This window comes from Pagrus pagrus, assembly GCF_965226575.1.
Source record: "Pagrus pagrus genome assembly, chromosome: 12".
Lineage (NCBI taxonomy): Eukaryota > Metazoa > Chordata > Actinopteri > Spariformes > Sparidae > Pagrus > Pagrus pagrus.
This window is the reverse complement of record NC_140196.1, coordinates 30,259,335-30,382,599: the sequence shown is the minus strand read 5'-3', so window position 1 is coordinate 30,382,599 and position 123,265 is coordinate 30,259,335. Positions and strand designations below refer to the sequence as shown.

The window sequence follows — 123,265 nt, the reverse complement described above, 5'->3', positions numbered from 1 at the left end:
GGATTGTTGATGTTTTGGGAGAGGTTTAAGGTTAGTAAAGTTTACAGAGTGAACATGGTGTGGTCTGGTTTGCTTACGTTGAGTGATGATGACAGGAATGGGAGAGTTGTTAATGAGAACAGAAGGTCCGAGTCCAGTATTGTGTATGATGTGATCGGAGGTGGAACTGAATGCATAGGAGCAGGGACCAGGGGGACATCAATCAGCAGCGGACGAGTCAGTCTGTGTAGGTTTGGAGTGGCTGGAGGGGAGTGTGGTGGCGAACGCGTGTTGAACACCGTATGCCAGGTTGGCGGACAACACGCGAGTGCCGGCTCTGTTAAGATGAAGGCCGTCCGATCCAAACAGATGTCTCCTCTCCCAGAAGACATCAAAATTGTCTACGAAGCCGACCTTGTGGTTGCTGCAGGCGGAGGAAAGCCAGGTGTTCAGGCTGAGCAATCTGCTGAAGCGCCCTATGCCCCTGCCACAGGTGGGGGTGGAGCCGGAAATAAAAACATCCAGTTGGAACCGGGAGAGTTGATTAAAAAGCTGCGTAAAATCCCGCTTTAAAAGCTCAGACTGTTGCTTGGAGGTGTCGTTTGTACCCACATGTATGACGACCCTATTTACCTGTGGGTGGGAGGCCAGGACGTTTGGGATTTTCTCCGTTACCTCAGCAACGGTGGCGCCGGGAAAGGACAGGGTGAACGCCCCCCTCAGACGGACATTCCGGACGATGGAATCGCCGATGACAAGTGTTGTTGCCTGCTGTCTGGAGGTGGAGGCCGGTTCGGAGACTCCGTTGCATCCGTCTGGGGACCGGAGGTGGTGTCGGTCTTGATGGGGAGGATGTGGAGAGTGCCACCGCACCGCATCCCTGAGGAGCCGCTTCCGCTGGGCTGATGCAGGACGTCCATCCACTGGAGCGCAGGCAGCCGTGAGTGGAGGGAAGGCTGTGGTGTCTGTCAACGGGGGAACAACACAGGCACCAGCAGATCAGCTGTGGGGACCTCCAGAAGACAGCGGGGGAGATGTTAGACCAACCTGGTGGCGCAGGGCAGCTGCCTTGCTTCCCCCCGATGGCGAGGGACCCGCGGGCCTGGGTGGCGGTGCACCACCGGGGAGTGGAGCTGTGGACACCGCGCCGGTCGGCGGCGGAGGCGGCGCAGCGGCCCCCGGAGCCGAACCCGGACCCCGATCATCGCCCGGGGCGCCAGCAAGCTGCGACAGAGCCTCGTAGCGATTGGAGACTGGGATTGAAGGCGAAACAGCTCCAGGTGGGGTCCTCTTTCGGCCATGGGTAACCTGATCCCATGATCGCTGGAGGCGGGGAGTGGAGCAGAAGGATGGCCGCGGGCAGGTGGGATCCCAGGGCACCGTGTCCTGGAGGGCCGCCGACAGCGATGAGATCCGGAGACACTGCTCGTGAGCTACTGTCAGGGACTGCTGTAGCAGGGCGTCCTTGCTCCTCAGCTCCTCGGAAAGTCAGCGAACATCATCTGTCAGGTCAGCAATCTTTTTGTGAGCTTTCTTTAGTTGTTGATGATCAGCCGGGGACATGGAGGTAGCCATTTAGCTTACCCTGGCTAGGTAGCTTGTACGTCGCCGGCTGTCGCCGGCTTAGTGTCCAGTAAAAGCAGATAAAATAGCCACTGATCGCCTTAAAAACACACAGTATAGTAACTGTGAGTATAAAAAGACTAAAAGCAACTAAAATCTGCTAAGATACTGGAATAAAAGCCCCTTAAAAACAACTAAAAGTGAGCTAGACGCTAAGACTGACGTTAGCTGACGTGTTACCTTTGCCGGTAAGAAGCAGGCGGAAGCGGAAGCACACAGGGACTGCTCAGTCATTAGACCCCAACATATGTTGTAGCTATTCAGGTGGTCTTTTCTCCCTTATGGAGAGACCAAGGAGACCAGCGACAGCATCCTGCAGGGCTGCTTCGCCTGGCTCATGAGGAGCTTCGGCTCCTGTCACACTGGGGTTTGTCTACTCATTTTACTGAAGTAGCAGTGACAGCCAGTGGGTTCAATAACTTGTGAGTGCTGCTGTGTTGTTGATGCTAATGCACAGGTGAGGACTTTACCTGTGACTTACAATCCTACCTGTTAGTAGGTGTTAGGCTAATTACTCTCATGCAACCTATCCTGTTAGGATGTTAATGAGGTGACTTCAGCACCTCTGGAGAAGTAATAGTCAGTTCCAAGTGTTAGTGACCGCAGAATCTAAATAACATTCAAGCTATTTAAGGGCAAAACAAAACTAACCACTAGTACTACAAAAATCTACAACCCACAATTGAATATATTTGGCGAGTCATGTGTGTCTAGTTTCTAAACAAAAATTTAAAATCCCCCCCCCCAAAAAAAATAAAAATGGAAAAATTAAAAATTAATAATTCTGGATTATTGTGCATAAATATTGCAATACAACTGGTTTAAGATGGCCTCACACGGGGCACCATTGTTGGGAATGGATGGTAGGGCAGGTGTGGTTATCAGGAATTAATAATTATTGAAAATAATTATTAAAATTAATAAAATAAAAATTAATAAAAATAATCTTCAAATCGTTAAAAACGGGGCACCACCCTGAAATCAGGGATCAATAACCAGACCAAAATTAGTCTCAAAGAAGGGTTCACTTTAAATGTAAATATTTGTAAAATATTTACAATTAAAGGAACAGTGAAGGAAATGAATCCGAGCACTGACCATCACAACCAATAAATGCCACAAAACATATGCACAAAATAATCACAGAAAACTGCTATGTACACTATAATAGACTTTATTATTGTTAGCAAATTGATTAAATCAATAATGCTTTCAATAAACACAAATCAATTACTCAACCAAAGCAGCTAAACTATGAAACTAAACTAAGACAAACTCAAACACACACACACACCCATGCTTGTTTATTATTTGTGCTTGAGTTTGTCTTAGTTTAGTTTAATAGTTTAGCTGCTTTGGTTGAGTAATTGATTTGTGTTTATTGAAGATGGCCAAACAGTATAGAGCAGTCAACAGTTTAACATAGCCAGATGTTAGTAAATACAACATGACCGGAACTAAGCAGAAGCTCACCCAACACTGTAGTGGCAGCTAAACATTATTTAACTTAGAGATGTGGGTATTAGAGACAGAAGTCTTAGTGTGTACCGCTGAGTTAGCCGCTTATACTAACTGAAAAAGTAGAGAGAGATTATAACAGGCAACTGTAAAAAGCTTTGAATGTTACCAGTAACTGCAGTTAGTTCTCACCATAAATGGATTGATTTCAGTCCCATTTATTGTCCAGCCAGGTGTTGGTTGAAAAGCTTCTCAGCATCCTCTGCGGTGTGGAATCGGAGCTCCCTCTGCTGGTGAGTGAAGCAAAGGACAGCGGGATGGCGAAGGGAAAACTTTATGCCTCTCTGGTAGAGCTTTGATTTGACCGGATTGAAAATAGCCTTCTTTTTAGCGAGAGCATTACACAGATCAGGAAAAAGAAAGATCCTGTGCCCCTGGTAGGTGAGTGGTCCCTTCCTCCTCGCGATCGTCAGTATGAGCTCTCTCTGTTGGAAGCGAAGGAAGCTGATTATAATCGGCCGCGGTCTCTCTCCATCAGTCGGCTTGGCCCTCAGCGTACGGTGCGCTCTGTCCAGCTCCGGTAGCGTCCTGAAAGAGTCCTCCTGCAGCAGGTCGACTAGAAACTGTGACATAAACGCAGAAACCGCTCCACCTTCGCAGCTCTCTGGGAGCCCGATTATGCGTAGATTATTGCGGCAGGAGCAATTTTCGAGGTCATCGGTCTTTTCGGTCAGCTCTTTATTCTCTTGCTGTAGTTTTTCCACCTGTTTCAAGCTTGTCAGTCTATCCCTGTGATCCGTGAGCGCCTCCTCCATCTCGGTAAAATGGGGTTCATAGTCCTCAAGTTTTTTACGGAGTGCGTCCAGGGATTGGTTGATGGGTGTGAGGGAAGCTTGCATTTCGGAGGAAATGGCCAGGTCTTCTCCAACTCGGACTGAAGTGCAGAGATAGACAGGACCTCAGTCTCGGCGGCAGGTTCATCCACGCTGTTAGCCAGCATGCTAGCTCCAGTCGCAGATTTGCCTTTGTAAGAGGTTGCTTTGTTTTTTCCCCGACATATCTGGGACTATAACTGCCCTAATGTTTATTAACTTTCCTGTGGCTGCAAATTTCAGCACTTGGTGGTATACTTTTGGACAAATATTTAACTATATTCAGAGCCACTCTCCGCACGTCCGTCCTAGTCAGTCGCCATACCGGAAGTCCGCATCCTCTTCTGTGTGAAAGTTTCAGATGCGGCGAGGGGTGAAATTTCACTGCGCCTCTGATACGCCTCCGGAGGTAGTGTCAGAGGTAGTGTCAGAGGTAGTATCAGAGGTAGTGTCAGAGGTAGTATCAGAGGTAGTGTCAGAGGTAGTGTCAGAGGTAGTATCAGAAGAAGTATCAGAGGTAGTGTCAGAGGTAGTGTCAGAGGTAGTATCAGAAGAAGTATCAGAGGTAGTATCAGAGGTAGTGTCAGAGATAGTATCAAAAGAAGTATCAGAGGTAGTATCGGAGATCGTGTCAGAGATCGTATCAGAAGAAGTATCAGAGGTAGTATCAGAGGTAGTATCAGAGATAGTATCAGAGGTAGTATCAGAGGTAGTGTAAGAGATAGTATCAGAAGAAGTATCAGAGGTAGTATCAGAGGTAGTGTCAGAGATAGTATCAGAGGTAGTGTCAGAGATAGTATCAGAAGAAGTATCAGAGGTAGTGTCAGAGGTAGTATCAGAGGTAGTGTCAGAGGTAGTATCAGAGGTAGTATCAGATGTAGTGTCAGCGATAGTATCAGAAGAAGTATCAGAGGTAGTATCAGAGGTAGTGTAAGAGGTAGTGTCAGAGGTAGTGTCAGAGATAGCATCAGAAGAAGTATCAGAGGTAGTGTCAGAGGTAGTATCAGAGGTAGTGTCAGAGATAGTATCAGAATAAGTATCAGAGGTAGTGTCAGAGGTAGTGTCAGAGATAGTATCAGAAGAAGTATCAGAAGCCCCTTTTAGTTAGAAAATGCACCACATTTTTAAGTCCCAACAAACCCCAGCTTTTTTACAGGAGACTCACTTGACTGATTCTGCCAAATTGAAAAGAGACTGGGTTGGTCAGATATATCACAGTTCATATACGAGTAAAAAGCATGGTGTGGCTATTCTAGTTCACAAGAAGTTAAATTTTCTCATTGTAAAAGAACAGAAGGACGAACAAGGAAGAATGATACTTGTGGAAGCTAAAATTGATGGGAAAAAAGTTAATTTATGTAACATTTATGCACCCAATATAGGAGATCCAATCTTTTTTCATGGAATAAATAATTTAATAGGGGGCATACCTGATGGGCACACAATTTTAGCAGGGGATTTCAATCAAGTCTTGGATGGGACCCTGGATAAAACCACCTTTTCTAATAATGTACCGAAAGACAGGATGGCAATTAAACTCTTGATGAAGGACCTGGGATTGATTGATATATGGAGGCTTGTCAACCCGAGACAGAGAGAATACACATTCTATTCCCATAATCACCAATCTCACTCTAGGATAGACTATTTTTTGATTGGCAAGGATCTAGTAGAGAGCATCTCAGACTGTACAATAAGACCCATAGCACTGACTGATCATGCTGCAGTGCAGCTAGATTTAGTAATTAAATCAGACGGGGCAAGGAAAAATAGGTGGAGGCTTAATGTATCGCTACTACAGGATCCAGAATTTAATAGTTTATTAGAAAATGAACTTGATAATTTCTTTCTGGAGAACACTGGGTCAATAGATAGGTTTGGGACTGTCTGGGAAGCCTCTAAGGCTTACCTAAGGGGGAAAGTTATTGCCTATTCAAGCAAGAAAAAAAGAGAGCGAATACAACGATTAAAGGATCTTGAATCTCAGCTTAAAGAATTGGAGAAATCACTGTCTGAGAAAAACTCTGACCCGTTGTTGAAAAAAGTCTGTGAGTTGAAATTTCAAATAAATGAATTATACAACAAAAAAGCTGAGTATGCCCTATTTAGGTTGAAAAGTAATGTTTACGAGAGTGGAGAAAAATCAGGGAAACTATTGGCTAGGCAACTACATCAAAAGGAGACCAATTATGCTATACCAGCTGTTAAAAATGAGAAAGGTGAATTGGTGACACAAACAGGGGATATTAATAAAGTATTTGCAAATTTTTATGAACAACTCTATAAATCAGAGATCAATCCGGATGTGGGTAACTATGAGACTTTTTTCTCAAATATCAACTTGCCAGAAACGTCACGTGATCAGAGAGACTTTTTAGACAGCCCCATAACAGTAGAGGAGGTTAAAAAAGCCATTTCATCAATGAGGGTTGGAAAGTCACCTGGTCTAGATGGCTTTCCCTCAGAATATAAGTTTGCTGACAAATTAGCTCCTATCCTAAAAACAGTGTATGATGAATCATTCTCATTGGGAAAACTACCAGAAACATTTAATGAAGCGCTGATCTCCTTAATTGTTAAAAAAGATAAAGATCCCACTGATCCAGGAAGCTTTAGACCTATCAGTCTGATCAATGTGGATTGTAAAATTCTGACAAAGATGTTTGCTATGAGGCTAGAGAGTGTTTTACCACACTTAATACACTTGGATCAGGTGGGATTCATAAAAGGAAGCTCATCTTCAGATAATGTTAGGCGCCTATTACACCTCATTCAGCTTAATCGAGATGAAAGCACCCCAATAGCTGCCTTCTCTTTAGATGCCCAAAAGGCGTTCGATAGAGTGGAGTGGGGTTTTTTGCGGCATACACTTGGGATATTTGGGTTTGGGGAAGGTTTTATCAAATGGGTGAACATAATTTATTCAGACCCCAAAGCGACAGTGATAACGAATGGACTGACCTCGCCCTTCTTTAGCCTAACACATGGGACCAAACAAGGAGACCCCCTTAGTCCTCTACTTTTTACGTTGTTCCTTGAACCATTGGCCACTGCAATTAGGACAGATACTGATATTAAAGGGGTGTCACAAGGGGGGGAGGAACACAAACTGTTTATGTAAGCAGATGACATTTTATTACTTATCAAAGACCCTATGGTGTCCATCCCTAATGTCTTATCATTAATTGAATCATTTTCAAAATTATCTGGCTATAAAATAAATTGGCAAAAATGTGAAGGTATGCCATTATCGAGAGGGTGCAGCCAATCAGTAATCTCTACATTCCAATTTAAGGTTATCCCATCTGGAATGAAATATCTAGGGATTCGATTATGTTCAGATCTAGGAAATATAATCTCTATTAATACAGGTCCTTTAATTAAAAAAATTAAGACAAATCTGGCCAAAACGAAATTGATAAACCTCACTCTGTGGGGGAAAATTAATATTATAAAGATGGCAGTAGCTCCACAATTTAATTACATCTCTATGATGATACCAGTAACCATCTCTGACCATATTTTCAAACAATATAATCGTATGATAACAGACTTCTTATGGAACGGGAAAAACCCAGAATTGCTTTAAGGAAACTTTGTGCCTCAAAAGATATTGGGGGGCTAGCTCTTCCAAATATGGAATTATATAGCACAGCATTTGAAATGAACAAGCTAACAAATCACTGGACAGACTATGGGTCAAGCCCTAGTTGGGTTAAGATCGAGAAGGAACTTGCCGCTCCATTTAATATTGTGGAATTATTATCACAGAAGAAAACAGACAGACAGACAGAAGAAGAAAACCTAATCTTACAACACTCTCGATGGGCATGGGCAAGAGCACATAAGACCTTGGGGATTTCCCAGTATAAACAGGGTTATTCTTCTATATGGAATAACCCTTCAATATGTATAGGGAAAAAGACATGCTCTTGGGGTACATGGTTGGCAAAAGGGATACGTGTTGTCAATGACCTCTACAGGGACCAGTCATTTGTACCATTTCAGGACCTTAAAGAACAATATGGTCTAACAGACAAAGGGGATTTCTGGAAGTATTTACAGTTGAGGAGTAGTGTGAGTTCTACTTTTGGATTAGAATGGGCAGAGGAGGGAGAAAATAAGGTTCAAGAATTTTTCAATTGTCGTCATACTCTGCACTCATTATAGAAAAATGTCAAATATTCAAACAAAAATGTGTGAAAGCTTGAGATTAATATGGCAAAAGGATCTCGGTGGTGAGATTAGTGAAGATGTATGGCAGGATGTGATCTCAAATGTAGGTTGGGCTACAAGGGATGCAAGGAGTAAGTTCATCCACTATAAGATCGTACATAGATATTATTTTACACCACTGAAACTGTTTAAAATGGGATTAACTCAGGACAGTAAATGCTGGAAATGTCATAAGGAGTTGGGCACATTCCTTCATGCTATATGGGACTGTCCTATGGTACTGCCCTTCTGGAAGGTGGTGCTGAAAAACCTTGAAGGATGGCTTAAACGACCTTTACCAGAATCCCCACAATTGTGCCTGTTAATGGTTAGGACTCTAATGCCACCAGGCCTTACCACAGCAGAGGTCCGGGTGACAGTAACTGGTCTTTTTGTTGCGGCTCGGCTCATACTACGCAAGTGGAAGAGCCCACATAAACCAGAGCTTGTGGAGTGGTTAAAACTCATGACAGAGACTCCTGCCTTTGAAAAGATGATTGCTAGGGTTAATAATGTTCCAAGTAAAATGAGTCAGATATGGGAAGTCTTTGTGAACTACATGAGGGGTGTGACGCCATAGGCATGGTTGGAAGGATAGTTACATTGCATGTTATTGTATTTATGTATGCAGCATGAGGGGTGCCAGGGGTGGGGGCTGCCTTTAAGTTGTAAGATGAGTGTTTTATTCTTATCAATGTTATATATATATATATTTTTTTTTCAGATATCTTTTTATTGTTTTTCTCTTCGTCCTATCTATCTGTTTCTCCTTTTTTACTTTCCTAAACAGACTATTAATTTATGCCATATCTGTAACATTTGAAATGTCTGTAAAGTTATGTTAAAACAAATAAAAATTTGAATGACAAAAAGAAAATGCACCACATTTGCAGCCAGGTAAAGGCTGCAATCTGCCGTCTTGTCTATGTGAAACGGAGGTGTAATATTCCTCCTTTTCAAAAAAGCCGCCACTGGGGTAGGCGTAAACATGTGACGTGATGTGAAGCACGAAGTTGGGCGTGAACAGTGTCGTACAACAGTCCTCGTGATCTGGTTATTGATTATTGATTCTCTCGGCTGTGATGGTTAGCATCTCCCGGATCTCAGCGGCTTTCCAGTTGCTCATCTTGACGTCCGCGGATGAAGTGATGAACTGACTGCTGTGATCAGCCGTTTCCTGCTTTTAAAACTCCCGGCTGTGGGTCACGCAACAGTGCACGTCATCAACACCTCCGCCCATGTCACGCAATTGCCGGCACATCGACGCCTTGGATTTACATAGCAATGGAGGTGGCAAAAAGTGTACCTTCCGAGGCGTCATATTGGCGGACCAAAACAGACCCCCAATATAACGCGGTCTGTCTAAATTCGCGGACCTAGCCGCAAAAAGGACAGCCAAATTGGCGGGTTGCTGTCCAGTATAAAAACGGCTAGAGGTAGTGTCAGAGGTAGTGTCAGCGGTTGTATCAGAGGTAGTGTCAGAGGTAGTATCAGAGGTTGATACGCAGCATTGGTGAACCTAACCAGTGTGAATGGATAACCCGGCGGCGCGGAGCGAGGGCGTGTCGATCTGATCTGTTCACAGACTGATAATAAACAGATCCTTCACTCAACAAAATAAAGAGAAATGTCCCACAAAGCAACGTTACAGGACCAAACAACAGTAACGTAGTAACTGGTCGTGGCAACTTATATGATGAAAAAATACTACAGTTATACGCGGAGAAGTGTCTGTCATATCCTGTCTGTCCTCCTGTCTGTCATCCTGTCTGTCCTCCTGTCTGTCATCCTGTCTGTCCTCCTGTCTGTCCTACCGGCTCTTCGTCACATTTCTGCCTGAAAAACAGCATCTGCCCTTGGCAAAACACTTTAACTCACCAAGTGTTTGTCTCCTTCCACCATTGTGTTGTTGTAGTTACTGTCTCATGGTGATGGTCAGCCCTCCAAACTGAGACAGCCTTCCTCCCGGGGGTGAGAGAGTCAGACAGCGTCCCGTTTACTGATGGCGATTATGTAATTATGTAATTGAGAGAGAAAAATGTAACTTTGTGACTTTTGTTTGGTGGGTCAGGATCTCAGCATCCATATGATTATAAACAGTCAGCGGGTACATGTTTAGATTAACAGGAGGACAACGGGGAAACAAGTTGAAAAAAACACACGTTATCATCATGATTTGTACCGTCACACCTCTTTTGGATCCGCAGCGCCGGCTTTCTGTGTGAATTACACACTGGTGCATCTTTACGCCAGAGCTGCTTGGTTCAGTGTGAACAAACAACGGCAGAGAATTGAACTGCCGCTGTGGCAATAATACGGCAACTCCGCTGAAAAGGGCTAGTGACCAATCTGATGTAGGGTGGCAGGTGCTGTGTACTGTTGGCCATTTTTGGTTCCTTGTCTTCTTCTAGCTAGGAATCGGCTTAAGCTGCTCCACTCCATGGATTCCTATTCTTCTTCAGCGACAGGCCATCTACTCGTTGTCCTCTGCGCTCTGTGTTGTATCGACCACATACTCACAGTCTTTGAAGACACAGCGAATTTGGCCTCCTGGAACCCAGAGTTGCTGCTTTTCCAATTCCTTCTGTGTGGGTAGGGTGCCTGCATGGCCTAACGATGCATGCACGGCCTGCACCACTCCCTGCACGGACGCTTTTGGGGCCACCCTTCCCTTGGGTGTCTCGTCCCACTTCTCAGTCCTGACGAAGACGATTTCTCTCTGCTGCATGTAGTGATCCACTTCCTCTTTGAGGTTCCTTTTTCTTCACAAACTCATTGTGAAATCTCGACCTTTACCCCACTTCAGCTTGTATATTACTTTTGTCTGATTAATCTCTTCATTCGATTCTGTAATTGTTTCTCATTTGTATAACTTCATTATTACTTCATTGTAGTCATGACAACAATCATTACACATCTGATTATTAATACAATACGCTAATAGCATAGCACTTATATATTTCTTAATCACTTGTTAGAACTAGGTATAATGTCCTTTTACTTGCCGATGGTATATGGCCAGTGTGTAGAGATCTCAACTCTTTTGACAATAGCCTATGTAGTATTATAACATTGAAAACTACAATGTTCTAGAGACATTCTTTCTCTTCTCCCTAACCATAACTAACTTATTTCAGATGCCTTCTTGTACACAGCCCTGTTTGAAATGGCCACCTCAACATGCTAGCCAGGTTTAGGTCGTATTTTGTCATTTTTCCACTAGCACTTTTGGCCGTGCCGATTCAAGCTGAGCCATGCTGATTTGCTTTTCCATTACTAGTTTTACTGTGGCGAGTTGAGCCGAACTGGTGATGGACCTGCGCCAACCCGTAACAAGCACCCGTCTCCCCCTTAAATCGACACTCAACTTATGTCCGAGAGAAATACATTTTTAAAAGTCAGCGTGTTCAGCTCTTAGTTCCTTTGTAGCTTCTAACTGAATCTTTTTAGTGTTGCTCATCCTGCTTGTTCTTTCAAACATCTGCTGTGTTTTATAGTTTCATCGTGTTCACTTTCAGCTGTTTCAGGAGTCATGTTTAGTTACTGCTGCTGAAAACGCAACATTTCCTGTAGTGCTTTTTTCATAATGAAAGCTTTTAAATGATGAAATAACGACAGGCTGTTATTGTAAATAAGTTACAGTGAATGAAATGTGTTTGTAGCTGAAGTAGCAGAGCCACTTCGCTAGCAGTGATTCTTTGATAGCGATGCAGGTATTGAGAGTGCGTCATTGCTTTAAGACAGACTTTCAAGCAGGTGGCCCAGTTCTGATGGAAAAGCAAAACCCTGGCCGCGCTGAGTTAAACCGAGTAGAACCAGGCCGGCAGATGTAATGGAAAAATGGCATTAGGGGATGGAGCGTCAGGAGGTTGCATGCAATGCATCCTGGTACCTGTAGGAAGGCTACAAGCAGAAAAACTCTAATAACCCCACTTTCTCTTTCAAGACACCACACACTGGAGATTTTACTGGCCCAATTAACTACATTTACCATCATCACTGATTGGAATATCTACATAAAACATGGCAAATTTCTCCTTTAAGAGAACTGTACACGGCACCTTGCTGTCAATTCCTCCCAGTGGCCAACTGCATGAAGACATTCATATATCAAGTCTACAGACCCAGCAGGTAGGGCCACACAATGTTAAGCCAACCAGGAACAGACCAGTAAGTGGGGTTTTTTGGATTATGTGCTGGATGAGCAATTTTCATCCAAATGAACAGGTGGCATCTTCAAGTGTGGTATGAAGTTCTCATAATCCATCCATGGTCTGGTCAGGGGAGGTCTGGGTCAGCTGTGACTCAACAGGTAGAGAATGGCAGGGTTGGGGTTTCATTCAGGCTCCTCCTGTCCACATGTTGAAGTGCTCTTTGGAAAGACACTGAACCCCTGTTGCTCTCAGTTGTTTGGCCGGTGCATTGTATAGTATGGTAGTTCTCTGCTGTGAATGTGTGTGTGAGTTTTAAACTTATGTCATCAACTTCCCGACTAGTCAAGAGGGCAAAGTGAGTGAATGAGAGAAGCCAAACTTAATTGCTAACTGACATTCCAGCTTTTTTTTGTTCAACCTCTGAATATTTTATTTACAACCATTCATTACATCCATTAGAACAGAGACACACCACAGTAACAGAACAACTCATGGCACAAGACAGTTATTCATAACAATACATTTGTCTGACGTTCATGGTTTTGTGGCTCCTCAGTTTCTGGACTGGAACAATTTAGTCAAGAGTCACTGATTGATTTGTGTTATGGGTGTCTGCAGCAGGAAGTGATGTGAGCTGCTTTTGTAGGAATGAAAAGGCTTCTGTGTCTGTATTCATCAACTTTTGTTAAACATGTTCATGTACTACACAGGTGCATGTGAACACCAGCCCCAGGTGTAACTGCAGGAGTGTTTTGCCACAAATTGGCATTGAAGTGAGTGCAGCTTGCTAAGAGTGTGCAAGGGGTCCTTTGTACTTGTTTCGGTCATAAGCTTCTAGTAGTGAATGACGAAGGTGATGAATAAGATAATGGATACAAGCAGGCTTCTCTTCACTGTAGCTGTCTCTTTACTTGATACTGTGCAGACAAAGAGAAAACACTTTATGCAGCGCACCGCTGTGTTTTACCCAACCCACTTTTCCATGGTGTTTTTGAAGCGGCCATGCCTGTAGTCTCAATATGTTTGAGGCCTTAAGCAGCCGATTACACCAAGATGCGTAACTAAGATCTTGCTGGCACAGTTTGGCTGACGTGTACTCCTCTCTTGAGTGGTGTGTCCTTTTTTATGGCAGTTCTTAGATATATTAGAAATATTCCCAACAGTTGGCACAACCTGCCACACTTTCTCAAGGCCTGAAGCAACAAGTCTTGGTGTGACTGGGGCCTATGGCCTCTTTAGACATAACACAACAATGGAGCCACTAAAACCCAACAATCAAATGGATTTTGCTGTTTCGATCAAAGCTACGTGCGTGGCCTGGCACATTGCTTATTCAACCACATTAAGCTTTGGGCACAATGGCACTGTGACTGTGAGTAAATTACATTGTGTTTGAAAGGCAATTTAGGCATCTCTAAGCACTGCTAGAACTGCTAGACTTCGCTGCACTCCTGGACTGTGAGATCTGGTTATCTCTAATGGCATGTTGATTGTCATTTTGTGATAAAGAATCAACTTGGTGTTTTTTCTCCAAAATCTCTTCATCTGAGCAGCTGCAAAACCGGCACATCTAGAAATGTCTGAAATCATGAAGGAAGAGTTTAATTGTAATCTAAACTCTCTCTCTCTGTGTGTGTGTGTGGTTTTTGGAAGGAAACAAGCCTTCCATCATGGTTCTGGAGAATGGAGGGTTGCTCTGCAAACTGTATTGGTGTCACAGGTGAGGGGTTGAATCTTTTCAGTGTTTCTTTTGATCTGAACCTCAGAATGTTCTCAAATGTTTGAAAATAAAGGAGCTTTCTGTTGGGAATCAATACAGCATCAAAAACTCTTACATCGATCAGCCACAACATTAAAGCCACCTGCTTTATATTCTGCAAGTTCCTCTTGTGCCTCAGATGGGTATCTGGGGAATTTGGAGGCCAGGTCTGGATGAGTGGTGTGTATCAACACTGCATTGTACTGGATGATCAATGTTATTAACTTTGTCTGTTCATGGTTTTAATGTTGTGGCAGATCAGTGTGTACCCTCCTGTGTGTGTGCTGCTCTTCCTGCTCTCCTTTTCACCCCGCTGACTAAAGCCCTTTTCACACAGAGACTCCACCTTTGTTTGTTCACACTGAACCAAGCAGCGCCGGCTTAAAGCCGCTCAAGTGTGTCATTTCATGCAGCACGCCGGTGTTGCGGAACCAAAAGAGATGTGACGGTACACGTCATGACATTGACATCCGTGTGTTTTTTTTTACGTGTTTTGCCCAGTTTCCATCTGTTAATCTAAACGTGTACCCACTGACTGTTTATAATCATATGGATACTGTTATAATGTGTTGTGATTGAGATCCTGACCCACCAAACATCCTGGAAAGTGACAGTTGTGTTTTTTTCTCTAAATTACATAATTACATGATCACCATCAGTAAACAGGATGCTGTCCTCACTCGCTGGGAGGGATGCTGTTTTCTGGGGAAAGTTCACTGAAGTCTCAGTAGGGAGAGCTGGCCGTCACCATGAGACATTAACTACAACAACACAATAGTAGAAGGACAAAGAAGAAGAAGAAGACAAAGACAAAGTTTTTCACTCTAAATCGCATCACATAATCACCACCATTCAACTGTGGGAGCCGCCTGGCTCTGCTGCCGGGGACAGACGCTGTTTTTCGGGCAGAAATGTGACAAAGAGTTGGTAGGACAGATAGGAGGACAGACAGGAGGACAGACAAGAGGACAGACTGGATGACAGACAGGATGACAGACAGGAGGACAGACACTTCTCCACGTATAACTGTGGTATTTTCTCCTCATATAAGTTGGCAAAGACACGACCAGTTACTACGTTACTGTTGTTTGGTCCTGTGTTGTTGCTTTGTGAGTTGAAATGTGGGACATTTCTCTTTTATTTGATGAGTGAAGGATCTGTTTAGCTGTCGGACTGTGAACACCATCAGACCGACACACTCCTGTCCTGCGCTGCTGGCTTTTCCATTCACAAAGACGTGACTCTGATACTGCCTCCGGTGGCTGATCAGAGACAGAAAGAAACTGTCCCCCCTCTCCGCAGGCGCACGATTCCCGCCTTGAAAGGGCAGATTCCCTCCCACTTTCCCCTCCCCCTCAACACTATGGACTGTGTGTGTGGAAAATGGAGGTATGGAGGGGGATGGGAGGAGAGGAGCAGATCAACCACAGATCTGTGGATCATCTGCACCAGTGAATCCACACACAGGGGAGGGGCTCTGAGGTCATCAGGGAGGCTACATGCTATTGGTCAGCTGGGAGGTCATAGATCTGTGTGAGCAATTTTCTTTCTTTCTTTCTTTCTTTCTTTCTTTCTTTCTTTCCTTCCCAGTGCTGAAGTCACTCCCAGCATGCACTGGGTCAAAGTTAGGGGGGCCACCATGCAACACAGGGCTAACACAGATAGACACATATCTCTGGAGAAATTACCATCTGAGACTGCATAATTTATTAAGATGGGCAGAGAGTGACAAAATGCTGCTGCATTTTCCCATAATCCACTGCAGTTTGTTTCCTGACTTGTTCAAGGCAAATGCTTTGTGTCAATTTGTGTAGTTTATTATCTGAGGTGTGACTTGTGTCTCATCAGTCCCTCACGTCCATTTAAGGAGGATTATGTGAAAAATGATAGGAGATTATACTAAAAACCAGGAGATATGGAGAGAGAGCCCATCATGAAAAACATATTTGATCCGAGATGTGAACGTGTGGTCATTAAACATGATTTTTACATCTCACCACAATGACACTATTTTCTCCATGCACTTTTGGATTTCTTTGTCTCTCTTCACCTCAGTACTACGGAGGGAATTTGTGGAGCACTGGAAAATTCTATTTTAAAAATTCTAATTTACTTCTGCCAAGAAACAACGTCAATGTTGTCACTGTCAAGTTGGAAGTACACTACTCGAGATTAGTTGGATATTTTAGTGTTTCACTTGTTTATTCTGTGACATTCACGTGTTTTGTGAATATCTATGCATATATATATATAAATGCATATATGCACCCAACATCCAACTAATTTTGAGCAGTATACTTTCTGCTGGATACAGGTTCCCTATAAAAACTGCTAACAGGGAGTATTTCTTATTGTTTTTTCATTTAACTCTAACTTAACCAGGAAGTTGCTTGAGATTGAAATTGTTTAAGGAGAGACCTAGCAAAGAGCACACAGCAATTTAAAAAGAAAGAAAACTCAACAGAGCATATACACAAAGACAGAGGGAAGACTAAATCCTGCTTGAGTAACACAATGTCTTTCTCAGTTACATGGACTTTTATCATGGCTTTAAATTTTCCAAGGAGAATAGATGAATAAAATGTAGTATGCTCTTCAAATTATTCCAGGTCAGGCTCAGTACAACCCTTCCGAATCTGGTAAGAAAGCCATATGTCAGGAGACTGTGGGGCAGTTTACCCAACATGATCTTGTAGGCCGACACAAAAACTTACAGATGGACTTCCGGGTTGACCACCTGCAAGATGGCTGCATAACAAAATCTCTCCCATCCAACCCTGACGAGATATCTCTGAGAAACCCCGAAAACTCACATTTTTTTTCATCAAACGTATTACATCTTGAAAGGGGTGCTTAATGGCAACCAGAAACAAACCCAAGAAAAACACAACGCAACAAGAAAAGCAAGACGAGTCAAAACGCCACTGCAACCCAGAGGCTAACGTGAGTGCTAACGCTAGCAAGCTAATAGACGCAACCACGCAAACAATGTCTGGCGACGTGAGCGTACACTTGGAAACGATCCTCCAGGAGCCGAGAGGTTTTCGTCAGGACAACAGACAGCAGTTGGAAGAAATAAAGGAAGAATTCACATTGTGAAAAAAAACACCAGACTGGACGAGGCTGAAGGCAGGATAACAAAAGCGGAGGAGAGAATTCAGAATACGGAGGACATCCTGAAAGAAATGCTCAAGCTCCAAACCAAACTGGAAGAAAAAATAACTGACCAAGAAAGCCGATCCAGGCGGGACAATGTAAGGATATATGGCATACCAGAGGGAACAGAAAAAGAGGCCTCATCCATGATCTCCTTTGTGGAAAAGTTACTCCGGGAAAACCTCGACATACCTGCGGACATGCCGCTGCAAATCAAGAGAGCCCACCGCACACTTGGACAACAGCCACTGGAGGGTGCACAACCAAGATCCATCCTAATAAAATTCCTTAGCTCCAGAACTAAGGAAACAATACTCCGCCTGGCATGGCAAAAGAGAGGTTTCATATGGCACGTGAAGAAGATAAACCTGGATAATGACTACGCCCCACGTATTCTCCAAAAGCGCAGGGAATACGCTGAAGTACTGAAGGTTCTGAAAGACAGACAAATCCTGTTCCAGACCCTTTACCCGGCTAAGCTTAAGGTCAGACACGACGGTGGAATCCGAGCATACGAGATGGCAAGGGAGGCTTTGCAGGACCTGTCAAGGAGGGGACTCCCGGTTGAAATCATCAGGCCCGCTGAGATGCTCATGGACCAGCTACAGCAGCTGTCCTGGGAGAGACCTCGTCGACGCAATGACAGACGGGCGACTCACACCCCAGAGGTGAGCTTGGCTGCAAGCCTTCAGAAGAGAGTCATCTACGTCATTAAAGATCGGTCATTGGTCCCTCTTATCCTGCTTTGTAGGTAATAAAAACATTTAATGTATTCACTATGAAAAGCTTGAAATTTAAACTGGGTGAACCAGGCACTATAACAGTAGTATAAGTAATCATTCCATTTCAACCTGCTCTTCTGGTAAATAAAAACAAAGCTATAATGGCAGGGAAGTAACGGGACATTTGGTCGCAACTATCTTCAAACAAGGGCCCTCTCAATCTGTCCCAAAAGAGGCGCTTTCCCTTGAAGCCTTCTGTAAAAGGCTCAAGCAGGGTCTCAAAAAGGACCCCTAGGTTGGAAGTCACCAAGGACACTTATTTTCTTTTGTTACCGTGTTCCTTTTATTCTATGTTAACACGGTTTTGTTGTTGTTTACTCTCTATTTGTTCTTATGGAGAGGGGAATGGTTTTCAAATCCATGAATGTGAAAACAAGCTCGACCAGTCAAATGCAAGATAGTCCAATAAGAATAATTTCCTTTAATGTCAACGGGATGCTTAATCCAGTCAAAAGAGGGAAAATTGTATCAAAATTAAGGAGGGAAAAAATTCAGAAAGGTTTTCTCCAAGAAACTCACCTCAGTGAAATTGAACAAAATGAATTAAATAAAATGGGCTTTAAGCATGTGTATTCATCCTCTTATAAATCAGGCCACAGAAGGGGAGTGGCCATTCTGATAGCAAATGCTGTAAATTATGAACACCTGTCTGAATTTAGAGATAAAGAGGGAAGGTATGTTTTGTTAATTGGTAAAGTGGAAGGAATCTTCATGAGTTTACTTAATGTATATGCTCCCCCAGGCAGTGGATGGTCATTTTTTTCCCCCCAGCATTATCTTTATTGAGTTTTCACAATGTTTCCAAAATACATAAATATACAGAAATAAGAGTGCTCTCACATCAAGGAAGACGTCAGGGATAACTAAATTATTGTCCAGCATTTAAATTGTCCTTCCTTGCAAGTCAGGTATTTATCAGATAACATAGAGCAACACTTAGGTGAAAGTATAAGTATAAAAAAACAAAACAAAAAAACAACAACAACAACAACCCGAACAATAAAGGTTTCTCTGCCTTATCAAGAGTTAGCCCAGGTTATTCCACTATTGTGTGTGGATCAAAAATACAAATTTAGATGTACAATTCACACAGAATAAAGAAATCAAATATCAAAAGAAAAGAAATTATTTTGGATCACTGCAAAGGACTACCGACAACTACGCCTCGTCAGCTTCATTCCCCACATTACTTAAATCCACACTCTCCATATATTCCATAAAATGACCCCAAATGTTTTGAAATAGTGGTAGTTTTCCTTTTATAATGTAAGTTATCTTCTCCATAGGTAAAGTTGTGGATATTTCCTTAATCAAGTTGATGAGTTTTGGTTTACTTGTACTCCTCCATGAGAGTGCTATGACTCTTTTTGCAAGCAGTAAACATAAATCCAGGGCAGTGATTATTTTTCTAGACATGTGATGTCTATCAGGATATAACCCTAGAATAAATAGTTTAGGGTCAAGAACTAATTTTATACCTAGTATAGTCTTTAAAGTTTGTTTAATCTCCCGCCAAAACTGTTGGACTTTACTGCATTCCCAAACACAGTGAAAGAACGTCCCCTTCTCCTCTCTACACCTGATACACAGATCTGGGATAGTATCGTTATACTTACTAAGCTTTTCTGGTGTCACATATGTCCTCATTAGCCAATTATATTGGAGTACTTTGAGACGAGTATTGGTAGTTTGTGTTTGTGCTTCAGCACCCAGTCCTCGGAGGGCAAGTCCTCCTGTAAATCTTCCCTCCAGGCATCAAGTTTCCTTAAAGAAGACTCAGGGGATCCCTCTGCTAACATGTTATATAGTTTGGAGATAATTCCCTTTCCATAGCAATCTTTTTTCATTTCCATTTCCAAAGTGGACAACGGGGGGATCGACAAACACTGGTTTTGAGATGATCTAATAAAATTTCTCATCTGCAAATATTTAAATTGATGTTTGTTTGGAATATCATACCTGGTAATCAACTCTTCAAATGACATCAAAATCCCACCATCTGATCCCATGAGATCCCCCTCTGTGGCTCTCCCTGAGGTTTCTTCCGCATTTTTTCCCTGTTAAAAGGGCCTTTTTTTGGGGCAAGTTTTTCCTCACTCGAATCGAGGGTCGAAGGACAGAGGGTGTCGTCTCTGTACAGATTGTAAAGCCCTCTGAGGCAAACTGTGATTTGTGAATTTGGGCTATACAAATAAAATTTGATTTGATTTGATTTGATTTGATTGTCTTTAAACCTTTTTCAGCCCACCTCCTAAAACCAGGGTCTGCTCTGCCTGGAGGGAAAAACTGGTTACCCCATATCGGGCTGAAGCGTGACAGAGAGGAGGGTTCACCTAAATACTTCTTAACCTGATACCAAATTATAATCATATTTCTGAGTATAGGATTTTTATTCTTCTTTTTCAACATTTAGACTTTTGCTGAGTATATGTACTGAGGGAGAGGGAGAGGAACTGATCAGTTTTCCATATTCATCCAAGGTGGAAGGGACTTATCTGTAAAATAATGCATCATAGTCCTCAGTTGAGCTGCCCAATAATACCAAAGTGGATTGGGGCACTTGAGGCCTCCTCGATCATACGGTAGGTACAAGAGTGATAAACGTAGTCTCGGTCGTTTATTATTCCACAAAAAACGTACAAAAATGTTCTTTAAGAGTGGGAATAAATTAACAGGAGGTGGCAATGGGATGTTCTGAAACAGATATAGAAGTTTGGGCATTATATTTAATTTAAGAACATTAATTCTTGCTATAAGTGATAAAGGCAAGGAGTTCCATCTATCCACAGAGGAAGTAATTGAGTCTATCATGGGATTGTAGTTAGCCCCAACAATGTCTCTTATACATGGTACTATCCTAATCCCCAGATATGTAAAACAATCTACCTTTTTGAATTGGAAAGAGTTTCCGGCATTATTTCTTTCTTCCGAGTTAAGTAACATTAATGAAGATTTGTCTTTGTTTACTTTATATCCTGATATCCTTCCGAATGTGTTTATTAGATCTAACAAGGCTGGAATAGAATTTTTCAGTTTTTCCAAGAAGAGAATGACGTCATCTGCAAACAAAGCAATTCTGTGTTCCTGCTGGCCTACTGACATACCAGTTATATTTTCATGAGACCGCACCGCAATGGCAAACGGTTCAATTGCTAAAATAAATAATAAGGGGGACAAAGGACACCCCTGCCTACATCCCTGTTTGATTTTAAATGATTTAGATATAACTCCATTTGTTATTATTTCAGCATATGGTTCATTATATAAAATTTTAACCCACCTACAGAAATTATCCCCACAGCCAAATCTTTTTAGTATTTCGAATAAATAGGGCCACTCAACTCTATCAAAGGCCTTTTCAGCATCCAATGATAGCAAAGCAGTATCTGGTTTTTCTTCCCGATTACGAAGAATATCCAACACACGTCTCACATTATGAAATCCCTGTCTACCTACAATAAACCCATTCTGGTCACAAGCAATTATGTTTGGTAAAATTCGCTCCAGCCTTCTAGCCAAAATTTTGCAAAGTATTTTTAAATCAACATTAAGAAGACTTATTGGTCTTAGATTTCCACATTTGTTGCAAGGTTTACCAGGTTTGGGGAGTAGAGTTATTAGAGCTCCTCTTAGTGAAACAGGGAGGATTCCTTTTTCAAATGAATCCGAAAACATGTCAAAAAGAGGGGAGAGCAATTTGTCTTTAAATTTTTTATAAATTTCTGTCGGCAGCCCATCTGGGCCTGGGGTTTTGCCTGTTTTCAAATGATCTATCGCTATAGATATTTCCTCCTTAGTTATAGCTGCCCCAAGATCTGCACTTATTAATCCTGAAATGTTAGGTAGTTGGAGAGTATCTAAGAAAATATTTAGTTCTTGTCCCACGTGCGTTATGTCTGAGCTGTATAACTTCTCAAAAAAGACCTTAAAAGTTTCACTGATTTCTAGTGGGTCAACAATAATCTGTCCATCACTATTTTCAACTGAGGTTTCCCGGGCTTCTCCCCCTGGTCATAAAATGCCTGCTTAAGACGCAAAAGATGTGAAGCTGCTTTAGAGGAAGAAAATTCATTATACTGTGTTCTTAGTAGCAGAAGTTTTCAATGAATGTTTGGACATAACGTTTGATAGTATTCCCCCTCAAGCAATTCAATCTCTGTTTCCAACTTTTTTGTTTTGCAGCTGAGTCTGTGTTCTGAGGCTTCTTGCCTTTATTTGCTTATTTTTGAGCTATAAACACGTCTGTAGCAGGATCGCATCAGTGTATTGTATAATGACATTAAGCTACTTTCCTTTCCTGTATTTCCTGAGATATTTTTTAAATACTTTTACTTAAGTAATTTTTTAAACAAATACTTTAGTACTTTTACTTAAGTAATATTTTGACTAAGCTACTTTTACTTGTATTGGAGTAATATTTGACAAGGAGTATCTGTACTTTTACTCAAGTAGTGAAGTTGTGTACTCTGTCCACCTCTGGTCACATGAAATGGTATGGATTTATGAATCAAAATCATAACCCCTCTTGCCTGGGAAGTAAAGGGTGCTGAATATATATTGCCCTGCCACCTCCTCCTAATCTTCGCCTCTTGGCTAGATAACAGGTGGGTTTCCTGAAGTAGCATGATATCAGAATGTATAGATTTCACCCTAGTCATTACCCGTTTTACCTTTTTCAGTTTTTGTAGTCCCCTGCAGTTCCAAGAAGATATTTTAATTCTTAATCCACCAGACATAACGTAAAACATTGCATTGGCTTCTCAGTACATTCAGATAATTTAAAGACAGAGAAACAAAAAACACCTGGATGTTAACAACTACATCCATAATAATAAACACTGAACAATATACCCCCTTTAATTTAAAACTTTGAACTTTATGACCCACCTCCCTCCCCCCTATATATATTGGTACCTATCTAACAGCTAAAGGCTGTTCCACACAAAAGTGAGGATCAACCGACTGTGCCTGAACACTGTTCATCTTACCCCACCCCGCTATTTACACAGGAAACTCGTTATTATATACTTTCAGAAAATTAGGCTACAGTATTAATATTAGCTGTGAGCCTCTGGGCCAGCATATGTCAAACATAGTAAGCAAATTATTTATCTCCTCCTTTTTCTTCTTCTTTTTTTTAGTATAGTTAACTTATTAGTTAACTTAAGGCTCAGTATTTATCCACCCATATCCATAGGCCTACACTGTAATGTGATGGCGACTACATTATCTTACCCAGGTCCACTTTCTGCTCCCAGATTCCTAACAAAGTTCTCTCCTTCAGCTGGCTGGTTAAAGATGCGAGACTGTCCGTTGTGTGTCACCAACAGCCGTGCGGGAGGAATCATGCCGTATCGGATCCCCATGGCTCGGAGCTGCTGTCTCACAGCGTCAAACTCTTTCTGTTTTTTGTGTACGCCAGTTGCGAGGTCTTCGTACAGTCTCACCTGGTGGTTCTTGAATAGTATCCCAGCAAACATTTTGACGTCTAATCAACGTCGGTCAGGCAGGTCGATTCGACGTCAACCAGAGGTGCTGAAATGAAAGTTTTTCTGACGTCGGTCATTTCGACGGTATCACTTCACGTCGTTTCAACGTCGTTTCGACGACATATCAACGGCTCACAGAGCAGGCTACTTCAAGTCTAGGTCATTATTACGTCGTATAGACGACTTTTCAACGTCTCTACGTGACGTCTATTTGACGTCTAATCAGCGTCGGTCAGGCAGGTCGATTCGACGTCTACCAGAGGTGCTGAAATTAAAGTTTTTCTGACGTCGTTCTCATGACCGACGTCATTTCGACAGCTTTTAGACGGCATCAATTCACGTCGTTTCAGCGTTGTTTCGACGGCATATCAACCTTTGTCAAAATACACATGTAATGTATTGCATTTAAAAATATGTTTACCTAAAAACCTACCTGGCATTACCACATCCATACATTCTATGACAAGCACAGCTCTTGTGCTGTATACATGTGCAATTCTCAATGCTCTAATCTACAACTATTAAAATTAACTTATAAATTTCAGCAAAAAAAATCCTTAAAATGCAAAGAGGTCAAAAAGTCCAATAGACAACACCAGCAAATTTCACATTTGCCAACTTAAAATATCACAGGAATGGTGAACCTGGTTAAAAAGTAGTACATGGACTAATCTCAGGTAAAAACCAGAGATATGTAACGAGTTATCTATATATTGAATAATTGAATAAAAAACGAACATGTTTATTGGAACAAATGTTTTATTGACTTCCTTTTTATTGTAGCCCTGTGGGGGTCCGCCCCTTGCCCTCGCTCCTTGCTGGGGCATGTTTAAGGTGGTTCTGAATCACACTCTCTATTTCTGCATCTGTGGCCTTTGGACTCCATCTCTTGCTGGAGAGAGGGCATAAGAAAAAAATAAACATTTTTACAGAGCGCCTATTCAGATGTTAAATGCACTTTATAGATGGCAAGAACAAATTGTTTTGGGAGTTGAAAGAGTAATGAAAGAACCACTTCTTAGAGCCACTCAGTAGCCTGAATCTGATGGTTCCTAATAAAGCCAGTAGGCATTAACAGTCTGTGCTATGGTAGCCCAGCTTAGCCCAGGATAGCCACATGCACATGAAGCCCATTCAGTAATTTCAATTATATCAATCTTAGTTTCTTACACTTGATGACATGGAGCATCTTTGTGGCTTTAAAAGGCAGTTTGTTTCTTTGCCCCCCTCCATGCATGTTGAACTTCGCCATGACTCCATTCGTCATGAGCCTGTAAGACAAAATTATTGTTAGCATTTTGTATATACGAAATAAAAACAGCACCAAGAGTTTGTAATTTCCATCATTGGATCAGTAATATAGGAAGTTGTGTACTATAACTTTTACATTAAAATGTGTTTCTGTTCCACTCAATCTAAATTCCCTCTGCTGTTTTAGGTGTTTGACATGGAATTATTTTTGTCTTCAGTGGGTAGGGCTATGCGTACTCTGTGGTGATGTTTTCAACCTGTCAGAAGTTCCTGGTGTTTGTGACTGCTAAACCAGGAGACAAGACTGTGCACAGAACACAATAGAAGGGGACGTAAAGACACAGAGGGGTGTACTGCGAAGCGAGTATAGTGGGTTAGCGAGCTATGTTGAGTCTAAAGCCAGGCTTCCCTGTACTACAAAGGTTGCTCTCTTTTAACCAAGCTACATCACCATGGTAACTGATGCTTTGCTCAGTTGTTCAGAGTTTCATCCTAAAATTGTGTATAAAAGCGACGCTGTTTCATAATTTAAGTCATTTACAGCTGGCATCACCTTTACCTTTTTTGAAAGTCCAGCGGAGCTGGATCACAACCAGCATTTGTATGGAGGGAGAGATCGCTGGATTCAGTGGTGTTTACTTTCAGAGCGTCTCTCCGTCCCGTTTTTGGTGTATGTCAAGCGACACCTATAGGCCTGGCATATAAACTACAGCGTTTTCGGTGGATCCGTCTAGATGCAAATATTCTTGAAACAATGCCGAGGAAGACGGAGAAAAAATAACGTTTTCGCCCGTCTGGACGGCCCCTTAAAGTGTTTTGGTTCTGTAACGATGCTAAACCGAGAGTTGCACAGATGTTCGGCTCGGTTTAGCATAGAGCACCTCACGTAGCCTATGAGCTAACTCAGGGCTAGTTTCACACGGCAGCTAACTCGGCTGCTTGCCGCCGCTCGGTTACGAATAAAAGCAAAAAAAAAACAGCTATCTGTAACAATACACGATGCAGCAACAAAATCAAAACTCTAACATGCAACTGATAAACGTATAATGCCTTACCAAACACGGTTTCATTTTAAATAACAGTACTTTTAGTAACTCACCTTTCACAGGTGTCTGTGTCTCCTCCTCGTCAACTGACACTGCAAAGTTCTTCTTGCGCATGCGTAGGAAACCGCTAGGTGCGCTAACTACGCGAGGAAAAATAGTTCCTAGATGGATGCTAGAATCACAAACATTTCAGCCCACATTGCCAATATGATACTACATTATTTTCTTAAATTCACGAACATATTTCCATTATTTCGAATAGTTTTTAACATTCGTGCGTTGATATGTCGTTGAAACGTCTAAATGACGTTGGTCATTTCAGCCCCTCAGATAGACATCAAATCAACCTGCCTGCCCGACGTTAATCAGACGTCCCGCCATGATTGGATATCTGCATCTCGACACAGCAGTAGATAGAGGAAATCATTCAGTTAAACCGCTCTAAAATGCATATTTAATTAGGTCATATTTGCCATGATATTATTTTATGATGTTGAAAAACAGTCGAATTACAGTCACGACGTGACGCGACGTCGATTGGACGTCTTCATCTAGACGCAGGTCCAGAAAATGTTTGCTGGGATCGGTCTCTTTGCCCTGCAGCTTTCATCACGGTCGTTTTATCCTTGTAATTTAAGAACTTCATGATAAGAGTCCTTGGTGCAGCAGTATTTGATGTACTCTTCAGGCCGACCCGATGCGCTCTCTCCACTATCAGGGCGGTGCGTAACGGTGCCAAGTTCAGAGCCTCGGGCAGCCAGTTTTCCGAGAAGGCGCACGCGTCCTCTCCCTCTGCGCCCTCGGGTAGATTAACCAGTCTCAAGTTAGATCGTCGCGATCTGGCCTCCAGATCCAGCACTTTTTCCTCAAGACCCTTATTTTTTTTTTCCCAAGAGCTTGAACGCTGGCTTGCAGACTGGTGATGCTGTCTTCTGCTGTGGATATCCGGATTTCCGCCTCACCGACCCGTTCAGTACACTCATTAACATCTTTCTTCACATTCTCTATTGCTGACAAAATGCCATCTAGTTTGGAGGAAAAATCAGATTTCAAGTTTGCAGCGAGTATTGCGTCTGAGCCTACTTCGGCCGTCATTCTCTTCTCAGTCGGCTCGCTGTTTTCCTCCTCCATTGCCTCGCATGTGCTTGTATTAGCCTCGTTAGCGTCTTGGCTAGCTTCAAGGCTCAGCTTAGAAGTGAAGTTGGATAACTTCGACTGAACCGGTGGCTTGCTGGCGGTTTTTGAGTTTCTTTTAGTGTGAGGCATCACAGCTGTCCTTAGACGTTGTTCAGTGTCTCATATACCAAATATTGTTCAGAGTTTAACAGAAAGATAGCGGAGCCGAAGCGAGCACGTCCTCTCAGCAAGCCGCCATTACCGGAACCATCTGGATGGTCATTTTACAGACAGATAATTGAATTAATGACTTCAAAAGGTCAGGGGACTGTCATATGCGAGGGTGACTTAAATACACGTTTAATTCCAAAATTAGACTCTTCAAGGGGGAACCCAGACTTCAGTGGTATTAGTAAAAAGATAAACAATTTGATGAAAGAAACAGGTATTATAGACGTGTGGAGAGAAATATATCCTTCCAGTTGGGATTATACTCATTACTCATCCCCTCACGGCACATACTCTAGGATAGACTATTTTTTAATCTTTAAAAGAGATCTCCACAGAGTAGTGCAATGTGATATTGGTCCAATCGCTCTGTTGGATTACAGTCCCATATATATGTCAATACACCTTAACAATAAACCGAGGACGAATTTTTGGAGATTAAACTCAAATATCTTAAATAATACACAAATCAAAAATAAATTAGAAAACGAAATCAAAGTATATCTTGAACTTAACGATAATGGAGAGGTGAGGCCACCCATGCTTTGGGACGCGCTCAAAGCTGTAATTAGGGGGAGAATAATTTCTATTACTTCTCACAAGAAAAAACTTAGACAACAAAGGCTTAAGAATCTAGAAGACAGATTAAAGCAGTTACAGAAAGAACATAAAGAAACCTAAGATCCAGAAATTAGTTCAGACATTAAGAAAACAAAGAATGAAATAGATGACATAAACACACGAGAAATTCAGAAAAAAATGTTGTTTACAAGGCAACGTTATTATGAAGTAGGAGGAAAATCTTTGAAGCTTCTGTCTTGAAGATCGCGAAAACAACAAGCTGAATACACTATACATAAGATTCGAAACCCCGAATCAGGAACCAAGCTTAGATAGAATAAAAGAAAGTTTCCAGAAGTACTATAAATCCCTATACTCCCAAACTCAAACAGATGATGACCCCCATATTGAGACTTTCTTAGCTACAGTGAATCTACCCTCCATTACTGAGGAGCAAAATCAAAAACTGGTTGCAGAAATAAGCAAAGAGGAACTATACTCAGCAATTAGGAGACTTAAAACAGGAAAGTCCCCGGGCCCGGACGGCTTTGGCCCTGATTGGTATAAATCAATGCAAGAACACCTAGGTGACACTTTATTAAAAAACCTTTAACTGAGTGCTAAAAGAAAGAGAAATCCCGCCCTCTTGGAGAGATGCGATCATCTCGGTCATACCGAAAGACGGAAAAGACAAAATAGAATGCTGTAACTATCGTCCCATTAGCGTATGAAATGTTGACTATAAGCTGTTTACGTCAATACTGAGCAAGAGAATTGAAATATCCTACCAGAACTCATTCACTTGGCTCAAACAGGTTTTATTCGTCAAAGACAAATGCAAGACAGCGTTAGGAGAATCTTACACATTATTAGACACCTCACACAACATCATATAGAGTCAGCCATACTAAGTCTAGATGCAGAGAAGGCATTTGACTCTGTCAAGTGGTCCTTCTTGTATAAAGTATTAGCGAAATTCGGCTTTCACAGATCTATCATCGACACATTCAGAACACTATATGAGAGACCATCTGCAAGGATAAAAATCAATGGTGACCTAACCAATTCTTTTATTCTAGAATGCGGAACAAGACAAGGATGCTGTGCTTACCCCCTTCTATTTGCCTTGTTTAAAGAATCCTTAAGCTAATATATAAGACAAAATAGATATTAAAGGAATAGACATGCCAACAGGGGAGCACAAATTGGCTCTATTTGCGGATGACGTGTTAATCTACTTAGTGCAGCCCAAACTCATGAATATCCTAAATAATTATGAATCACTCTCAGGATATAAACTTAATATACAAAAGACTCAAATAATGATATTTAACTCTGATCCACCAAAACACAGTAGAAGTAGCTACAAATTGAAATGGGACACAGAATCAATGAGGTATCTGGGTATCAATCTTCCTAAAGATACATCAAAATTATATGATCTCAACTATGGACCAATAAATGCGAAAATAAAATTAGATTTATCAAGATGGAATGTAATTCCATTTTTTTATTTAAGCGCTAGCTTAGAATCCATCAGAATAAACATTTTACCAAGATTATTATATCTTTTCCAGACCCTGCCAATTAATGTTTCACCTAAACAGTTTATAGAGTGGGACAGATTGATATCCAGATACTTGTGGCAAGGGAAAAAACCTAGAATCAAGTTAAAACCCTGCAATTAAAGAAGGATTGTGGTGGAATGGGCCTCCCATGTTTACAAATGTATTATTATGCAGCTCAACTAAGGCCCTTACTGTGTCTATGTACTCAGGCATACTCAGCAAGGTGGAAGGAGATTGAACATCTATTGGCGAAAGGGATCCCACTAGAAGCAATTTTTACAGATGAGGAACTACAAAAAAAAAATTGCTAACAAGGGTAACCAGAGGTTCAACTTATCACAAAAAATATGGCAGGAAACTATAAAACTATGTAGGTTAGAAGTTCTTGCAAAATTGTTGAGATGGCGTGCCTACGATTCAAACTTTTTGTCGAATAGATATGATGATAGATTCAAAAAATGGACCACAAAAGGTCTTACTAACTACTATACATTTGTCCACAAGGGGGCGTTCCAAAACTTTGGATCCCTACAGGAAAAACATGACCTGGAAAAGAGCGATTTCTTTAGTAGCTTCAAGTTCGACACTATTTCGTTCGGAACTTGAACACCGCTTTGAAAACAGAAGAATTAGGTATCCTAAAACTATTTTTGTCAGCATCTAAATCCACGACATGCAGCAATATCATCTCCAAAATGTACAAAGGTATTCTTCAATGTAAATCAGATAACTCACTTTATATAAAAATGAAATGGGAGAAAGAAGGTAATTTTAACATCTCCGAGGAGAGTTGGCAAAGAGTGTATGCAATACAATGGAGTTCAACTAGTTCGTCCACGTGGCGTGAATTCTGCTGGAAAAATATTGTACGATTCTTTATTACTCCACAGCAAAAAGCACATTTTGGAGATGGCAGCAGTTGTTGGAGGCTCTGTGGGGAAAACAATGCAATCCACTTCCACATATTCTGGAGCTGCCAGGTTCTTATCCTCTACTGGTAAGAAATACATAAACATGTTAACAATGTATTTGGTAGTAGTATTCCTCTCAGATGTGATACTATTTACATGGGTGATATCCAATTAGACAGATGGAGTAATAACGACAAGAAACTTGCTCATGTACTTCTGGCAGCAAGTATAAAGGCTGTCACAAGGAGATGGCTAAAATCAGACCCACCAACTATTGAAGAGTGGATAGAAATAATACATGAAATTTATATGATGGAGTGACTATCATTTTCCCTCAGGATCCAAAAAGAATTTTTTTTACCTGATTTGGACCAAGTGGACTGATTACATCACACCAGTTAGATCAGATTTTAATTGACTTGACAATATGTTTGAAGAGATGTTGACATAATTAACGGATTTATGTACTAGACACAATAGGAAATGTAGGTATGGACATCAATAAGAAACGATGTGTATGTAAGTTTCTGTTTGATCTGGTTTTATGTATGCATGTATGTGGATATATGTAGATAGGTGTGTGTAGGTATATATGTAGATATACATGTATGGTGGTTGTTTTGTATTCCTTACCATAGAACTCTGGTGAACCATGGAGCGAAGAGCTTCCCATGTTCGACTATATATAGTTTACTATGCCTTATTGTTTAAAAAAAAATAAAAAATACTTCGGAAGGGCAACATTTGGATAATTGAAGAATGAAAAGTCTCAAAATATGTTGTGTGACTTTATCAGTAGTACAGCTGTAACTGTGTGAGAAAATATGTAAGAAGGTATTTGCCAAAATAAAAAATAAAAATAAAAAAAGAAGAAAACACTGTAACTGTTGTAAATCCAAACTGATTATAGCGGCCATCCTAAAAGAAGGAGTCATCTTTCGTGCTGAGGAGTTTGCATTGATACTGAAAAGATGGAGTTTTTCTTTAATGCACCGTTCCCTCATCTTTAGCTCCAGGTCTGTTCTCTCTGCCCATAAAGAAGAAAGCAAAACAGCTACAATAAGGGTCCAGAAAGCATTCACTAATGGTTAACTATGGTTAAGTAATGCTTATGAGGCACTCTTATATATTTATTAAGGTTTATGTCAGGTTACTAATGTTAAGTAATACCTTACTTAAGGTTAGGTAAGGGCTACCTGATGACATACACAGCACAGCATTGGTAAATGATTACTTAAGACGCTAAATAATTGTTTATTAATGCCCATCCAGGTAACATGTACACCATTAGTAAATGATTACTAGAGACATTATTTACGTTTTACTAATATATTAACTAATGTATTAATTAATACTAAGTAATGCATACATAACGATAACTAATTACATTATGTAACTTTTATTAATGCTTAATAATGTATTAACTCTGAGCAGTAGACATTAATTAACTGCTCATTAATGCATTTATTTTATGCATTTTTAGATCACAGCTACAGTTATTTAATTTAAGAAGGAAAAATTTTGACAGTGCACACCTGAGAGAATCACTTGATTGCTGTCATTCAGAGAGAATATGGTGCGTAGTTCCTCTGGAAATGTGTTTCTTTGAACCTATTTCTATCATTAATGTAAAGAACACTCATTAAATTCATTATCTGTGATTAAACTAATAGTTGATGGTAATGACTAGTAACCCCCCACAGCACTGTGATTTTACTGCTTTCATGGGAGCTCAGCTGCCATTGGCTTCCATGTAATTCAAACCCTGATGATCCAAGCAGCCAGCCGGTCAGGAGGGACTGCAACAGCAGAAGAGTGCAGTGTATACGTGTCACATTGCCTGTTATTAGCACCGTCGCTAAGCACCGGAGGAGAAGGCGGAAAATTCGCTGCTTTATGGGGGGTGCACGTCAGGCTACCCTATGGCATAGTGCAAGCACCTACGCAGAGCCTACATAGGTATGGCGCCAATTCAACAATTAACCACATCCCATTCTTTGTTTGAGAAAGATTGTTAACTGTTAGCAACTCTGGCCTGAACAGTCTTCAGTAATCTGCCTCCATCATGTTTACAAAGCTGCTTGTCAAGGGGTGTCATAGAGCCTTATTTTTATTAATAAATTAATAGAAATTAACATGTTGTATTCAGCTCCAGAAGAGATACCAGTAGTAGATTTCCACAGACTGCTAAACAACCATTCACACCTGGGCTCACCTAGCACTAGCAACACAAATGAAGGCCTGTTGGGTCAATGACCCACAAGTGCCCCAATGACTCTGAAACTCAAGAGCTCACACGTGTCCTTAACAACTCTGTAAGGACACTCCCACACAGAGTTTAAAAGCCTGCAACTCCTCCCAAGTTAGTTAGAACTGAAGAAGCCTCTTGGATGAGAGGTGAAACGTCTTCAACAACCTGAAACAAGTCCAGTTGACTACGATACAGCACCTAGAGTAACCATGACCTGGATGACTGAGAACCTTCATCAACAATCAGCTCCTTGGTTTTATTGACATTGAGTAGCAGATTGTTCTGCAAGGTTGTTGATTTCCTCCAGATATGAACCCTTATTGTTGTTTGTGATGCGGCTGATTATGGTGGTGTCGTCCGTATACTTATGTGTGGGTGCAGTCATGTTGTACAGTGATGTTGTACAGTGTGAACAGGAGGAGGCTGAGCACACAGCCCTGGGGGGCTCCAGTGTTGAGAGTGGAGGTGGGTGTGTGAACATATGTGTGCTGTTCAAACAGGCAGGTAAAGGGTTCAAAATCAAATCAAATCAAATTTTATTTGTATAGCCCAAATTCACAAATCACAGTTTGCCTCAGAGGGCTTTACAATCTGTACAGAGACGACACCCTCTGTCCTTCGACCCTCGATTCGAGTGAGGAAAAATTTGCCCCCAAAAAAAGGCCCTTTTAACAGGGAAAAAAATGCGGAAGAAACCTCAGGGAGAGCCACAGAGGAGGGATCCCTCTCCCAGGACGGACAGACGTGCAATAGATGTCGCATGTACAGAGCAGATCAACGAGATCACAATGTATTCAATTATAAGCGATGGTTGACAGGAGTGAAAGTACATAAAGATGTATTACAGCAATAATAATGAAATGCACATGGAAATGTGATTACTAGTGATAACAGTAGTAGTGATTAATGGTAAGGATAGTATGTAGTAATGCATTACAATAATAGTAGTGGAACGTATGTAACAGATGTGACTAATATTAGCGACAGTAGTGGTGGGTGTCAGGCAGGGTCATGGCAGTAGGCGCATCCACGATCCAGCAGGGTCATAGCAGTAGGCGCATCCACGATCAGGCAGGGCAATAGCAGTAGGCGCATCCACGATCAGGCAGGGCCATAGCAGTAGGCGCATCCACGATCAGGCAGGGCCATAGCAGTGGGCGCATCCACGATCAGGCAGGGCCATAGCAGTGGGCGCATCCACGATCCACGACCCGGGCGCGGCCAGGATCCATGGGAGCCTGTAGGACTAGAAAGCACAAGGACTCCGGGGAAGAAGTAAGTCAGTGACATGCAGAGATGGGGCATGTATACAGGCATAATGTATACAGATGGAGAGGAGAGGAGAGGGGAGGAGAGAGAAGCTCAGTGTGTCATTGTCCCCCGGACTAGGCCTACAGCAGCATAACTAAGAGCTGGCCTGTCCTGGCCCAGCCCTAACTATAAGCTCTATCGAAGAGGAAGGTCTTAAGTCTACTCTTAAAGGTAGAGAGGGTGTCCGCCTCCCGAACCAAAACAGGAAGATGGTTCCTTCGGTTTTATCTGAGTTTAACAGCAGAAAATTGCAGGTCATCCAGGTCTTAATGTCCTTGAGACATGCATGGAGTTTAGTAAGCTGATTAGTTTCATTTGGCTTTATTGATAGGTATAACTGTGTATCATCTGCATAACAATGAAAGTTTATGGAGTGTTTCCGAATTATATTTCCTAGAGGGAGCATATATAAGGTGAATAGTATGGGTCCAAGCACGGAGCCTTGAGGAACACCATGACTAACCTTGGTATACAGGGATGACTCATCATTAACATGTACAAACTGAAATCGATCCGATAAATAGGACTTAAACCAGTTTAATGCGGGTCCTTTAATGCCAATTAAGTGTTCCAGTCTCTGTAGTAGAATGTGATGATCAATGGTATCAAATGCAGCACTAAGATCTAGTAAGACCAGGACAGAGACAAGTCCTTTGTCAGAAGCAATTAGGAGGTCATTTGTAACTTTCACCAGTGCCATCTCTGTGCTATGATGTGCTGTGAAAATCCTCATATAAACTATTTTTTTGAAGAAAGTCACATAGCTGGTTGGCGACTGCTTTCTCAAGGATCTTGGAGAGGAAAGGGAGGTTGGATATAGGTCTATAGTTGGCTAAAGCTTCTGGATCAAGATTAGGCTTTTTAAGAAGCGGTCTAATTACAGCTAGTTTAAAGGATTGTGGTACGTATCCTGTTAATAGAGACAGGTTGATCATTTCTAGTAGAGATGTGCTAATTAAAGGTAAAGTTTCTTTCAGCAACCTAGTTGGGATGGGGTCTAGGAGACAAGTTGTTGGTCTAGATGAAGAAACCATCGAAGTTAGTTGGTGGAGGTCGATGGGAGAGAAGCAGTCTAAATATAAGTCAGAATTTACAACTGTTTCTGAGGTTCCTGTGTTTAAAGATACAATAGTGCCAGTTGAGGGCAAGCGATGATGGATTTTGTCTCTAATAGTTAAAATTTTATCATTAAAGAAGCTCATGAAGTTATTACTACTGAGCGTTGTAGGAATACATGGTTCAGTAGAGCTGTGACTTTCTGTCAGCCTGGCTACAGTGCTGAAAAGAAACCTGGTGTTGTTTTTGTTTTCCTCTATTAATGACGAGTAATAGTTTGCTCTGGCATTGCGGAGGGCCTTCCTATATATTTTAAGGCTATCTTTCCAGGCTAAGCGGGATTCTTCCAAGTTGGTGGAACGCCATTTCCTTTCAAATTTCCGTGATGTTTGCTTCAATTTGCGGGTATCCGAGTTATACCAGGGTGCTAACCTCCTGTGTTTTATAGGCTTCCTTTTCAGGGGGGCAATAGAGTCCAGTGTTGTTCGCAATGAGCCTGCAGTGCTATCAACAAGATGATCGATTTGTGAGGAACTGAGGTTAGCGGAGGAGTCCTCTATTATATTAAGACATGGCATTGAATTTAGTGCCAGCGGTATAATTTCCTTAAATTTAGCTACAGCACTATCAGATAGACATCTAGTGAAGGAGTTTTTGCCTAATGGTGTGTAGTCCAGTAATAGAACTTCAAAAGTTATTAAGTGATGGTCTGATAAAAGAGGATTCTGTGGAGAAACTGTTAGATTTTCAATCTCGATACCATAAGCTAGAACAAGGTCAAGGGTGTGGTCAAAACAGTGAGTTGGTTTATGTACACACTGAGAGAAGCCAATAGAGTCTAATAATGAGATAAATGCAGTAAGGCTATCATTAATGACATCCACATGAATATTAAAATCACCTACAATAATTACTTTATCTGATTTGAGGACTAGACTTGATAAAAACTCAGAGAATTCAGATAAAAATTCTGAGTAAGGACCAGGTGCTCGATACACTACAACAAATAGAACTGGCTGTAAAGTTTTCCACGTTGGATGTGAAAGACTCAGAACAAGGCTTTCAAATGAGTTATAATTTAATTTAGGTTTAGGAATGATCGACAGACTTAAGTCATAAATAGCTGCAACACCACCTCCTCGGCCGGAGCCTCGAGGAATGTGAGTATTAATGTGACTGGGTGGAGTGGATTCATTCAGGCTGACATATTCTTCAGGATGCAGCCAAGTTTCAGTAAGACAGAATAAATCAATATTACAGTCTGAAATTAAGTCATTTACTAGTACAGCTTTCGATGACAAGGATCTGATAATTAAGACTGGTAAATGAACAGCCCACCAAGCTGCAGACCTCCAACATGACCACCAGTGTTTTCAGATAAGTTGAGTGCCTCCTGTAGAGCTCAATAGAGCAGCACCTGGCTTAAAGCTCCATCCACCGTCTGTATGAGACAACAGATGTCTGATGATCTCATCCTGGATACAGTTGCTCTTACTGTAACTCTACCCCCTTTATTCTCCACTGTATGTGTGTCTGATGGGTCGTGTAAGAAAGGCTGTTATGAAACATTTGGGAGATGACCCTGCTAACATCAAAGGACACAGACAAACAAACAGAATACATGATCTTATATTTAGCTTTTCACGTTCAGCATCTTGAACTCAGTACAATCATATTTTGAGTCACTGTATTGTTCCTGTGGTGAACCTAGGTGATAAAGGTGGTGTTTTCTAGGTGATAAAGTTGTTAGATTGTGACTTTCTGAATGGTGCCAGTTACAGGGCTTGGCTCACACTGACCTCTGGTGGATCACAGAGGAACTAATTCAGTTCACTTGTTATGCTGAATACTACCTAACCTGTGAAAACACTTTTATAATGTTTTCTGTGGCTATGTGGGAGCTTTTTTCAATGAAAGTCTATGTAATGTTTATGATATGATATGTTTGTGATACCATAATAAATTACTGAAATTAATAACTTGAAGTTTTGATATATTTTTTTAAAGGAGGTATGGTTGAAAGACATATTGTAAATAAAATACTGTGAAAAATCCACATCAGCGCTTTCAAGTGGTTTTCAGCTTGTCACTACATGAAATATAAATAAAGTCATAAAAATAAAATATGCTAAAGGTATTTACTGACAAACTGATCAGTTCAAGTAATCCATACAATCCCCTTAAGATTCCATACAGGTGTAAACTCTGCAATTTGAACAGTGATACACCTGTTTGCAAAGACAGGAGCAGAGAAGATCAGTTGAGCGTTGGGGTTGTGATCTCGTCCTCGTGGTATGAACCTGTTGTCTGCTTTCATGTGTCAGCACAACTGTAGACAGAACAGAACAGAAGAGCTGACAGAAGAAAAGGCTTCACTTTGAGAGAACTGAGAGCAGAGAGACAGAAAACAGAGACAGACGTGAACAGAGTGAGAGAAGTTTATTGATAGGCAAGATACAGATGGGAGTGGAGACATGGACCTAGTCCCAGCACGCACGCACACGCGCACGCACACACACACACACACACACACACACACACACACACACACACACACACACACACACACACACACACACACACACACACACTTTAACTTGGGCTCGTCAGTAGAAAAGACATGCTTAATTTGGGCCAAACTGAAATATTACCACAAAAGAAAATAAACTCAAGTACAAAATTTACAACAATCTCCTACAAGAATATATACCGCAGCCATACCACAGAACCAGAGATGAGTGGAAAATAAAAACCTCTGTTGAAACAGTGATCCAGTTTTCTGTGCATATCTGCTTGATACATAAACTCACACTGTTAAGACAAACAGGAGGATGGTAGGACAAGGTTCACTTCTACTAAAAAATTATTAACAAAGGAATCTGTTTCTACATGTTTACAATACAATATCAACAAACATCACCAGTAAAATAACCAAAACCACTGAGTAAAGGCACATGTACTTTGGTCCCAACAGGTCTCCTAAAATCAGAGACCAAGACCAGAATCACATGTTGAAACCTTGTTTAAACAGAGAGCTTGTATGTGTATGTGTGTGCACCCACTCACAGCGATGCTTTATAAAACACTGAGATGGGATGTGAGCAGGAACATAACAGGTGGCTCTATTCTGAAGGAGAGCTCCACCTTCAGATCCTTAATATTATTATACATCAGCGATGTGTTAATGTCAGTACATTCCAAGTTATTTTGTCAATGAATTATCAGGGGTATTCAGTTGTCCCCAACAAACACTATTAGTTTCAGATTCCTGTTACCATTTCCCAGAATGCATTTGAATACCCCCACAAAGAACTTTGTGTTTTTAATCAAATCATGTATAAACAGCTTCGAAGTGATTGTACATCTATGGGAACAGCAAAAAGGTATGCCAGTTAGGAAAAGCTGCCTTGAAATTTAGAAACTGCACTACACTGCACAAACAGTAGTTTATTCTATTTCTTTTGAGGACTGTAGGTAATAAAACGTCTGGTGTTTAACCTACATGTAAAGTGATTCTGTGTAGTGCAGCAGATCTGTTGTAGGTTTGATGTCGGGTGCTAAAATGCCTACAAAGTAACTTTGGGTGCTGGTAATGCAAAACAGCACGAATCACACTTTAACCTTTAATGACAGCCAAGCTAACTCCTTTATTCTTGTAGTCTGGCAGAAACGTAGAAGAGTCTGTTTGATTTTTGAATGCACCAAAGTGCACAAGCGATCAGAATGAGATTTGAAGAAGTGAACCAGCACACTGAGAATGTGTGTCTCAGAGACAGCACAGTTTAAAAAACATCCTCAAATGACAGCAACTTAGGCTGCCTACCTAAAAGGAAAGAGGAGTCACATGACTGTAGCAGCAACACAGTACAGAAAAATAACAGATCATACAATACAGGAACTCAAACCTCGAGAGAAAATCCACCACACCAGGCAATCACTTGATAGGCCAATATAAAAAACAGCTACTTGCACTTTAGACGCCCTAAAAGCACAGCATTTCACCAGGGGGCACCTGCCTGATATGCCTTCTAATCAGCTGCACACGGCATCTCGTAACTACAAACTTTCTTTTTTCAAACTTTTCTTTTGTCCTTTGTTCTTTCAAACATCTGCTGTGTTTTACTGTTTTGTCGCGTTCACTCTCAGCTGACTCTCAGGAGTCATGTTCACTGTTTACTTACTGCTGGTGAAAACACAATGTTTCCTGTAAAGCTGCTTCATAATATTTTTTATACTTTTTTATTGTGAAGACGGCATAGTCAATGAAACGTGTTTGTAACTGAATTAGTGGAGCTACATTGTTTGTGGTGATTCTTCGATAGTACTGCAGGGATCAGGACGAGATCAGTGACATTGCTTTAAGGGCACACTCACATTAGGCGATCTGTACCGTGTCCAAGCACGATTGACCCCCAAAAAGTCCTGTTTGTTAGAATAGTGTGAGCACTTCCTTGGCCCTGGCATGGTTGGAAGAGGTGTGCTTTGGCACGGTATGGATGCTCATGCACGAGCACCAGCACCGGTGCGCAACGTGGACATGAAGTATAATCATGCATCTTACGCTGCCTTGCATAATCAAGAAATCCAGGAATGTGGGACGCTGTCTGTGACCAAAACAACACAAAATAAGCCACAAAAGCCGGAGCAATGTGAGTGCAGACCAGAGGGAGACTTGGGAGGAGGGACAATCGTGCTTTGACATGATACGAAGCAACTGGGCCGAGTGTGAGTGCTCCCTTTGACACACCTTCAAGCAGGGCTGCTGCTCTGAGTCAACCTAATAGAGCAAGATGCAGATGTAATGGAAAAATGGCATTTGTCTATCTTTCTTCAATATCACCTGAATTCATCTAAGCTTTCCAGCAGAAAACTTAAATATAACTACCCAAGGTAGACTATTACTTTCCATGCACATAGATGTGAGGTCAAATACACAAATTATAGGAAAACAACGTGCACTCATAACACGGGCTGGGACGGTCTCTGAGTATGCCTAAGTGTGCACGGCTACATCCCACTAAACCACGCCTATCCTGGTGAAATAACAACTTTTTACTGAGACCAATTTCCACTCAGCAATGATAGAGACTACATAGAGAACGAAAAACTCTCCACTGTCTTAAAGAGTAACAGTAGGCAAAAAGAGTTTCATGGTCCTCTAAGTGTCACCCCTTGAATGACTGCACTGATGGCTGTGGTTGTGTGTGGTCAGAGGTTTGTTCTGTTGCACCACCATACGTAACAGTGACCATCACCATGTACTGATCTACCCAGATAACTGGGTAGATCAGTACACTTCTGAATCACTGCAGCAAGTTGAGAAGTTAAACCACAAGAGAAGTTTAAGATGTAATATAGATCAAAGCAGGAACTTTCAAACTTTGGAAACTTCCTTTAAGGGTGAGACTAACGTATGTACTGCTTCTACTGGTCAACAAAATATACCGGGAGAAATTGAGATTTTCTCAGTACTTTGATTGTAAACTATTTCTAGTGGTACACTTTGAATTTTAAGCTTTGGACGTTGAAGCATATTTCACTTCAGTGATACAAATATTAAACTACTTAATTCATGGTTTGGGTATAGAACATGAGAGGTTTACAGAAGATATTGAAAAGAAGACAAAAGGTAATGACTTCCTCGCTCGTCATAGATTTTAAGGTTTAAGAGGCAAGTGTAAGGGTTAGATGGTAGACTTTGAAAAGGAAACTTTCAGATGGTGATTCCCTCCCATGTCATAGTTGTGGAGATCCATCAGAGCCTGGATAGCTTCTTCTACTGATGACATCTGGATCAAAGACATCTTACGGTCCCTGGCGAGGAAGGAGCAGAGAGTGTTATGGAAAGTAACTAGAAAAGTGCATATTTCTGGCTGCACTGCTCTGTTCCTGGGTTAGTCAGCCCAGAGTGTGGTTTGTTAGATCATCTCTCATTCTTAAAAGTGTGTATGTGACTCTATATAAAAAAAGGACTTTTGTGGATATTTTTTTGGTGCCTTGTAACACGATATAAAACAATCAAAGCCTTCAGAGTGTCATAGACAATTTCATTAAATTGCTTCTTACTGGAAGAACTTGAAGGCCTTAACGGTTCCTCCACTGTTGGAGAACAGAAGACGTAGATCATCCTCTCCAACTCCGTCCCTGGACATGCAAAGACAAACTTTTACTGACTTGAATTAAAGAAGCATGAAGCCACAGAGATTGCTACACTTATTAAACTGTCATTAAACACAGAACTTGACTGGATTAATTTGTGTAGTGATCGTTCTACCGGATATTGGAGAGGTGAAGTGTTGCAGACGGAGGGAAGATGTTCTGGAAGTTTTTGGATCCTGGCTTCTTAAAGCGATGGAGGGGTGAGCCGGAAAAATCTGAAAAACAAAACATTTGGATAATGGCCATAACTTTAGGTGCATATGGCTGTGGCAAGAAGGCCTCCTTGCTTTGTACCCCTGTCAACCTGAAATGAGGGATCTCTGTTTGTTAGTGATGGTTACTGAACAATGATTTAAAATTTTTTTTTTAATTAATTTGATATTTTGAAACCCCCAGCTTACTTGGTCAAATGCTTTCTTAGCATTTAAGTTCAACGCTGTGACTGAGGTTGAGAATGCCTGTATGTATTTTTGAAGACTTGATATTAGAATAGTTTTGTGAAACACATTTTTGAAGACAGTTTTAGTGGAATACAGTAGAATTAATCCTTTTATGTGACTATATTTAACTTAAGACTTCTCCTGGACCTATGAATATCTGATCTGGCTGTTGTCATTAGCCCCATTCACACTGCCGTTTGCATGCGGGGATCCTGCGCCAATTCTCCGCATCCGCCTCTGTGTGAAAGTCTCAGATGCGGCGAGGGGTGAAATTTCGCTGCGCCTCTGATGCGCCTCCGGAGGTAGTATCAGAGGTAGTATCAGAGGTAGTGTCAGAGGTAGTGTCAGAGGCGCAGTATTGGCGAACCGAACCAGTGTGAATGGATAAGCCAACGGTGCGGAGCGGGGGTGTGTTGATCTGATGGTGTTCACAGTCTGATAACTAAACAGGTCCTTCACTCAACAAAATAAAGAGAAATGTCCCACAAAGCAACGTTACAGGACCAAACAACAGTAACGTAGTAACTGGTCATGTTTTTGGCAACTTCTATGAGGAAAAAAATACCGCAGTTATTCGTGGAGAAGTGTCTGTCATATCCTGTCTGTCCGACCAACTCTTCGTCACATTTCTGCCCGAAAAACAGCGTCTGTCCCCGGCCAAAAAACTTTAACTCACCAACTGTTTGACCGCGACGGTCAGCCCTCCCAACTGAGACTTCAGTGAACTTTTCCCCAGAAAACAGCCTCCCTCCCCGCGAGTGAGAGTCAGACAGCCTCCTGTTGACTGATGCGATTACGTAATTATGTAATTTAGACTGAAAAACGTAACTTTGTCATTTTCCAGGATGTTTTGGTGGGTCAGGATCCCAATCACAACACATTATAACAGCACCATATGATTATAAACAGTCAGCGGGTACATGTTTAGATTAACAGGTGGACAACGGGGGAAACACCTTGAAAAAAACACGTCATCATCATGACGTGTACCGTTACGCCTCCTTTGGAGCCGCGGCGCCGGCTTGCTGTGTGAATTACACTCTGGTTGTGTTTTACGCCGGAGCTGCTTGGCTCTGTGTGAACAACCAACGGCGGAGAATTGGTGAACCGGTGCGGTGATAATGCGGCGTCTCTGTGTGAAAAGGGCTATTGTAAATTGGTGACTTAACAATTCAACAGTCACCATCACTATTTAATGCAAAATCAGCAGTTTTCAAAGACATTGACAGCTTCTCTTTCAGGATGAAGGTAACCTCTTACCTTTAGTGAGTAGTTGGTCATCCAATCCTTCTCTGGGCAGAGCCACAGTTTGATGTTTAGACAGCGTCACTCTCATCACTTTACCAAACACCTTTTGACCATTCAAGTGGCTCATCGCTACAGGTGAGAATAATAGACAATATGGGCAAGTGATTAGTATTAAAAGCCTGACAGGGTTTCCACATTTCCTGATACAGTGGTACAATAACATGACTCATATCGCATCAATGAATCAGTTCAATGGTAACAAATGTAAGGAGAAAGTAACAAATGCATGGGTAGTTTTCAACAAGTAAACCTTAATCTGAAAATCTTAACCTAACCCTAACCCTACTCCACATTTCAGTTCAAATCAGATCTTTATTGTCCCTCATGAGGACATTCTTTCAACAGCATAAAAACACACACCAAACACACTAAGACAAGTGAAGACATTTAAAGTGCTGCACTAGGTACGCAATTCTGAAGAAAAGGGTGTATGATAAACATAACAAAAACTGCAACACGACAAATAAGAGTAAGAAAAATTATGTGAATACTTGCAGCTGCAAATAATAACTGATTAATCATTTAGTTGTCAACTATTAAAAGTTTACCAGCTATTTTGATAATGGATTAATCAGTTTTAGATGTTTTTTTTTTAAAATGTAAGAGCTTATATATGAATATTTTCTGGTTTCTTCCCTCCTCTATGACACTAAACTGAATATCTCTGGGATGTGGACAACAACACGTGAGGACATCATTTTGTTCTTTTGGAAACACTGACCAACGTTTTCCCCCATTTTAGACAAGACAACAAACAATCAACAAATTAACAATGAAAATAATTATTAGTTGCATTCCTAGTCTGATTGGATTCTACACATAACAAGAATATATACACATATTTCTAATCTTTATTTCACAATATAGTTAGGCTGAGCACCTGCATTCCCATCATTATCCATTTGGTCCAAATGCTTCCACATGCCACTCAGTCTTAGATAAAAATTTAATTTATTTCTTGACCTCCACTGTCGAGCGTATACCTTTCAAAATGTTAGATATATTTGAAAAATACCTGGAAAAGGTTTTAACAGTTCTTCCAAATTTTAATAAATAAAGTCACCCTGTCTTGATTCATTCATTCTGGGGTTCAATACCAGTGTCTCATATTGTTACCATAGACAACTCACCCAGTTGGGCCTGGTTGCCATCGGACAACTGTATCAGAGCACTGTCCTTCTTGTTGTAGAGGATCTTCACCCTCTGGACATCACCATAGACTCCTGAAGACAGGGAAGACAGCCAGAGAGAGAGAGAGAGGCAGAATGAAGGAGAGCCAGAGAGAGCAGGGTGGAGTAGAGTGGAGGAGAAGATGAGGAGGACAGAATAGACAGAGCAGGAGAGATGGAGCCAACAAAGATAAAAGAAGAAGAGGTGTGAAGGACCGGAAGAATAAAGTTAGTGCCAGAAAGACAAATGAAAAGAAAAGATGGACTCTTCCCATTTGACTTCTACTAGAAACTCAATGAAACTGTATAACTAAGACGTTTTATGTTGACAGTCAACCAGCTGATAAAGTCAGACACCTAATACTGTTGTGCATCTGTAGTGAGTGTTTGGACTGAACAGAGTGTTCATGATTCAGAAATCCAGCTTTAAGATTGATGATTAAAAAGAGAAACCCTAAATTGACAGAAACTTTACAAAACCTTTTTTAAAATGCTCTAACCTGTAACCTACAGTGAATGCAGAAAGAAGTAAATTCTTTTATGGCCTTTTATGCAGATAATCTTTTTTGGACAATCTATAGATAATGTGTAAGCATAAAAATGTAAATATTGCTGGGCCGGTTGACAGTCTAACGTGACCCTTCTAATATGCCAAGTAAGGTTATTTAAAACTGCAAAGTTGTAGAATAAAATAAAACGTTGAACTATGACTTGATTAATACAAAAAAAGGCCAAAAGAGAGGAAGAAGTGCACAGGTTTTAAGAGTTAGAAAGAGTCTTAGTGAGTGCACTGGACTGTCATGGTCCACTTAACCAATAATGTGGTGAGAACAAAAAACACTTTAATAATCCATGTGTCCAACATACAGGCTCTAGGTTGACATTCTATACTGAAAATATTGAGTAAATTAATCCAAAACCTGTACTAGACGGTCCACTCATAGACTACTGCTGGACAGTGGTCTTTAACAAACCGCCTTCGACCAAGCAGATTTAGTTTGTAATTTTGTTACTTTGGGACAAAAAACAGGAAACCTGCTAGAATTTCATGTTTTCTATGTTGCTCTATGCTAAACAAAGAAGTAGACAATGAAAAACTAAAGGTTCAGTAAGAGGTTTAAGAGGGTATCCATAATGGATCTACCAGATGGGATTGTCAAGGCTCAAATGAAGTTGATGTGTTAATTATTTTTTAGTGCTGCTTCAAATAAATTGTGACGTAGATACAGAAGGTGCTTGCTACAAACCTCAACCACTGTCGTTTCCTTAAAATCAGCCAAATCTAAATGCTGAGGTTTCACACCACATTTTCATTAGTGAATCAGTTTTAAGTTTTAAGTTTGTCTTAAAACAACAGTCAGGTACCCATGTAACAGTATTGTTAATTTTTGCTTGCTATAATCATCCCTGCTGTTCAAAAGCAATTAAAAAGCTTCTGTATCGGGCTGCACATTATTGGGGAAGAAAAACAACAACAGGCATTGTGAAAATGTAGTTTTTGATAATGCGAAAAAAATACATACATTTTCACTGGATAACTTGAAAAGTTCTATTTTGAAATCATTAATTATTCTAGAATGATTGGGGTGATTTTATAGGGGAGTGCATTTTATCAACAACCTAAGTATCCCCCTGCTTTGTTTGATAAATTGATCAAGAATGATTGTGATTGGTGGTTTGCTGTGCATACAGAGCCCATGTGTCCAAGAACCCTTAAATGACACTAAATCATATAATATTAGATGGACGTCTATGGTAGATTAGTCATGGGAAATGAGAACAATGAGAATTTTGCTTTTGTCTCAAGCAGCAAAAAAGTTGAAGCAGGACATGTTTGAAATGAATTGTTTTATACTGCACATCCTGCAATGTTGATGCTGAAACAATAAATTGTGCAGCCCTAGTCATTTTATAATATGGTTCCAGTGAATGTGATGTGGGCCAAAATTCACAATCCCTCTGTGCAAAATCGAATAAACATTTATTTGAGTTGAGCTGTGGTGAAGGAGGATAGTAAGAAAAGAAGACATCTCCATTGTTTGTCTATCTCAGACTGCACAAGCTTCATATAAACTTTGGAATTATCTTTGCACAAAATGGGGACGGTGGATTTTCATCCCACATCACTTACACTGCAATCATTTTAGAAAGGGATATTTTATTGACCAGTACGAATCAGAGGGATGATTACAGCAAGCAAAAACTTGTTTCAATGTACAGACAGAAAAATGTGAACCAATCATTTAATGGGAAGAAGCTTAAAACAAGCCATCAAAGATAACATTTTTTTAACTTTGCCATTCTTACTGTAAGGAAAAAAAGCACTGCCCACAACAGCTAACAGCTGTGAGGAATCCTAGTAAATTCTGAATGAAGGCCTAATACACAAACTGTGGATCAGGTTTTGTCTTTAATTTTGGTGTATTTGTTCTCATCAGTTAAAAGTTAAGCTGACCAAACAGACAACTTCTAAGAACTTCTCACTATTTTTTCAATGTAGAGACAAAAGAAGATTTTAACTCTGTAGGGTACAATATGATAGAGGGAGGTTTGAAGGTACAGAAAGACATAGAGGAATAGCGTGTCCACGAAATCACTGAAGAAAGTGAACAAAATTGGATTAACAGAGAGAGATATACAGATAGAATAGTAGAGGTTGAACATACCGAAGAGGGTAAAGAGACTTTGAGGCGTGACCATCTTTATAGAGAGAGACCGCAGAGCAGAGGACAGGAAGAGGAGGAGCAGAGGAGGAGGAAGAGGAGAGACGAAGGTAGAGATCAGACCGCCCAGCGTTGGACAAGGGGGGAAGTGGTGGTTTCCATGATGATGTGGGGTGGAGCAAAGATGGAAGGCATGGTTGGGTTTGGGGAGGGAGTCAAAACAGCAAACCCAAAGTTGGGTTAGACCGAATTGAGAAAAGTGAAGAGAGGTAAAGGTGGTAAAAAGACATTTGGGGCAAATGTACATGGGAGGGGGGAAGGGTTTTAAGAAAAGTGTACAACATTAAAGGTTGTATGGCCAAATGGAGAGAAAATAAATGGGAGAAGGGAAGAGCAGGGGAGGGAAGAAAGGAGGCGGGGAAGGGAGAAAGGAGGAGGGGAGGACAAAAACCAAAGCAGAGGTCAGTAAACAGAGCATCAGTGGAACATCAACGGAGTCTGAATGATTGCTGGATCCAATCCAGATACACACACACATACAGACACACACTATTTTTCCACTTGTGTAAACACACACGTGTGCACACAGACACACCCTGCTGAATGACTTTATCAGTGACGAAAAGAAAGGATGGAAGGCAATGAATAATAAATTTAAGGGTGGTAAAATGAATAAGCATGAAGTATAAAAGTGAATGACAGAGTGAGTGGCAGATGTCAGACCAATAGGGGGCAGTACCATGAAGCAGATGGCCAACCATATCACATGTAATTGAAGGGTACAGGTGCCAAAATGACTATTGTCTATGTCTGACAGACTGGATTGACAGAAACAGGAGTAAAGAAATGTATATAAACAACGCTAGTGCAAATTTGACTAGTTTAATGCAAAAATATATTTTTAAGGCAGAAATCTTAATTTTCTATTTAAAAAACTGATAATAATGTAACACAAGTCAATTTGACACACGCATTCCTACCATTTGGGCTCCCAGTTCATGTCAATGATTTACTTGAAAAATTCATAAGAAAACATCATGGGACCTTGCAAAATCCTTTAGCTCTCCTCTAAATATTTTATTCATGAATTAAAAAAAGTTTGTGTTTTAGCTATATTAATTTTTTCTATTCTTTGTAGCTTCACCAACTGCTTATTTTTCACTGGATTGGGTTGAAATTTGTACTGAATATCCTAGAAACTCTTAGGATAATTTCCGATATTTATTCATGTAAACAGTTGATTATTTTACAGTAATCAAATTAATAAAATGAAGTTGTGTAGTATTTATTATAGTTTATTTATTATTCTATCATAGTTCTATCACATCCAGAGCTATTTGGTCCATCCATCCATCCATCCATCCATCCATCGATCCATCCATCCATCCATCCATCCATCCATCCATCCAACCATCCATTTTCTCAGGGTTGGGATGCAGCTTTGGTCTGCTTCTGTAACAATTCTCTGCGAAGCTGAGTGGAGAGTCGCTTCTTGGACGCTGCTGAAACATGCCTGTGGAAACACGAGCATTGTCTAGAGTGGCTGCGATTGGCTCAAGCGACTGAATCATGGCCTGAAGCCGGGCCTGGAGGAATCCAGATGTCTCTCTCCCAGCAACTCTTTCCAGCTCATATAATACAGGGTGATAACAAAAAAACAATGAACAGGTCTGCCATTCTCATGAGTTGTGATGTGACGTCCATTTCGCACTACATGATTGGTTGATGCTTTCATTCATGGTGCGAATGCAAGTGAATGCCCACATGCACCACCAACCCAAACACCAATGTAGACCATGTAAACAACCTCCTTGCAACAACACTCCCCAATGGCAGTGGCCGCCCAGTCGGACAATGTGCCCTGTCTCAACACAAATACTGCTTGGGAATGAGCCCACAGCGTTGATTCGATCCCCACCTGACAAGCATCTGTGGGATGTGCAGGAACAAGTTCGATATATAAAGGCCCAACTCATAGATCGACTGCCAATGTCCTGGTGCCAGACACCACAGCCAACCCTAAAAGTCTTTTGTCTCTGCCTTGTCTCTGTGTCGGAGCTGTTTTTGCGACACAAAGGAAACCTGCATAATATAAATTATTCAAGACACAAACATCAGTTCAAAATTGACGTGTGAAATGTGTAAATATCTTGAGTGTGTGTATATATAAACAGTGGCTTGCAAAAGTATTCATACCCCTTTAACTTTTCCACATTTTGTCACGTTACAACCACAAACGTAAATGTATTTTAACGGGATTTTATGTGATAGACCAACACAAAGTGACGCATAATTGTGAAGTGGAAGGAAAATGATAGATGGTTTTCAAATTTTTTTACAAATAAAAAACAGAAAGGTCTCATCTCATCTAATTTTCACAAGTATTCAGCCCCCCTGAGTCAATACATTGTAGAACCACCTTTCGCTGCAAGTCTTTTGGGGTATGTCTTTACCAGCTTTGCACATCTAGAGACTGAAATTTTTGCCGATTTTTCCTTGCAAAATAGCTCAAGCTCAGTCAGATTGGATGGAGAGCATCTGTGAACAGCAATTTTCAAGTCTTGCCAGAGATTCTCAATTGGATTTAGGTCTGGACTTTGACTGGGCCATTCTAACACATGAAAACGGGACTTCTTATGGCTTTGTTTCAACAGTGGCTTTCTTCTTGCCACTCTTCCATAAAGGCCGATTTGTGGAGTGCATGACTAATAGTTGTCCTGTGGACAGATTCTCCCACCTAAGCTGTGGATCTCTGCAGCTCCTCCAGAGTTACCATGGGCCTCTTGACTGCTTCCCTGATAAATGCTCTCCTTGCCCGGCCTGTCAGTTTAGGTGGACGGCCATGTCTTGGTAGGTTTGCAGTTGTGCCATACTCTTTCCATTTTTGGATGATGGATTGAACAGTGCTCTGTGAGATGTCCAAAGCTTGGGTTATTTTTTCATAACCTAACCCTGCTTTAAACTTCTCCACAACTTTATCCCTGACCTGTCTGATGATGCTGTTTGTTCACTAATGTTCTCTAACAAACCTCTGAGGCCTTCACAGAACAGCTGTATTTATACTGAGATTAGATTACACACAGGTGGACTCCATTTACTAATTAGGTGACTTCTGAAGGCAATTGGTTGCACTGGATTTTATTTAGGGGTATCAGAGTAAAGGGGGCTGAATACTTTTGCACGGCACACTTTTCAGTTTTTTATTTGTAAAATATTTTGAAAAACATGTATCATTTTCCTTACACTCCACAATTATGCGCCACTTTCTGTTGGTCTATCACATAAAATCCCATGGTCTGGGAGGCTGCCCTTCTTTTGTTTATTTTGGCCGGCCCATCAGTTTGTTTGTTTGTTTGATCGTTTAGGGTTTTTCCCTCTGTTTGGTTACTGTTCATTTAATACATTCATCCTCTTTTAAACTGCAACTTGACTTGGCTATTTGTGTTACACCTCTTTTGGTGTATACACACCACATTGCCACAGACAATTGCTCTCTCCTTATCCTTCCTGAGTGATTCTTCTCTAGTTTTCTGTTCTGCTAGTGTCCTTGTCAATAATGGTAGCATGAGGTGCTAACCTGCAGCCCAATCAGGTTGCACAGCTCCAGCTCTGAATACATTCATATGTGCGGTTGCAAGAAGGTTTGCTGTGTCTCCCAGCAAAGTCTCAAGAGCATGGAGGAGATACCAGGAGACCGACTGTTACACGAGGAGAGCTGGACAGATGTGAATTGAGTTACTACCGGAGTATGTCGAGTCTCAAATACCACTTGCTGGCCAAGCACACAGCTGATGCAGAGAGCCCTCCTCCCCCTCTTCAAAGGCAGACCATGCTGTATAGTTTGCAACAGAGACGCCTGGACAACTCTACATGCGACAAACTTTCAACTGTTGGTGGCTACAGCTTGCAGGCCAGTTAACATTGTTAAGTGAACCTTTACAAGTGTAAAGTTGGACACTACATTGTGTTAGTATTGCTAAGGAAGGCATATTTTTTGAGCATGCAGTATCTTTGAGAGTATTCTGGAGAATATTCTGGACAGTATCTGTCATTGTTGTGGATTGTTGCAATAATAATTAACATACATTTGCATGAAGCAAGCATATTTGTCCACTCCCATATTGATAAGAGTATTAAAAACTTGAAAAATATCCTTTTAAGGTACATTTAGAACAGATATAGTACCAGATACCTAATTTATACACACACACATATACTGTATCTATACATATATTTAAAAGCACTCAACCTGCTAGCTCGATGTGAACACATAATGGAAATTCACATTAATGAGCTACTAGGGGTTAGCTTCGCTAAAGTGGTAAAAGAATATTTACAAACGATACGTTTTAATTCACATACTTAACATAAACGGATATGCATGCTCATATATACAGGCATATACAGTATTTCTAGGGCTGGGCAATAAAACGATCTTGATCATTTTCATGATAACATTTTCCATGATAACGATGATAAATTTATTACATTTATTTTCGATAGTTATTTTTGAGTCCGTTTTCCTCTACCTAGAAAACACTACACCAATACCAACAGCCAATCGCACAGCAGAGAAACAAATGCATGTGGTTGATACATGTTTCCGGCCCCTCCCACTCACAACAACTCAGAATGAAGGTGACCACCTGTGTGTCTAGCCGACACAAAAAAATGAGCGGTCCGACTAACGAAACCGAATGTGAGGAAACTGCGAAAGACGAAGAAATTGTACCGAAGAAAGGTCATACCACTTCGGTTATTTGGAAATAGTTCGGCTACCTGAAGTCTGACAAAGGACAGACCACCATTAGGTGCAAAATGTGTCGGCGATCAGTCCTCAGCCGAACTGGAAACACCACCAACCTCTTCCATCATCTCAAAAGGTACCGTCCCAAACAGTACTCCAAATGCATGAGTTAGCGCTATCATGCTAGCGTCCCCTCAAATAGCCAACAGCCCGGCCCCACTGCTTCTACTAGTCAAACTTCAGTTCGACAACCAACAGTTGCCGCTGCTTTTTCAGCCATTACCCCATATGAACAGAAACCGAAGCGACACAAAGACATTACCAGCGCAGTTACGTACTGTATCGCTAAAGATATGATGCCTATAAGCACGGCTGAAAAATCATTTCTATGCGGAGTGTATGGTAAAGTTGGAGGAGCAGCTCAGAGATGTCACAGTTGTTATGTGGTCTGGTCGCACGTCCGAACCACATCAGGTCTTGCAGAACAGGAGGCATTAAAGCTGAACTGAACAACTACCTGCAAGCTCAAGAATGTGCAATATTCAAAGAATACAGTAGCATAGTCATCCTCAACATTTACCATTTTCTTTTTTTTTCCTTTACTACCTCTAATATGTTTGAGACACGTTTGAAACAAGCAATTTGTTGAACATATTCATCATTTTATTTATTCAGTGTTTAACATAAAGCCATTTGGTTGGTTGGTTCTGTTGAATGTTTGTCACCTATTCATTCTGACAATAAATAATTGTATTTTATAAACCATAATTAACCTTCTGGTTTGTTTTTGGTTCTATCCTAAGGAAAATACTCTTAAAACTGTCAATTCAACATTATTATTGTTAAATATACTGTATATCTTGATAATTATCGACATCGATCAATATAAAAAAACATATTGTGATAACAGTTTTGGCCATATCGCCCAGCCATAAGTATTTCATATGCTTTGGAAACATAATTGACTCAATCTGCTGCTGTAGCTTCAACACTGAGACACCACAGGAAGCTCAAGGGGTCAAAATGCAAACTCAAAATTCCCAGTAGGTTAGAAATACAGCCACCACTATTGGAGATGTTGCGTGAGAGGCCAGCACATGGACATTTTGATATTTCCTATAATATTTATTCTTATAGCACTAGTTTGATGAGCAGGAACAGCTATAACAAATGTATATGCAGTACAGCAAGATGCTACTGAAATAACATGTAGACGACTGACTGATGTCATATGCATTGTTAGTAGAAATATGACTATTGATATATTGTCTCTAGAAGTGAATGATTTAACTGGTTAGAACTGACATTACTTTTTGTGTTATGACAGAGAGATTAAAGGACTGAAAAATGGCACTGTTGTGTACCACAATCAAATTCCAGGTACCGGTATCGGTTCAAATGTGAACCCAACTCTACGCAAAGCACCTGTCCATTTGGTTGAAGGAGGGGGCTGAAGAAGTGATGGCTTCAGACTTGGAGGTGCTGATTCTTCTCATCCCAAGTGCTTTACACTCAACTGCAAACCAACCCAGTACCTGCTTGAGGTCAGAGATTGAAGAGGACAGCATAACCAAGTCATCTTCAAAAAGCAGAGACGCAATTCTCAGGGTCTCAAACTGGGCACTCTCTAAACCACAGCTGCACCTTGAGATCCTTTCCATCGATATCACAAACAGCGTCAGAGGTTACCCCGGAGGAGTCCAACACCCAATGGAAACATGTTTGACTTTGAGAATACGGACACATCTCTCACTTCGGTTGTATAGTGACAGTTTGTAGCAATGCCACGGGTACCGCATACTCTCACAGTATGCCCCGCAGGACATGGTCACAGGCCTTCTACAAGTCCACAAGGCTTGTAGATTGGACGAGCAAACTCCCACAACAATAAAAATGAGAACCAGGAGCCACCACCAAGGTCTGCCATTCCAAAGGTACTGCCCCCCACCTCATTGTGAAAATGAAGAGGCATGCCAATCAAGACAGCCCATCAATGTTTGGAGCCTTCAGCATCTCAGCGCAAATCTCATCCTTCCTTGGCGCCTTGCTGCCAAGGAGCAACACAGCAACCTCTGCTAGGAATATGGAGGCGTCTTCCCCTGAGCCTCCCGCTTGACAATATTCTCAGAACACAGTCTGGGCCAAGCCCTGCTTTCTCTCCCTGAGTCGCCAACAGGCTGCCAGAATTTCCTTGAGGCCAAGCAAAAGTCCCTGTTTCCATCCAGGGGGTCAGTGTGGACATTGTGGAGGATTATAAGTATCTGGGGCTCCACATTGATAATAAACTGGACTGGATAAAGAACACTAACACCCTCTATAGGAAGGGACAGTGTTGTCTCTATTTTCTGAGATGGCTGAGGTCCTTCAACATCTGCCGGACTATGCTCAGGATGTTTTATGAGTCTGTGGTGGCCAGTGCTATCCTCTATGCTGTTGTGTGCTGGGGCAGCAGGCTGAGGGTAGTGGACGCCAAAAGACTGAACCGACTGATCCACAAGGCCAGTGACGTTGTGGGGGTGGGGCTGGACTCTCTGACGGTTGTGTCAGAGAGGAGGATGCTATCCAAGTTACATGTCATCTAGCACAATGGCTCCCATCCACTCCATGACGTGGTGGTCAGCCACAGGAGTACTTTCAGTACTAGACTAATCCCACCAAGATGCACCACAGAACGCCACAGGAAATCATCATTCCTGCCTGTGGCCATCAAATTGTTCAACTCCTCGCACTGTGAGTCAATAGGAGGGACTCTGGACGCTTTGTTTCTCTCTAATGTGCAATAATTAAGACAAACAATGTGCAACAACCCATATATTTTCAACTGTAGCATTATTTATTACACTGTATATATGGATAAATTCTAGTAGAATGTACATTTTTTGTATTTTTGTTCTGATTTTGTTGTTCTTGCTTATATATAGTTATTATTATTATTATTATTTTTTTTTTTTTCTGCATATTTCTGGACCTTGAATGGGAGCAGCTGTAATGGAAGCAATTTCCCCTCGGGGACCAATAAAGTATTTCTGATTCTGATTCTGATTCTTTATAGCCTCCCTTAAAGGATAACTACCGTTTTTTACAACCTGGACCTTATTTCTAGCAAAATATATGATCATTTACTCACCCAGATAACTTTGGTGTCATTTGGCGTCGTTCGGATGAAATTAGATCCAGTGGAGCGCCGCGTATATCCATATAATGCGAGTGACGGGGCACCGAAGCGCAGACTCTATGAGCATTATCTTCCACGAAACTAGTTCATTTCACCAATATTTTGTTACGATACGCTAGTGCTATTCCCCTCTGAGTCCGGGCTCGTCTATTGTCAACATCCGGGGTCTGTAGGTTGACCTACTACCTCTGACCTGGAAGAAGTCGTCTCTGAGCTGCGCGCACACCCGCGACAGCCCGGCTTGTTTACCTGTAGCTGCTACTGCTAGTTTGACCCCGGATGTTGATAACAGACGAGCCCGGACTCAGAGGGGAATAGCACTAGCGTATCATGACAAAATATTGGTGAAATGAACTAGTTTCGTGGTAGATAATGCGTTATATAGAGGCTGTGTGTCGGTGCCCCGTCACTCGCATTATATGGATATCGGCGCTCCACTGGATCTAATTTCGTCCGAACAACTTCAAATGACACCAAAGTTATCTGGGTGAGTAAATGATCATATATTTTGCTAGAAATAAGGTCCAGGTTGTAAAAAACAGTAGTTATCCTTTAACTCCTCCAACACCTGGGTTTTTGCTTCAGCAACCACTGAAGCTGCTGCCCTTCTGGCCTGCAAGTATCTGTCTGCTGCTTCAGGGGAACTAAGCCCAAAAAGAATCCTTCTTCAGTTTGATGGCTTCCCTCAGCACTGGGATCCACCAGTGGGTGTGTAAATTGCCGCCATGACTGGCACCAATGACTTTCTGACCACCACTCCTAGCAGCTGCCTCTGCAATGGAGGCTTTGAAAATGGCCCACTTGGATTCCATGTCATTGGCCTTGGAATGAGCAAGAAATTCTTCCGGAGTCGGAGCTGAAGACTCAATAGACAGGGGCTATCGCTAGATGAGTTCACCCTCACTACTTGTTTGGGTTTACCAGTAATACTAATGGTACTTGTTGATTATGCAGGAACTGCATTCTGGTGTAGCTGTTATTTTCAAGGTGTGTGAAGAATGAGTAGAGAGAAGTGAAGATGGCTTCCTCTGTGGATCTGTTGGTTCTGCCCATCCAATGCAATAGCTTAATCCTGGAAGTTGGGGTGTAGCCAGGTCTCTGTAATGATGTAGACACAACAGTCTCTGATTTGCTGAGTGAGCCTGAGTTTTGTTTCAATAGCCTGAAGTAGGCTGGGTAGAGGAAGAGCCTTAGGTCTAAGCTGGGTTAGGTTAGTTCTGATCCTGGTTCTCTTCCCCCTCTTCCTGGGTTGATCACACCGCTTGCACTGGTCCAGCTGGCTGGTCGGTAGATGCCATTGACAGAGATTGTCTCACACAATTCCCACACTTCGTTTTCCAAAGATTATGAGTGTATTTCTGTCATAAGTAGTAAGTGCTCCGGTAATAAAGCAGCACAACATTTGCAAATTCATGTATAGTAATAGGGTTATAGGGACATGAAAATGTTTAAGGGAGCTACTGGTCACTGTAACTGCTGCCATCACCATGGTAAAGAGTCGTGAAAATGACTAAATTTAGCTCTAAGGGCCAAACTTAAATAATTTATAACTTAAAAAAGTATTTGAGGTAGTACATGATTTATGAATTAGAAGTTTTTACATGTAATGTTTCTATTTCATTTTAGAAAATCTATGACTCAAGAGTTTCCGTTTGTGACATACTAATTTACAATAACACTGCCATCAAAATGGATAATCATAAATATCTAGACTTCCAAGATTCACCTGTGTCAATGAAAGAATTACTTTGTAGGTGAACATGCTACATTGTTAGTGATTCACCACCTGTGCAAATCAAAGAAATACTTAATTTCCATTCAAGAAGTGAGTGGGAAATGAGGGTCACGTGCTCTATCATCAGATGCTTTATCAGTATAAAAATGTCTTCAGGTGGTTTTCCAGTGATACTTTTAAAATCCCTCTGTGGTGGCTCTATGTTCTTAGTGATCCCCAAATGACATCCCAATAAGGAGCCAAGGGCTTTAATTAGAAGAGTATTATGGTGGGAAAACAAATTATAATGAGGAACTTGAGAGAGCTGGAGCTGCCAAAAGTGGCATTGTATGGACAAATCTCTTTCAGCAGGACAGAAATGGGAAATATATGGAAAAGTTGGTAGACTATCTGGAATATATTGGGAATGTGAATGGACCTTGAAGTGATTTAACATATTAACCGCTTATATCCATTTATTCTTTTTGTTTACTACCACCCCTTCTCCTTTTATTTTGCTGACCTATGATTATTTTGTTGTTTTTATCGTTATTTTATTTTATATCTATTGTTATTATTTGATCTGACCAGATTGTGTAAATGTTTATAGAAAAATTCTATATTATCCTTATTGTTAAATAAAATGTTTCTGGTTGGGGTTTCTATTGCTATGTCACCTGGAAACAGGCTAAGTGTACTGCATGAAAATTAAACCTGACCTCAGAGGTTTGCCTGTATGAAAACACAGTTGAGAAAGAATAAACACGTGACAGAAAAACAATCCCTAGGATTTAACACTCACAACATGAAGAATTGCCACACCATACTCAACCTCTATCTAGCCACTGGACTGTATTGAGCATACTGCCAAGTGTGTGCAGGAGCTACTGCTCTCAAGCAGATCGGTCACCAAAGAGAACAGTATGCTGCGACCAAACAGTGAGGATACAGCTGTTGCAGCAAGACTTTACCAGAAGGGGGCACAAGTGTGAAATCCACCACTCCACTATGGAGTAACAAGGACAGACAGAGTGGGAAAGGAGCCTGATAGAAAGAGATGGAACACACAGAAACAGACAGCAGATACTCTAGGTATAGAGATACAGATGAAAGAGTAGGTGTACATTTACAATTAGAGAATAAACTGACACTTGATTGAAGAAACAGAAATATAAAATTAAAGTATATAAGTATGTAGGCGTTCAATGTAAAGAAAACCACAAGGCTTCAAAAACACAACAGAACTTTTAAGATCTGATATAACGTGCTCGAACAAAAACAAGTTGAACTTCAAGTTTAGGACCTGTGACCATGGAGAAGAGAAATCAATCTTGAGAAAACAGACACACACAAGGGCTAATTCACAGGGTTGCAAGTAGGTAGACAATTTCAGAATTTTGTAAACATTTCGTTAATACAGTTAGAGAAAGAAGAAGGTTCTTCAAGGCACGATAATTTTACTGCTTTGAATAGTTTAAGATAATGTATCCTATTCTGACACTTTAAGACCCACAGTCACCCTGTGACTTTTATCTATTATAATTATACTGCACGGACACTACATCTAGGGGGAAGATATATGATAAATCACACTGTAAAGTGGGCTAAGCATACATACAATCAGACACCTATACGTGAATTCACACTACTACCAATTCAAGAAAATCATTCAGCGGTGTCTGTGCTATAGTTAAGACGAGTGACTTCAAGCAGAGATGGCAAATACTCATTAACAGTTATACTTAAGGTTAGTGGTACCTCTTCATTTAGGTTGGAAGCCAACAGGACTCCTGACACTCCAGACCCGGAAAGAGCAACACGACCAGCAGCTGCTGCAGCCGCTGCAGCAGCACTCAGTGGACTAATGGCTCCTGTTAGGAAAACACATGACAATAAACAGGTCAAGATCACATGTGTAGTACAACGGAAGAAATGCAGAATGATTAAAACTAGAAACACGCCCTTGTTAACATCAACTTAAACAATGAAAAAAAATTATATGAACTTCTGTAATTCTGTAATACTTCCCTTTTCAATTGATCTAATAGATTCTAAATTACAGAAATGTTGTTAATAGAAACCCAATACATACTACTGTGTTACAATTAATCTAGAGGTCTTTGGCATAAAAAACATGTATAGAAATCGGAAGGGGAAAAAAAAGGATCAAATCAGAGATGGTGATGTACTTGATGCCATTGTAGTATGCTTCAAAATAATGATTTAGAAAGCTTTACATCATTATTTTGTATTATCATTAATCATCATTGCAGCACAGAATATCAAAGTCAAAACGCTGCTTTATTAATTTTAGTGAACATTATCCACGCTGTTATGTAGAAGCCATTATTTAGACCTGCAGTCGTGGTCAAAAGTTTACTTACACTCGTAAAGAAAATGTACATTATATCATGGCAGTCTTGATTTCCAATGATTTCTACAACTCTCATTCTTCTGTGATGGAATGATCCCAACTGATCAACAGTGGTAAAGGAATGGCTTAACCAGGCTAGAATAAAGGATTTTAGGAATGGTCTTCCCAAAGTCCTGACTTGAACCGCATTGGAACATGTGAACTGTGCTGAAGAAACAAGTCCGTGCCAGGAAGACAACAAATTTAGTTGAACGCCTGTCAAGTTGAATTCTGTCAAGAGTCGTGGTTAAAAACTCAGCGAGAGGCCTGCAAGAAGCTTGTGGATGGCTATCAAATGCACCCAATTAAGGTGAAAATGGTCAAGGAATGTTTCACCAAATATTAGGATTACTGTATGTATATTTCTGATGCAGCAGATTTGGTCACATTTTCAAAAGTAATAATGATATAATTCAAAATAAATCCATATTTGAACCACACTTCCTGAATGTTTTTTTTTTTTTGCGACAAAGACGTATGTGTTCCACTAATTCCATCACAGAAGAATGAACATCGTAGAAATAATTGGACCTCAAGACTGCCATAATATATTAGTTCTTTACAAGTGTAAGTAAACTTTTGACCATGTTCGTAAGTAGTTTGAGCATGGTGTTGAGCATAGCAAATTGGGGTAACTCAAATACTTGATAACACATCCCCATCTACCTCTTGCTATGTACTCAGTGTAAGTGAGGATTATGCGCTCTCCCATTTGAATGTAATAAAAACATAGATGAATAAATAAATGAACTACACTGCTCAAAAAATTAAGGGAACACTTAATGGTCACAGTATAACACCAAGCCATTAAACTTCAGGGATGTGATGTGATTTTGAATCAGTTTCACCTGCTTTGGTGCAAATGAAAGTGACAACAGGTGCAATGGAGAGGCAAAAGCAAGACAACCCCCAAAAAGGGAATGGTTTTGTATGTGGTGGCCACAGACAATTGCTCTCTCCTTTTCCTCCCTGACTGATTCTTCTCTAGTCTTGTTTTGTTCTAGTGTCCTTTTCACCATTGGTAGCATGAGGCGGTACCTGCAGCCCAATCAGGTTGCACAGGTAGTCCAGCTCCTCCAGGATGGCACATCCATATCTGCGGTCACAGGAAGGTTTGCTTCGTCTCCCAACACAGTCTCAAGAGCATGGAGGAGACACCAGCAGACCGGCCGTTACACAAGGATCCTTTGGCGCACCGTTCTCTTGACAGATGAGAGCAGGTTCACACTGAGCACATGTGAAAGGGATGGAAGAGTCTGGAGACGCCGTGGTGAACATTATGCTGTCTGTAACATCATCCAGCATGACCAGTTTGGTGGTGGGTCAGTGATGGCCTGGGAAGGCATATCCTTGGAGGGTCGCACAGAAGTCCATGTCATAGCCAAAAGTACCCTGACTGCTGTTAGTTACCGGGATGAAATCCTCAGAGCGACTGTCAGAACGTACACTGCCGCAGTGGGCCCTGGGTTCCTCCTGGTGGAGAACAATGTCTGGCCTCATGTGGCCAGAGTGTGTAAGCAGTTCCTGAATGACGAATGTATTGATGCCATTGACTGGCCATCTCGTTACCCTGACCTAAATCCAAATGAGCACCTATGGGACATTATGTATTGATGCATCAGATGCCGCCAAGTATCGCGACAGACTGTCCAGGAGCTAACTGATGCCCTGAACTAGGTCTGGGAGGAGATCCCCCAGGACACCATCTGCTCACTCATCAGGAGCATGCCCAGACGCTGTCAGGAGTGCATACAGGCACGCCGGGGCCATACACACTACTGAGTGACATTATGACATCACTAGGGTTGGGCGGTAATACGGTAATAAGGTATACCACGGGGTCTTAAAAATAGCAACGGTATCAGTTTCAATACCGTCATAAAAAAAAATGCTAACGAGAAGGGAGAGGTAAATAGGCTACTGACGAGGCAATTTGTAAATTGTGCAATAAGGACACATCTCCGAAACAACAACACAGCACGCCCTTTTCACACAGAGACCGCCACATTATCACCGCAGCACGGTTCGCCAATTCTCCGCCACTGGTTGTTCACACAGAGCCGAGCAGCTCCGGCATAAAAGACGAACCAGAGTATAATTCAGACAGAAAGCCGGCGCCTCGGCTCCAACAGAGGCGTGACGGTACACATCTTAATGGTGACGTGTGTTTTTTTCAAGGTGTTTCCCCGGTGTTTACCTGTTAATCTAAACATGTAGCCTACACACTGACAGTTTATAATCATATGGATGCTGTTATAATGTGTTGTGATTGAGATCCTGACCCACCAAACATCATGGAAAGTGACAAAGTTACGTTTTTCTCTAAATTCCATAATTACATAATCGCCATCAGTAAACTGGACGCTGTCTGACTATTTCACTCGTGGGGAGAGAGTGAAACTGAAAAATCACCCCGACAAAAGTTGTTTGCCGGGGACAGACGCTGTTTTTCGGCCAGAAATGTGACGAAGAGTCGGTAGCACCGACAGGCTGACTGACACATTTTTTTCCTCATAGAAGTTGCCAAAGACATGATCACTTACTACGTTACTGTTGTTTGGTCCTGTAACGTTGCTTTGTGGGACATTTCTCTATATTTTGTTGAGTGAAGGATGTGTTTAGTTTAGTTTCTCCGTGCCGGCTTATCTTTTCACACTGGTTCAGGTCGCCAATACTGCGCCTCTGATACCTCTGGAGGCGCATCAGAGGCGAGTGGCGCGAAAGTACCTGTGCGTCTGTGCCACAACTCACCATCGGAGCGGGTTTTCAGCACCGCAGGTAAAGTTGTCAGTCCACAACGCGCCCTGTTAAAGCCGGAAAAGGTGCTGCTCTTTGTTGTTATTAAAAGTTATTCGGGCTGTGATTTAATTTAATTGATTTGTGTGCGCGAAAACTGTTCTGGATATTTATGTTAATTTAATTCTGTTTGACTGTTGTATTTGCACTTTTTTATAAGCTGCTATTTGTAAAAGTTGTTAATATTGTGCATGTTATGTTGTTATTGTTTCAGTATCAGTGTTTGGTATTCAGTTTCTGAACGGTGTAGGCACAAGCCAACAGTTTGGTGACGCGTCTGAGCCTTACGTCATAATTTTTAATTAGTCACGGTAATACCGTATACCCTGGTAAAATAGGGAGGAGGTTTGACAGTATCAAAATTTGGATACCGCCCAACTCTAGACATCACATAAGATTCACATAAGTTGGATCAACCTGTGATTGAATTCAGCCCTCAGTGGGTTGATGATTTTGGTTTCCATTGACCGTTGTAACGTCATTTTGTTCTCAACAAATTAAACAATGTACATCAGTACAGCTTTTGAACTTAAATAATTTGTTCATGAAGATCTGATGTGTGATTAAGTGTTCCCTTCATTTTGTTGAGCAATGAATCTCTTACAGGAAGTTAAGAAATTAAGAATGAAAATGTTATACCAAACCATTTCAGTTAATTTAAATATTTCCAGGGCTTTACGACATCCTGCAATCACATCATACTGATCTAGACTTTTTACACTCACCAGATTTTCCACCATATTCAGGGCTAGTTAAAGGAATAGTTCACTCTAAAACAAAATTCAGTCATTATCGACTCACCCACATGCTGATGAGAAGTCCGGTGTAGTTTTTTATTCCTCAAAGTGCAGCTGGAGACCCGCGGTGCTTCCCTCCGGCAGGAACAATCCATATAACGAGCATAAGTGGCAACCCAGGAGAAAAGGTCCATAAAACTACACAAAAACTTTGTAATATACCTCCATACTGCTCGTCCGCTGCAATCCGAGTGTCCTGAAGTGGCGACATCCAGAGTTTACTCGAAACGAGGTCATTTAGTACATTTTTACAGCCTAAACAGTCACTATGCTATGTTGACATGGAGGCACGCTCCGCGTTCACGCGAGTCTCCCTCGCAGCCGATTGCACTACGGAAGCCGCGCCAGACAAGATGAACGAGACTCGCGATAGATACACACCGGTATTTACTTCCTGCTTTGAGCGACCGCGCGACACACAAACACAAGAGGGATCTGCCTGCACTAGTGATTTGAAACTTTGACACTCACAGCAGGATGTAAATACCAGTGTGTATCTATCGCGAGTCTCGTTCATCTTGTCCGGCGCGGCTTCCATAGTGCAATCGGCTGCGAGAGAGACTCGCGTGAATGCGGAGTGTGCCTCCGTGTAAACATAGCATGGTGACTGTTTAGGCTGTAAAAATGTACTAAATGACATCGTTTCAAGTAAACTCTGGATGTCGCCACTTCAGGACACTTGGATTGCAGCGGACGAGCAGTATGGAGGAATATTACAACGTTTTTGTGTAGTTTTATGGACCTTTTCCCCTGGGTCGCCACTTATGCTCGTTATGTGGATTATTCCAGCCGGAGGGAAGCACCGCGGGTCTCCAGCTGCACTTTGAGGAATAAAAAACTACACCGGACTTCTCATCAGCATGAGGGTGAGTTGATAATGACTGAATTTTGTTTTAGAGTGAACTATTACTTTAATGTGATTACATGTACACTCTGTTACTGCATGTGCAAAGGACTGAATCACACTCATGAAACAGCAATTCTGTGATTATGATGCAACCTTAAACGCTACTTTTTTTTGTGCATACACAGATGCACTGATACTCCCCCAAAAGGGCCTTTTCCACTAATATTTGGAAGCTGGATAAGTGGTATCTAGCTGAGAAACCTCAGTTTAAACAAAAGCTCAACTAATATAGGATTCTGAAGAACCGAAAATGACAAAAGCTGCTTTTATTTACCAATACCAAGGATTATTCAAATTCTAAGCAAAGGGAAGAGAAATATTATAGTTAATTCAGGCTTATGACTTCCAGAAGACAAGCAAGTAAATATGTAATCAAGGAAACTGCATTGTACCCATCCTAACGCCAGTATTTGCCTCATCTATTAATTAAGCTGTACTATAAATTAATCACTCAGGCCATTCAGAGAAAACCTATTTTTTCCAGTCCTGGCGCATTTAGACAACCAGAGCAGGACATGACAAAAGACAGGACAAGAAACAGCAGAGACACAGTAAATGAAAACAGAATTAAGAAAAAAGAAAGGATAAGTACCTCCACCCTGTGAGAGGGAGAGAGAAGATGAGTAACCTCCTCCACTAGAGTAGGAAGCTAGCGCTCCAGATGGGGTACCTACAAGACAATGACAACTAGATTTATACCAAAAAACACTCATCTAACCAAGCCCAACCAAACCAGCCTGAGTATGTACATTATTACAAGTATATTATTTAAACTGCAACAGTATTATGCAACCTCAATTCCAAAAAAGCTGGGACGCTGTACAAAATGTAAACAAAAACAGAATGCAATCATTTGCACACAAACTGTTCCCCAGCCCATGTAGTAATATCCTTTTATACAACCATGTTTCACAAAGTGGTCAACCTTGCCCCATCCTTGCTTGTGAGTGTCTGGGCCATTTGAAGATGCCCCTTTCATACCCAATCATGATACTGATGATCACCCGTAACCAATTAACCTGTTACCTGTGAAATATTCCAAACAAATGTTTTTGGAGCATTCCACAACGTTCCAAGTCTTTGGTTGCCCCTGTCCCAACTTTTTTGAAACAAACAACATCAAAACATCACCATCAACAAAAAACAGCTTGATTAGGTCAACATTAAATATATTGTCTTTGTACTGATTAAATTGAGTATATGTCAGAAAAGATGGCAAGTAATTACATTCTGTTTTATTTTATGTTTTACACAGCTTCCCAACTTTAATGGAATATGAGTTGTTCTGTAGTGAGTAAAACTTGTCAAGTAAAACTGAGTTATGCTAGCATTCTATTATGTCAAAATACAAATACAATACAAAGATGCATCTTATCATAGAATATACATTGTGATCTCGTTGATCTGCTCTGTACATGCGACATCTATTGCACGTCTGTCCGTCCTGGGAGAGGGATCCCTCCTCTGTGGCTCTCCCTGAGGTTTCTTCCGCATTTTTTTTTCCCTGTTAAAAGGGCTTTTTTTTGGGGCAAGTTTTTCCTCACTCGAATCGAGGGTCGAAGGACAGAGGGTGTCGTCTCTGTACAGATTGTAAAGCCCTCTGAGGCAAACTGTGATTTGTGAATTTGGGCTATACAAATAAAATTTGATTTGATTTGAATATACCTTTTCATTTCTTATCACAAATACTGTGGAAGCCATGTGAACTCCGTTCCAATTACAATTACAAAAGATCAGGCCATGTAGCAATCGTATTAGTAACTAGAAAACATGTATTTCCTGCGAAAATACAGTGTGAATGTTGACAGCTGAAGTGATTTTGAAAAAACGACTGACATGTAATAAATAATTGCCTGAAATGCATAAAACTATAATGCATTGCACCCCACAGGCTTATTTCCAGCGCACCTGCCTGTTGGCTGCCTCACGCTCGCAGCCCTGGTGCTGACCGTCATTGGACTAATCTGAAACCTGATGCTGTTACTACTGCTGTCTTGTGTGACTTTGTGTATCTGTCAGTACTGTCAGCAGACTGACAGAAGAGAAGCTCTATCCCAGTGAGCAAAAAGTGGTCTAGATCACGTCTTTTAGACGTTTATGGACATCCAAGACGTCTGAAAGACATTCTCTGGAGAGCCAGAATGAAAGTTTTTTATACGTCTTTTCGGGACGTTGTATAGACGTTTATATGTCGTTTTTTGTCGAATGATTCTGGCTGTCCGTGGACGTCCAGATCATAGCCAGTATGAACGTCTATTCTCAACTAATTCTGGATGTCAGTGGATGTCTAGATTATGGCCCGACTGGACGTCTTTTCTCAACGTAATTTATCTACTAATTCTGGCAGTCAATGGACGTCCAGATCATGGCCTGGTCCGACGGACATGATATCAACCTGTTTTGGATGTCCACAGACGTTGCCTGCTCAGTGGGATGGTGCACTAGGATATTAAAACTGAACTATGACCAGGATGCACACTTTTGCTGTTTCTGTCTGTATGGAAATGTGATGTTTTCACCTCACAGATGATGAACAAAGACATTAAAACATGGGTCTAACAGGCAAAAAATGTGATTCCTGTAGGCAGACATAGGTGAGTGTGGGACAGGTTGCACTAAGGAGTGCAAAACTAACACTAACCAGCCAGAGGATTGAATATTATATTTCTCCTATTTGTAGGTTATGTTTATAGAAGACAAAACACAAGTAAGAATGTTGAATGTTGTCAAAGTGTGGCATGTGATTGAAGACAGCTGTGGAAATGCCAGGACAAGTGCCACATACAAATTTACCACAAAACAGTCATTTTACGGAATACAACCAAATTTCTTTATTTTCCATATGAACTGTTGCAATACAAGGTATCGTGACACTGTTGTGCTTTGATGCAACATTAATAGGGAATTTGGTTTACATTTGGCTATCAATACTAATTAATGATTATCATGGATAATTATTAATTACGATAGATAATAAGATCCAATTTACATTAGATCACCTCGGTGCACCACCCTTGAAGAATGGAAAAGATAACCAATTCAATAATTCAGTCTCATAAAAAGGTACTAAACTGTCAGTTTGTAACTCTGATTAATAATTAACTTAATAACTACAACCAAATTACCATAACAGCTGTAATGGTCGAAGGATTTTCGAGTCCTTCACAGAGTCGAGGCTGGCAACATGCACTCTTGTACAATATTAAATAGACAGCAGGAAGGTTCAACAGTCTTTTATTTAACATAAAATGAAAACACAACTAACTAACTTACTATATGCAGGTGTGTGTGTGTGTGTGCGTGCGCCTGCATATATACATACATATACATTACATATATATGTATATACACACATATATATACACATATACATATATATATACACATATATATGTATATACACATATATACATATATATACATACACATACATTTATATACACACATACATATATACATATATACACACACACACACACACACAAACACACACATATATATATATATATATATATATATATACACACATATACACACATGCATACATACATACATACATACATACATACATACACATTATATATACATACATACATACATACATACACACATATATATATATATATATATATTAGGGGTGTCACGATTCTCCAAATCCTCGATTCGATTCAATTTTCGATTCTAAGGTCACGGTTCGATTCTCGATTTTTACATTTATTTTTTTTAAAGCACAGGTTGCTATGCCATTTTTAGACTAGACTTTTATGCAATATAATATCTGACCTTTATTAGCAATGTACCACACTACATTGTCAAATTTAAAACATTTATTAACAACATAATGTAACAATAACTTATATCTTCAGTCAATTGGGAACTTAAATAAAATAACCTGCCATCTTGTTTCTCTTTTGTAACTGCAGTCTTCTTCACAGAAGATGACATTCAAGTTCACAACAAAACAAACAAAAAAATAAACAGCCATGACCATAGTCTTCTCTGAACAATTAAGTGTCTTAAATCGTCGATCCTCTCTTTGACTTCGATGCTCGAGACCATGACGTAATTTCGATAAAAAATCGAAATCGTGACACCCCTAATATATATATATATATATATATATATATATATATATATATTTATATATATTAGGGCTGGGACTCAATTAAAAAAAATAACCTAATTAATTCGAGGTTTTGTAATTAATTAATCGAAATTAATCGCATTTTTAATCGCATATAAATATTTGACCTGAGAACAGTGAGAAGCAATTTTTTTCATATGGGTTTTAGTATACCATTGAATAATGACTGAATACATAAGCTTAAGCAACAAAACATTGTTTATTTTTTTTTCAAGGTGGTACTTAACCAAAACCAACAGACTAGGGATGCAAATTATCGATTAATTCATTAATCGTTAGTTGATGGACCTTATCGATCGATTAACGATTACCTGATAAGATGCAATTTTCCTGAGAACCTAAATTTAAGGGGAAAATTTAAGCTGAACATTCCTTATAGAGGACTCTACACTAATTTGTTAGTTTATTTTTAGAGCACAGCACAATGAAAAATGTCTAAGTAACACGTTATTTGGTAAATGGTCTTTCCTGCCACTACACTATGATGATTACTGTATTTAACTACTTAAATCGCAGTAGCATAAACATACTTGTCCTGGATAACTACCGTTTTTTACAACCTGGACCTTATTTCTGGCAAAATATATGATCATTTACTCACCCAGATAACTTTGGTGTCATTCGGCGTCGTTCGGACGAAATTAGATCCAGTGTAGCGGCGATATATCCATATAATGGGAGAGACGGGGCAGCGACACACAGCCTCTATATAACGCATTATCTGCCACGAAACTAGTTAATTTCATCAATATTTTGTTATGAAATGCTAGCGCTATTCCCCTCTGAGTCCGGGCTCGTCCGTTATCAACATCCGGGGTCAAACTAGCAGTAGCAGCTACAGGTAAACAAGCCGCGCTGTCGCGGTTGCGCACGCAGCTCAGAGACGACATCTTCCAGGTCAGAGGTAGTAGCTCAGCCTACAGACCCCGGATGTTGACAACAGACGAGCCCGGACTCAGAGGCTAATAGCGCTAGCATTTCATAACAAAATATTGATGAAATGAACTAGTTTCGTGGCAGATAATGCGTTATATAGAGGCTGTGTGTCGCTGCCCCGTCTCTCCCATTATATGGATATATCAGCGCTACACTGGATCTAATTTCGTCCGAACGACGCCGAATGACACCAAAGTTATCTGGGTGAGTAAATGACCATATATTTTGCCAGAAATAAGGTCCAGGTTGTAAAAAACGGTAGTTATCCTTTAAGCTTATGTATTCAGTCATTATTCAATGGTATACTAAAACCCATATGAAAAAAATTGCTTCTCACTGTTCTCAGGTCAAATATTTATATGCGATTAATTTCGATTAATTAATTACAAAGCCTCTAATTAATTAGATTAATTCTTTTAATCGAGTCCCGGCCCTAATACATATATATATATATATATATATATATATATATATATATATGGCTAGGGTTCAAAGTATCACGCCGCATGACATGGACAAAGGCAGACTACAAACAAAATGGCTGATCGAAGGGTTGGACTCAGGTCCAAGATGGTGAATGGAGGAAACTGGTCGCTCCTTTCCTTTGCAGGGATAGCAGCTCAGTGCTAACATTGCTTCATGTTCCTCTGATTGTCGAGTTAGCTAGTAAGCTTTGTGTCACAGCTGCTGGTGCTAACTGAGCTGGGGTACAATAGCGGGACCTTGCGTTGCTGCTGTGGAGAGAAGTTCTGTGTGCCTGCTGAAACTGCAGCTGGAAGCTCTCAGCAGCTGTTGGTCCCAGGAGAGTCCAGGAGAAGAGCTGGGGGCAAGGCCCAGTGGGAGCAGAGCTGGAGAAGAGCTCTGAAGAGCGAAGAGGGCAGGCAGCCCAGTGGGAGAAGAGGTGGAGAAGAGGGAGAACAAAGGAAGGAGCTGGAGTTTTGACTACCTGGTTGAATGGGGTGTGTGTCCCCTGACCAATAGTAGCTCAAAGCTGGGTCTCTTGGTAGTCTTTGCACCTACGTGTGAAGACTGGGGAATTCTGGGGAACTGAGTTAAGTTCAGAGTCCATTTTGAGATCCACAATGAACGACTTCATCTGTGGATCCCAACAGCACTTTGGCAATGGGTTTTGAAAAGGGTCGACCGATATGGCTTCTTTCAGGGGCGATTCAGATACCAATTATGAGAAATCAAGGAGACTGAAAACTAATACTTATTTGCACTAAAAATGAAACTCCAGTGACGGAATTAACCTATGAACAATTTACTCAAGAACTGTATTTTGAGGTACTTAAAGTGAAACTCTCGCCAAAAAGCAACCGAGGCTTTATTTATGATTGGGTATGAGTCAAACCTTCACGTACAAGCACACTCATGACCAAAGAGGCACTTTTAAGATTTACCGTAGTTTCGTTTTGGGGCAAGCTCATTTTGAACGGGAGTACATAGGGCATACCACGACGGCATCAAAATGTCTATTTTTAGACCACTAAGAAGGCTCCACACATCATGAAACTTTACTGGTAGCATCACCAGGGTCTCTACTCATGACACGAGCAGTAAGAACATTGTTTGTGTACACAAAGTGTGTGAAAAAGACGGTTTTGAACTACTTACGCTTAGCTACTGGGACTCCGGCGCGCCGCCGCCATTCCAGGCAAAAAGTGTCGATCTCCGAGTGCGGCCATCATGACGGAGAGTAACGGTGGGACGCTCCTCGGGCTTATTTCCAGATGAATTCGCGGATAATTCGTTGTTCTGTCGTTAGTCAAAAGCAACAACATGGACGTCAGCCCGAGGAGCGTCCCACCGTTACTCTCCGTCATGATGGCCGCACTCGGAGATCGACACTTTTTGCCTGGAATGGCGGCGGCGCGCCGGAGTCCCAGTAGCTAAGCGTAAGTAGTTCAAAACCGTCTTTTTCACACACTTTGTGTACACAAACAATGTTCTTACTGCTCGTGTCATGAGTAGAGACCCTGGTGATGCTACCAGTAAAGTTTCATGATGTGTGGAGCCTTCTTAGTGGTCTAAAAATAGACATTTTGATGCCGTCGTGGTATGCCCTATGTACTCCCGTTCAAAATGAGCTTGCCCCAAAACGAAACTACGGTAAATCTTAAAAGTGCCTCTTTGGTCATGAGTGTGCTTGTACGTGAAGGTTTGACTCATACCCAATCATAAATAAAGCCTCGGTTGCTTTTTGGCGAGAGTTTCACTTTAACTTGAGCTTTTCCATTTTCTGCTACTTTATACCTCCTCTCCACTACATATATTTGAAACATTTAGTTACAAGTTACTTTGCATTTTCAGATTATTCAGTGTTTATAGGCTATTAATTGTGACGTGTCACCACTCAGATACTGTTGTGGGCGGGACATTGTGTGAGAGGATGTAACATTAAAGCCAAAGTAGAACATTTTGAAATGATTTTATCTGCAATCTCACAGAAAAAAATCACAGATACCGATAATCGGAAGAAGCTGAAACCTCGGCCCCGATAATCAGTCTACCCCTAGTTTTTAACCCCTTGGCACGCAAGCATCCTTGATTGTTTGTAAACAGGAAACCTTCAATATATTTTTTCTCTATCATGTCATACCACAACTGATGCACACTCACTGTCAGAGGGCATTATAGTCCACTTACCCTCTCTGTTCACTAACTTGAGATGACAGTAGCTATGTTGAACCTTCCAAACAAACAGAGGTGGAGTGGAAACGGTGGGTATGTGTTGGTCAGGAAAACTATCTTTGGCTTTACATTTACTGTCTCAGGTTAGCCTGAGATATGACCGAGCAGCACTACTGGCAAGAGAATGACCAATGTGGTCTTCAAAGTTTTGACAACAAAGTCTGACGGATTTCCGCTGGAAGTAGGTATGAATAGAATAGATGGATAGATGGATAAAGATAGAGGTGTATTTACCCAATAAAGAATGATCCTTGTTGGCTGATTCTCCATCTCCAGTAGGAAGGTCTGGTCTGGTGTAGTCTCGACTCTTATCATTGTTGTATTTGACATTGAGGTTGACCAGTTTACTGAAGTCTATCCGCAGAGTACAGCATGAATTGTAGATGTTCTGTCCATCTAAAGACTGGAGAAGAAGAATGGAAAGAGGGACAAAGAATCACAGTAGTGTTATAGTGTAATATAACCATATAACCAATAAGTAGTTAGTGGTTAATGGCGTCTGGTAACAAGTACTGAGATATTAAAGAATCTAATCAAAATGTGAATAAATCATAAATGAATGGTTAAAACATGTATTGCTCTGCACTAGTTCATTGAACATACACCTATTGATTGAACTGATGAATAAACCACTGAATTGTGTTACTTTAGAGTGAAATATAACCACAAATGAAAGTGAAATCATGTAATTAAATATACCGCACTTTTATTATTGTTGTTAAAAGAGATGCAGTCAGTAGAACATATAATGGAGGAGAGGACAAAAGGCTCACAGAGAAGCCAAGGACAAACGTGAGATAAGGCAGTGCAGCTGCCAGCTTGGACTTTCCTGGCATCAGAGATCTGAGGGCGCCGCAATGGCAAAGTCTTGCCGAGCTGGGAAGATCAAGTGGCACCACGGTGTAGAGTTTTGTCGAGCAGGGAAGAGTCAGCAAAATTTGGACATAAACAAAAGAACAAGCCAGGATTGGACAAACCATGGTGCCAAGCCCCCGAATTAGTGAATATAAGGAGTATGTTTTGTATTGAGAGTTTGGGTCTTATCAGATGAACTTTTGTCTATATGATCTCATGCTTTAATTGTCGACAATTAAACATTACTGCACTCAGCTTTGGAGGATTCCTGGAGATTATTTCCTTTTTGTTGGTGACTTTTTGAAACTCTGAAACACCTTTGTGGACAAACAAAGATTAAGAAGTCGATACACGACAGTGTCTTAACAGTTTACATGCAACTTGTTTCATGCCAATTATAGCCCAACCGATACTGTCGTTTAAGGGCAATGCTGAGTTAAAAAAATATCTGACAACCATACACCACTCAAAATTAGTTAGGGATACTGGGATATGGGTACATACATGCATGTGCATGAATAAGCAATAAAAGTCAAATGTAATGTGTCACATTATTTTGGGGACCAAAAATATTGAAACACTATAATATCCCAATATCCCTAATTAATTTTGAGTAGTGTATATCATCTGTATCCACAGTATCGTTTTTCTGTACATGAACAAATAATCACGACCCAGATCCCTTAGGTTTTTCTTTTAAAACACATACTAAGGAAGACGTTTTACAGTTATGAATCAGGGGCAGGTCGACATATAGGTCTAGATCTAATGCCAAGAATGTTTGAAGGTCTGAAAGGTAAGATGTTAACTGCCCCATTTGAAAGTTGGGCAAAAATAGTCACAAATAGAAAGGAGACCTCAGTTACTCCACTGAGGTTAAACCTAAAATGTAAATAGTTCCTTGTGAATCAAACAGTAGGTTATTGTACTACCAACGCTGGACAATCAGTACTCAAAACCCGTTACTACACAGTAAAAAAATAAGATTCAAATTTAAATTATAAGCTTAGACTTGCTACAAGGGGTTTTCATAAAAAAATCTAATATTTTGTGCTGTGTCAAACATCAACCCCCACCCTGCTTCTCAACTATCCTTTCTATGTAACAAATAAGTTATTAAGGATATATTTAACAGTAGAGAAAGAGGACATTTTTTTCCTTATTTTACCTAGAAAAGGTACAGTAAAGGCTTTAGTTTGTGTAACACTTGCAACTTCATCTGTGCTGTTGGAGAAGGCAGCTCTACGGAAACCCCTTTAGTCTGAGCCAATGAAAAACCGTCAACCGTTTTTTTTTTTGTTTTGTTTTTTTTTGAAGATGGCCGCCGTGGGGTGAAGTGTGTCTCAAAGCTCTGGTCTGCTGGCTTAGTTATTTGTCCGTGGTGCCCATGTGTGCATGAAAAAGCTACTTCATTTCAATGGTAAAGTAAAGGACTATCTGTGCCTGTCACTTTATCATAAGCAGAGACATATTCAAGGACTAATCACCTAATTCAACTGGATCAAACAGCTGCTCCTTTGTCTTTCACAATGAATCAGGAGTCTGCCGTTTTCCAATCTATTGCTGATGGGATGCAGCAAATTCAAGCTGAACTAAAGGGGATGGGGACAATCAAAACTGAACTGAGCACACATTTTGATGCCAAAATTGAACGCATTGAAGGGAGTCTTAACAAGATACACGTCTCACTATCCACACTCGGAGACCAAGTCTCCGAGCTGGAGCGGAGGGTCGGCACAAACGAGGATGCTTTACAGGACCTCACTCAGCGTGTCAAAATGCTTGAAAAAGACAACGCATACCTGAAACAACGAGCCGAAGATGCAGAAAACCGAAGTCGGGCCTCCAATCTCCGTTTCATCCATGTCCCAGAGAACGCGGAGGGCAATGACATCCTTGGATTTATTAAACACCTGATTGTCCAGCTTTTTGGTCAGACCAACTTCCCCACTCCACCCAGCATTGAACGGGCCCATCGATCAGCAACTTTCACCAAACAAAGCTTCAATGCTGGTCCGAGGCCGATCCTGATTAAACTCTCCCACTTCCAGGATAATCTGAAGATCCTGAGGCTCTCCAGAAAAAAGAGGGAGCTTCTGTTCAATGGATCTCGAGTCCACATCTTTCCGGACTTCAGCGCCAGCCTCGTCCAGAAGCGTCGGGAATTTGATCCACACAAGAAGAAACTGCGTGACATGGACCTTAAATACTCTCTGCTTTTCCCCTGCACGCTTAAAGTGATCCACGAGGGTAAGACGAGACTTTTTCGTACTCCTGATGAAGTTGATGCTTTCCTTAGAGACTTCTCTGCTACTTCACCGTAACATTGAACTTATAAAGTGACAGTCCTTTTGTTGTAATGACACTTATTTTTCTTTGAACTAAACATATTACTTTGCTGGTTGTTGTAACTTACTTTCAGCAGGCTTGTTGCCGTTATGAATATATATTTTGATTTTGTCCTCAACCAGCATGAATACATGGTATACCCGGCTTAATGTCCCCTTTATTTGCCGCAAACAGAGATTGCTCCGGTGACGTAAGCAGGGGAGTTAAAGCGGCTCATGTCGTAAAACTCATGGGCAATGAGGAAAGAAGGTAATGAACTAAATGAAATGGAAGAAATGTTAATTGAATAAAATACAGAATAAAATTAATTGGAAAAGGAACATGCTATTATTTGATTTTTTTTTTTTTTTTGATCTTCTTAAACTACTGCTATAGTTCTAAATAATAAGCAGCTATTTACTTTCCAACGATGACAGTACAGTAATTTATTTATTTTTTTTAATTTTTTTTATTTACTTATTTTTTTTCCTTTACTATTCTAAGACTGCTTACAATTTTCTTTGCTTATCTGTTTGCTCGTTTTTTTTATTTTTCATCCTTATTTATTTTTATTTAATTTTTATTTTTTCTCATGAGCCTTGCAGACCAGGCAGCGAGTTTTGAGGAGTAACAGGGCCTGTGAACGTGCCGCATGTTCCTCCTGCTTTTTATTTTGTGTACGCTTGTACGGGTGTGTGTGTGTTTTTTTTTGTTGTTTTGTTTGTGTTTCACTAGGCTCTCTCTCCTCCTGCCCCCACCACTCACCGGCCACTACCTTCACCATATGCCTTTCTGAACCATAATTGAAACCGTCAAAGGACTTAAAGTTATCCATTTAAATCTAAGAAGTCTTCTCCCCAAAATTGATCTTCTTAGAGTCTGGGTTGTACAGCATCATCCTGATATGCTCACCTTCTCAGAAACTTGGTTACATAGCAATATTAGTGACTCTGAGATCAAATTGGACAATTATACACTGTACAGAGCCAATAGAGGAACTAGAGGAGGAGGAGTGGTAATATATATATCCTCACGCTTTGTTTCAGAGCTCATCACACCCAAACTAACTCCTCGGTTCTTTGAAGGCATATTTGTTAAATTAATATTTCATGTAAACAAACATCTGATCATTGGTAGCATTGATAGGCCTCCACCTGTCCATCCTGAATCAACTAAATGTATACTATCTACTATTAACTCCTTTGAACATCCTAGTGAACTAATTATCCTTGGCGATTTCAATATTAATTGGCTGGATCATTCTTCCACAGATGACAAAAATCTTTTCAAAAGTATTAATGTAACTCAAGTTATAAGTGAGCCCACCAGAGAAAACCCCAGATCAAAAACACTTATTGATTGGATTCTTGTTACGCACCCTGAAAGGATTGTTAAATCTGGGGTTCTCTCTGATTGCTTTAGCATCCACTCAGCTATCTTTTGTGTATGGAAGATCTATTTTCCCAGATCCCCACCAAAATGTATTAGAATAAGACAATGTAAGAATATCAATACTGACAGGTTCATATATGATGTAATTAATATAAATTGGGAACGATTTCAACTTCTACCTTACGTTGAAGATGCTTGGAATTTTTTCTTTTCTGAATCTGCAAAAATTATTGACATACATGCCCCATGGAGAGAGGTCAAGGTTAAAGGCAGACATCTACCTTGGATCAGCTCAGAACTGATAACTCACTTTAAGCAAAGGGATGTAGTCTGGCGAAAATATAGGACAAGTAAAGATCTTGCTGATTGGGAAAAATATAAAACCTTAAGAAATCAATGTAAAACAAAGACACGGAATGCAAAATCAAATTATTACAAGAATCGTCATTCTGAGGACTTTCACAACCCAAAAGAGTTCTGGAATAGAATAAACACGATTCTAAATAAATCTGATAAAAACTCGAACACTCACATCCAAGTAAATAATAATATTATTCGAGATCCTTGTCTTGTGTCTGATGCCTTTAACAAGCACTTCTCCTCCGTGGGCAGTTCCTTTAAGTTTGATCAATATAAAATTTCCAATACCTATAACAATCTAGCTCCTAGTGATTCATTTTCATTCAGAAAAATTTCACCTGTTGAGGTCCAAATGGTCATTGATACATTAAAGAAAGACTGTGGCCCTGGGCCAGATGGCCTGGAGACTACGTTTATTAAATTAGCTTCTCATGTGCTAATCTATCGACTCACTAGCAGACTTGTGCACTCCCATTATCATGGAAACGTGCCAAAGTCACCCCAATTTTTAAAGGGGGTGACCCACTTGATCTTAACAACTATCGCCCAATTAGTATTATTAGTTCTGTTGTTAAGATTTTTGAAAAATTAGTTTTCAATCAACTATATTAACACATCTCTGACTATAATATCCTCCAAGCCAATCAGGCTTTAGGCCCAACCACTCCACAACCACAGCTTTGCTTAAATTCACTAGTGATGTGCTATCAGCATCAGACAGTAACAAATTTACTGGTGCAGTTTTTTTAGATCTGAGCAAAGGTTTTGACATTGTAGATCATTACCTGCTGCTGGACAAACTATATGCAATAGGACTGTCTCGTCATGCCTTACTGTGGTTCAACTCCTACTTACATAATAGACGTCAATGTGTAAATTGTGGAGGAAGTCAATCTGATTATTTAATTATAGAAAGGGGTGTTCCACAAGGGTCATCTTTAGGGCCACTTCTGTTCTCCATATTTATTAATGATCTTCCTCTATCCTCTTCTAGCTGCCATACCCAATTGTATGCCGATGATATAGTCATTTACACATCAAGCACCAATATATCAGAAATGGAAACATGCTTGCAGTCTGAATTTATTAATGTACAGGACTGGCTCAGCCATAACAGATTATTATTAAACAAAAAGAAGTCATGTCTTATGTTGTTTGGTACCAGTCATAAATTAGCACATCACTCTGCTGAACTATCTGTCTGCTTTAATGATGGTACCCCCCTTGAAAAAGTGGATACATTCAAATACCTGGGTCTTTGGATCGACACTACATTAACATTCAAGCCACACATTGAATCTGTTGTAAATAGAATAAATCGTAATCTCAGCATACTTTATCATTCCATAAATTGTTTCACTCTTCAAGTAAGGAAAAGAATCTCCACCCAACTGCTACTACCAATAATGGACTATGCTGACACCATATACCAAAACACATCAGAGAAATACCTACACTCTCTTGATGTTGCATTTAATAGTATTTGTAGATTTGTCTTAAGATGTCCTTATAGAACCCATCATTGTATTATGTATCAAATCCTTGATTGGCTTCCTCTTAACAGTAGGCGACAATTTCATTGGCTTCAGTTTATTTATAAATGTGTCCACTTTAATTATCCACTTTACCTAAAACAATATCTAGTCCCCTACCGACCAGCTTACTCTGTCAGACACTCGCATCAGCTGTTTTTTTCCGTCCCAAGAACCTCAAAAGAAATTGGTAGACGTGCTTTCAAACACAAAGCCCCCTCTGACTGGAATAATTTACCACCATCTATTAGATCTGTCACTTCCTTCCATTTGTTCAAGACTCACTAATGTCCTTGTTTCAGACCCCCGCTGTTGCTATTAGTATTTTATTTTTATTTATTTTATTTTCCTTATTTATTTTCATGTATCTTTACCTTTCTTTTGCCCTTGTGATGGGGTTAGGGGCTGATGGGGTATGGTGGGGTGGGTGGGAGGGACTCGGGAGCTGTTGTGCGCACTTTAAGTGTATGTTTTGTGTTGTGTATATGTGATTGTATTGTATTGTATTGTTTGATTGTTTTGATGTATAGGACCCCCTGGAAGACGAGATGATGCATCTCAAGGAGTTATCCCTTAATAAAATTTGGAAAAAAAAAAAAAAAAAAAAAAAAAAGCCTCTTGCAAGCTTTCATTTTTGAATGTCAACAATATAAACAATGGGGACCTGTCAACATGATACAATTGTCTACAGGTTGCTTGTTTAATAGCCATAACTTATGTGAGTGATCATACCAGTTTAGCTTGCTGTGCATTGACGGGGTCGCTGAACTGCAGAAGAGCCTGAAACTGGTTGTTCTTGGTGAAGGTTATTATCTTCATCACGGTCCCAAACTTACTGAAGATCTGGTAGAATCAGAGAGAATAACAGAAACATGACCAAGTGTGATGTAAATAACCAAACTTCATTTTTAACATTCAGTTTAAAGCTCTGCACGCTAGGGATGCAACGGTAGAGTTTTCCCACAGTTCAGTATGCATCACAGTTTTTGGGCCACGGTAACGGTACAGTTTCGATATCTTAATATAAAACTACTCACACTAGCAAAGGCAATATTGCATGTTAAAATAATTAAAAGCAGATATAGTCAAACCACAAACCTTATTATAAAAATTTAACACTTATCTTAATTGCCTTCCATAAAAAACATATGCAGTATCCAATCAAGTTAAACAGCAAACATTATTGAAGTATTGTACTGTATTGTATTGTTTGCCTTTGTGTATTGAACCTAACAGGGCGTATTGAACGGTTCGATAAAATATTGAATATTGTTGCATCCCTACTGCACACACATAATCAGCATCACAATTAGAGGTAAACAAATGTGGGCTTTTGAAAGGCCTCAAGCTAAATCTGAGAGGGTGTTAATGATTATTTATATAATGCTGATTCCTCTTCTCTTTTTAATTCCAGAGTGGCTCTTTGTTGCCTCACACAAGCTGTTTTCATTCCAAAAAAGTTCAAACATCAGGAAAAATGAAAAAACTTGTCTATGGGGCTGTGTGTGCCAATCTGAATAGTGGATGTAAAAAATGTATTCAGGTTTTACCTGTTGTAGAACATCCAGCGTCACAGGATAAAACATGTTGTCAATGATAATTCGCAGGACAGGGCTGGGAGGTGGAGCGAGGTCCAAAACTCCAGGGTCAGAAGATGGTGAGTTTCCATCCTGAACTGCTGACACTGCCTGCAATACAGCCTGAGCCCTCTGGTTGAAAAGACAAAGCAATGAATACATCAGTCTAACCTTAGTTTGGTTGAAGGACAGTGTTTGGTGTACAAACGTACCTGGTTCAGAGCTGAGTCTGTCTTCAGTTCCTTATGGTTGGAGTACTGAATGAAGACAGGAGTGTTTCTGACCTACATTGAATAAGATCCGTACAACACACAATTCAGTTAGCAGCCCTTACAACAAGAACAGAAATTATTAATAATGTGTAACATGAATGGACACTGATGTACTTCAGACCTGTGGTGTGACAGCTGTGTAGTAGTTAACCATAGTAATGGCTGCTTCCTCTGTACCCAACTCCAGAAACGCCTAGAAGCACACAGTCAAATGGAGCTTTAGCAGAATAAGAAATCACCTCCAGGATAATAAGTCTCTTTCCTTTTCTTGTTTAAAAAGTAGAATATCATTCACTCGAACTTAAATGTGATCACAAGACTGTTCTTGTTTCATCTTCATCCAGAAGTATTGGCTTTTGTTTGTTTTAAAGTACCTGGTTTTTCCCCTTCAGCATCAGTATGTTGGTGACCTTTCCAAAGGGCAGCCCCAGAGCAATGACTTCAGTCTCTGACACTTCATTGGGAAGTTTCCTAATGTGGAGAACTCTGGAGGGAGGGGATTCATCCAGACGCTGTTTCTTACTGTCACTGCCGTTCGCTGAACATGGACACGCACACAGACAAATCTTAAAAATTAATAAAATAGCGTATGATATCACAACTCCAGATTAAACCTTAAGAAGCATTTTAAAAAAACAAAAACATCAGTTTACAGCACAAGTTGAATACTAAAATAAATTGTGAACTCAATGTAGCTGTTTTAGTTTGAGGGTTTTTCCTGCTCTGACCAGAAAAATGGCTGCTGCGAAAACAGCCTTTTGGTGGATTATTCCATTAATGGGTAGACAGAAAAAAAACCTGAAACTATTTTGATAGAATTTTATATTTTTTGCAAATTCATTGAAAAGGAAAAACTGAAATATCACATTGTATTCTAGCATCTGTATTTTAGCATTAGGCTGCAACATAATAAACAAAAAAAAGCTCAGAAGGTCAAACTTAAAAAATTACAGCTACAGGATTTGACAAGGTCCCATGAATTTAACAGAAGTTTCACAATGATTCTTTTGCGCACGAATGTCATTTAACCCCAATAACACGATCAGACTCACTTCCTGACTACTTTCACATGCACAAAAACCAGTATCAAGTCCAGCTTTAAATGATGGTGCATTGTGTTTACTAGGGCCCGACCGATATGGATTTTTTGGGGCCGATGCCGATTATTAGGGGGGGGAAAATCCGATAACCGATTAATCGGCTGATTTTTTTTTTTTTATATATAGTTTTAAAATTGTATTAATTTAAGTAATATATCTACATATTTACTTATTTTTTTTTAACAAATGGCTGCTTTTGAGCATTTCAGACACTTCTACAAAGAATTAAATAATTTCAAATCCTTTTTATTGCTGAGTCAAGCAGCATATTAACATGACAACCATCCAACATTAGGCCTACAACAAGGCACCATTAGCTACTGCTCTTCACGCTGACAGGAAGACCGACTGATCATCTCAGTAATATACCACGGATTTTTCATGAATCAAACTCGGACCAGAAAAGCGTTTTCACTACTCGCCCCCTCCCTCCCTCCCTCCCTCCCTCCCCTCCGCCGGTCCGTGCCTCCCCGTCTTAACTCACGTTACTCATTTTGCTCCGGTCTTATCTGGAGACATGCAGCTGCTTCAGTGAGAGAAGTAGCTAGTCGATTACGTAATGTGTACTGTTATGTTTATTCTACCGTTACTGGCATGGCTAATATGTGTAGCAAGGCTAATAGCAGATGGCTAATTCTAACTTTAGCTTGCATATTACATAGTGCTTAAACGTTAACTCGGCGTGATCGAGACCCACATCGTGAAGTGGGTTGAATTGAAACTTGTTGACTTATTGTTTATTTCACAAACTTGTTTATTTACCGTTGAGGCGGACCACTCTCCTCCGTGCGTCCCTGCCGCTGCCAGTGGAGTTTGTCATGAGGTCGGTGCACCCTCTACAGGATAAATAGCCTAATGTCGGGGGATCTTTTCAAATGGGGGAACATTTTCAAAGTAAAACCAAGTCTTATTCCCTGCATTTTATTTCTGAAAATATCGGCGACAATCGGCGAGTTTTGGCCGATTACCGATTAGTCTCAAACGGGCTATAATCTAATTTAATAGTCTCGCCGATAAATCGGTCGGGCCCAAGTGTTTACTGATATAATCCTAATTAAGATTGAACGTACCAGTCATAGAGTTGGGGCTGCTACTGTACATGTTGAGCTCATCTGAGCCTCTCTGGAGGAACAAGATCAAAAAGGAAAAGAAATTACACTTTCATTTTCATCCCACCTCTGACAAATTCTAAAAATATCACTTTTATAAGCCGAGTGATTTAATACTACCAAACATACATCAAATATTATGATTATACTGTGTAATGCAATGCAATAAAATGAACTGACATTCTGTTTTTACTCATTATTACATTTAACAGCAAACAAAGAATGAAATTACAAATAACTTTGATGGCTTATCTTTAGCTTAATAAAATTAGAATCTCAAAGTTTAACACATCTTTTTAATATCTTATCTTGTAACTTCACAGCCCACAATACTAACTGTTTATATCTAATCAGCCGCCATATCCTAACATCCCATGACTGTATATTCCATCCCTTTGTGGATGATATCATGCAGACAATATAAATGTAGGTGTTTGGGTAAAAATAGTAAAAATTAGGTATGCTTACCTTCACACCAACCGCAACATCACTGCCAGTGGAGAGAATGCAGGAAGATGTTAGAAAAAGGAAAGAAAAGAATGTCAGAAATGCAATCGCTATAAAGGAAAGAGAGACTGGTGAACTGGTGGAGTTTATCCACAGAGGTATCAATGTTTTTTCTACACTCCTGTTTTTTCCCCAAGGAAAAGCACATACACCCATTTAACAGTTTCATGTGTTAAGTAACTCCGCATTCCTTTATCTATATGACTTCAACACGCTGATATTGGTTGATTTTACCATTTACATCCTCTTAAGAAGCATCAAAGACATCAAACACTATTATGAGTGTTTCCTTTATATGCACATCCGTTTGTTGAAACATGACTGTCACTACAAAATTGTTTTATATGAGGAGAGCAGAGGAGAGGGAGAGGGGAAGACACATGAGGAGGAGAGGAGAGGGAGAGGGAGAGGAGAAGATGCAAGAGGAAGAGAGGAGAGGGAGAGGGAGAGGAGAAGATGCAAGAGGAAGAGAGGAGAGGGAGAGGAGGGGAGAGAGAGAGGAGAGGAGAGGGAGAGGGGAAAACACAAGAGAAGGAGAGGAGAAGGCTGTGTTCCATCTAACAGCTGGCCTGATGATTTTGATTTTGCTGTGGAGTTACATATCTAGGTTAATTTACACACATGCGATGAGATCATATCCACAAAGAGGAGAGGACGCCTTCTTATGACTTTAGAAACTAAGGCTACATTATTTTTGCGCTTCCACACACTTGTCAGTAAAGCCTAGAAACGAAAAGGACTCATAAGCACTTTATAAGCATAAAGCATATAAACGAGGAACCTTTCAATATGTCAGCTCAACGGTTATAAAACACTGGGAGGCTAACCTGCTTCAACACACCCCAAATCAAACTTGAGAACTAAAAAATGTCACAATATATTCACAGGTATCTAAACATGTCCTTTGCTGTTGCTTTACTCCATCTTGTGACGTCACATGTAGGCATCACCCTATGGACGACTGCACAATGTAAATATTTAAGTCACCTGCTCTTAACGTTGTGTACAATGAGCCGGCAGAGGTCGCCTGTAACATACAGTAGCTTCAGACAAAGGACCCCTGCGAGCTGACAGGTGCGCTGTCATATCGGCTATGACACGGTTCATTAATAACATACAGCAACTGCTTACTACACTGATAATAACCGACAATAATTGTGGCTATTTATCACATTAACATTTAACGTACACATTTCAGTTTTATCGGTGGCTACAGTAGACTAGCTAGCTAACGTTAATGAGACAAAGTGATGTAATGCTGTTACCTTTTACCAACTACCTGACGCTAGCTTGAAAATTATGACATAATGCTCTTGAGTTGAGTTCTAGCATGAATTTACAGTTCTCTACCAGATCTTATCTATCAGATTTGGTAGCCATCTAGCGTCATGTTGTTCGCAATGTATCGTACAGTATCAAGAGTCTCAGTCGAGCTAACAATTAGCATATCGTAGGTTGAGCACGGGAAATGGCTGATTTTATGTCTAATGCATGCACAGCAGTGGGAAGTGCACCCAGAAACAGAAGATATACTATGAACACATTTACCCGTCCATTGCAGCTCTTTGTACTCTTCTGTCTGTTGGTATTTCAGCACACTTCGACTTCGGTTCCTTATATGACTGAGCAAAATGGGCGTTCTTCTTCTTCTTTTTTAGGTTTACCAGGTGCATTACCGCCACCTGCTGCTTCGGAGGATTCAAAGCGCTGAGTTCTTCTTCTTCTTCTTTTTCCTCAATAGTGAAATGGTGCGTTACTGCCACAAACTGGCATGGATGTTCGGAGGTTATCTCAAAGAACGACTGACTTATTAATATTGTAAAATATAATGCATTTAATTTTCGAAGTTTAACCAGCAGCCAGTATGTGGAATAGTTAGAGCAGGTGTAGGCCGACCTCTAACAGGTGAGGGACATGTTCACAACTCCGGCTCAACTGCCAGGTACGGTCGTGTCTTAATGGTTATATCCTAGACCCACAAAAGATCTAATTAGAGTTGCGTTTTAATCCAAACCCAAGTCTTGGGTTTGGGTTAAGGTTTGTCCCTTAACCTAACCAAATCTTAAGGCATTGTCACTTTAGAAAACATAATTAGTTTGTACAATGTGCACAATAAAGAGACAACATGTGCAAATCTTGCAAATCTGCAACCAGTTACCATCTAGTATTAACTGCCAGGTGGTGTTAGCATCACCGCTAATGGAGAAAGGAGTCCAACAGGACTTCTTAGCCAAAATGTGGTGGTGTGGACATTCTGTGGGGAAAACAGGAAGTTTTTATGTACATGAAGGGTGACAGGGAATTTTTCAGCAAAAGATTATTATATTTGTATTCTAAGTGCTGTATCGTAGGCAACTGGAAGTGTTTCAGTTTGTTGAAGATGTTTCAAGTCTCATCCAAGAGGCTTCTTCAGTTCTAACTAACTGGAGGGGAGTTGCAGGCTTTTAAACTATGTGCGGGAGTGTCTTTACAGAGTGTGGGAGTGTCCTAACAGAGTGCGGGAGTGTCCTTACTGTAGCGAGAGCAGATGTGTACCTGTTGAGTAGGGAACATATAAGGGGACAGACATACGGGAAGTATTAGGTGTGTGTGAATGCAGAGTGGTAAATAAAGTGAACTGCAGACCGACAGATGTCTCCCGTCTGGAACTTTATACAGACTGCCTGAATACGGCATGTTACATGGTGTCAGAAGAGTGCTGAATCCCGTCTCGGACGACGTCGCTCGGAGGAAATTGTCCGGCGAGTTGCGGCAAATAAATAAATAAACATGACCCGCGAGTCACGGTCGATGCTAAGCTAAGCTACGCTAACGCTAGCCTGCAGTTAGAAACTGAGTGCTAAATAGCTAGTTAGACAGACGGCGGGGGAGCGTGTTGGAACGGGACAAGGGACAACGCAGAGGAGCCTGCTCAACAATAAAGAGACAGAACAATGGATTCCCTTTTCTCCATAAACCCACCAGAAAACTTTGAACGATGTGGAAAAGGACCAGCACACTCCCTGAACAACTGTGCTGCACGAGACGCAGAATGCAGAAAATGTCAGAAGAGAGGACATTTTGCCGCTGTTTGTAAATCAGGTAGAGTAGGTGCAGTTCTCGAGGCAGAAGAAGAGGACACTCTTTTCCTGGGAGTGTTGTCCACAGGAAAGAAACCTGAAACATGGAAAAAGACATTGAAAGTGAATGGTCAAGACATTACCTTCAAGTTGGATACAGGGGCGAACGCGACAGTCATCCCAGGTAACGCCTACTCAAAAGAATGTCACGGCCCACTCACCAAAGCAACAATACCATTGTGTGGGCCCAGCAATGAACCTTTAAAGGTGAGAGGTCAGTTCAACAGAGTCATAGAATATAAAGACAGAACAACAACACAACCAGTGTATGTGGTACAAAAGCTTGCTACTCCTCTGTTGGGTTTGCCAGCAATCTCAGACCTGAAGCTACTGCATCTAGTCGACAGTGTAAGAGAGCTGGAGGCAGATATAAAAAAACAATACCCCAAGGTCTTCACAGGACTGGGCTGCCTAAAAGGGGAGTACAAAATTAAGTTGAAGGAAGACGCCAAACCCTACACATTGTCACTTCCACGACGTGTACCTCTACCATTAAGCGACAAAGTCAAAGAGGAGCTCCAGAGAATGGAGAAAATGGGGGTGATCATGCCAATTGAAGAAGCTACGGATTGGTGTGCAGGTATGGTTGTGGCACCAAAGCCAAAAGGAAAGATCAGGATCTGCTCCGATATGACCCATCTGAATGAGTATATCTGCAGAGAAAGACATATATTGCCGGCCGTCGATGAAACCCTGGCCAAGCTTGCAGGGGCAACCGTCTTTACAAAACTGGATGCCACGGCCGGATTCTGGCAGGTACCCCTACATCCAAAATCAGTCCCACTGACCACATTTATCACCCCTTTCGGGCGATACTGTTACAAGAGACTGCCCTTCGGGATTTCGTCAGCACCCGAACACTTTCAAAAGCGGCTAACACTGATGCTGACAGGGCTAGAAGGGACTGTATGTCATGCTGACGAAATGGCGAAAGAACTGAGCTCACCAACAGTACTGGCACAGTACTGCCTGCACAGAGAGATAACAGTTGCAGCAGATGCTTCCTCCTTTGGGCTGGGAGGAGTTTTGTCTCAGAAGCAGCTGTCTGGAGAATGGAGGCCAGTCGCCTTTATATCACGCAGCATGACGGACACTGAGCGCAGGTACGCCCAGATAGCAAAGGAGGCGCTCGCGCTTACCTGGGCGTGTGAGCGTTTTCAGTCTTACCTGATAGGGATGGACTTTTTGATACAGACTGATCACAAGCCTCTCACCTCCTTGCTAGGCAGCAGAGCACTAGATGACTTGCCACTTCGCATTCTGAGATTCAGGTTGCGACTGCTTCGTTTCACGTACAAGATAGAACACGTGCCTGGAAAGAAATTGATCACAGCGGATGCACTGTCCAGGGCACCGATTCAAGCCCCGCCTACACCAGAGGAAAGACAGCTGGAACAAGATGTGTGTGTGTCCCTCAACTTAATAATGGAGCATTTGCCAGCGTCAGAGCAGAGGCTGGTGCAGATCAGGTAGGCACAAGACACAGATGATGTCTGCAAAAGACTGAAAAACATGGTGCAAACAGGTTGGCCTCTGAGCAGAAAAGCTCTTCCACCTCAACTACAGCTGTACTGGCAGTATCACCAGGACCTGCTGGTCGTAGACGGACTACTGATGAAAGGCGATAGACTCGTGTAACCCGGGTGAAAAACCCTTATTAATTTATTCCCTTGTCCTTTTAAAACATAAAATATGACGTGAGGCCGTATGTCATCATGTCACGCCGTTATGCCGTCATGTGACAGAGCGCATCCGTCACGTGACAGAGCACATACAGTAACACCGGTAACATAGCCCAGTGTGGCTTGCCGCGGCGGTAGCGAGAGGAGCACGCTGGGGAAATGTTTGCTGCAGGTACGTCGTAGCATTGCTCGATTAATGTAACATCAAACACGCCAAAACTTATGCAATCACTTTCGAAATATAGGAGCCGACTACCGGAGCCGCTGAGCGTCTGAATGCCGAGCCGGTTGCTGATTTAAATCTTGGAATTTGGTGAGTTGAGCCAATGCTATCCATGTAGCTTATCCTAGCCACTACCTGTCGAGGTAATGCTATTCATGTAGCTTAGCCTAGCCGCTACCTGTGCATTGTATGGTGCGGTTTAATAGTGTTTCATATGCCAAGTCCTTTGAATATGTCCTGCCACATGAAACGCTAACTACTTAAGAGCTATTCTTTTGTTGTCAATGATTTGCTTCCATTGTATTTCCATGCAGTCCAGGTAGTCACTGGTACTGCTATGCACTTTGGTCCTGGATGCTTGTGGTTTGTGGTATTGAGATTACTGTGGTGAATATTTTAATATGACAAATATTGTGTTATTTATTCACATTGAATTATGTGTTAAGATTTTGATTATACTGTACAGTACTGGGATATATATATTGCTATTTATTTAATACAGTCTGTATTATTTGAGATGATTGTGTGCACACTAGATGTCTAATTGGTCCTGTTTCTATATAGGCCAGGTTTGATGGCAAGCTAGAGCCTAGCCTGGGCGCAAAGCCTGAAGACTGCGCCGGGAAGGAACCTACTGAACCTCCACTGCTCACTGTCGGGCTGGTAGGAGGCTCCATTGTGCAGCCGCTCCTCTTTCTAACTCTTGCCACACGCACGGCCCACACACACATTATACACACTCACCCCCCAACACGGACTTTTCCCCCTTCCCACTGGACATTCAAATATTGGGCCGTTGCACTGAGCGTGTGCCTCGCCAGTACAGGCGAAGTTGAACTCTCCCTTTTTGGGCAATTGTGGAACTGTGCGCTGCAAAGAAAAACAGGCCTCGTGGTTCAACAAACGACACAGCACAAAGACAAGACAAGATCTCAGACCAGAACAAAGGGTCTGGGTGAAGGACACAAAGGAAACAGGGACTGTCAGTGGTCCAGCTCAGAAACTCAGGTCTTACAACATAGACCTGCCTTCAGGAAGTCTCAGGAGAAACCAATCTCACATCAGGGTTATTCCAGAGACTGCCAGAGAGACTAGATCGGGCCGGACCATAAGACCACCAAACAGAATGGATTTGTAGACTAGATAGAAAGCTGTGGTTTGTTTCACAGGGCAGAATAAACCCTGCACAGCTTGGGGACCCGGGTAGTCGACCCCGACCCCTAGAGAAGAAAGATGAATATGTTTTAATGTTTGTTCAATGAAAAAAAAAAAAGCAAGAGAATGTAATATTGAAAGGAAACATTTGCCAAAGTGTCAGTTAAAAAAAAAAAAAAAATGGTTATGTTGTTATACCAGATGTTAACCAGGATATGTTTACAGGTGATGTTATGCACTACTGGAAAAAAAAACAGAGAAGAAAGGAAAAGTAATGCTGTTTACTTGAATATTTAGTGCTCAGGTTTACTATGTTTACTGTTCAAGCTTACACTGTACTTACAAATATGGAAAAACAAAAGAAGTTCTTTTGAGAGTCTGACAGTTAACTAAAGGGGGGAGATGTAGCGAGAGCAGATGTGTACCTGTTGAGTAGGGAACATATAAGGGGACGGACATACGGGAAGTATTAGGTGTGTGTGAATGCAGAGTGGTAAATAAAGTGAACTGCAGACCGACAGATGTCTCCCGTCTGGAACTACAGTATATACAGACTGCCTGAATACAGCATGTTACACTTACAGAGTGTGGGAGTGTCCTTACAGAGTCGTTAAGGACACATGTGAGCTCTGAGTTTCAGGCTGTGTCTCAGTTCAGGGGCTGCATCCTTCGAAGGGTGCATTTGAAGGCCAATTACGTCACAACACCGCGCAAAGGCCGTCCCAATTCGAAGGCTCCTCTTAATGTGCCCCACAAATGCGGCCTTCTTTTCCCTCTTTTTGGAGGATGCACCGCTACTATCCTTCGCAGCCTCCCATATCCCAAGATTCTTTGCGCGCCCGAAAAAGAAGAAAGAAAGAAAATTGCGACATCAAGTGGTGTAGATCGTCACTTTAGCGGGCCTGGGCGGCAGAAATCGTGATGTAAGGGTAAGGGGCGGGAAGGTCTGGTGACGCAACCAGGAAATGCTCCGAAGGCTAGACCGTCCCATTTAACAACGTGTGGGTGTCTAGGGCTTTGTATTGTATGCTTGACAGACCTGTACAATAGAGAGAGGTCATACCTCAGAGCCACCAAGAGACTGGAACAGGAACGTGCACCCCACAGGCATTCTCAGAGCTAGTCACATATCTAGTGGAGACCACTAGATCTGGTGAGGGTCCTGCAGTCTTCCGACTTGCAGACATAGTTCACCTGTATGCCCAGCGCCTGGAACAGCTGGGTGTTGATGCACCTGCTGTCAACTCCACAAGACTGAAGGAAAAACTGCTGTCAGAAAAATACCTGAGTTGGAAGCTCACAAGCAGGGACGGGATGTTCTTCTGGCTTTCCAGAAAGATGTGGGCTTTGTCTTGTCAGAAGCCTCTGACTATTATAGTGAAGCTATTATCCGTGGAAAAGCAGCTAACATCTTGCGAAGACATATGCTGGACCACAAGTCCACATTTGATGGAACCTTCCATGAGGGGTGCATCGAGGAGTCCATTCCACTCACTCTTCTTCAGTTTGTGGCCATGCTTGAACACGGAGCGGACATCAAATCTCAACTGAGGTTTGGCACATCAAAGACAGATTTAGCAATTGCTCAGCTGCAGAAGACTGCAGGACCCTCACCAGATCTAGTGGTCTCCACTAGATATGTGAATAGCTCTGAGAATGCCTGTGGGTGGGCATCTTCTTCGGGTGCACGTTCCTGTTCCAGTCTCTAGGTATGACCTCTCTCTATATTACAGGTCTATCAAGCATGCAATATGGTATTGGAACTCATGTGCAATAGCATCTCCACCACTGAGTCTTGCAAGAAGTTTTCCATCATTTAAAGTTTTGGCACATTCATTAACTCTCTTATTGAGATTCATCGTCATAGCTTGTCTTGTGAGTTCAGAGGATGGGGCTTCTTTGTCACAAATGAAACACGTTTGGCCTTTAGGGCTGGTTCTACGCAGCTTGGTCTGGCTTTCCATTGGCTGAGCACTCTCTGCTCTTCTTTTTGTGGCTCTCTCCAATTTCGTGTTGTTGAACATAAGGGACAACTGTGGTGATACTGCGCCTTGTTCCTCCTCAGAGTTTCTTCAATGCCACCACCATCATCAAGTCTGGCTGGATCCAGAACAATAGGCATCTCATTAATTACGTGAAAGAGGGGAATATTAGTCACAATCATAGTGTAGCCATCATGTTGTTGTGGTTGTTGTGCACGTGGTGACTTGAGCTCTGCACTATTCTTCTTCTGGCAAAGACAACACTTGCTCCAGTCAGTCCAGAATTTAGACGGTCCTGGATCTGCATTTGCCATCTTGATGAATGGTAATAAAGGTATCACAGTATGATAATTATCTGTATTCAGTGAATCAAGGCCGAGGGGTTATCCTTTTACCACCTTGCACAATGCGCAATCACGCACAATAAGGTATGGGATACCATAGGGTTGGGGTTAGGGTTAACCCCCTAGTACAGGAAGATGCTACACATACTAAACCTCTAACACTACTACGATATACACTACCATGCATTTTAGCCGAGTCAGACGTAACATGAACCTCTAATGTAGCAGAATATTAGGATTCCGGGACTGATATATGGTACAAGGAAGCCAGTGAGTAAGTCCATGGGTCCAAATTCGGATTCTACATAGTGAAAAATGTATTATTTGACACCAAGATCATTCAAATAGGACAAGTCTTTGCGATTGTATTCCGAAATGCAATCTTACTGTATATTCAATGGCGGCCATCTTGAAAAATGGCCGCCGTCTTGAATTTTTAGGTGGCTAACGGGTTTTATCAAAAGAGCAATCCCCAAGGACTACAGTGTTTCCCCTAGGTTGACGAGTTTGGGGGGGGGGGTGGCAGACATCAAGTTTAAATATTTGAGAGTTTTTCAGGAGGATGATCTGAACAGCTGTTCTATTCGCACTTAAAATGTTTTTTGTCTTTTCAATGTAATTTTCAATCTATGAAATCAAACTGATCTTTATTTTTGCCAAGCCTCTCTCAAGTTTTACTCTTTCAAATAATCAACCATCTACAGAACTTTTCAGTACACTATTTTTCTACTTCTTCTTCTCATCATCATTCTTATTAATAATATTGTTTAAAGTGAGCCTCTTATCGTTTAACAGGAAAATACATCATACAAACAGCAACTTTTGCAGCCTTGTCAGTGTGATGGCGAGTTATCACTTTCTGTCATCACTAACAGACTGTTAGTAATCAAAGAAGCTCTGAGGCTTTGTTCTATATGTTATAATACAAGATTTAAGCATTGAGCTACAATCAGGCAACATTCATGACTCTGTACAGTCAAACTAACCAAAAACTTCTTATTGATCATCATTATAAAGTTTCAGGGCGGTCCTGTAACCATGGTAACTCACGGTGCCAGAGGGGAGGGAGAGACGCTGAATGAAGCTGTTTACACAGATACACTGCAGACAAAGTCCAGACTATAGTTGTTATTTCACACATGTAGCACACAACAGGAGACTCTCCGTGTCAGACGAGTTCTCACGTGCTGACTAAACTCAGTTGATAACGTAGCAGCGCGACGAGTCCTTGCTAGCTAAACAGCTAAACTTTAGCGCCACTCCGTGTTGAGATCCCGCCGCGTGTGGGTCACTACACTGTCATTGGGCAGGCGAGCACACGCTGTTAACGATACCATTGGCTGTAGAGTGTGACAATCTGTCAATAAACATCAGCCAACAGTTCTCCGATCTACATTGATCTCATAATGCTACTGCCATGCTGACTAGCAGCAGAGCTAACGTTTGCCTCGCCAGAATCACTTTGAGTGCGCTTAAAAAACGTGGATATTTTTGCCTGTTTTTCAGGCAGTGGGGGTCGACGCGACATGTTGTCCTCTTCTCTCCGTGTCTGTCTGTAGGTGTGTGTTCACGTGTTTGTTTGTGCGTACGCCGGTGCGAAGCTCCGCCCATCATAAAACAGAGAGCGGAGGAGAAGCGTAGATGCGCGATGATGAAGAAAATGAAATGAAATATCCTCGCTTAAATTAGATCAGTAACATCATTATTTATTAAAAGAACACGGTCCAGACCTGTCCTATAGGAAAAGTGACCTGTTGTGATTTGGTGATATAAATGAAATTAACTTGACTCTATAGGGCGCCCCCCCTATACAACGGTAGGGGAAACACTGGAGTATGTGTGCCAATTTTGGTGCCTGTTTCCAGAAATGAACGATCCTCCTGTAATTTGCAGTTATCTGCCCCACTATTATGTGAACATTTGCCTTGTTGAAAAACAAAAAAAGTTTTCTAGCTTCCGGGTTTACTTCCTGGTTCTGCGGTCCACTGAATATGCACAGTAGAGTTTCCCCTGCTCGCCGTGCCCACAAGTTCCTGCTCAGCTCAGAGACTATGTCATGACACGTTTAAAAAAAAAAAAAGACTTTCTGGGATCAATGAAAGTTTTACAATTGCCCAAAAAGTCTCAAAAACCCGAGTTAAACGTCGACGGAGACGACGAACAACAGTAGAGGACCACGAGCTAGCAGCGGCTGCACGATCGAGGGAGACGAGCCCGAGCAGTGGAAATGAAGGGGAACAGTCCACTCAAGAAATGGCAAATTTGGAGACAATACTGCGAGAACTACGTGATTTCCGTCGTGAAAACACGGACACTCTCAAGGACATTAAGGAAGAGCTCAGGGAAACAAATAACAGGATAGACAACGCTGAGACGCGGATAATGGAAGCCGAAGAGCGTTTGCAGCACATTGAGGACGCCACACTTGAACTCCTGGAGCTACAGAAACAGTTCGAGAGCAGGTTGGTGGATCAGGAGGGACGGTCGAGGAGGGAAAACATCAGGATTCATGGGGTGAAAGAGGGAGCGGAGGACAACGCCAAGTCTATGATTGATTTTACTGAAACGCTTCTACGGGAAAAGCTGGAGCTGCCACCGTCTCGTCACCTTCGGATTGAGAGAGCTCACCGGGCTCTAGCGTCACGTCCCCCACCGGATTCCCCACCGAGATCCATAGTGGTGAGATTTATGAGCTTCAGAAACAAAGAGGTCATAAAGATCGCGTGGCAGAAAAGAGGTTTTGAGTACGAGGGGAGAAAGGTGTTTGTCGACCATGATTACGCTCCGGAGGTACTGAAAAAACGCAAAGAATATACAGAGGCAAAAAAAGTTCTGAGAGAGAAGAAAATACGCTTCCAAACACCATTTCCAGCGAAGCTCAGGGTGTACTACGAGGGAGAGACCCGCGTTTACAACACAGCTGAAGAGGCGACTACTGACATGGCGAGGAGAGGGCTTCAAGTGACGGTGGTGAAACCTACAGAGAGCAGCCTGGAGAGGATCAAGCGCCTAACCTGGCAGGTCAGTCGAGCAGAGAAGAGCCAAACACCCAGGGAGATGGATCCAGGATTTAAACAGAAACTAAGAGCCTTTAGGAGGAACTAAGACAAGATGTGATGGTCAAGTGATCTCAAAAGAAGGACTGAGCAGCCTTTCTCACACTTGGACTGTTTACTTGGAAGCATTAAGGTGAGAAACGGCCCCCTCCCCTCTTCTTTAAGTTGTTTTGATTTACTTAGCTTGGGTTATTCTGACAGACTATATCTACCTCTCTCTCTCTATATTTTTTTTTTAAATAAAAAAAAGTCGGGGCTACATTTGAGTTGCATTTATTTATTTTTTCTTTCCCTAAATTTGGAATTTGCTGGTCACAGTATGGACAAAGCTGACTGCAGCACAGAGGGCCCCCTCCTCTTTGAAGGAAGAGGTCATCCCTCAGAGCAGACTTTCCATCAGGACTCATTCAGGGTCAAAATGCAGACCCCACACATCGAAGTGGTTTCTGGCATCACCAGTTGTTTGGTGAATGTTTGTGTTTTTGGATTTGTTTTGTTCAAGGCAGTTTGCCATTGTTGTAGCATAAGGGGCAGGTATGGAGTGAAAGAAGGTAAATATGCATTATCTAATGATATAGCGAGTTTGGATGGCATTAACTTGGCCTCCAGCACCACCGTCAGGAATCTGGGGGTTATCTTTGATCAAGATATGTCCTTCAACTCCCACATAAAACAAATTTCAAGGTCTGCATTTTTTCATCTACGTAACATTGCAAAAATCAGGCCCATCCTGCCTCAAAAAGACGCAGAAAAGCTAGTCCATGCATTTGTTACTTCCAGGCTGGACTATTGTAATTCTCTATTATCAGGCTGCCCTAACAAGTCTCTAAAGAGTCTCCAGCTGGTCCAGAATGCTGCAGCACGTGTACTGACAGGAACTAAGAAAAGAGATCATATTACTCCTGTATTGGCCTCTCTGCACTGGCTCCCTGTAAAATCAAGAATAGAGTTTAAAATCCTTCTCCTCACTTACAAAGCTGTTAATGGTCAGGCACCATCATATCTCCAGGAGCTCATACTACCCTATCACCCAACTAGAGCATTACGCTCCCAGAACGCAGGATTACTTGTAGTTCCTAAAGTCTCCAAAAGTAGAATGGGAGCCAGAGCCTTCAGTTATCAAGCTCCTCTTCTGTGGAACCATCTTCCTGTTTCGGTCCGGGAGGTGGACACCCTCTCTACCTTTAAGAGTAGACTTAAGACCTTCCTCTTCGATAGAGCTTATAGTTAGGGCTGGTCCAGGACAGGCCCAGGCCTGTCCTGGACCAGCTCTTAGTTATGCTGCTATAGGCCTAGTCCGGGGGACAATGACACACTGAGCTTCTCTCTCCTCCCCTCTCCTCTCCTCTCCATCTGTATACATTATGCCTGTATACATGCCCCATCTCTGCATGTCACTGACTTATTTCTTCCCCGGAGTCCTTGTGCTTTCTAGTCCTACAGGCTCCCATGGATCCTGGCCGCCCCCGGGTCGTGGATCGTGGATGCGCCCACTGCTATGGCCCTGCCTGATCGTGGATGCGCCTACTGCTATGGCCCTGCCTGATCGTGGATGCGCCTACTGCCACGACCCTGCCTGACACCCACCACTACTGTCGCTAATATTAGTCATATCTCTGTTACATACGTTCCACTACTATTATTGTAATGCATTACTACATACCATCCTTACCATTAACCACTACTACTGTTATCACTAGTAATCACATTTCCATGTGCATTTCATTATTATTGCTGTAATACCTCTTTATGTATTTTCATTCCTGTCAACCATCGCTTATAATTGTATACATTGTGGTCTCGTTGATCTGCTCTGTACATGCGACATCTATTGCACGTCTGTCCGTCCTGGGAGAGGGATCCCTCCTCTGTGGCTCTTCCTGAGGTTTCTTCCGCTTTTTTTTTTCCCTGTTAAAAGGGGTTTTTTTGGGGCAAGTTTTTCCTCACTCGAATCGAGGGTTGAAGGACAGAGGGTGTCGTCTCTGTACAGATTGTAAAGCCCTCTGAGGCAAACTGTGATTTGTGAATTTGGGCTATACAAATAAAATTTGATTTGATTTGATTTGATTTGAAATAGTGAATATGGCAACCTAGAATAAATTACTTAAAATAGCTTCATATAATGTGAATGGGATACTTAACCCAATTAAAAGGTCCAAGATACTAGGTAAAATGAAAGGGTCGGAGTTGCTCTATTGCAAGAGACGCACCTGTCAGAGAAAGAACATGAAAAACTAAAAAGAAATGGGTTTAACCAAGTATTTTTTTCATCTTATAACACAGGTCATAGAAGAGGAGTGGCCATTATGGTATCAGGAAAAATTACTTTTGAAAAACTTTCAGAAATTTCAGATAAACAAGGAAGATATGTACTTATTAAGGGGAGACTAGAGGGGGAATTGGTCACCATTCTTAATGTGTATGCCCCCCCAGGCTCAGACTGGGTATTTTACAGGCAACTGTTAGATAAAGTGGTATCAGAGGGGGAAGGTATTAATAAAAAGTTTGTAAATTTAATGACAGAATTGGGTGTAATTGACGTTTGGAGAGAACTAAATCCTAAGGGGAAAGACTATACATTTTTCTCAGCACCACATCAAATATACTCCAGAATAGATTATTTTTTCATGTTCAGCAGGGACAGGTATAGGATTGAAAAGTGTGAAATTGGAATGAGAGACATATCAGATCATAGTCCAGTATATATGACTCTGGCTATGTCAAAAGAAACAAAATCAACACTTTGGAGACTAAACATAAATGTATTAAAAGGACAAATGAAGGAAGAGTATACCAAAGAAATTCAGATGTATGTAAGGGATAATGATAATGGTGAGGTGTCTCCCTCAGTGCTTTGGGACGCGTGTAAAGCTGTGATTAGAGGAAAACTAATTGCTAAATCAACGTATTTGAAAAGGCAAAAACAGGAAAAACTCAATAAATTAGAATCAGAGCTTAAAGAACTGGAAAAAGAACATTAAAAAAATGTGGACGAGAGAATAAGCCAAGATATCAAGAGGATTAAAACAGAGATAAATGACATCTTAGCACAAGAGATTAAAAAAAAACTTATGTACATGAAGCAGAGATACTATGAAGCAGGAAGTAAATCTACAAAATTTTCACTATAGATTAAAAAAGCAAATGGCAAATAATAAGACTTACAAAATTAGGGACTCGGCTAAAAATGTACTAAAATATAAGACAGAAGAGATACATAAATGTTTTGAATCGTATTATAAGAATCTATATTCCCAACCAAAAATAAATAATAAACATCAGATAGCCACATGGCTGGATTCCTTAAATTTACATAAGGTGACAGAGGCCCAGAACTCAGCTTTGACAAAGGAAATCACAGCAGAAGAAATAAACTCAGCTATTTCAAAGCTGAAAACAAACAAGGCCCCGGGCACGGATGGATACACCTCGGAGTTCTATAAAATGCTTAGAGAACCATTGATCCCCTTGTTGAAGAATGCATTTAATTGGGTGCTAAAAGAGGGAGAAATCCCAGTCTCTTGGAGGGAAGCTTACATTTCGGTTATCCCGAAGGAAGGGAAGGACAAAATGGAGTGGTCTAACTATAGACCAGTTAGTGTCCTTAACCAGGACTATAGATTATTCACCGCTATTTTAGCTAGACGCTTAGAAATAATTTTACCAGACATAATTCACCAGGATCAGACGGGCTTTATAAAGCAGAGACAGACACAAGACAATATCCGACGTACATTACATATTATACAAAGCATTATTAAAAAACGAATAGAGGCAATAATATTAGGATTGGACGCAGAAAAAGCATTCGACTCTGTCAGGTGGGATTTCTTATATATGGTGCTGGAGCGATATGGTTTTCATGAAACGTTTGTCAAGACTATAAAATCTCTGTATAATAAACCTACAGCCAGGATTAGAATTAATGGGAATCTTTCAAACTCTTTTGTCTTAGAGCGTGGGTGTCGCCAAGGCTGTTCAATTAGCCCACTCCTATTTGCTCTCTATTTGGAACCCCTGAGTCAATGGATAAAACAAAATGAAAACATGAAAGGTATCAACATTAAGGGAGATGAACAGAAATTGGCATTATTCGCGGATGATGTATTAATATATTTAACACATGCCACTAGGTCTCTTCCAGCACTCATGTCAACACTTGAGGAATTTGGTCTATTTTCGGGCTATAAATTGAACATGAGGAAAACTCAGATTCTCACATTTAATTATGTCCCAGATAGGAAAATTAGAGAGAGTTTTAGGTTTAATTGGGACTCAAAAGTCATGAAGTACTTGGGAGTAAACTTGCCGCAAGATTTGTCTCAATTGAAATCTCTAAATTATGACGCATTAATATCAAGAATCAAGTCTGATATGGAAAGGTGGAATTTAATCCCCTTCACAAGTTTGGTCTCAAGGGTGGAAACAATTAAAATGAATGTACTTCCAAGGTTACTATATGTATTCCAAACCCTACCAGTAGAAGTAACAGACAAAGATTTTACAGAATGGGACAAATTCATTTCAAGATACATTTGGAGGGGGGCAAGACCCCGAATAAGATTTAAAACTCTTCAACTGCCTAGAGATAAAGGGGGACTAGCCCTACCATGTCTTAAGAGCTACTATCAGGCTGCACAGTTAAAAACGTTGTGGAATTTATGCAATCCTGCCTACAGCGCAAGATGGAAGGACATTGAATGTCTCACATCAAATGCACATGTTCCAATACAAGCAATAATAAATGATAAAAAATTGAGGGAACATCTTCAGGAGGAGTTAAATCCTTGGCTGGGGTTATCCTTAAATATATGGTTTGAGATCATATCGAAGAACAATCTGGTTGAGCAGAGCAAGGTACTGCGATGGATCGCATATGATTCAGACTTCACACCAAACACAATAGATAGTAGATTCAGTAGATGGGGAGTGGGACCAAAAATATTTTGGGAGCTTTTTAAAAAGAAGACCATCAAAAACTTTCAGGATCTTAAAAATCAATACGGATTAGACAACCAAGATTTATACAGATATTTACAGATGCGGCATTATATGGAGCAAAGTATAAAAAAGTTTAATTTGGATGAGCTAGAGTCTGGAATTATTAAATTATTCACCTCGGCTTATGAGTCAGACCAGGGCAAGAAATTAATCACAAAATTATATAAAGAAATCGAAAGATTAAAGGGCAATAATACAACATATATAAAAGAAAAGTGGGGAAAAGAGGCAGGGAGGATGTTATCAGAGGAGGAATGGGTGATGGTAAATGAAGGACAGTGGAAAACAACATGCTCCCTCTCATGGAGAGAGTATGGCTGGAAGAACATTGTAAGATACTTTATTACACCAGCGCAACAGAAATATCGAGATACACGATGTCTTTTGGGGATGCCCCTGTATTCTACCTTATTGGCAGGAGTTACAGAAGAGTATGGAAAAAATTCTGAAAGTGCAAATTCCACTTACATTTGAAGTATTATATTTGGGAAAAGAGAACCAGGAGATGACAAGGTCAGAAGAAAAATACATATTTCGAATAATGCTGGTGGCAGCTAAAAAAGCCATCACCAGAAAATGGCTAAAAACTGATGCACCAAAAATGGAGGATTGGGTAGAGGTAATGCTTGATATTTATAGAATGGAGAAGCTGACTTTCTCAACTAGACTAAAAACAGAGACTTTTAAAAATTACTGGGAAAACTGGGTTAATTTTGTGTCTCCATTGAGAGCAGACTTTGTGCAGTAAGGACATTGTGCATGGTAGATTTCTGATCCCCTCGGTTCATGCTACAAACATGTTCTTTGGTTCATAGGTTAATTATGTTTACCCTCCAACAGGAGAAAAGGGACAATGTAAGTGAGGTGTGAAAATAAGGACAGGAGTGAAAAAGTGTTTCTTTTTTCCGTTTTTTTTTCTTCACATTTACACTACAGTAACTTTCTTTGAGAATGTATGTCTATCTATGTCTCTGCTACCTGGTGGAGAAGTATAGGAATGTTTTATACTATTGGAAAATTGTATATGTAAAATGTTGAATATTGATATGTGGAATCAATAAAAAACGTTAATTAAAAAAAAAAAAAAAAAAAAGAAAGAGTCATAATTGACCTCTTTTGCGGTTTGAGGTATCCTCTCAACAGTTTTACAGATGTCCCTTTTATAAAGGTGCTTTATGGGGGAAAATGTGTTTTGGGCCTGAGGGGAAATTTCATAAAACTGCAAGTGGCCACTGGGCAAAATAAGAAACCAGCCTGAGCGATGCTGTCCTGTCTAGATTTTAAAAAAATCTATGTCTTTCTACGCAGTCCGCTATGTTGCACCACCATGACTTCACCGTAGCTCAGATGGACAAACCAAACACTGGGTCTGAGGAGTTCCATTTGTGTTATTAGTGTTTTTAGCGGCCACCATAGAGAAGGGTGAGGTGCGTGGGTATTTCACTAGCTGCAGTCTGCAACCTCACCACTAGGTACTGCTAAATCCTACACACTGGAACTTTAACAGTACAAACACATCTGTGTTTGCGTTTGGCCCTTGGCCTTCCATTAAGTTTCGGTTTTGGCCCTCCAAGGCAAAAAGTTTAGGGCCCCTGATTTAGATTATTTTATGGATGAGCACTCCAACATGCACTGAGCTTCCTGTTTTCTCCTGAAGTATTCTGTTCGCTCCCACAACAGCAAGATCCATCACAGTGTTGCATAAACTGTAATGTATATTTGAAGTTTTGACAATCTGAGACTGAACAGGTGAACAGTGGAAGCAGTCTGTCAAGACCTGACCTTGAGATCAGGTGTCACCTGGAGAGGATCAACATGATCATACCTGTAGCGCCCTCTTTAGGCCAAACCTTTTGACATGTGGTATCCAAGAACCACATCTTTTTTTCTCAGTTTTTCATCCCACCAATATTCTATGTGAATTAAGATCTTTTCATCCTCACATGGTGTTGCTATAGACTTTGAGTTTTATTAATAAAAATAAAACTTTTAAATAATAAGTCATATGTACAGTAGGTATAAATGAATTACATTTTTGGATCACTGTCAAAACAAGTGCTGTCACATAGTGCACCTGCAGGAGAGCTCCAAAAGATGCTGCTAATATTTTGTCTTTGTGGTCCTCGGCTCTGTTTGGGTTCAGTGAGTGGACAATACATACACACAAACACACACGCACGCAAGCACGCACGCACGCACGCACGCACGCACGCACGCACGCACACACACACACACACACACACACACACACACACACACACACACACAGCCCATGCCAGCTAGTCTGTTTCCTGTGTCTGTCTGCTGTTTGATGCTGGGCAGGTTGTGTTTTATCAGAACTTGAGCTGAAACTGTGTTCTGATGCTGAAAATGAGGTTTATGAGAGTGCTGAGACAATCAAATGTCTAAAATAATGTGCCTTAAAAACCAAAACAATTTGCTGAAAGATACTAAAAGGCTCTGTAGTTTGAAGAGGAACTGTAGCGTCAGGTGATCTTTGTGGTTGTGTCATGAGTGACTCATGGTAAACACATTGTTAATTTATGAAAATATTGATAAGAGCAGCCGTAAATGCCCTCGATCACAGTAACCAGGGACAAAGGCTCCCAAAGCTCAGTTATATTTTTCTCATTTAAATTTGGACTTTTCATCTCAGCATTTTTCAAAGTGATGAAAGAACAAATAGATGGATTTAGAATGATGTGAAGCACAGGAACATCCCAGGTTAGTGTTAGTGTCCTAAAAAAGCAACTGTGAGCTGTGTTGATTTATAGTGAGCTGGATGTCGGAGAGTAAAACAGAGCATGAAGTCAGTGCAGTTCTCTCTTGTCACCATAAGGGTGCAGTGTGTTCCTACTGATAGACGGAGAGGTTGCCTGTTCTTCAGTGTAACTAAGCTTTGACTCATTACAGGGACAGAACTGAAAGGCCACTTTCTGGAGACAAAATGTTATTAAAGCAGTAATTAAAGAACTAATCTGCCTGATACAGGTACTATTTTACAAAAAAGTAAGGCTGACAGAACAGACCTAAAGCAGTTTTCCACAGTTGGTGTCATCTTTGGAAATATCAAGATGTCAAATGAAAAAACCTGTCACACAACAGAGAACCGTTTCACTGAGCTGTTACTTGATCTTTGAAGGTGCTCTGTTTAAATCTAGTGAGGATTGTTTTCTCTGCTTTGTGCCTCTCATGTATTAACATTTCATTCCAATGTCTGTTAACATGAATTTAAAAAGTTGCATGATATATATTTATCCATAATAGAAGCATTAATCAATTCTGTGACCAGTTGGAGGGAGAATACCACATCATGTTGAACATCAGACACAAGTTTGACATGTTATCACCTTATGAATTGTTTTATCCCGAACAGTTGTTTGTTTACACATCTAGCAGATATGGAGCCACATTATCATTTGGAGTTGTGATTCTGTCATGTGACAAAGATCACCAACTTTTTGATGTAGTTTAATGTTGAATTAATTGATTTTTTGGCCATTTGGGGGCAGCAGAACATTCTGAAAAAAGCACAAGATTTACATGTTATAGTAAACATTATAAAGTTGGTATGTTGGCAAACAATTGCTTATTAACATCCAGCAGACGTGTGGCAACATCAGCATTTATTGGAAGTTGTCTTTCTTGCCACCTGATCAATGTAAATCCCATATCCACTCTGTCTTAGCTCTGTTTAAGTCTCTACTGACTCCTGATGAAAATCTGTCTCTTCAGCTGTTTAATGCTCCACTATGTTCACCTGCTAGTTTAAAACTGTATGTCTGCTGTTAAGTACTGAGCAGGAAGTGTACGGTGGGTTCATCAGAGCTTTTCAAAATAAAACAAGCTGAAAATGATTAACCAGAACACTTCGCTGAAAGGCTCTCAAATGCTGGATCTTCATACTCTGTATGTCCGAACCAGCTCAGTCCCAAGAATTAAATATTGGCATTTTATTTTTCAGCAAATCAAGGATACATTCAAGTTTGTACGTCATACATATCACATGACTATTTCCACAAAACAGCTGGGCGAGTCAGAGAACACTGTTCAAGATGACATTTCAACATTTGTAAGCTTTTCCACAGGACATTTTTCTGGCCAACACAGAACTGATATTTTTAACAAAATGTTGAAACAACAGCATGAGCAGAATTTTCAGCAGGATGACAGGACAATTTCCAGCTTTGTTTGTAGAGATGGAACCACCTAAAGATGTTACATTTCAACATGGTTTGCAGAAATACAATGCAATCAAACGTTGCAATCAAAATCAATTAGGTTTATTGGCAAAATGTACAAACTAGCAGCTGTTTGCAATAAACAAATCAAACAAGAACAATTTAAATAGCTCAACACAACTAATATTTCAAGTGGTTTCTCCAAATTCAAAACAAAATGCCACTTTTAATGACTACTGCAGTCTCAAAATTATTCAACCCCTTCATGACAAGCATCTTTAGTACTTAGTAGAGCACCCTTTTGCTGTTATGACCTGCTGCAAATGTGATGTATAGCCAGACACCAGCTTCTGGCAGCGTTCCTGAGGAATCCTAGCCCATTCCTCATGGGCAAAGGCCTTCAGTTCACTAATGTTCTTGGGTTTGCGTGCTGCAACTTTTTCAAATCCCACCAGAGATTTTCAATGGGGTTCAAGTCAGGTGACTGTGATGGCCACTCTAGTATCTTCAGGGACTTCTTCTGAAACCAAGCCTTGGTGGACTTTGAGGTATGCTTGGAATCATTGTCCTGTTGGAAGGTCCAATGACGTCCAAGCTTCAGCTTCCTCACAGACGGCATGACATTTTCTCCCAGGATTTCCTGATACTTGATTGAATCCATCTTGCCCTCCACACGCTGCAGCTTTCCAGTGCCAGAGGAAGCGAAGCAGCCCCAGAGCATCACTGAGCCACCGCCATGCTCCACTGTAGGCAGGGTGTTCTTTTCAGCGTATGCTTCATTCTTCCTCCTCCAGACATACAGCTGATCCATAGGCCCGAAAAGTTCCAGTTTTGTTTCATCGCTCCACAGAACAGAATCCCAAAACCTTTTTGGCTTATTTATATAGTTTTGAGCAAATTGGAGCCAACTTTTCTTGTGCTTTTGGGTCAGTAGTGGTGTATGTCTTAGAGTTCGGGCATCGAGCCCTTCAGCGTTTAGTATGCGCCTTACTGTGGAAACTGAAAACTCAGTGCCTGCTGCCACCAAGTCTTGCTGCAGGTCTTTTGCATTCAGCCGAGGGTTTTTGACCACCTGCCTCCTCAGGACTCTGGTGGCAGCCGTTGATAGCTTCCTCTTTCTGCCAAGTCCAGGTAGTGTAGCCACTGTCCCTTTACTTTAAACTTGCGAACTATGCTTCCAACTGTATCTCTAGGAACATTCAGTGCCTTTGCTATCTTTTTGTATCATTTTCCTTGTTTGTGCAAGGCAATGATCACCGTCAACAGTCCAGGTATTTGAGGTGTTCTATCTCAAGCACACCTGAAAGCAACTAATGAAGCCCTTGATTGGTTGCATCAGGTGTGCTTGACACCACACCTGATTTGCAAATGTGTGCTCTTATGAGGAATTCTATTCAGGGGGTTGAATAGTTTTGAGACTGCAGTAGTCATTGAAAGTAGAGCCCGACCGATAAAGGATTTTTAAGGCCTATACTGATACAAATATTTGGGGATTTAAAAATCCGATATTCCGATATATTGGCCGATATACATATATATATAAGATATATATATATATATATATAAAAATCCAGAAACGCGTAACAAAACATACAACAGATTTACGTAACATTAGTTATTTGTAGTTATTTATGAGTTCTCACTGAAATAATATGATAATGCAGTTTAAAAATAAACGTGTTTGTTTTATTGTCACAACAGAACAGAGGAACATCAAAATTACTAGCTAATTCCGTTTCACTCTCAGCTTACACGTAACAGCAGCAAAACTGGACATGGTAGTCACAAATTTTGTCATGCTTATTTGAGTTAAGAGAACTGATGGGGATGTTCTTTTAATTGTTATTCAAGCAATGTATTTCTCGTGACATTTGCCAACTCACCATGAACACACTTCACCGATGAGCTCAGTTGTGGATAACTGGTTCGCTCTGCCCGACTCTGGCTGGATCAGCTGGTTGTAGGGTTTGTGGCGTTCTAAACACGAGTGTTGCCAACAGGGACGTTGTAGAGTGTCCTCTGGTGGACAAACTATGCAATGCCAACACTCATAACATGGTTGAAGGGTGTTTCGTCCGTTTTTATTTTATTTTTTAAATATTCATTTATCGGCCATTATAAATGCCGGATCGGTCAGAACAGCTCTATCACATTGCAAATTTGATTATAAAAACAAAACATATTGGGTAGAGCAATTCTTTTCTATTTTATAGACACAATAGCGTTTTTATGTTGTTCTTGTAAAAATTGGAAGGACAGTTTAATATGTCAATTATGGCTAACTTGGTTTGTACTATATAAGAAAATAGAGTCACAGCTTGGAAAACAGATTTTTGGTTTAGAAGTGGACAGAGTTTTTGAGAATCTGGATATTCAGTCACGGTCAAAAGTTTCATCCACTAAAGAACATGTTCATTATGTCAGTCTTCAGTTCCTGTGATTTCTACAGCTCTCATGTTTCTGTGATGAATGAGTGGAACACAAACTACTTTGTCACAAAAACATTCATGAAGTTTGGTTTAGTAATGAATTTATTATAGGTCTTCTGAACATGTGACCAAATCTGCTGGATCATTAATATACATACAGTAATTCTAATATTTGGTTAAAGGTAAAGTTGGTAATCCTGTTCAGAAACACTTTTTGTTATACTGGGTGAAATGGTTTTTCCACCCTGAGAGTAGTCCATACATAATGTGTTCAGAAAAAGGAACGAAATAAATCAGACCTCTGTGGCAGCTGCAGGCCTGTAAAAACTCTGACCAATCCCTCCCTCTAGGTCCGAGTTGAAAGAACCAATCAGATGCCTTCATGTCTCGTCCTGCCTGCACCCCCCTCTGTCCCCCCCTCCTCCCTGCGCGCACTCACCACGTGTCACGTGTTGCTGGATATATTCATCACACTCCATATGGAGTTAGCAGGAGATCCACTCCAGGTCAGAAGGTGGCGCTAATGCGCACCTAACAGTTGTTTGCCAACAGCCATAAAACAAGCACAGTTAGCAAGAGAACGATGGCAGAGAAAATGCAGCCAAAAGTAGCACTTCCAGAAGTGATGCAGAGGTTGCTGTCTTTCTGTTGGACAGGTAATTATTTGTTTTGCTTCGAAGGGATTTGTTACTTTCATGAAATATGTAACGTTAGACAACTTAGCTACTTTTGTAGCTTGTATTAGCCCAATGCTAACGGCTCTCCTCTGCCCTGCTGACGGACTGTCTGATGCGCGTTCAAGTGTGTGGGGGCGGGGCTTTGGACGGAGCACTGACGGGAGGGGGAGAAGGGGATGGAGCTTAGACGAGGTGCCACTTTCAAATCTTGCTAGCTCTCCAACATTACCAACTATACCTTTAAATGTCTCTCGGCCATTTTCACCTCAGTTAGGTTCTTTTGATCTCCATCCACAAGCTTCTGGTCGTCCTCTGGCTGAATCTTTAACCGCTCCTCTTGACAGAATCTGTGAAGTTCAACTAAATTTGTTGTCTTCCTGGCACAGACTTGTTTCTTCAGCACAGTCCACATGTTCTGATGGAGTTCAAGTCAGGACTTTGGGAAGGTCATTCAAACACCTCAATTCTGGTCTGATTGATCCGTTCATTTACCACCTCTGATGTATGTTTGGATCATTGTCCTGCTGGAACACCCAACTGCACCCAAGAGCCAATCTGCTGCTGATGATTTTAGGTTTTCCTGAAGAATTTGGAGATAATCCTCCTTCTTCATTATTCCATTTACTTTCTGTAGAGCAGCAGATTCACTGGCAGCAGAACTGCCCCACAGCAGAACTCTACCAGCCCCATGTAGGTTTGGTGTTCTTGGGGTTAAAGGCCTCACCTTCTCTCCTCCAAACATATTGATGCTCATTGTGGGCAAACAACAAGAACCAACAAGAAGCAAGAGCTTCTTTCTAACACAGCAGCCTCTCAGCTCATGTTGATGTAAAACACACCTGACTGCTGACACTGACACCTGTCTTCCAGCAGCTTCTAATTCATGCAGACTATCTTTTTGGTGTTTTTTGTTGACTCTTGACCATCTTGACCAGTTTTCTCTCAGCAGCAGGTGATAGTTTGTGTTTTCTGATCGTGGTAGTGACACAACTGTGCCATGCACTTTATACTTACAAACAGTTGTTTGTATAGTTGATCTTGGGACCTGTAACTGCTTGGAAATGGATCCAAGTGAATTTCCTGACTTGTTCAAATCAATAATGAGCTATTTCAGATCAGTGCTGAGCTTCTTAGACTTTCACATTGTAGTGTTTGTGGCTGAGTCTAATGGCTGTATCAAACAGCCCTATTAAAATGGGCCCAGAAAAGTCACCAGCAGGTATCAATCAGAATTGCTCAGAAGAAGTTAAGATGCTACAAAGAACATTTGATTCACAACTTTCTATAATCACCAGAAGTGATTGTTCAAGTTACTGTATGTACAGCTCTGGAAAAAATGAAAAGACCACTGCAAATTTTTCTGAAATCAGCATCTCTACATGTATGACAGCCATTCCATTCCAGTGTCTGTTGAATTCCAACACAAGCACACCTCATTCTACTTAATGAGGTACTGATTAGTTGATCACCTGTAACCAAATCTTATTTAACAAGGAAAAGTATAAAAACCACTGCTGTGGTCTTCACTATCCTCTTGCAATAGGACCAGCTGGATGGCAAAAACAGTGCTAGTAGTACCTCAAAAGTAATTTGAATCAAAAAATAACTATTGACCATGCCAAAAGAGTTGAAAAGAAAAGTTTTTAATGAGGAAAAGAAGGGTTCAATTCTGGCTTTACTGGTAGAGGGATACAGTTAGCGTCAGGTTGCTTCCATCCTTAAAATTTCAAAGACGGCGGCTCATAAGAACCAGGTCAAGCAGCAGACATTGGGGACAACAAAGCTACAGACCGGCAGAAGGCGAAAACTGATGACAGTCAACTCATTCGAATGTCACTCAGCAACCGTAGGATGCCATCAAGTGACCTACAAAAAGAATGGCAAATAGAATGGCACCAAATATTGATTTCTGAACCTACAAAAAGAATGGCAAATGGCAACTGGGGTGAAGTGCATGGCGAGAACAGTTGGAAACCGTCAAGTCGTGTAAAGCTAGAAAAAAGCCCTTCATCAATGAGAAGCAAAGAAGAGCCAGGCTGAGGTTTGCAGAAGACCATAAGGACTGGACCACAGAGGACTGGAGTAAGGTCATCTTCTCTGATGAGTCCAATTTTCAACTTTGCCCAACACCTGGTCATCTAAAGCGCCCTGGCTTGACCCTGATCTGAGAGGTTTGATGAAGGAAAGAGATCAACTAAAGAGAATTGCTGTAAATTCAGGGAATTCAGATGACTGGCAAAAATATCGCTCTTCATGAAACAGAGTGACTAAACTGAATAGACAGAAAAAAAGAGGATACTACCAATTTAGAATTGATGAAATTAAATATGACAGTAAAACACTTTGGAGTACTCTCAATCAAATCATGGGCAGAGATACAAAGGGAAAAACATAATTTATTGACTCAGATGATGGTTTTATTACCAAACCCCAAGAAATTGCAAATTATTTCAACAATTATTACATAAATAAAGTAAATACTATAAGAAATGGCATGTCGCCTGTAAATTGCCAAAAGAACACATCATGCGGCACAAGGAATGCAAATTTGAATTTTCAATCACTAATAATTTGGAAATTCAAAAGTTATTATCTGAACTTAAATGTGACAAACCTGTGGTCATGACAATCTAGACCAGTGGTTCTCAACCTTTTTTGAACAAACGCCCCCCTGACCATGCCATGATCCCCTTAACGCCCCCCCCCCCAGGTTTTGTATGATGAGGGAAGTCATTCGCTTGCTTTAAAGTCCCTGTTTTTATTGGATTGAAGTTGTATTTATGCCCCCAACAAAATAATGAGTAAATATGACCATTTTATAGGACATGAAAGCATGGATTTTAATTTAAACATTGCCTCCAAAATGTATGTTTTTGACACATATAGTCATGTCTGTATATAACTCAACACTATGCCTGGAGAAACTGGTAAACAACATGGAAATGTTATTTTAATTGTAATGGGACCCTGAGCTCTTGAGTTGCTAGGATCTTTCTGCAAAGAGCTGTGAGATAGAATTTAAGTCAAACTGGTGTTTCTACTGAGAGAAAGGCCACACAGCCTTTGAGGATGATGAATGAATTGCATATTAAGTCTGAACATAAGTGGTTAACGTTTATATCACTTCACAATATCACAACATTTGAAAATAACCCCAGGTGTATTAAGCAACGTGGAACTTGGGAAGAAAAATACCACCACAGCAGAATTTGTTGAAAATTAGTTTTAGTGGGATAATGTGGTCAGACATGCCAACAACACGCACACTTCACGTGAACAACAGTGAATGAACCAATAAAAAAACAGAAATTGCTCGTGCGTTAATTAATGCGCTCCTAGGCTTATTAAACATTTGAACAGAAACGGTCATTGCCTGAGGAGTGAGACGCTAACATGAACCAAGGAAAAAAAGAAGAACAAAAAAGCCTATTTTAAAGAAGGGAACTATATAGGACTGTACGGGCTTTATTTATTAAAAGCAACCTAGTGAGAGCCCTGTGCTTGGTGGGCCGCTGCCAGCTTTTTCACGTCTGGACACTGGGATGTGAGTTTCAGTCTGAGAGCGCCAGAGCTAACCAGGTTCAGACGGTTGCGGTATTTCGTCTGCATGTGGAGTTCTTGGCTGAATCCCTGTTCGACGAGATACGACGTGGGGAAAGCGAGGAGCAGGAGATGGACCCTCTCCCACAACGGGGGAAAACGCTGACCTTGCGTTACCCACATCGCACGCCAACCAGAGGTCCGGAATGTTGCTTTTGCCTCTTCGTCATTCTGGAGATCAATGAGGCTCTCCTGGATTTCGGGCTCACAGCTGACAGCATCTGTTTGCCATGGCTCCATCACCCAGTCAGGCACATCCAGCTGCTCGAGGTCCCTGAACCGAATCGCCATGTCGGCCTTGACTGCCTTCAAGTGATCGGTGTAGAGCAGGAGGTGACTATCCGTCAGCTCATCCAACACCTGAACAGGCACAGTAAAACTATTATTTCATTTTATCATGAGAGCAGAGATAAAACGTACTCTAAAGGCCTGTTCATACTCATGGTCAGGGCATTTCATAGGCTACTTCAGGAGAAACTCCTGGGAGTTCCCTTTTTAAAAAAAACCAAAAAAAAAAAAACTCCTGGGAGTCCCTCATACACCCTGCCCACTGCAGAAGCCTACACTTAACGCGCGCTAAAGGAATCCCCTTAGCGGAGATGGCAAGTTTTGCGTTGATTGAGGAGGAGGAGAACAACACGTTTGAAGCGGCGGCGGAGTATTGATAGCTCATTATTATGCGCTATTGCGGAGGAGATGGAAAGAAAGAGGCAACAGAGGTGGCATGTCCGACCTCTAGTATGAAATATGAAATGCCTAATATTTTCACATTCTGAACAATCACACATTTATTTCTTCTTGCGTAGTATGAACAGGCCTTAATTCAAAAACCTACCTTGGCTAACTGCGGAAAGTGATTTAATTGTCGCCTCCCCAGGTTCTGTTGGTAGAGCTCCAGTTTTGCAAGGAAGCTGCAGATGGTGGCCTTGGAGTGGACCAGCGTCATCCCATCCCCCTGGAGCTTAAATGTGACCTCATTCATCTTCCCGAAGAAGTCGGAGAGGTAAAAAATGTCATGGCGACAGGACCACAGCTTGGCCTTCAAGGTTGCGTCTGCCTGGTCGAGAAATTCAGTGACTGAAGGGAAAAGCTCGCACAGCCTGGCCAAGCAGTTGCCCTTTGACAGCCAGCGCACCTCTGTGTGGAGCAGCAGGCGCTTAAAGGCCTCATCATTTTCCCCACACAGCTGTCTGAAGAGCCGATCATTAAGCGCATGGGCTTTTATTTTGTTGATCGCCTTGACCGCGACATCCAGGGACTGATGAGTGACGGGGACATTTTTTTGGCCACCAAGTTGTGACGGTGCAGTACGCAGTGCACTGTCAACACCTGGGGGACTTGCTGCTTGAGGAGGGTGGCGAATCCCCGGTATCTGCCGACCATAGCTGGCGCTCCATCCGTGGCGCAGGCGATGATGTTCGTCACCGGGATGTCCCTCTCCCGCAGGAACTCCGTCAGGGCGGCGAAGATGGTTTCCCCTCGCGTGTCTGTGGCCAGGTATTCCCCGAACAGGAAATCCTCAAGCAGATCCCTCCCGGACACATAACGGACATAGGCCATCAGGAGAACGTTGTTGTCGGCCGTGGTGGTCTCATCCAGCTGGACACTAAAGCGACAGCCGCGCAACTTAGCACACAGCTGTTGCTCAGTGTCCATGGACATCTCCCGTATGCGCCGGGCCACACTGTCGTTGCTGAGCGGGATGGCCTTGGTGACTGGCGCAGGGTCGCGCTGCATGACTGTGGAGATCACCTCCTTTATTGCGGGAATAACTAGAGACTCCCCTACAGTGAACGGTAAGCCGGCCTTTGCAATAAGTAGAGCTATATTATAAGATGCCACCAACCCGCTCTCTGTTTGATTGACGCTCCGAGCGAACATGGTGTTGATCGTGGGGCGCCTTGAATGCTGATCCCTCAGTGACTGGAAGTAGGCCGAGTCTTTTGATGCCTTGTCAGGATGTTTTTTTGACAGATGCTCCTGTAATCGCGACGGCTTCATTGCCTCATTCGAGAAAACCTGCTCACATAGCAGGCACATCGGCAGATGTACATTAGTCGGTGATGGAATAAATCCATAATTTATGTAATTTGCATTGTACTGCCGGCACTTCTTCTTATTTTCCGCCATGTTTGATTGTAATGTAAATGGATTGTGATTAAATGTGATTACGTAGGCCTAATCGTGCTTGTGTACGTTTTCATTGGTTATTTAAGTGTTAGCCCGCGAACAATTAGATGGGCTCCAGGTGACAGCTGTCAAAAGTAGCCAAGTGTCGGAAAGTCTCCAAGAGGTTTCCCGGGATTTCCCGGGGTTTCCCTGCTGCCGTGGCTTGTTTACGGGCGTTACTATGGAGACCGTTCCTGCTCAGCTCGTCCGATCGTGGTCAGGGAGCAGAGAGGATATCTCTTCCCTTTTACCTAGCAGTGGAAGCAGCAGACTCGGGTTCTTAGGTCTCAGACAGCAGCTTTATTTTTATGAAACTATATCTGAACGTTAAGATACACTTTTTCCTCTCGACCGCATCTACTCTCGCTCGCTCACCTCTCTCGACCACACACACACACACGCACACGCACGCACACATACACACACACACACACACACACACACACACACACACACACACACCGCTCTCGCTCTTAAAAGGACACACACCGATCTCATAAGATGTAGCTCAGTAGAATTTATAGAAACACCCATAAAGTAGACTATTTAGGTTGGTTATTTCCACTAAAAAAGTTGGGAAACCATTAAAGTTTAACATGTAGAGTTCAAATGAACTTTGTACAAGCCAAGTTGTGGCGCCCCCCATTCCTGCCTGAGCGCCCCCCTCTCAGCCCTCACGCTCCCAGCGCCCCCCACAATGTCTAGAGCGCCCCCTGGGGGGCGGTACCGCCCCCGTTGAGAAACCCTAATCTAGACAGTAGACTCTTAAAGCTTTCAGCTGGAATCGTAGCCAGTCCTATTTGTTATATTTTTAACTTGAGTATTAAGGAAGGAATTTATCCTCAAGTATGGAAGGTAGCTAAGGTTACTCCTCTACAGAAAAACAGGAAAGAAGCATTTACTGGATCGAACAGTAGGCCAATCAGTATTTTACCTGTCTTAAGAAAACTTATGGAGACAATTGTATTTAGGCAAATTCAAAACTATTTCTCTAGTAATAGTATCAATTCTGACTTTCAACACGCTTACAAAACTGGCTACTCAACATGCACTGCTCTCACACAATTAACGGATGATTGGCTGAAACAAATTGACAGCAAATTATTAGTTGGAACAGTGATGCTGGATTTTAGCGCAGCTTTTGATCTTATCGACCACGAATTGCTAATTATAAAACTAGCTGCTTATGGTTTTAAACTTCCAGCCATTAACTGGATGAAAAGCTATCTGTTTAACAGACAGCAATGTGTCTCGTTTAATGGATCTCTTTCAAGTTGCAAGATATTAAATTGTGGCCTCCCTCAGGGAAGCTGCCTTGGAGCCTTATTATACTGTTTGTAAATGATATTCCACGTCTTAAAAAACGCTCGCAGTATAATTTACGCAGATGACACTACAATATATGCCTCAGCAGAGAATGATACAGACCTGAGTAGTGTACTTCAAGATGAGTTAATGCAGATCTCTCAATGGGTCACTGAAAATAAGTTGAAACTGAATATATCAAAAACCAAATGTCTTGTTATTAGCTCAAATTATGCTCATAGAAAGGAACAAAGTTTATGTGTTTCTTTGCTTGGAGCTAATATTGAGCAAGTTAAGGAGGCCAGATTGCTGGGGATTACAGGCTACTCACATTAACAACATTGTGGCAAAAATGAGCAGAAGTATTTCAGTCATTAGAAGAAGTGCCTACTTTTTAACCAACACAACTACTAAGCAAGTAGTAGAATCACTTGTGCTTACACATCTTGACTATTGCCCAGCAATTTGGTCAAATGCATCCAAACTACAACTAAATAAAATTCAGCTCACTCAAAATAGGGCTGCAAGACTTGCTCTATGTTGCTCATTTAGGCACAGTGTCGTGACGTGCTGTTGCGTGCTAGTGACAGTCACAACCATGGAACTAGACGAGCCTTAAGAGGTGTTTTTACCCTGCCTATACCTAGATAGGCAGGGCAATTACATGCTGGAACAGACTCCCACAGCATCTGGTCTCAATCACGAGTAGAGCTGGTAGTTTTTTCTTTCTTTTTCCTACTAGGTTATGGGCCTTTATACATTTGCCTCATTTATTTTCTTTATTTTCTTGTTTTTTCAACTGTCATTTATTTTATTTTATTTTTTGTAGTTGTTGTCTGCTACAGGACAAGTGCTACAGGATAAGTGTCATTTGTAGTTGTTGTTTGCTACAGGACAAGTGCTACAGGATAAGTGTCATTTGTAGTTGTTGTTTGCTACAGAATAGGTTTGGAGAATTGTCTTGAATGTCTTAAATATTTTAACATGTATGTAATATTTGTATATGTATATGTGTATATATGTTTTCGGATTGAGCATATATATATATATATATTTAAAATTTTGTATTGTGATGTAGGACCCCAGGAAGAATAGTCGCTGCTGAGGCAGTGACTAATGGGGATCCATAATAATAAACTAAACTAATGGTTAGACGGAGATCTGGAGAGGCCTACAAGCCGCAGTGTCTAGCACCCACTGTGAAATTTGGTGGAGGATCGGTGATAATCTTGGGTGCTTCAGCTTCAGCAAGGCTGGAATCGGGCAGATTCTTGTTTGCGAAGGACGCATGAATCAAGCCACGTACAAGGTTATCCTGGAAGAAAACTTGCTTCCTTCTGCTCTGACAATGTTCCCCAACTCTGAGGATTGATTTTTCCACCAGATCAAGACCCTGTCATGGCCAGCCCAATCTCCAAACCTGAACCCCATTGAAAACCTCTGGAATGTGATCAAGAGGAAGATGGATGGTCACAAGCCATCAAACAAAGCTGAGCTGCTTGAATTTTTGCACCTGGAGTGGTATAAAGTCACCCAACAGCAATGTGAAAGACTGATGGAGAGCATGCCAAGACGCATGAAAGCTGTGATTGACAATCAAACACTGCATCTTTTGTCATTTTCTGCAAATAAATGCTCTAAATGACCATATTTATTAGGGCCCGAGCAGGGAACCTGCAAGGTCCCTATTGTTTCTCGAATGATTATTTTATTTTTTTGTTATTTTTTTTTCTTTGTCCCAAATGATCGCATTTTTCACTGCCTGAACATACCCCTAAACTCACCAAACTTGGAATATACATCACACCTGGCAAAATTTTTTATAATCTGTTGTCGTTGTGAATTTCCACCACTAGGTGGCGCTATAATCAAGGAAAGTGCGTTTTGTCTTATAACTCCCATATACTTTGTCGCACATTCAAAAACCTTATATCCACACGTTCAGTGAATGGTGCCCATTTCTGCCTACCGTTTTTTTTTTTTCGCAAATTCGCCAAATGTCGCAAACCTACTTTTTCGAACTCTTCCCAGGCAATTTCACCAATTTGCACCAAACTTTGCACACAGCATCTGTGGACCCTTCTGACAAAAAGTTGTTAAAAGAATTTTGATATTCCAAAGAATACTCAAGTTATTAAATAACAACTTCCTGTAGATTAGGGTCAAAACAGGAAGTGTTGCATATCTCCACATTAGTGTGTCCAAATGACATGAAACTCAGGTTGCTACTTCCACATGAGCCCCTAAGAATCTGTGCAAAATTGTGGCCGCTGACCAATAGGTGGCGCTCTTTAAATTGAAGTATTTTATATCTCCACATTGGTTCGTCGGATTAACACAACATTTGGTACATTTATCGTCAATGCCCTCCTGAGGATATCTGTTGAAGGTTTTACCGATCCGCCACTAGGTGCCACTCTTGTGGCAGTTTCATTTTATATTTGCCACTATGCCCATACCATAACACTTATGGATATGAAATTGATAGGGGTTGTATAGACTGGCCCCTGTTACTCACACACCAAAAATGACCAGCAGCTGCCACTATTATCAACACAAAACTGTTTTTTACCAATAACTCCGACATAATATGTTGCAGTTTTAATATCTACGTTTATATCTACATGTTTCCTGAATTCAGCTGAATTGTGTGATGTAGGCCACGCCCACTTTCGCGCAAAATTTCAATTCGCAAATTCGCGAAAAATGAAAAACATACTTTTGCGAACTCCTCCCAGGCAATGTCACCGATTTACACAAAATTTTGCACACAGCATCTGTGGACCCTCCTGACAAAAAGTTATTAAAAGAATTTTGATTGTCCAAACAACACCCAAAATATACAACTACAATTTCCTGCACATTGTGGTCAAACAGACAGTCTTGCATATCTTGACGAAATACGGTCCCATTACCACAAAACTTTTGCTAATCGTGTTCCATGGCGCGTTGACGGTTTGTACAAAATTCGGTGCAAATCGTCCAATACGTGGCGCTTTTACTGCTAAATGACGAAATAACAGCTTGACTGCCTTCACTTTTCATTGCTCAACGGAATTTGTGACATGAACAAGCCCAGACAGCAGTTGCCCTGACAGCAGCATGTAACGGCAGCAGCATTCCCCGACGCGCGTGGACTGCGAGGGCCCATTCATCGCTGCTTGCAGCTTAAATTTTATTTGGAATTTGGGAGAAATGTCAGTAGCTGATAGAATAAAACAATGTTCATTTTACTCAAAAACATACCTATAAATAGTAACATCAGAGAAACTGATAATTTTGCAGTGGTCTCTTAATTTTTTTCCAGAGCTGTATATTTATGATCCAGCAGATTTGGTCACATGTTCAGAAGACCTATAATAAATTCATTACTGAACCAAACTTCATGAATGTTTTTGTGACAAAGTAGTTTGTGTTCCACTCATTCATCACAGAAACATGAGAGCTGTAGAAATCACAGGAACTGAAGACTGACATGAACAACATGCTCTTTATGAGTGGATGGAAACATTTGACTGCGACTGGACCTTCAAAGAAGTGGTCAGTGATATTAAACGACCTTCTGGGTTTTTATTTGGTATTTATCTTTCAGTAAAACAGATGCTTGACTCTGTGAATCCAATGTAATGCTAACATATAGGTGGCCAAATGTAGTCATGATTCCATAACAATCAAAAGCCCTCAGCTCTGTGCTGCTGTACTTAAAAGGTACTCTTTGTAAGAAAAGTTGATTTTTGAGCCTCATTCCCAACTCGTCAAATACTGACACCCTCATTCTGCGACTCTGACTGACATTTCCACCTCTAACACTGCCAGATGACTTGTGTGACTAATGAAATCACTGTAATTAAATTTACGTTAAGAACTGTTTTCACATGATGTGATCTGAGCTCACAGGGGTTAAAAACAAATTTTTTCAGAGACTTCAAACACATTTGTTTTGCAATTACAGCTCAGCTACTTACAGCTACTCAGCTAAATGCAAAAGACAGGATACAAATATAAAGTGTACTGTGTGGCAGGAGAGGTAAAGGTGTACATTATTATGTTCAGTTAATTAAAGTAACTGTCACACACTGTTCACAAATACACAGCATAAAAGAGGCAGGTTTTGGAGTAATGACTGCACATCAATGCAGCACTGACTTTATTCTCAAACACATTATTAGAATCTAAAAATAAGAAAATCTTCATGGTTGTTGTTGCCCAGAGTCCTTTCATCTGCCAAAAAACACATTAATACAAAGAGATAGACAGTGAGAGATATGTCTCTCATCATCGTCATTAACACTAAAAGAACACTTGATTTGATTAAAAAATAAAAAACAACATTAAAACACATCCAACCCAGCAACAGTTATAGTTTCTTAAATAGCCTCTGTTCACAGAGAAATAGAGATGACAAAAGAGACCATGCAACCCAATCAACCACTCTGCGTTCTCATTAACACTTCACACATTCACACACACACAATTTGGATCCAAATCAATATTATCAGCAGACATATGCCAGGAGGAGGAGCTGTCATCATACAAAGGAGTATTTTTGTTTTTTTCCTAACAAAGAATTGTTTGACATTTCATTATTTCAAGGACTAAAATACATTGAATTTCTACTCTGCTGATCTGAGCTTCATTGCCAGAGAACAATTACAGTCCTTTAATCATACACAATTATTTACAGCCGGTGCCTGGTTCAAAAGGCAACACTACATCACCTCTTTCTCCCATTTGTCTTCAGCTGAATACAGCAGAATGAATTCAGCAGTTATCACTGTGTTCTACACTGCTTCTGTCTCTACAGACAGTGTGTGGGACTTCAGTCCACACTGCATCAAACTGGAGACATTAATCAAATGATTAAAGAACCAACGAGGAAATACAATTTGTGTATCATTTGGTTATAAACCCTTTGTTTGTGTACTGTGTTCTCTTGACTTTGGCTGTAGGAAGATACAGCAACTACCAGGTCCAAAAAATAAAAAATAAAATAGAAATAAAAATAATAATAATTAATTGGCTTTAAATCCACAGCTCAAACAATTACATTACAGTAATGTACAGTTGCTCTTCCGAGCCTTTTGGACCTGATGGTGAACACCACCTTTACAAAATGAGGAACTACATATGAACTTTTTAGAGCAGACAGGAAACTAGACAGAAAATCCCTCTCTGAGGGAGGTTGGAGCATACACCTGTCACAGCAGAGGATTTGTCCGCCTCTCCTCACTGCTATACACATTTTCTATTCAAATTACAGCATGTCTCATGCTGCAAAGGATAAGTACAAAAAATACAGCCAATAGTAGATGTCAGAAAGGCCAATGGACATGCAGGAGCTGGAAGAAAGTATTTATTTTTCCTGTTCTTAACACTGTCCTGTTGTCCAGTAGATGAGACATTTTAGTAATACACAGAAATGTCCCTTTATTCTACTGCTTGGGCTCTTGTTTGAAGTGCTGAATTCTAGTTCACATGTAGGTGGTCTGTTGGTTGAGTCCTCAGGGGGTTGAGGTCGGAGGAGGCTGGCCTGGTGTAGAGAGGCTCCATGGTGGCAGTAGAAGGGCTTAGCTGAAGTTTGGTGTCACAGTCCTGAGATTAGCTCAGATAGAGATGTTTGTCTCTCTGAAGACCTCTGCAGGAAGACAGGACAAACAAAGTGTGAGGCCATAGTAACCAAGAGTATTTGCTGGTTCACACGTCTGTCCCGTTGTTTTAATACATATGGGGCTTATATTAAAAGGGACAGTTCACCCCAAGATCATAAATACATGTTTCACCCAGTGCTGCTGATACATGTGTTTGGGTCGGGTCAGATACAGTATGTGCTCTGTTGCACCTGTGACCACACCCTAGAGTGATGTCACAATGTCCTGAGGTACACCTGTACATCAAACCAGCAAACACCAGATTTAGTTATTCTTTAAAAACCCTAATATGTACCCGTTGCCATGGTAATCAGTGCTCCAGTCCAAGGTGGGGTGGTGGCTCGGTGTGTGTCGACCAAGCTGGTGGTAGTCCATTGATGGTGACATCACTGCTCCACCATTAAGCATACCTCCTCCTATTGGCTGGTAGTCAGACTGGAGGGAGGGGGGGTAGCCCTGAAAGTAGTGAAGAAAATGTCTTTGTTACGATTCATCATGTCTGCAGAGTGAAACAAAACCTGATGACAGTAAGAAAAGTAACATGGAAATAAATGAAGGAAGCTGACCAGCCTCATACAGAGGTGTACTCTGCTAACATGAGCTGTGAAAATCCAGACAGATAATATTCCAGCTAGATACCAGCTGAGCAATGCTACTGCAGTGGCAAGTTGAATGTGTGTGTCGTATCAATACAGGGCTGCTGGAATCAAAGTCAAATTAATTTTATGGAAGTTTGTGGATTTTCCTTTCTGCTTTTTTCCCAAAATTGAGAGTAAAAATTTTGGAGTAGATTTTATCAGCACAGCCAAGAAAGTGTGGCCTCAGCAATACAGCTGAAACATTAAGTCAATTAATTCATTAGTTGATTGGAGAGAATTTGTTAGCAAGCCTATGTTGATAATCGATTAATCATTAATCAAGTCCTTTTTGGTCTTGATGCTTTTTTTTAATCATTTATGGCAGTAAATGAGGAGTGTTTGGGTTTTGTACAAAAGAAGCAAAATTTAAAGACGTCACTTTGACCCAATGATTGACTCGTTCACCAGCAGGCTCAACAGTTGGAGACGCAGTAGTCAAATCTGTCCACACTGACATAACACATTTACATTAATATTCAGTGTGACTTAAAATGTGAGTAGATCAAAATCTGTCATTATGTCCCCTGCAAATAAATGTCCATAAATCCACTAAAGAGTTATAGAAAAAAGTCATCCAGTGATAGTTGTCTGTACATCCACAAGTGCTGGAAACAACTGCCAGAAACAGGAACTGCCAATAGATTATTTAGCATACTTTTAATTTGCCAAATTTGAACACAGTGTCAGACTTTGAGGAACTAACGTCACTGCTATGAAGTTACCAGGGAAAGTCTGTTGAGAAGGCACAGACATCACAACACACTGAGGTAAGGAATGGCAGACACAGAAACATCTGGCAATACAGACATGTCAAAGCAACTCCCTGAGAACAGAAGCTCTGACCTAGAGGAGTAAGGACAGCAACACAGCACATCTGAGAGATTACAAGAGAAGTGGGTGAAAAACTTGTCCAACAGAGAGCTCACCCAACCGGAGAAGGATGTCCCTGCCCAGGGACTAAACTTTGCAGTAACTCCAGAACAGATACCGGTAGTAGATCTCATCACAGCAACAGAGTCAGCCATCAATAACAACACGTTAGCAGACACTGAGGTAGAACAGCTACGGTTGAAGGTATTAGCCACTCTTGCTAATGCAAAAGTACCCCCCTCCAACCTTACTACTGAGGAAAGGAAGGCCCAGCATCACTCAAAATACACCAGAACATCACCATCTCACCGGCAGACAAAGGGAGATGCACTGTGGTGCTAAACACAGCGGACTACCACACCAAAGTCACGAATCTGCTTAGTGATACCAACACCTGTGAGACTCTGAGGCGAGATCCTAACAGTAGCTACAAAAGGGTTATAGAACATCTGCAAAAACTGGAAAAGGACAAAGTCATTGACAGACCACTGTATTACCGACTGTACCCTGGGGAAGCCATCTCATGCATCTATGGACTCCTAAGTGCTGTATCGTAGGTAACTGGACTTCTTCACTTCTCCAGAACTGAAGAAGCCACTCAGACCCATCATCAGCAGCATCAACTAATTTACCTACAACATATCCAAACACCACCTTTGGTCGGTAACACTCAACACCACATCAAAAATTCATAGGAACAAGATGAGAAAAATGATATTCAAAAATCAAAATCAGAACAAGGGAAGTGGAAGCCTTCACAGAACATATAAATGTTGAGGACAAAAACATCAAGCTCAAACGGGAAGATGTCAGAGGAGACGGTCTGCCCTTCTTGGACTGTGCAGTACACATTGAAGAAGACAAAGCCTCCACATTGAGGTGTACAGAAAACCTACACACAGAGATCAGTATTTGCTGTTCGACTCTCATCACCCTCTGGAGCACAAACTGGAGGTCATCAGAACCTTAAACCATCTGGCTGAGACCGTGCCCAAAAAGACAGAGGGGAAGGAGAAGGAACAGAAGGACATCAGGGGAGCACTTAAAAACTGTGGCTACCCAAACTGGACCTTTGTCAAAACCTCTAAAAGATCCAGAGCAGACAGAGAGGAGGAGACGAGAAAACATAACAACATTATCATTCCCAATGTTGCAGGAACATCTGAGAAACTCAGGAGGATCTTCAATAAACATCATATCCTGGTTTACTTCAAACCTACCAACACATTGAGGCAGAAACTTGTCCGTCCTAAGGACAAAACACCCAGGCATAAACAGAGTAATGTAGTTGATGCTGTTCAATGCAGACAGGACTGCACAGGTTTGTACATTGGGGAGACAAAACCTCTCCATAAACGAATGGCACAACACGAGGGCCAACTCCTCAGGTCAAGACTCTGCTGTCCACTTACATCTGAAGGAGACAAATCATTCCTTTGAGGACAACAATGTTAACATCTTGTCCAGAGAAGACAGTTGGTTTGAAAGAGGAGTAAAAGAATCCATCTATGTCAAACTGGAACGACCGTCTTTGAACAGAGGAGGAGGCCTAAGATGTTACTTATCACCCACCTACAATGCTGTACTGAGTTCCCTCCCCAGACAGTTTAACAACATTTCACACCTGGGCTCACCTAGCCCTAGAAACCCACATGAAGGCCGGTTGGGTCAACAACCCACAAGAGGCCCTAATGAGTCTGAAACTCAGAGCTCACACGTGTCCTTAACAACTCTGTAAGTACACTCCCACTCTCTGTAAGGACACTCCCACACAGAGTTTAAAAGCCGGCAATTCCCCTACAGTTAGTTAGAACTGAAGAAGCCTCTTGGATGAGAGGTGAAACGTCTTCAAGAAACTGAAACTAAAAGTCCAGTTGCCTACGATACAGAACTTAACTGAGAACCTTCATCAACACTTTGAAAAACATTTATAATCCATGTTTAAACATGAAACTAGGGCTGTGCTAAAAAATGGATCAGGCAATATATCGCAATATTTATCTTCGCAACATACTGCATTGATGTCCAGCTCCAAAAATCCATATTTTGAATTTTGTTTTGTTTTTTAAATCATGTTTTAAATAGGTTGCAGTATGGCTAGTTGCCTCAAATTACCAGGTGTAATTTCTGGCAGAGTGAATGAGTGAGTCAGTCAGAGGAGCTGGAAGCAGCATGGCCGGCTGACAAAACAGGGTACATTCTGATATAATTGAACGTCCTTGGTACATTCACATGAAATCTAGTGGTGCAGAGAAATGCCGCAGGCTTGTACGGCGGTGTGGGGCTCTCACCCTGTGGTCCATGTGTGTGACGTGTTGGGGACCCCCTTTAATCAGTTTGCCGAAAGGCGGAGCTGCTATGTTGTTGTGCTACCAGCATGCTGGCCCTACTTGTGATCGTTTGTCTTCATCGATGGATTAAAAATAACAGTAAACAACAAGGATGTCAGGCAGAATGAATGAATTAAATTGTTTTGACCTAATTTGTCCGCTGAATTATCAATATAATGTGCTGTGTATCAAGACTACCCAGATCGTACATAGCAACTTACACTTACATTACATTTTCAGTAAACTATGTGGAATATCGCAATATATTGCAATATGCATCGTATCGCAATGTATCGTGATGCGTATCATGAAGTCCTTGTCAATACCCAGCCCGCCATGAAACAGGTCATATTTCTTGGCAAAACTGGTTAAAAAGTAAAATCCTTTACATTCATCAAAGTTTTACTGTGCAGTTTTGAACATGAGATGCTGTCACAATAATGGTGGCTTTTTTACGTCATCCATCAACCTGAATGAGTCCACAGACTGAGCTGATGGTTTTAACAAGCCAACCTTTAGCACTGAACAGAGACATGAATGAAAGCAACCACAGTGAAAAAGATGATCAGTCACAGGTTCATCAGCAGTAATTACAGAGTTTTGAGTGTCTGGCTAATTTTATCATCTGCCAGGAGAGAGGAAAGCTAAGGACAAATGAAGAGGACATGACAAGGTAAGAGGAGAGGAAGAAGCAGGGGAAGAGGAGGAGGAGGAAGAGGAAAATGAGGGAAGCATGTCTTTAACCATAAGATACTTTGAAGTAGGAGAGAGACATGGAAAGAAGGAAAAATGAGTGAGTTCAGGAGTGTGTGTGTGTGTGTGTGTGTGTGTGAGTGAGAGAGAGAGAGAGAGGGGCTGAAAGGAAAGTTAATCTGAGTGTTGTGAGTGAAAGAGGAGAAAGAACAGGACAGCAGGTGGTTTGGTTCTCCCCCCCTCCCCTCCTCTACCTCACCTATTCATCCATTGTTGAGCAAAT

General features: G+C 41.2%; 3 protein-coding genes and 1 long non-coding RNA gene across 5 annotated transcripts in view; 1 reads left to right on the top strand and 3 right to left on the bottom strand.

The window, feature by feature from the left end:
* Positions 1-37,206: 37,206 nt before the first annotated feature.
* Positions 37,207-83,537, bottom strand: LOC311267048 (polypyrimidine tract-binding protein 2-like). 2 transcript variants are annotated; one of them, XM_084369856.1, is made up of 17 exons: positions 83,429-83,537; positions 81,842-81,863; positions 81,335-81,386; positions 79,539-79,702; positions 79,286-79,357; positions 79,105-79,176; positions 78,866-79,024; positions 78,048-78,158; positions 71,083-71,251; positions 63,667-63,744; positions 57,920-58,032; positions 46,529-46,562; positions 43,824-43,916; positions 42,646-42,762; positions 41,061-41,160; positions 40,853-40,930; positions 37,207-40,600 (listed from the first exon to the last, which is right to left on the bottom strand). In XM_084369856.1, exons 1-17 carry the CDS (start codon positions 83,434-83,436, stop codon positions 40,471-40,473), a joined length of 1,572 nt encoding a protein of 523 aa, XP_084225982.1. In that variant the 5' UTR covers positions 83,437-83,537; the 3' UTR covers positions 37,207-40,470. The 2 variants fall into 2 exon arrangements, with proteins under 2 accessions (XP_084225982.1, XP_084225983.1); XM_084369857.1 differs by lacking the exon at positions 63,667-63,744.
* Positions 83,538-83,676: 139 nt separating this feature from the next.
* Positions 83,677-88,579, top strand: LOC311267049. The gene is made up of 2 exons (XR_014623790.1): positions 83,677-83,822; positions 87,469-88,579. It is a non-coding gene; the product is annotated as an uncharacterized lncRNA (long non-coding RNA).
* Positions 88,580-109,212: 20,633 nt separating this feature from the next.
* On the bottom strand, positions 109,213-111,330 carry LOC311266375 (zinc finger BED domain-containing protein 5-like; the record flags this gene model as incomplete). Its single annotated transcript, XM_084368722.1, has 3 exons — positions 109,213-109,689; positions 110,165-110,587; positions 110,641-111,330. 3 exons carry the CDS (start codon positions 111,328-111,330, stop codon positions 109,213-109,215), a joined length of 1,590 nt encoding a protein of 529 aa, XP_084224848.1.
* Positions 111,331-116,912: 5,582 nt separating this feature from the next.
* Positions 116,913-123,265, bottom strand: part of tox (thymocyte selection-associated high mobility group box) — an 83,803-nt gene continuing 77,450 nt past the window's right edge. The window contains exons 9-10 of the mRNA XM_084370082.1: positions 118,747-118,907; positions 116,913-118,438 (exon numbers count right to left, since the gene is read on the bottom strand). Of these exons, the coding sequence (XP_084226208.1) occupies positions 118,402-118,438; positions 118,747-118,907 (198 nt within the window). The 3' untranslated portion in view covers positions 116,913-118,401. The remainder of the gene's footprint in view (positions 118,439-118,746; positions 118,908-123,265) is intronic.

What these genes read in the sequence shown, in the direction of transcription:
- LOC311267048 (XM_084369856.1), bottom strand. An exon ending in CTTCCAACCTAAATGAAGAG is followed by an intron (nt 46,563 to 57,919) that starts GTACCACTAACC and finishes CTCTCTATAAAG; the next exon opens with ATGGTCACGCCTCAAAGTCT. An exon ending in TGACCAACTACTCACTAAAG is followed by an intron (nt 41,161 to 42,645) that starts GTAAGAGGTTAC and finishes TTTGTTTTTCAG; the next exon opens with ATTTTTCCGGCTCACCCCTC.